General features: G+C 45.2%; 2 protein-coding genes across 6 annotated transcripts; one reads left to right on the top strand and one right to left on the bottom strand.

Moving 5' to 3' along the window:
• Positions 1 to 8,295: 8,295 nt before the first annotated feature.
• Fam114a2 (family with sequence similarity 114 member A2) lies at positions 8,296 to 43,836 on the bottom strand. 3 transcript variants are annotated; one of them, XM_028782521.1, is made up of 14 exons: positions 43,790 to 43,836; positions 39,092 to 39,312; positions 38,665 to 38,764; positions 38,250 to 38,342; positions 33,731 to 33,819; positions 31,979 to 32,113; positions 31,351 to 31,509; positions 29,913 to 30,036; positions 24,892 to 24,971; positions 16,305 to 16,427; positions 15,056 to 15,195; positions 13,559 to 13,631; positions 11,731 to 11,784; positions 8,296 to 9,529 (listed from the first exon to the last, which is right to left on the bottom strand). In XM_028782521.1, exons 2-14 carry the CDS (start codon positions 39,293 to 39,295, stop codon positions 9,395 to 9,397), a joined length of 1,509 nt encoding a protein of 502 aa, XP_028638354.1. In that variant the 5' UTR covers positions 39,296 to 39,312; positions 43,790 to 43,836; the 3' UTR covers positions 8,296 to 9,394. The 3 variants fall into 3 exon arrangements, with proteins under 3 accessions (XP_028638354.1, XP_028638356.1, XP_028638355.1); XM_028782523.1 differs by having other exon boundaries at positions 39,113 to 39,312; XM_028782522.1 differs by having other exon boundaries at positions 39,092 to 39,309; positions 43,790 to 43,817.
• Positions 43,837 to 43,876: 40 nt separating this feature from the next.
• Mfap3 (microfibril associated protein 3) lies at positions 43,877 to 59,518 on the top strand. Of its 3 annotated transcripts, none has more exons than XM_028782532.1 (3): positions 43,877 to 43,924; positions 53,428 to 53,863; positions 55,124 to 59,518. In XM_028782532.1, exons 2-3 carry the CDS (start codon positions 53,590 to 53,592, stop codon positions 55,891 to 55,893), a joined length of 1,044 nt encoding a protein of 347 aa, XP_028638365.1. In that variant the 5' UTR covers positions 43,877 to 43,924; positions 53,428 to 53,589; the 3' UTR covers positions 55,894 to 59,518. The 3 variants fall into 3 exon arrangements, with proteins under 3 accessions (XP_028638365.1, XP_028638366.1, XP_028638367.1); XM_028782533.1 differs by lacking the exon at positions 43,877 to 43,924 and adding an exon at positions 44,083 to 44,366; XM_028782534.1 differs by lacking the exon at positions 43,877 to 43,924 and adding an exon at positions 48,332 to 48,354.
• The last annotated feature ends 67,116 nt before the right edge of the window (positions 59,519 to 126,634 follow it).

The following is a 126,634-nucleotide window of genomic DNA, read 5'->3' as shown; positions in this document are numbered from 1 at the left end:
GAGAGAGAGAGAGAGAGAGAGAGAGAGAGAGAGAGAGAGATATGAGCGGGAGGGCAGATGGATTCTCTGCCTCAGTACTGAGTATCCAGTTCCATGGTTCACCTGCCCCTCCTGCACTGATGTCTCTGAGAGCCCCCTAAATCTTTCCAGCAAAACTGCAGGATCATTTCTCTCTCTCTCTCTCTCTCTCTCTCTCTCTCTCTCTCTCTCTCTCTCTCTCTGTCTTCCATGCACTCGCATCTCTTCTTATCCCTCCACAGTATTTAATATCTTTGCTTTTAATTGCTTTCAATTGTTTTTTAGTTGTTTTTGTCATTTTTAGGTAGGGTCTCACACCATAGCCTAGTCTGGCCTTGTCTTAGTTAGGGTTTCCATTGCTGTGAACAGACACCATGACCAAGGCAACTCTTAGGAAGGACAACATTTACTTGGGGCTGGCTTACTGGTTCTGAGCTTCAGTCCATTATCATCATGGCAAGAAGCATGGCAGCATCCAGGCAGGCATGGCACTGGAGGAGCTGAGAGTTCTACATCTTGTTCCGAAGGCTGAAGACTGTCATCCTCAGGCAGGTAGGATGAGGGTCTCAAAACCCATCCCCACAGTGACACACTTCCTCCAACAAGGTCACACCTCCTAATAGTGCCACCCCCTGGGTCAAGCATATTCAAACCACCACAGGCCTCAGACTCATGGTGCTCCTCCAGGGTTCTGGGGTTACTGGTGTGACTTCCCATGCCTAGCAGGCCTTCTTGAACAGCTATTCTGACTGGGTTAAGATGACATCTCAACGTAGTTTTGAGACTGAGGCTCCTGTAGCCCAGGCTAGACTTAAACTGGATATGCAGCTGGAGATAACCTTGAACTCTTGATCCTCCTTCCTCTACCTCTACCTCACCCATGCCTATAGATTGAAGAGCCTTCCTCTACTCAATTCAAAGTTTAAGCCCTTAGGCTAAGGTGACCCACTTTGAGCTGACTTTTGTTGAGCATGAGACAGATCCAGTTCAGTCTTCTATGCAAGGGTGTCCAGACGCTATCTTTTCTCCAGTGTGTGTTTTCATACCTGTGGGGAATTATTTCTGGGTGCTATTCTGCTGGTCTACAGGCCATGCTTTGTGCCAATGTCCGGTTGTCTTTGTCGCTGTAAGTGTCACATAGCTTCAGTTTCACGTCATCTCTCCAGCGCTGCTCTTAGCTCAACAGTGTTTTGGCTGTGCAGGGTGTTTGTGCTTCCCCTGCGGGTTTCAGCACTGTATTTTCGTGTTCTATGAACAATGTCATTGGACTTCTGATGGGGTCTGCATTGAATCTGTTCACCATTTTTAGTAATATACCCACCTTCACGATGTTAATTCTGCCAGTCCCTGAACATGGGAAGTGCTTCCATTGTCTCCTGTCATAGCCCTTTCTTCTCACTGCTGCTCTGTGAATTACCTTCAAGCTTCTCATGTGTCTCCCTGCTCTGAGGCTCCACAGCACTTGCATTAACCAGACAGCAGTTAGCTCCTAGAGTCCTGACTGACTTGGGAGAAAAGAATATAGACGTGGACATTTAAGGCTTTCAGCAGAAGGCTCACTAACTCTCAGAGCACTTGACATCCAACCACTCCTTCACCCCCCTCAGCCATCTCACAGAGCTGATTGGCTGAGGGAAACTGAGGCTCAGAGAGGCTGAAAGGGAAGAGAGACAGAGCTGTAGGCAAATACAGGTGCTCTCCTCCCTTCTCCCTCCATGCTCCGTCCCTCCAGGAATGCTCTGGCATAGAGAGAAGAACAAACACCCCAAGTCAGACTAGAGCCAGGAACAGAAGGAAGAGGTTGTCATGGCAACAAGTGGATAGAGGACTGTGCTTATTGCTTCAGCTCTCCCTACTTCAGGGGAAATGGAAAGGAAGGGTCAGCGAGGATAGGAAGTCTGGAGACAGAGGAGGCAGCCTGTGAGGAGTGCACTATGGATTTGGTGTTGGAAAACTAGGACCTGCATGTGTGAATCCTGCTTTTGCATGAGCCCCTGTGACTGTGGTGGTTTGAATATACGTGGCCCAGGGAGATGGCACTATTAGTAGGCATGGCCTTGTTGAAATATGTGTGGACTTGTTGGAGGAATTATGTCATTGTGTAGGCAGGCTTTGAGGTCTCCTAGTACTGAAGTTCTGCCAAGTGCAGAGATCTGCCTCCTAGCTGCCTAAAGAAGAACGTCTCCCCCTGGCTGCCTGCAGTAAAGAGTCTCCTCCTGGGTGCCTTCAGATCAAGATGTAGAACTCTTGGAATCTCAGCACCAAGTCTGCCTTGAACTCTGCCATGCTTCCCACCATGATGATAATGGACCGAACCTCTAAAAATGTAAGCCAGACTCAATTAAATGTTTTCCTTTATAAGAGTTGCCTTGGTCATGGTGTCTCTTCACAGCAATAAAATTTAACTAAGACAGTGGCCATCAGAAATATTAGGCCCTATGAGGTCTCCAGTACCCGACAGTCCTGATACTTGGGACTTCTCTATCATGAATCAAGGTGAGAGCTTTCAGAAGGCTGAAAACACCACCAGTGTGACCTAGAGGTGACAGCAACTCACTGGACTCTCAGGACAACTGTGATGTGTCCAGCCTTCTCCCAGCCCCCACAGCAGACTGGAATTTCCTAGAAGCCTTAGCCTTCTGGAATATTACCAAGAGTGGCACTTTAGAGAAAAAGATACAGTGACCAAAATTGGCCAGCAGATGGAGCCAAGCACCCTGGAATCCTAAGCAGATTTCTAGTTTGGGTTTTGGTGGGAATCTTTGTGATTTGTTTTGTTTTGTTTTACTTTGTTCGTTGGTTGTTTGTTGGCAAGGGACACACGCGTGCCAGGGCGTTTGTGTGGCAGTCAGAGGACAACCTTCAGGAGTTGTTATTTTTAATTCCACCATTGTAGATCTCATAGATTGAACTCGGGTCTTCAGACTTAGCATCAAGCACCGTTAACCCACTGGCTCCTATTTCCAGTTTTTATTCCACAAAGATAAGGGGTGTGTTTGAGGTTTCCCACCTTCGAGCTGTCTAGGCCAGATATAAGATGCTAAGACCAGCCACTATCTTTTTCTCCTACTTTCCTCTGCCCAGCCATCAGGACTCTGGTCAAGCAGAATATATTTCAAAAAACCCTGATCTAATTCTAGCTTGCAATTGACGGAATGATGGGGAATAAGGAAAGGAGTCACGGCTCAGAGGTATCAGGGTTCACAGACAGAGCGCCTAGGTTTGCCTAGACACATAGCACATGTCAAAAATGGATGGTAAAGTCGATCACAGAGGCATAACTAAGACGCGTGGACTCTTCCATGGTGCAGCCCTTCACCTTTGCTGCTGCCATTCCCCTGGAGTCTCACACCGGTGTGGCCCTTTTCCCTCCCTTCCTTTTTGGCTTCGCCCTCTCCCTAGGCTGTGTGAACATCTATCGTCTGGATTCTGAGGCCAGGCCTGTTTTTTTCTGTTTCATGGCCATCGCTTCCTGGTCTGTGGGATAAGCATTCAGACCTCGGCAAGATGATGAGGCAGAGGGAAGCGGCAGAGGCTGGATGGCCAGGGCAGGAGAAAGCCTAGAGGTCATGGGAGTTCCCCATCTTCCCATCCACCAGTTCCCAGGGAGTTCCATCCCCTCACCTCTCTTGTCTCCGACCTTCTGCAGAACTTGGAGCCAGCCTGTTGCCAGCTGTGAGCAATTCCATCCCCAGCAGCCCATATTACTCACTCCCTGCTCAACCAGACCCTTTGTTTTCCAGATACAGATGTTTCTCTAGCAGAGTCTGCTGGAGGCAGAGCATCCTGTCTCAAGGTCAGGACCCACACTGCTTGCTGTCACTGCTTGCTTGACTGTGGAAGGGACACTGTTCTAGGTTGATATATACTACTGTGAAGGGGGGGGGAGTCTGCCCAAAGGCAACTGATGGAAGAAAACTGCTTATTTCAGCTTAGACTTCCAGGTCACGGTCAATCACAGACATCAGCCCAGGAACTCAGTCGGGAACAGAGGAAGAGGATGCTTTACCAGCTCTCTCACCAGCTCCCATTTGCCCAGGGAACGGTACCACCCTCAGTGGATTAGGAGGCTGTCCTATGTCAAATAACAGTCAAGACACTCCCCAACTCACATGCCCACAGACCAACCTGCTAAAGATCTCAGGTGATTCTGGATAACTAGGGCAAGCACTGTGGAGTCCACCAATTCCATGTCAAGTCTGACCCTGCTCTGACAGAGGGCACTCCTTCCAACCAGAGGTCCCATGCTTCCTATTCAGTTCATTCTTCCCTAAGATATGGCCAAACCAATTCAACTCTGACTCCATGTTGCCTTGGCCAGGACTCAGTGTGCCTGACTGCCTCCCTGGTGCTGGCTCACAGCTTAGTCTTCTCAGTGGCATTCTGTGGGTTCCTTGCTGCTACTCTGCCCTCCAGCCAGAATAAGGCAGGCACTCCACAGCCTCTAGAACCCTCACGGTACTGGAGAGTGGTCTATCTTTAGACTCAGCTGATGTACAGACATCAGACAAGAAGCCGGGTCCTGATTATATTGTCATTTTTAATGCTATATAAATAGAATTATGCAGAATGTAGCCAGGCTTTCCCCCCCCCACCCCCAGTTTACATAATTAATTCCCTTAGGATTGACCTCAGCTGTAACAAAGCTCTATTACAGGTTCATTACTTTAATTGCTGAGAATCACTTAATATGATTGTATCAGGGTCGAGGTCTTTCCAGTTTGGGGGTGTTACAAGCATAGCTGGTAGGCAAAGCATGTCTTCCCTTTTCATCACTAATTACACTAATCAACACAGATGTCCCTACATAACGGAGGCCTTTGTTCCTGCTGTGTCAAACATGTTCTGTGACCATATTGTCCTTTCTATGCCAAGTCTAGTGGCGCTGGGAAACCCCAAGCAGATGCTCCCACACAGGTTTTAGCACTAGATGGGCATCTCAGTGCTGTTCCCTTCGGGAAATAACACGGGACACATAGGAGGTTAAAAGCACAGGACAGACTCCCTGCACACAGAGCTGGACATCTAAAAGCCAGGTCTCTTGGTCTGTTTCACAGTCATTATCATAACAGCTAAGAATTAAACCGGTTTCCCTGCTGATGGCTCATGGTGACTATGTCATGTCATGGAAAGTGGGAACTCTGGTGCTCTGGGTTTGAGCCCCATCACTGACACCTCTGTGACCTCAGACTGACTTAACTCTCCCATCCCTCAGTTTCCCTCATCTATAAACAAGCATGTTATCAGCAGGGTGATTATGAGGATTAAATGGTGTAAGCGGTGCATGACACGTATTCAGGACAGTGTCCTGTACACTGTCACATGGAAGGGTCTCCACAGATGATTTACACAGATCAACCTACCAATGACTGACTCACAGTGTCACGAGATTGACTTTACAGGTAAAATCGAGGAGTTGATTACTTGTTCATTGCCATAGCACTGGGAAACAAAAGAGCAGAGATTCATTTATCAGCCTGTTTGCAGCAGTCTTGCGGCCCCAAAACTGGGGTGCCATTACCTTGACCCCCAAGTAGTTATGAGAATTTAAAGTACATTCCACAAGTACTTCCTATTCAAAGGGCTCCCTGTGTGAGCTTCCTTTTAGCTGTTGGTGGCTGATAATTCCACAGTTCCAGAGACAGTAGATATCAGCTCCTTGAGGCAAAACCAGCCGAGGCAGCAACAAGGGTGTGATGAGCACACCTGTAAACATCTGCAATGCTAACCCAACTGGACAGGCAGACCAGGTACAAGACAAGGCCATCCAACCCAGCCATAGTTTGTTACGAGTAGCTCCTCCCTACCTTCCTCTGAGGTTTCCGCGGCTGCTACATGGAGATGGCTCAGCCAGAGCCACCAGTGTGAACTAATGTGAACAGAACACTCGCACTCCATATTCTGTTTCCCCAGCACTTAGCCCAGTGTCTCTCCACACATGCCGAAGTTAGGTGGGATCTCATGTCAGACAGGCATAAACAGATCAGAAGACCTGGGTACAGGGCCTGAGTCTGCCTCTTAGGAGGCCTCAGTGCCCTTGGCTGGGGAGCCACACAGTTTAACCACACACTCCAGATGCCAGCAGATCCTATTCTGTACTGATAGAAAGCACTAGACTTGCCTTTTCTATACAGTTTGTCTCTCGTCTTTTCTTTCTGCCCTGTTTCCTTTCTCTTCTCTTTGAGCCAATGAGGATTTCCTGCCACACTTCCGACCCTGCTACAGAACACCAAAGTGAGCTGGAGAGTCACTGTGATGGCTGTTCTTGGTTGACAACTTAACTACAGGTAGAATCAACTAAAATCTAAAAATGGGGGGGCTGGGGTGGGGTGGGGGCAGCATACCTGTGAGGGATTTTTGTTTAAGTTGAAGTAGGAAGATCCACTTGTAATCCAGATCTCTGAGATGGCAGACACACCTTTAATGTACATCTTTAATCCCGATCTTGAGGTAAGAAGACACACCTTTAAGCTGGGCCACACCTTCTGCAGGAAGCCTATACGAGAGCATGAAAGGAAGCTTTTGCTCTTTGCCTGTTGGCCCTTGACTTGTGAGCAAGTCCATCCTTTCACTGGCATTAGATCTACTTCTTCAAGATGCCAGCAAATACTGAAGAGCAGATGAAACACCCAGCCTTACAGACTGGGCAACTACTAGATTCTCAGACTTTCTGTTCATAGCCAGCCATTGTTGGATTAGCTGGACCACAGCCTGTAAGTCATCCTAATAAACATCCCTACACAGAGAGATTCTCATTCTGTAAGTTCTATTACTCTAGAGAACTCTTACTAACACAGTTATGCTGGATACAGAAGTACATCCAGATTTACTGAAGGCAATATTCACATACTGTTCGACTTCGAGACTTCTCCTTTAATGCACAGCTGAATTATTCAGTGCCACATGAGAGGTAAGCGGGTTTCAGTTGCATGAAAAACTTAAGCCCTTTGGGTTTAAAATCTCAACTGAAATTTCCATGTTCACTATAAGTTACTCAAATGAGACTGTTCATTCTAGCTCGTAAATATGCTTTCAAAAGTTACGTAAGCCAGGCATGGTGATGAATGTCTTTACTCTAGGCAGAAGCAGGTAGACCTCTGAGTTTGAGGCCAGTGTGGTTTACACAGAAAGCTCCAGACCAGCCACAGATAAAATAAATAAATAAATAAATAAATAAATAAATAAATAAATAAATAAATAAGCAAGCATATTTGGGTTAATATTCAGAAAACAAGTGGCAGGGGAACACTCAGCTACAAATGTGACACCTGTACCACACCCTACCCCCCTCAAGGCTCAGAGGACAGCTTCAAAGAGCAGATAGACTGGAGAGCAAGCAGATGGTGGAGGGTTACCGTGAAAGTGTTTTCTAGACATGATAGGAACATTGCACCCATGAGCTTACAGCAGCTGTGGATGCCTGCTGAACCAGTTCAAGTCAGTCAGCATTCCAACATGGATGGGGAGGGCTCATAAGGACCAACTGCTGGCTGAGGAGCTCTCGATGGTGGCTATGGAAGAGCTGAGTCAGTTTCCTCTAGGGTGTGGTCCCTGGCAGGCTGCCATTGCTCCTCTGGATATGTGGACAGGTGGACAGCCCTCATGGGACTCAGTGGGTTATCAAAAACATAAAACAAAAATAACTTTTTAAAGGACATGAGGTTGGGAGGGGATGTTGTGGGGATGCTTTGGGAGAGTTAGAAATGAGGCTTGGAGTGTATAGAATTCAAATGCATTGTTCACACGGATGATATTCTCAAACAATAATGAGAATACTTTTAAGAATACCAATACAGGCACACATCCCCACATGAAGTGCAGTTACTTGACCTGCACCATAGAATCAGCTGGAGCGTGCAGCTGGGCTCAAGGTCTTCCGCAAGGTCAGACTGCTCAGAAATGTGTTCTCTGGCAAGTACAGCCCTGATCTGTAAGTGAAGAACCCATTACTTCTCTTCACCTCAAGCTCAGCGACAAGTGCTGAGAGCACATCTGGATGTCCCATTAACTCCCCAGGAAAATGACCAACACAAAGCACTTAGGGACGTGGGATTCCTTCAGACAACAAAATAACCAGCAAGGCTTCTGAGCAGAGAAACGAGAGACTGGTGTCTGAGGAGTGGACTGCAGCTGGAGTCTTACCAGTGCGCATATTTTCAAAGTTCCCCTCACAGACTGGATGAGGCCTTAACGACTTGTTACTTAAGGGGCTTACCATTCTCAGAATACCCTTGCTTCTCAAACACTTCATTTTTAAGCCTCTTATGAAAATGGACATTAAAGTAAAATATTTTAATTCTAGATATTTCTTAAATACCACACGTTAATTATATTTTATTTTAATGGTTTCAAAGATGAAGGACGGGGCTCCCAAAAGTTACCAGAGCCACTAAAAAATCAAAAAGTTAATGAACATTTTCAAAAAGCCCAGATACCAAAATAGCTTTTAACTGTTGAGAACTGCAGGGCAGGCTTCAGAGTACAGGACGGCAGGTGAGCTCTTCTCAAAGCACAGTAACAGATACATCAAAACTAAGGAACAATGAGGGGAAACGCCTGCGGCTAAATCCTGTGGTAAGTGAACATCTTCACAGGACTCAACAAAACCCCATCACCAAAAGAGCCTCCTCTGGCTCTGGAGTTGGCAGCTGAAGGATGCACCCTGCATGAATGCAGCCTCAGGCAGGGTGTGCACAATGCAGCCTGGAGAGCCGCAGAGCACCTGCAGACATGCAGCTGCATGCCCTTGAGTTGGATTGAGCAGTGGTCTCACTGGGAAAAGAGTCATTTGAAGTCAAAGGGCACTTTGCTGTGGTTCATACACGTGGCTCCATGCCAAACAGCTGGAGGTGAAAGGGCAGACAGTTCTGTCCGACCATCCCACTTAGGGCTAATCTAGTCTCAGTTTTCTAAAAGCCACAGGCTTTATTCTGCAAAGGAGAAAACCCAAACTCCAGGGTACGAAGAATGTTATAAACCCCAGGATACCGAATTGAGGTTTTGATCTCTCCTGTTTAACAACTTTACCACTGGCTACAAATGACATCCATGACAGTCTTTAGTGTTTTCTGACCTTTCTAAGAAAGTCCAGCATTTTTGCCAGAATGTCCCACTGACTTTCCTGGAATACGTTTTGTTTTGTTTTGTTTTGTTTTGTTTTGTTTTGTTTTGTTTTGTTTTACTTATAAGGCTGGGAAGAGAGAGCAGTGTGAGCAGCCGAGCACAGCAGCTACATCGAGAAGCAAGCACCCCTGGGAGTCTGCGCCCTGCCCAGGCTCTCACACTCAGTACTATGTCTCGCTCTGGCTGCAGGGTGTCCCTGAGCAAAGTCAGATTTCTTGGCTATCATGATCTCAGGCAGACTCTTCTCTGCTCCTCAGTGCTCTGTCAGAGGTCTCTGGGCTGATAGCTCACACCTGGGTGACTCTGTCTTGCTCTCGACGAGAGAGATCTGCAGCACGGGCAGGAGGAGCTGGAAGGCATCTTGAATGTAGGAGGCACTGTTTGAGGCCTGGCGGAATTGAGAAGTCACCAAAGAGAAAACGTTACAATCACATAAAGGAGGAAATACTTAACAACAACGAAACAACAGTCCTATGTCTGCGATCCAATGGAAGCCGCAGCTTGTGAAGTAAAGAAAGGACAGGCTTGACTACTGTACTCAAGTTTGACATGGGCAAGACAGACCTAGGACTCAGATAATGCAGCAACACCAAAAGAATACCAGCTCCCCACCCCACCCATCATGGCAGCTTTGACTGTTTCATGACTGAACGGCTACACTCTGTTCCTGCACTAGAGTCGAGACTGACAGATGCTCTCAGGAGGCTCTGAACCACTGCAGCCCCTTCCACAGACTCAATGCCATGACGGAAGCACTGCACACAGGTATGAACAGTACAGACACAGTCTGCTCAGTGTGACAGACATGTGAATGAGAAGCCTCAGAGAATCTTTACACCCAAGTATGTAGATCTGGCTTATATCTGACAGGCTCTCCCTTCACAGAACAACAGCCTAAAATAAAGACATACATTTCCAAGGACAAGAGTGTTTCATATGTGTTTGTAAGAATAGGCCATTCAAAATGGAAACAGGGAGCTCACACCAAGATAGCCTGCCTTTTGTACACTTATCAGTGTCTGGCACTCCTATCAGAACATCAGTGGGGCACTTGATAACACAGTTTCCAGCCAAAGGAGACCTTAGAGATTATCTAGTTACAGCTCCTTGCACTTAAAACAAGTAAGATTGCCAGAAAAGGCATCTCCTACCCAGGACTATGAGGGAGGCCTCCTGGCTGCCAAGTGCTTTCAACTCTGCCAGCCACTAAACCATAGGCTCATGTTTAAAGGCAGTGTAGCTTATCACAAGAGGGAAAACAAAAAACAAACAAACAAACAAAAAAACCCACAAAACAAAAAACAAGCTGGGCAGTGGTGGCACATGCCTTTAAACCCAGCACTTGGGATGCAGAGGCAGGTGGATTTCTGAGTTCCAGGCCAGCCTGGTCTACAGAGTGAGTTCCAGGACAGCCAGGGCTATACAGAGAAACCCTGTCTTGAAAAAAAAGAAAACAAAATAAAAAACAAAAAAACAAAAACAAAGCTTACCACAAGAGGTCTAAGCTACTCAAAGCTGTGTAGCTGGAGGGTTAAGAACATTTCTTTAAAAGTAACTTAAAATAATTTTAAACTCAACAGTCTAACTGGTTCTTTAAAATCTTTTTATTTATGTTTTTATTTAATTGTGTGTGCGCACATGTGGGTGTATACACGCTATAATGCACATGTGGAAGTCAGAGAACAACCATCAGGAGTCCATGTGGATCCTGTGAATCACACCCAGGCTGTCAGACTTGGGAACAAGCACCTTTATCTACCGAGCCATCTCACTGACCCTTACTTCATAATTAAAACCTAACCAACTAGCAATGTATTTCTCTCCTAGCTTTACAGAAGCTCCTCTCACCAGGCCTTCACGGGTCTGAGTTGCTGGAACTCTGACAGCATGGACTCCAGAAACCACTCCACATGGTGGCAATCTGACCAACGACAGCATCCTCTCACTTCTCCCCGGAAACTTTTTCTTTATGTATATTGGTGTTTTGCCTTCATGTATGCAGACATTTATGAGCCACCATGTGGGGGCTGGAAATTAAGCCTAGGGGGAGGCCCTCTGGAAGAGCAGCCACTTAACCACTGAGCCACCTCTCTTCCCACCCCTTCCAGAGACTTATACCTTATGGTGCTACCTCTCACAGACTGACAAGGATATTCGAGCTCCAGTGCCGCTCTGTCAAAACCGAGCAGAACTTTTCCTTGGAAATGGCCACATGCCTTTTTCTGACATCTCTGCATGAGGCCCAGCCTTCTAGGAAGCAGTGTTTGTCTGAATGAGTTTCGGTCTTTCCTGTTTAACAAACAGCTGGTCCCCAGAAGGTGTTTCATTACTGAAAACTGTGCATTAAGCTTCGAGGGGTAGGAAGTGAGTAATGACTCCTACGGCTCCTTCCATGTCACTTTACCTTTTAGCTTTGATACACCCTCTGACTACTGAGCAGGGAATGTACATCCAGTAATCAGCATTTAGTGATGTCTGTATCAGCAGGGCTAAACTGCAATCTGGTTTTTAAAAAGCAAAACTTAAGTATGTAAAAACATTAACACATAATGCCTTAGGAGTCAGAGACAGAAAACCATCACCACTAACCTCCAGAAACACTGCAGTGATTAGTGGATTAAGAACATCAGCCTTCTCTCTGACCTGGAATAAAGGAGAGAGTTTTGTCACAGCACAGCTTAAAAAACAACAACAGGCAGAACAGATTCTCACCTTGAGACACACATGCCATAGAACATCTTGACCAAGGGAGAGCTAAGTGTCATCTCTGGAAGGAAACCTTAAGTGTTGCAAGGTTACTTTTTATACCTTTCTATGCTACCAAATTGAGAATGTACACTGCTTAGTAGTTTGGGGGGTTTTGCTGGTGTTACTGGTGTGTGTGTGTGTGTGTGTGTGTGTGTGTGTGTGTGTGTTCTTGAGGTTCACATGAGTAACGGCAACAGCCCAAGCATGGAGGTCAGAGGACATTTCAGGAGCCAGTTCTCTCCTTCCACCATGCCCTCAACTCAGGCCATCATGCTTGCTCAGCAAGCGCCTTTACCCTGAGTCATTTCACCAACCTGTAGTCATTTAGCAACTTGTTAAAATATCTTCATTCTGTATGATATGAACACAAAATGGAGTTTTATTCAGGCGAAAAGAGAAACGAAGGTATGTCACTAGCAGGAGAGATGGCACTCTCCAGAGTTCAGTAGAACAAGCCAGTCTCACAAAGAAGAACATACATGTTTTCTCTAATAGATGTGGAGTCTAGAGTAACACTTGTCTGTGGTCGTGGAGAGAGAGGTGGGGAGGCAGGAAGGAGCGAGCAGGACTACTTAAGAGAGAGAGGAGAGCAGCCAACACTAGGAGGGACAAGACAGAAAACTGGGGGTGAATCTGTACTCGTGATGATTAGTGCTGTCTTGACAGACTCTAGAGTCATCTGGGACATGGGCCTCTGCGCAGGCTTGTGAGGGACCACTCCCTCGCAGAGGCTCCTGCACTGCTCTGGTGGAGGCGGCAGGCTGAACACCAGCACACATGCATTCACTGCTCTCTGCTCCGACTGCAGACAAGGCCAGCGGCTTCAGGCTCCTGCGGCCCTGACTTCCCCACCATGATGGACTACACCCTATAACGTCCCCCTTAAGCTCCACCTGCTGCAATATTCGATCACAGCTACAGGGAAAGAAACCAAGACAGTGCACTCAGAGAAATTAGAACAATGAAGCAAACATGCAGATAAACTACAGGAAGAAAAGTAATCTTCATTTTAGAAGGGCAGTTGGACACCTGACTACAATACCGGGACAATTCTAAAATAAGCGCACAAACACCTCAACTGTTTTGAAGACAGGCCTTTGAGTTTCTCGAGCAAGGCTTGACAGCCTATAAATTCCATGACCTCCCCACCACATATCGCCACCAACTGGGGACCAAACAATCAAATGCCTGAGTCTATGGAGAGCATTTCTCATGCAAACTACCAGAGTAAAGTGCATGGTACTCAAATACAGACATGAGAAATAAAACCAAGTGTCTATAATCTTATGACTTCTGACAAGAGGACAGAGACTTCAATGGGCAAAGGGTAACCTTTACATGGTGCCTGACCACTTCAAAACTATCATTCCAATCTAACAAAACATACACGTTATCTCATTGATATAAAATGTCTAGAATATGAAAGCTTTCTGGAGAGAGAGAGAACGCACCATCCTTCCTCATAGTAGGAGTGTAGAGAAGGGAATGGGGAGTGCTAGCTAACGTGTGAAGATCTTAGGGGCAGTGATGCAACCTCCTAGATGCCAATCCTAACTGCAACTGTACAGCTCTGTAAATACACTGACAAGCATCAACTTGTACAGAGACAGGCGAACTTTATGGCATGTAAACTATTTCAGACATTGGCTCCACAAGGCAGAATTCTTACCCCAGCTGTGGTCAGGCAGGTGGTGAACTCTTTAGACAGAGAGGCCAGGTCTTTACACAGCATGACTGTCATTCTAGAGAGAAGAAACCATTAGGAGAGTTCCACTCTTCCTTCTCTTTCTATTCATTTAATACACAATGCTTAACAACTGCTACACAGAGACAGATTCCTCCTCGGAATGAAGGACGCATTTAATGGTGTAAATACATCTCTTTCCACTATTTCAGTATGGAATACACAATTCTAGAATACTTAGGAGACAGAGTGACCCAAAGTCTTGCTCTGTATGCCACCTTGGGCTCCTTGGTGATAAGTACCCGCTCCTCCCTGCTACAGACAGTCCCTTACCTGCCTTTTCCTACAAGGGATGCTTCTTGGGTGAATGAGCTCCCTGACTCTGCATTGGAAGCCATGCTTTTTTCTCTCATCGTGACTTCTAAACCAACCACCCTCTCAGGTTCTAGTCTCTGTAGGTCCTCTCCCTTTCCTAGTTCCTTTCCTTCTTGCCCAAGTCCCTCCAGCTCAAGTTGTGAAAACAGTTCCCTGCCCTTGCTCATCTGTCACCTATATTAAGTCTTCCACAACTCGTGTGATAATTCCCTAAGGCTCAAAAACTGCCACAGTCTCCTTATAATGTGTGACTTCTTTACTCCCAATACTTCCATACAATAGTCACTGGTACTACTGGCTGGCTGGTTTGTTTTGTTTGTTAATATTGAGACAGGGCCTTTCTATGTAGCTCTGGCTGTCCTGGAACTCATTATGTAGACCAGATTGGCCTCAAACTTGAAGCTGGCTTAGGCTACATAGCAAGCTCCTCTCCCTTACCCCCATGTTTGTCTGTCTGTGTGTGTCTCTCTCTCACATACACACACACATTCTCTCTCCCCCCCGCCCCCGTCACACACAAGGATGACATCTATTTAGATTTATAAACTACTAGGCTTAGGGCTTAGGCTTATCCTTTCTACTGCAATTATTCACATTTTACTACTTTGAAATATGTTTGTTCAAAATCAGCAAAAATGAAAAAATATGTGTGGGGCTCGGGCAGCCTCCTTTAACTGCCCTAGGTCTACACTTCCTCCATCTGTACTAAACATTTACCTTTTGTGCTGCTGTAAAAATTAGACATGATATCCATGAACCCCTTAGCACAGTGCCTGGCATCCAATGAGCACTGGTGACTAATAACTGTACTTAAGAGCTGAAGAACTTAGCCCCACTTTCTGTTGTTACTTATGCCAAGTTCCACTCCTACCAAGACTAACAATCTGCAAAGACAGTTTTCAGAGAATGAGTCAGCTCATGGAATGGGTAGGTTTACATGTGGACCTGCCCCGCTCAGTAACAATACCCTAAACGGGCAGGTCTCTAACACGTACCTATGCACAACGGGACCAGTGCCTGTTAAAAAGCAACTTTCTAAAAGCTGGGAGGAACAAGAAATCCCTCTCAGCAGGTTCCCTTGAGCGATGCAGGCTGCATCGTACTTACTGGGAGAGAGTCTGGCTCCTCTCTAAAGCTGTCACCTCCTGTCTCTGGCCATGCAGAATCAGTGCTGCTGTTTTGTGGAACAACTCAATTGAGCAGGCAGTGAACTCTGCTAAGCTCCGGATTGCAAATGCATGGATATCCTAGGAGCCAAACAAAGCAAACAGAGTATTATTGCTATTGTTGTTTACCGTTGTAAGTGAAAATGACAGCCCCCTTGCTTCTTACACTAAAGAAAGATTATGATGCTTTCCAAGTAGAAGAGACCAATGGCCACTGTTTAACAGGCCTGCTCTTCTTCCACAGTACAGCACCTTCCACAGCTGGGCTCATAACTACAGCAACCGAGGCCCCTGAACGGCTGGCTGTGATCGTTTAACCAAGTCTAGCCAAAGGACTAAGATAAATGTCTGGAAACTCTGAGTTACAGCCAACTTCCCTCCTTCCTTCCTTCCGTCTCTCCTTCACTTCTTTATTTTTATTCATCCCTCTTCTACATTCGGGAACTAAAATGATATCAACCTGAATCATCATGTTTAAATTATTGATACCAGCATAACAAAATAAAAGGACCTTAGCTCAACTGCACTGTCACCTCTATTTTAGTGTGTCAGTGAGGGGTTGGGGGGAACAATACAATCACCTATATGAGAGTGTATGGGGGGTGTACTCACCTGTTTGCATGTGTGTGAAGGTATGTACTCACCTGTGTGCATGAGTGTAGGGGTATGCACTCATCTGTGGGAGGGTGTGTGTGTGTGTGTGTGCTCACCGGTGTGCATGAGTGTGGGGTGGGGATACACTCATCTGTGTGTGTGTGTGAGGGGGCACACTCACCTGTGTATGAGTGTGGGGAGAGGCACTCACCTGTGTGTGGGGGGGGTATACTCACCTGTGTGTGGGGGATGTACTCGCTGGTGTGTGAGCATAGAGTCCAAAGGCCCATGTCTGATGCCTTCCTCTATCAACCCCCACTTTATCTTTTGTGACAGGGTCTCTCACTAAACTTGGAGCCTACTGTTATGGTTACACTGGGTGGCCAGTGATATCTGGAGGAATTCCTCCTGTCTTCACACCCTACACATTTCTGCACTAGGGTTACAACTATGTGATATCACATTCAGCCTTTTACGTAGATGCTGGGAACCTGAGCTGAGGTCCTAATGCTTGGGCAGCAAACCCTTTACCATTGAGCCATCTGCCAGCCCCTCAATTTCATCCTTCTTTAAAAGAGCTTAGTTGCTTTGGTTACCTCTATTGAATGTTTCTGGGCTTCCTTAGTATTTTTTGCCTCCAACTGTTGTTCTCCTTCTTCTTTCTCTGCTACTGGATTAGCCAGAGATGTCCTGATCCATTCGTAGGCTGTATTTCTTGCCTAAATAAGGATTTAGGCAACAATTAAATGCAGTTCTTACCAGGAACACATCAATACCCTAGAGGACAAGCTCTTCACACAGGAACAGACCATGTAACTTTTCAGTCCTTATCTTATAAAATACAAACCCTACACTGAACCCTGTCCAGTGCTCCTTGTGAACCTCCCCCAGCACTGTCCAGTGCTCCTTGTGAACCTCCCCCCAGTCCTGTCCAGTGCTCCTTGTGAACCTCCCCTCAGTCCTGTCCAGTGCTCCTTGTGAACCTCCCCCAGTCCTGTCCAGTGCTCCTTGTGAACCTCCCCCAGTCCTGTCCAATGGCTCCTTGTGAACCACCCTCCATCCCCGCCCCATCCTGTGGCTTCTCTGAAACTGAGGTTTGCATTAGGAAAAGCTCATGCATCTGGAGCACAGATCAGAGGTTTCACAGGTAGGTCAAGCTGCAGAGCACTGACCAGCACCAAAAGTCCTCCATGCCCCTCATTTAATCAGGCTCACACCAAAGACTTTGGCTCACCATTAACAATCTCAACTGTTTGTAAAATTTCGGGGATTAGTTCTTTTTTTTTTTTAAGATTTATTTATTTTACTTATGAGTACACTGTAGCTGTCTTCAGACACACCAGAAGAGGGCATCAAATCTCATTACGGATGGTTGTGAGCCACCATGTGGTTGCTGGGATTTGAACTCAGGACCTCTGGAAGAGCAGTCAGTGCTCTTAACCACTGAGCCATCTCTCCAGCCCCATGTGTAGCCCAGGCTGGCCTCGAACTTGTGCTCCTCCTGCCTCTGCCTCCTTCAGCAAATCCTACCGGTGTGCGCCACCACTACCGGCCGGGGATTAGTTCTAATGCTTTGCCTTCCCCCCCCACCCCCCGGGGTTGATGTATGTTCATGCACATTTATTCTTCGACTGGTTACAGCAGACCTTACACATGCAGACCACAGTCATCTCTCTGTTCTCATGGCCATGTTGGACAGAAAGCAGAGCTCACACTTAGGGCCTTCTCAGAAGTAGCAAAGTCACATTTCCACTCCTAGATGCCGACAATGTTTCTAAAGGACATTAGTTTCCAAAATCCTAGGCATCTCTCTTGAACTGAGTCTTGCTTCCATTGAGTCTTCTCTGTCTAGGTTCAGCACCTGGTTCCAATGAGTCATTCTCCATCCAGGTTCAGCAAGCCTCACACCTGGAGTCGGTGTTGGACATCATGGGAGCTAGAAAGGGGCCCTGGACGGCAGCAAAGAATAGCTCCACTCCCTAGGAGGATTCAGGGCCAATGATCCTTTCTGCAGTTTATGTTCCACCTGGGATCCCCGCTGGGCAGCTTTCACCAGACTTTTAAACTGTCCCTGTAGCTTCACCTTTTTCCTGAGGCTGAGCTTAGTTCTGTTGAGTGGGACATAAGCATAGGAATCCAGGCAGCCCTTCTTCACATTACCCTTTGCCTTCTTGGCCTTGTGCTCCAGGTGCAGCAGCCTTCTTAGCCACAGGGTGATAATGCTTTGTCTTAATTAGGCTCCCAAAAGCCAGCGCTTCCAGACACTAAGGGTCCCTGCTCCCAGCTGGCTTTGATTGGTAATAAAGAAGTGCGGCACAGCCAATGGTTGGGCAAGGAGACAGAGGCAGGACTTTTAGATTGTGCAGGCAAGGGACTGAGGAAGAAGAATCACCATGGGGGAGGGGCAGATTTAAAGGCCTGCCAACATGTAAGAATCCAGGAAAGTAGCCTTAGGGGCCATCCCCCCAACTGGATCTTGGGTAGCAGAGATAAAATATAGATTTTAAAAGATGTTAACTCAGGAATACCAGAGGGGAGTGTGTGCTAGCTGTGGGAAGGTTTGGAAGTGCCCGACCATTGAGCTAGTTAAAGCATAGTAAATATAAAGGCTGCACATGCACGTCTTTCATTTGTGTACCCAGAGCTCTACCCAGAGCTCACAGCCCACTGGGAGCCAAAGCAGATAACTATTCACCACTACAGTAAAAGTCATAAAAATGGGCTCTATATTTATTCTCATTGTGCCTGCGTGTTTAAAGTGCAGTTCGTGTTTAAAGTGCAGCCAATGTCAGACACACCCTCACTGTCACACGTACTAATTCACTAACTTCATACATAAAGACTGTCGCTCCATAAAAATGCACAAATTTCCTCTCTCCTGATGATGAAACTTTCTCTAGGTTCTCTAGTTTGTTTTGTTTTAAACACAGTCTTCCGATTCTTCGCCCATCTTTATAATTACTGCTCTTCAGTGACTACAAAGATCGGTGTAATCCTGATCTCGTTGGCCTACCTTTATCCTCTGACCCCGCTCACCCTACTGGTGCTTTTGCCTAGCTCACGATTTCTAATCTTAACTTCTTTCTCTGGAAAAATGAAGCACCCCAAATGCCTGCTAGACATACATCTGATATTCTGCAACTACTCCACACGCAGCATGTAAAGGGAATTAAATACTTTGATCTTTCTAGCTCTAATTCACCCCTTTATTAGCCAGACTTTGGAGGTACTGTTCTAAACTAGTGACTCAAACAAACATATGACAGCCATCTTGCATTTTTCCATCAGTCTGATTCTGCACAATTTTCAATCTGCCCCAACCTTCCCTTTCTATTATCATCATGTGCACTCAGAGTAACGTCATGACTGCTCTATTACTGCTGATGTGGTTCATCTTAAAGTTATTTTCATTGTCATAATGCTGTCAGTGATCTGTTGACTATGCAAAGCTGACCATTCCCCTGTGGTGTCTTGAATGAGAATGGATCCCATAGACTCATATATTTGATCCTCAGTCAGTAATTAGTGGAACTGTTTGGGAAGGACTAGGAAATATGGCCTTGCTGGAGGAGGTGTGTCACTGGGGGTGGGCTTTCAAAAGCCCATACTAGGCCCATTGTGTGATTGGTGTGTGTGTGTGTATGTGTGTGTGTGTGCACCACACAGTCCCATGCTGCCTGCCTGCCACCATTGTCCCCATCATGATGGTCATGAACTAACTCTAAAACTGTAAGTAAGTAAGTCCCAATTTAAATGCTTTTTTTTTATCGGTCATGGTGTTTTGTCACAGCCAAAGGACAGTAATTAACAAATCCCTTTTGGTCATGGGTACCCCATATAACTGCTTTTCAATCTCATTTCCCACACTTTGCTCCAACAAGATGACCTGCAATTGCACCTTTTTTCTCCAAGCCCTTCACCTAAAACATCATCTCCACATAATTTCCAAAGACAAGATACCTGAACAACCTTTCTCTGAATTTCCACAATCCCAGAATACCACTTAAACTCAGTGCTTACCAGAAGACACTGAAATCAACTATGTTAGTCTCCTAAGAAGAGTGCACACTAAAGGACAGCAATAGAATGCCCATTTGGCTTGCATACCTTGTCCCTGGCATGTGTGTTTCACAACTGCTTTATCTCCTTTCTTTTTGTAGCATACTGGTTTGGGTTCTAGATTCTTCTGAGTTTATATAGTCTGGATGACTCTTGACTATATATTCTCAAGCACCAATGATTAGCAAATGATTCTGTCAGTTACTAGCTACCAAGTAACATTAATCCCACTGTCCCTACAGCAATTGGTTTGTGGACAAGAACATGATACAATGAGGCCAATGGAATCACAGAGTCTCAGTAAAATTACTAAGAAAGGAAAGCCATCAACATAAAGCCACTAGTGCTCCCTTAAAGCCATGTACAAAAGTGTGCGAAGAACAAAGCCACAGAAAAATAGCGGAGCCCAGAGGTACAGGCTCCTCTCAGAGCCACTCCAGAAGCAACACTACTCCTCTCCAGTCTAGTTTCTTTGACTATTGCATCCTCTCTTTTTACACCACTCAACTTGGGTTGTTATCATTTGTAAAGGAAGAACTCCATTACCTGTGCTAATTGGTTTTTGTCAACTAGACACAAACCTACATATATCTGGGAAGAGGGAATATTAATTGTGAAAATGTTTCCATAAGACTGGCCTGTAGGTAGTGGAGGAACTGTCTTGATTAATGATTGGCATGGGAAAGCCCAGTTCACGTCGGGTGGTACCACCCCTAGGCCATGAATCCAGGTTGCATATATAATAAAGCAGGCTCCGGGGATAGGAGGAATAAGCCAATTAACGATGTTCCTCCAGGATGCCTGAAGTGAATTCCTGCCTCCAGGTTCCTACTGTGTCTTTCCTTAATGATGATCTATAACATGAGAGTTGTAAGAAGAAATAAAGACTTTCTTCCCTGATGATGTTTATCATGGTGACAGAAAATAATTGTCCTTGAATAAAGGCATCCACTCAATTAATTTTATACAAACATAAAGAATGCATTGAGCTGGACAGTAGTGGCACACATCTTAAATCCCAGCACTTGGGAGGCTGTGAGTTCCAGGCCAGTTCTAGGCTACAAGAGTGAGTTCAAAGACAGCCAGGGCTACACAGAGAAACCCTTCTCAAAAAAAAAAAAAAACAAGTCGGGCAGTGGTGGTGCACACCTTTAATCCCAGAACTTGGGAGGCAGAGGCAGGCAGATTTCTGAGTTCGAGAGTTCGAGAGTTCGAGGCCAGCCCAGTCTACAGAGTGAGTTCCAGGACAGCCAGGACTACACAAAGAAACCCTGTCTCGAAAAACCAAAAAAAAAAAAAAATTAATTAATTAAATTTAAAAAAAAAAAAAAGCTGAGCCAGGAAACAGAGAGAACAAATGACCCTGGTCATTCCAACTAGACTACAGTTATGGCACTGGACTTGAGCCTTTGACTTGAGCCTTTAAATGCCCTGAGTAATGCTGTAACCAAGGCCACAACATGAATGAGCTGAAGAAAACCTGACATTCATTTGTTTCAGGGTTCTTTCCTCTTCAGACTAGTTCTACTCCCAAAGAACCTACAGGAACAATTCAATCTAATACTGAAAAAGAAAACCTTCACGTTACTTAAGTAAAAAAAAAATTAAAAAACAAAAACCAAACAGAAGGGGACAGAGAGCTGATTAAATTGGCAAAAAGCCAGACACAGTGATCCATGCCTATAATCCCAGCATTAGTGATTCAGAGACTAGAGGATTCCCCTGGTGTTTAGTATCCAGCTAGGCTACCCAGTGCAGTAAGCCTCAGGTCCAGCAAAAGATCTTATCTCAAAAAATAAACTGGAGAAATGACTGAGAAATGACTGAGGAAGACAACTGACTTCAACCTATGGCCTCCATATGCAGAGGCACAAACACAGCACATGCATAAGTAGCACACACAAAAACAAACAAAGAATTATACCAAGGTGCAGAAACAAGGGTATTCAGAGTCTATTAAGCAAACTGAGATTTATCAAGACCAGAGTAGAGAGTATGAACAAGTTAGAAGACAAATGTTTTAACATTTTCACAGTAAGGACCAGTGTGTGTGAATCAAGAACAGAAGGGCTGGAAATAGAGCTCCATTGGTAGGAGTGCCTAGTATGCAAGAGGCCCTGGGTTCCATCCTTTGCACTACAGAAACCAGGGATAGTAACATGCCCCTTTCCAAGCACTGGGGAGGTGGAGGCAAGGGGATCAAGAGTTCAAGGTCTTCCTCAGCTACAGGGTAAGTTCAAGGTCAACCTGGGCTACATGTGTTAGCATTCTGTCTAAGCTCTGCCCCTCAGCTACCTGGCAACAGCCAGGTATGCCTGACTCACTATAAAAGGGGCTGCTTGCCCCCTCCTCTCTCCCTTGTTCTCTCTTGCTCTTGCCTTCCTGCTCCTGCTCTCTCCCCATTCCCCTCCCCGTCTCCACATGCTCATGGCAGGCCTCTACTTCTCTTTTTTCTTCTCTTCCTCTCCCTTTCTATCTCTTTCTCTCCCTTTCTCTGCCTCTACTACCCTTTTGACTCTCCTCCTCCCCTCCGCCCTGAATAAACTCTAGTCTATACTATACCGTCATGTGGCTGGTCCCTCAGGGGGGAGGGAATGCCTCAGCATGGGCCCGCAGAGACATTCCCTTCCCCCATACCTGACTACACTTCCATAGAACATATCCCATCCTCTTTTTATGTTTTTACAAACACATCAACATGTCTCAAAAGAATCGTAACAGACACTACATTTAAGGAAGAACCCCCAGTACTAGACATACAAAAAATAAAAAGGAAAGAAAGAAAATAAAAATATAAGTGGAAGTAAGAAGACTGTTGTAGGATCTTTACCAGTCTCTTCACAGCAGCTTACCAGCAGCAAAAGGAAATAAATCATAACTCCACAGAGAATTGTACAATACATCACCAGTAAGAAACAGATAAACGTCTCACACCTGCAGATGTGACAAGCTATCACACAGGATTTTGGCCCTAGGAATGTACAGCCTAATAACAGAGAGAAAACCTTAGACAAACCCCCAGTACAGGCAGCAGACAGGGAATGTTTTACTTTTAGAATAGGAGAGGAGAGAGTTGTGTTTTTCAAAAAGATATACAAGATGAAAGACAAGAACTGAGGAACTACTACAGATTAAAGGAATCTAAACTAGACAAGTTAAGCTAGTTCAATCACAGGTTGGCTCCAGGTGAGTAGGGTGGTCTGAAAAACAAAGGATCCCACAGGCTCATGCATTTGAATTCTTAGTCTGAGAAGGGCACTGTTTGAATTAGGTTAGGAGGTGTGGCCTTTTTGAAGAGAGTGTCACTGGAGATGGGTTTTAAGGTTTCAAAAGCCTGTGCTACTGTGCCAGGCCCTGTTTCTTTGCCTGCTGGAAGCAGATCAGGATGTAGCTATTGGCTTCTGCTCCAGCACCATGTGTGTCACCATGATCCCTGCCATGATGATAATGGACTAAGCCTCTCAAACTGTACATAGGGTCTCTTCACAGCAATAGAACACTAAGAAAGTCAGTGGAGAGATGGCTCAGTGGTTAAGAGCACTGACTGCTCTTCCAAAGGTAAGTCAGTGGACAAATGTGGAGAATAGATGAAATCAAAGTCTGTCGTTAATGTTAAATATGCTGAAGTGACAACTGTACTGTGGTTATGCAAATGGAGAGCCACATCATCCTACTTATTCTCAAACAGTGAGGTTCATGTGAATACAGAGAAAGCATAGATGAGGGTCCATCTGGTTAGACAATACAAGTAGCATGCCAGCACTAGTGAGTGCATCCAATGTTGTTTGTACTGTTTTTACAACTTTTTTCTCAGTTTGATGTTGTTTCCAAACTGTTATAAGCAGTGTTATGTTCTGAATGTGAAATGACCCCTAAGGGCTCATATCTGGAACACAGTTCCTAGCTGGTGGCACTACAATGGCAGGCTGTGAGGCCTTTCAGAGGCAGGGTCTACGAGGTCCCTGGGGTGAGGAGACTCTGAAGGGTATGGCCCAGGTCATCCTCTACTGCTATGGAACAGCCACCACCTCACACTCCTGGCACCATCCAATCAGGGCTAAACTGCCATGCCTTCTCCACTATGGTAGACTAAGATCCTCTGAAAATGTAAGCTAAAGTAAGACTTTCCCCCCTTGAGCTGTGGTATCAGGAATTTCAGCCACAGGGATTTAAAAGCTGTCAGGAGTTGAGTTCCTGAAGTAGCTGCTGACCACAGCCTACAAGGCTTCACTGGGGAACGCCCTATCTGCCCCAAGCCAGTGTCTCTCACTCCTTACCTGCTTGGGGAGGAGAAAAGATGGCTGTGCTGACTCCACACAGCCAGCAGCTCTCATGGCCAGACAACAGTGTGTGCCTGTTGCTAACAGCTGCTGGAATTGTTCAGAGTTGGGAGAGGATACAGAGCAGAAAGCAGCACATGACGACAAACAGTATCTCATGAGCAGACAGTGGAATACATGTGACGTCCCTCCTCTGAGCTCTGACAAGACCCATCCCAAACACATGATATCTCAGCTGTCACCACCATGGCTCAGCCATGGGACTCTCTCATTCCCAAATTCTAAATGGTCACTAGCAGAGTTATCATCAGTCACCGTCCGGCCACAGCAATGCCGAGCTGGGGCTCTATGCAAGCAGGGCCCATCCTCATCATCTATGATCAGAGACCTCACCCATCAAACCTCTGATCCCATAAAGGTTAGTCAGCACTGCCAACTTTAAAAGACCAACTCTACAGGCTCAATGAAGCATTCAAACAAAGTATTCCAAAAAACAGGTCAGGATGGGACACATGCTAGGAAGACAGACATGGGCTCTGCACACTGACCTAGAGAATAGGAGGCAGAGAAACTGGTAGAATCCTTTTCTAGAACTATCAAGAATACTTCCTCCATGCCAGCAATCTCATTGGCCAGAAAATTACAGTCTTATGCTCATTATAAGTATGTGTTGTGGGGAAGTTAAGATAAGCTCTTGCTATACAGCCCAAGTTGGCTGTGAACTTCCAATCCCCCTGCCTCAGCCTCCTGAGTGGTGGGATCACAGGTATGTGCCACCACACCTGACTACCCATTAAAATATTATAAACAAAATAATGAAAATCCCCAAAAGGGAGTAACATACCTTGGCCAGTTTCTCTGGTCGGGAAGAGACGTGAAGCTGAGCAAACAGTTCTGTTATCTCCTTGGTAAACTCGTCATCTCCTAAGAACCAAGAGCCATATAAAGCATTCAAGAAAGACTGTCAGGAATCCTCTGCTGTCTAGTTTTAAGTCAACTTAATCCAAGCTGAGTCATCTGAGAGAAAGGAACCTCAAATGAGCAGTGTTTCCATAAGACCAGACTGTAGGCAAGGCGGTAAGCAGTTAATGATGGATGGAGAAGGGCCCAGCCAACTGTGGGCAGTACCAACCAACCCCTGGGCTGCTGGTCCTGGGGTCTATAGGAAACCAGGCTGAGCAAGCCATGAGGAGCAAGTCAGTAAGCACTCCTCCATGGCTTCTGCATCAGCTGCCACCTCTAGGTTTCTTCCCTGTTTGAGTTCTTGCCCTAGTTCCCTCAGCACTGAACTGTTACCTGAAAGTGTAAGCAAAATAAACCCTTTCCTCCCCAAGTTGTTTCTAGTCATGGTGTCTATTACAGCAATCCCTCAGTAGGATAAGGAGACACAAAACATGCAAGCTAATGGGGACCATGATCACAGCAAACTAGACATCTAAACAAACAACAATGCCTTCTCTCTTTCTCATCTAAATCCTGCCCACTGGTCCTGGCTGAGCAGTACAGAAGATAAATCTTGAACCACAAAAATCTTTGAGCATGAACATCTATAAGAGTATCTCTTAATCATAAGTCCACACTACATGAGAGCAAATAATTAGTTCCCTTCTATGCCTACCACTTCCCCAGAAACATCCCCAGAGGCATTCCAGGGGAACCATCTTGGTTCTTTTCTTTAAACTGTACTTCTGCTCTCTCTCTGGATAGTTAAGGCAGAGAATAAACATAATTTACTGATCCTCAGTGTGACAGGCTTTGGGATACAAAGCCTCACTGATACAGCCTTCACTCACATAATCCCAGTAAACAACTCCCAGCCACAAACTACCATGAAAGGACACAAAACCTGACCTCCATAGTCATTTGGTTTTCCCAACTAAGTGTGACTGGATGTAAGGGAGGACTCTGCAACCACCTGGGGTACAGGCACTCCAAGAAGTTTACAAAATAACCAATGGCACAGGGGAAAAGAACAGGAATCTATGTTTACCACACCTAACAATTCTACCCTGAGGCATATTTTAGGTTGTTAGTAACAGAACATTATGGTAGTATATACATTAAATTTATAAGCATTCAAATATATTATGTTTGAGTGATCAAAAAGCTAACACTATCAAATGTAATAATGTAAAAATGTTTGGCAAATTGCTGTCAAGTTCTGCTACACAGAATTGACTATACAAACAGTTGCTGCATTAGAACAGAAGTAGTTGCTGGGCATGTGGTTCAATGGTAAATACTTGTCTAGATGCATGGGTGGAAAGGAAGCATGGTACTACTGTTTAAGTGTAGGGTAGGGTGGCAGACTGTGGGTCCAGGACTCTGAAATGAAGCCTAGAAAACACAGGGGCCCATGGGAAGGAAGACATCCGGAGCTGAGCTCTGCACTGTCTCCTCCTGCTATTCCCAAGTTTCTGTCTTAACAGCATCAGTGACATACAATTAACTACCAAGTCACTGGTGCATTTTCCACCAAAATCAGAGAGACAGAGCAGGCAGGAGAATCACAGAGGAGAGCTGGGGCAAAGCAGGTCAGGCAGGAGGATTACACATCACCATGTTTTCTTCCTTCCTAGCAAAGGTAAGAAGGAATATCACAGACTGTTCCATCTATTCAGAAAACTTGAAGCCCTCAGAACAGTAAAATAAATAAATACATACGAACACAACAATTTCTAATTACTGTGCAAAGCCTAGATGTTGACTAAATTGAAGAAATATGGTTAATTGTTCCATGTACAAATATTCTAAACTGGGTTGACAAATGAATAGGAACTGCTCTACCTTGGCCTGCTTAGGAACAATGGAAGAACCTGCCTCTCACAAAACCAAAGCTATTTTATTGGTTTCCTGTTGAGGCTTTTCAAATGCAGGTTTTTAGCTGTCTATATTTTCTAAATAGTGACAATGACAGTGAACACCTGTTAGGCCCCTACTCTATGTCTGACTATAAACACATTTAATTTACTCCTCACAACACCACCAGAGGAAGTAGACCATCCTCTAACCAAGATGCAACAAAGGTCCTGTGATGAGCCTCTTCTAGAGGTCACACGGCTTTGTGAGGGGCAGGTCTTCATGGAACCCTAGTCTAACTTCAAACTGTATCACTTGGGGTACAACTAGTGTCTCAGGATCTCCAGACAGTTTTTAAGATGTATATTCAAAACCATTTCTAACCAAGAGCTGAACCTTCACATAAATTGTCACTAGTGAGCCATTACAGATGAAGCCAGCTTGACTTCTCAGAACAGAAAACATCCCTGTCTTAAGTAAAGGCTCTCACAGAAAAGGCCCTCAAATCATGTCCCGGGGATCTCTGCTTTGCTCTCATTAGTTAAGTTATTTGGCTTCCCACTCATAGTAGATTGGAAATGAAAAAATTAAGTGAGACTGAGAGCTGTCTGAGGCAAACTTCCCACATTCAACAGAAGTAAAAAATAAACACGCAGAAGGAAACAAGAACGCACAGCTCTAAAAAGCAATGGCAGAGGCTTTTAAAGCACTGCCGGTTGGCGTAATTAATCTAGAAATTCTCAAACCAATAAAGCTCTGTGGCCTCCCAGGAGCTTTTATTTTAAATGCAAGTTATACATATTTAAAATTAAAATTAAATGTCTAAAGTATTATTCATTAAAATAATAAATGCATTCTAATCAGATATATTGTATAAGAATCTATTTTCAATACAAAAGAAAAAGAAAAAAAGACAACAGTACTAAACCCAGGCTGGAAAGATGGCTTCCTGAGAAAAGCGCCTGCTGTGTGAGGACAAGGACTTGTGTTCAGATCTGCAGCCCTCACGTAGGGAGCCAGGCATGACAGCGCGTGTCTGTAATGCCAGTGCTGGAAGGCGGGGACACAAAGACACTGGAGGCTCACTGGCCAGCCAGCCTACAAAAGTCTGGGTCTCCAGACTCACTGAGAGATTGTGTCTAAAAACACGAGATGGAAAACAACAGAGGAAGGCACCCAACATCAAACTCTGGCCTCACAAGAACATGCACATATGGGCACAACGCCCCAACACACACGCACACACACAAACACACACATGCACATATGGGCACAATGCCCCCAACACATGCACATGCACACACATGCACACACACAAACAAAATGCTAACAACCCCACTACCTGTTAATAACACAAACTTTTGGAAACAGGGCTAATAAACAGAAGGTCTTGCCTCCACCTCCCAAGTACAGAGATTACAGGAATGGGCCACCATGCCCTATCTTATGTGATTGTGGGGACTGAACCCAGAGGTTCACATGCGCAGGTAAGCACTCTACCCACTGAACTACACTGCTAACTCCAATAAACCATACTTTTAAGGAAAAATGTATCTTCCAAAAAAGGAAAAATTATTGAAAACAATGTCATTGTTTTATATCTTTGTGACATGTCTAATAGCTAGCTTAATGAGAAAGATTCTCTTACACAGTTTTACACTTAGATTGTCAAGACAGGGTGTTTAAGGTAGACAATATCCAACCACGCAGGGATGCATTATTGCAAAGGCAAGATACATTTTAATGACTTTTCAGATAATAGTAACAATTACCCTTGAATAATCTTGTGTGTGTGTGTGTGTGTGTGTATATGTGTGTGTGATTGTGTGCTCTCACCAGCCAAAGAGGAAGAAGTAGGGGGAGAAGTGGAGGAGAGGGGAGTGGAAGAGAGGAAGAAAAAGGGGGACAGGGACACACATGTGTAGAAGTCAGAGAACAACCTTGGGTGTGAGTTCTTGCCTTTCTCTTAGTTTAAGACAGGTGTCTTTGTTGCTCACTGTAGTATAGTAGGCTAATTGGCCTGCAAGCTTCCAGGAATTCTCCCTGTAAGGGTGCAGAGATTACAGAAGCTCTCTACCACACTGTGCACACTGTGGTAGTTTAAATATGAATGCCCTCCACCCACCCCATAAACTCATGTGTTTGAATGTATGGCCCATAGGGAGTGGCATTGTTAGGAGGCGTGGCCTTGTTGGAGTGGGTGTGGCTTTGTTGAAGTGAGTGTGGCCTTGTTAAAGAAGTGTGTCACTGGAGGCAGGCTTTGAGGTCTCATATGCTCAAGCTATGGCCCAGTGTGACACAGTCTCCTTCCTGTGGATCAAGACGTAGAGCTTTCTGCTCCTCCAGTACCATGTCTACCTGCACGCTGCCATGCTTCTCACCATGATGATAATGGAGTAAACCTCTGAAACTGTAGGCCAGCCCCAACTAAACACTTTCTTTTATAAGAGTTGCCTTGGACACGGTGTCTCTTCACAGCACATGCTTTCACGTAAGTTCTAGCGACTCTAACTCAGTCCCTACACTTGCATGGCAAGCATCACCCACTGAGCCATCTCACTAGCCCCTACTGAATAATTCTTAGTACTACAGAGAAAACCAAGAGATGGTTATTTCTTGAAGGATAGTTGCAATGACTTATTATTACAATGCACCTATATTACAATACACAACACCCATAAACCGTATTTCCTGACAGTTTTGCAAAACTGAGTAGTTTCAACAATTTACATTTTCTAAAACATACAGATATGCATGCTGTAAACATGAAAAAGACAAGGGATCACCACCTTCTGGATAACAACTACTTTGCATGCTTCAAGATGAAATCAGGGATTACAAAAGCAGGAAAGGCACAGATGAAGTGTCTAACTACATACAAAGGCTAACAGTGACCACCAGGCAAACAGGAAAGAAGCTAATACAGTGACTCTCTAACAGAAGCAATAATCAGAGACCTGCTATAGGTTACTCTTAGAAGAGTGGCAGGCCGTGCAGGCCCTCGAGAGTGTGAGGAAAGCATGGAGAGGCTGTGACACAGTGCACTGGCTGTAGACCCTGCATTACCTTGTCTCTCCTCCTCCTCTTCCTCACAGAACTCTGCTAGGGAAAATGCTTCTTTGAGCTGCTCTAGCTCAAGTCTGGTTGTCTGGAGTTCTTCTCCACTCAGAGAACTAAGGATAGATTTCACCTAAATGGATATGAGACAATTAAAATTTGTAGGAAAAAAAATCTCAAATAAAGAAGAGTTCACAGGTTAAGTAAAATATGAATTATAAACTAACAAGTCAGCATTAGTGTTTCTGGGTAGGGAAGGAGCAGCATCACACTATGTAGCCCAGACTAGTCTTGAACTCTCAACTCTCCTTCCTCAGCCTTCTGAGAACCGGGTTATAGGCTTGTGCCACCATGGCTAACTCCCATTCCTTAAAACTTTTAACTCTGGAACTGGAGAGATGGCTCAGAGGTTAAGAGCACCAGCTGCTCTTCCAGAGGACCTGGGTTCAATTCCTAGCACCCACAGGGCAGCTCACAACTGTCTATAACTCCAGACTCAGAGGATCTGATCCCCTCACCCAAATACACACACAAGCAAAATAATAAAGCACGTAAAATAATAATAAACCACTAAAAAAAAATTAACTTAAGAATCTAATTTCTACAGAAAGTTTGGGAGAATCTGTACTTTCTAATGTAACAAATATTTGAAAACTATTAGTGCTTATAAAGAGAAATTATATGGTCTTGAACTGGGCTGGAGAGATGGCTCAGAAGCTAAGAGTACTTGCTTCTCTTCCAGAGGACCTGAGTTCAGATCTCAGCACCCACACTAGGCTGCTCACTACCACCTATAACCTCCGGTATCCCCTCCTAGCATCCATGGGTACTTGCAGCATATGACATACATACAAAAATACTAAAAAATAAATCCTTAACCAAGTATGATATGTCCACCTTTAACCCCACCACTCAGGAGGCAGACAGCAGATCTCAGTGAACTTGAGGCCAACCTAGTCTACACAGCAAGTTCCAGGCCAGTTAGGGATACATAGTGAGGTCCTGTCTCAATATAAAACAAATCTTAACACAAACAACAACAGCAAAAGCCCTGCGCCAAATAAAAGCCAACAGTTAACTATATGCAAACTGGCAGCTTGTCAGTAAGGTTTTTGCCAGCTAAAGCCAAAGAGACTTCAGAAAATAAATAAATAAATAAATAAATACAGACAGACAGACAGTCAGACAGACAGACAGACAATGGAAAATTACAAGTGTATTAAAAGCTCTTCTTTAACCCTGTCCTTTCTTGTGTAATTAGGACAATCACCCGTGATCCTTTCCATCACCTTAGCTCACACATTGGTTTCTGCTTGCTGTGCAGAGTACTTCCAAACTCCTAAGCCTCCACGAAAAACACCTCACCTTCCAAGTGCACAACAGAAAAGCATCTGCAGCATCCCTTTGTATGTAGACTTTTCAGGAGGGGTTTGGGGTTGGTAATTACCTTTATTTCACTTTCTCGGGAAAGCATCTCCAGAGCTTCTAGATGTGAAAGGCCTTGAAACTCATCAAAGAGTAGCCCATAATGAGTTTTCTTGTCTGTTTCCATGGTTACCTCACTGGAAGGCCACTGTTCTTCTTTATCCTTTGCCTCTCGTAAAACCTAAAAAGAGATTGAAGCGTTGTACTGCAGCAAGTAATGAGAGCTCAAGAGTGAGTTTACAGAGCAGAAGGGAGCACAGCTGCTCGGCTCCATTCAGAGCACGGCCCCTTCAATCCTGGCATCAGGGTCCAAATCCAAGAAGCTCGGAACAGCAGGAAGAAGTTATCACACAGAACCTGACGCTAGACAGTGTAAATAACATCCAAGACACCAGGTGCTGTTCTGTGGGGGTTTAAACATTAATCTAACAGCTCTGACAGGGCTTAGCATTTCTCTGCTGACAGAAGGCTGCTCAAAGGGAAGCGGAGGGACAAACAACTAGAATTCCTCTATGCACTAGAGCTCACTGCCCATCCCACAACCCCAAAGGATCCCAAAGAAAGTAACACTAACATGGTTTCCAAGTTAACATCAGCAAAAATCAAATCAAAAACACAAACAGGAAGTGCACAGGCGAAGGAAGGAGAACCTGTGACAGTGTAGAATTCCGGTTCATCAGGCCCTTGGTTCTTTTAAATCCAGGATCTCCTTCTGCTATGACATCCATTGTCTTCTTCCCAATGAATTCCAAGGCATCCAAACCCCCACTGATAACACTCTTGCCCTAGGAAAGCCGAAAAATTCCATTAAAACAAATTTTTGCAAACTTCCATTACAACTACTTGACATTCAGGAATGGCTATATAGTGTGGGGCTGTTGATGCAGGCCTGCAGTCCCAGCTACTCAGGAGGCTGAAGGAGGAGAACATACAGGTACGCCAAAGGTACATCCAGTAAACTCCAGACCTGTTTGAGCAAATGGTAAGAACCCTCCTCAAAATGAAGGTAAAAGCAGCTGGGGACACATTGCTAGGTTAGTGGCAGTGTACTTGTCTGGCATGTGTGAGGCCTTAAACTCAGCCCCAGTACCAGGAGGAAAAGAAGCAGCAGCAGCCAACAATACCAAACACTAGGCAGCCCAAAGAACAGCTGAAGCAAGCACACACTGCTCACCCAAATGCACACAGATAGAACCATTCGGGGAACCTAAGACTCAGTACCTGCTGCAGCTGCCTTACCCAGGAGTCTTAGCGTTTCCATTGCTGTAAGGAGACACTATGACCAAGGCAACTCTTATAAAGGACAACATTTTATTGAGGCTGGCTTATAGGTTCTGAGGTTCCTTCCATTATCATCAAGGTGGGAAGCACCCCTACAGTGACACACTTCCTCCAACAAGGCCACACCTACTCCAACAAGGCCACGCCTCCTAATATGCCTCTGACAACACATACCCAAGGGAAATGGACACAGATGGGACTAGAGGATATGTACAAGAGTGTGCAATGCAACACTCTATAACAGCTTACACTGGAAACTGGCTTGGTATTTACTAATTGTGGATCAATAAAACGTAACCAAGTCACACTATGAATACAGCAAAGCTGCAACATGGACGGATTACAGACACAATATGTGGAAGACTGGGTGTACATCTATGGCTTCATTTATACAAAGCAGAAGAGCAGGTCAAAACTAAGTCATGATAGTACAAGTCCCATCGGTGGCTATCTGAGCTGGGGAAAGAACACATGCCTCAAGATGGAAAAGCAATGGACTTACAGGTTTCTTACTATGGTTGACAATTAGAATGCCATAAAAATTCATCTAAACATATATGTCATATTCTACATTGCATGCCATATTTCAAAATGTTAAAGATCTTGTCTCAAAAAAAAAATTTTTTAAGTTAAAAAACCAAACTAAAAAATACTAGCCACCTTCCCTCAAGTAGGAAAGACATTAAGAGCCCTATCAGTTTTCAAACATTCTCATTATCTAGAGTTTAGCAAGAGTTCATCAAAAACAATCACATGTCGTTCCTGCTTAAAGATGAAGTTATACGAGAAATAACTTTTTTAAAATTTTATTTTATGTATGTGAGTGTTTTGTTTTCATACAGACAGAAGAGGGAATCAGATCCCATTACAAAAGGTTATAAGCCATCATGTGGTTGCTGGGACTTGAACTCATGACCTTTGGAAGAGTAGCCAGTGCTCTTAACTGCTGAGCCATCTCTCCAGCCCCAACAAATAACTTTGTAAAGCAGACCCACTTCCTAAGGACACAAAGCCAAGACTTGCCAGTCCCTAAGATAACCTGTCACTCTGCAGCTCACACTGCACTTGTCTGGCTCACGCCCATCACGACAGCACAGGTCCCTCCCTGTACTTTTTCTCACCGTGCTCTGCACAGCTGTTGAGATGGTCGAGAGCATCCCAAATGGCCCAGTCACTAGTAAGCTTCCATTCTCACCAGCATTCGTTTCTCCTGAAACCGAAAAGGCGTGGAAACATTAAAGAAAGGATCATTCACTGCTCAAACAACAAATATGTGGTTTTTAAAAAATTAGACACTGCCAGGCGGTGGTGGCACATGCCTTTAATCCCAGCACTTGGGAGGCAGAGGCAGGCGGATTTCTGAGTTCGAGAGTTCGAGGCCAGCCTGGTCTACAGAGTGAGTTTCAGGACAGCCAGGGCTACACAGAGAAACCCTGTCTCGAAAAACCAAAAAAAAAAAAAAAAAAAAAATAGACACTGGGGCTGGAGAGATGGCTCAGCCGTTAAGACCACTGACTGCTCTTCCAGAGGTCCTGAGTTTAATTCCTAGCAACCACATGGTAGCTCACAGCCATCCCATTTGTAATGGAATCCAACGCCCTCTTCTGGTGTATCTGAGGACAGTGACTGTGTGCTCAACACACATAAAATAAAATATTAAAAAAAAAAATTAGATACTGCTTCTTTCTGTATGTATTTTAAAACATTTGTTACGTTACAATGAAAGACAAGGTAGGCAGGGTTTTTTTCTTTTTCCTTTTCTTTTTTTTGTTTTGTTTTGTTTTGTTTTTGTTTTTATGGGTTTTTTTTTTTTTTTGGTTTTTCGAGACAGGGTTTCTCTGTGTAGCCCTGGCTGTCCTGAAACTCACTCTGTAGACCAGGCTGGCCTCAAACTCAGAAATCCTCCTGCCTCTGCCTCCCAAGTGCTGGAATTAAAGGCGTGCACCACCTCTGCTCAGCCACTCCATTTCAATAATAATATCAAGTCTTGAACAAACTAATGACTGATATGAAATCAGACTACATACTGCATGATCTCATAGACAAACTTCTAGGTAAGGGAAAACTATGGAAAACAGGCAAATGACAGACTAGGGATAAAAGTTACATGAACTGTTTTGGTCAATAAAATACTCTTATATTCCAATTAGATCCAGGGAAGAACATATCACAGTGTTCTATTCATTACACAGCATAAATGTAACTACGTCTCCAAACATCCAAACATAAAACTGCACAGCTAAAAGTAAACTGCAACTCACTTTGTCCTAGAAAATGATGCTCATTAGATGTCATCAAACAGACCTGCACTGCAAATGTGTCCATGTCTCTGTTCCATTTTATTAACTTTAAAAACCTATAGGTCAACTTTGCCTATAGCCCTCCCAAAGGGCTGTGATTATGTGTTCATGTGTGTATAGTACACATGTACGGCATGTGTTTGTGTATGTGGAAGCCAGAGGTCAACACTGAATATTCTTTAGGAAAGTTTTTTTTTCTAAAAGTCTCTCTCCCTGGGACCTGGGGCTCACTGATTAAGCTAGGCTAGGTGGCCATCAAGTCCCACACGGCTTCTTCTCTCTGCCTTTCCAACAGTAGTAATACAGCTCTTTTCACATGGGTTCTGGGAGTCAGGGCCTCATGCTACAGCACACAGTTCAGACTGAACTACCACATAATCTGAGTGCCCAGTCTGAAATACTCTCTTACAGGAGGGCTTCTGTTTCTGGTTACAATGCACTAACTGCTCTTGGACCTGCTCTCCTACTATGACAGCTATAAAACTGCACGAGAGGTAATAAATGATTTTCCAAGTCAGACAAGGAGATTTTGGTCCAACAGAAAAGAGAAACAAAATGACACCTGCGACTGAATTGGCTTGCTATCCAGAACTTTCCAACTACAAGGAGCAAAAGGCCTAGATGAGAGACAGCAGGAGCTGAGGGGACTCTGTAACACAAAGAAGATGGAATCATCCCAGAATTCTAGGCTTCTACAGAAACACATGTGCCTGAGTGCTGTGCTATGAATACTGCACTGCAGGGTATTCAGTATATAGGCACAAGGAGACTCCACAAGGATCGGGGTAAAAACTGCCTTGGAGAGGTAAGCTAAGTAATCTCCAGAGCTCACACTAGGCTAAGACACTTGACTTCTAACCTACCAAGCAGAAATGGATGGAGCTCACTGAAGAGCCAAGCCTTAAACAAATCCTTTAAGTAAAGGCTACTCCAAACTCAGTCTAAGCAAGTACATTAACATTTTTGGTTTTGTTTAAAGATAGGTCTCAGATTCTCTATCCTCCTGCCTCCACTTCCTGACTGCTGGAATAACTGTTGTGTACCACTATACCCAGCTTAGAAACATTAAAAGGCCAGGTGGTGGTGGTGCACGCCTTTAATTCCAGCACTTGGGAGGCAGAGGCAGGCAGATTTCTGAGTTTAATGCCAGCCTGGTCTACAGAGTGAGTTCCAGGACAGCCAGGGCTACACAGAGAAACCCTGTCTGAGTTTAATGCCAGCCTGGTCTACAGAGTGAGTTCCAGGACAGCCAGGGCTACACAGAGAAACCCTGTCTCAAAAAAAAAAATTAAAAGATTCATTTAAGCCACATACACCATAACTACCTGCAAACAAAAGAAAAGCAAAGATGAACATGGTCCTTTTTAAAGAAAAACAGATCCCTAAAAGATGACCAAAGCAGCCTGGTGGTGGCAGCACACACTTTTAATCCCAGTGCTCAGGAGACAGAGGCAGGCAGACTCTGCCAGCCTGGTTAGAAAGGACTTCTTATCAAAAAGTAGTCTATTCTAATTTGGCAAAGTTCTATCTTTCTTACTGAACTACAATCTAAGCCCATGGACATCCACTGGGTAGAATTACTGTTACCCTTGAGCCTGAGCCCCACTAGCCATTCTCATCTTCAGAGACACAAAAAGAACCAGCACCCACAAACACACCCTTCTGTCTGCACATTTTGATGCCCACCATAACACCTTCACTTGAAAGACGTTAACTCTACAGCTATCCTACCAGGGAGCTCACCGTGGAAGACTTCAGGTTTTCAATGCGTGTCTTGGCCCATGGCCCTGAGTAGCAGATAGCCTCCAGTGTTATGAAGATGACAGTTTACATCTAATTTCACTTCTAACTCCCAAACCCACTCTTCTCTTACTTCTGGCCACTACTGCATCAGCATTAAGACCCTACATTTTTTAGATGTATGTGTGAGTCTGTGTGAGTAGACACTATGTGTGTGCAGGGGACCCTGAAGTCCAGAAGAAGGGATCAGATCCCCTGGAGTTGGAATTATAGCTGAGCTGCCCAACACAGGTACTGCAAACCAAACTTCAGTCCTCAGGAGATATAGGAAGAACTCCTGCGGCTGAGTCATCTCTCCAGCCCAAGACTCCATTCTTAACCAATGCCATTTTGAGAATTACACTAGGAACTGCTGGAAGAAGAAACTGACTCTCTTCAAAGAAAGAGAGATGGTAGGGAAAAAGTTACTTCCTTTCTTCTTCATTCATGACTTTGAGCACATTCAGTTGTGACTCATCTGATGAGTTTGATGACCCTTAGGAAAGCATAAGAAATGGCAGGTGTAAGCTCTGGGCTGTGATCCCAGCCCCTGAAGGACTGAAGCAAGAAGACTGTGTGACTTCAAAGCCAACCAGGGTAAGAAGGCAAGAGGAAAAGGGGTGGGGAGAGAGAGAACAGGGAAGAAGAAAGAGGGAATGGGAAAGAGAGAAGAGGAGACAGATGGGAAGAGGAGGGGAGGAGAAGAAAAGGTGTCACTATGAACAGTGCCTCAAATTTACACATGTAGAAGCCTGTGGGACCATGTTTGTATAAGGTGAGCTTGTCTTCTGGCTGTATCTAAACTGCAGTCAAGTGACCTAACTTTATATCTAATTCTTAGTCCAAGGAATTCATTAATGGGAACAGCTAGAGCCAGCTAATTTCTGATGGTCACGTATGCCAGAGCTCGATCAGGTGGAGCTGAAGGAGACCAAAAGGGAGCCAGCTGGCTTCAAGAGAAAATGAGCAATAAGCAAAGAAAACAGCGAGAAACAAGAAGGCCTCTGAGGGATAAAAGAAGTAAGCCTGGCCTTAAACTCTCCTGGTCCCCAGTGATACCTGTGTCCTTTGGGTATGAGTGACTGTAGGTTTCCCTCTGATCCAGACAAACAAGAATAGAACCTTGTCTTCATATAAAAACCCAATTGAAAACAAACCAGCTAGTGCACTACAGTTGTTCTGTCTTGCCAAAGCATACTGAAACTGAGATAACTCTACTGATGGGACACATATATATATATACACACACACACACATACACACACATATATATATATATATCAAGCAAAACGGCAAGCTCTTCTCACATGCTGTGCTTGCGGCCTGACTGCTGAGTGTTCAACAGGCCTCTGAACCACTTCATCCATGCAAAAGTGCAATGAAGAGACACATGACTGGCTATGGGAGACACAGCTGGAGCTCACGATTCCAAACCCTCTTCCTCATACGGCCTCAAGGTGCCCTAAGTGTCAGGTACTGGATTAGTATTATCACTAAGTGCTAGTGCTAAAAATGAACTTAACTGTCAGTTTCAACGGAAACCCCAAGCACATATACTGACCTGCTGCTTGCTTGACTTCAGCTGAAATTTCAGTGGGGCTAGGAATCCCAAGAGATGTCTCAGCCTTCTCAATGACAGTTGAAATACCTTGTCCTAACAACAACCAAAAATAAATAAATAAATAAATAAATAAATAACATTTGTGTGCTGTGTTACTAAAACTGAAGAAACAAATAAAAAAATAATAATAAAATCTACTTATTTCTAAAATCATGGTCACAAGACACATTATTTTAATGACAGATGCATCCTTGTCGTTATCTCCTTACCAAGAAACAAAAGCAAAACAAAAATCCCACTGACTTATTACTTACTAAAAAGTAGGCTTAAATGAATCCCTAGACTTCAACTTCCTAATAGAGCATCGCATGAGCCCCAGTGCACACAAAGATAAGAAAATGATCAAGGGTCTCACCTACTGTAGCTACCGTAGCTGAAGCTGAGGAGAGTAGAGACTTGCCCCAGCTGCCCCAATAACCCCATCCAGTCTGAGGTGCATCTTTAGAAGCTGTCTCCTGTTGTTTTCCAGTGAGAGGAGAAACAAGACAAAAGAAAACAGAAAGTTAGAGACTCAGAAGTGCCCAGACAAGGTATCTAATCATTAGAGAAGCATAGGTCAGCAAATCTATGACTTGAGGAAATCCTGCTGGACTGACAGGTAAACATCAGCAGCTCCTAAATACCCTGCAGCAAATGCAATTCCAGATAAAGGCATTGCTGCATCAGAAAGCTGACATTTTATGGCTGTAAAAAGAAGGAAATGCCATTGTAAATTAGTGTTGATCCCACATCCCTTTTAAGACTTGTGTTTTTAAATCCCCAAATTTTAATAGATATGGTACTTTGGCTATAGCCTGTGAAACCTGAGCAGGAAGAAGTTCAGAAGCCTCAAGGTCACTGGAAGGTTTGGTCTCTGGTCTTTTCCGGGTAGATACTACAGGCTGAGACTTATTCTCTGGCTTCTCCACTGGCTCACAGTTCTCATCTTTAAGGATCGAGGCTGCTTCGGTTACCACTGGAGACTCTGTAGCATCCTTATCTGACATGACTACAACATCACCTGCTAAAACAAAAGCCCAACAAGAATCTACTGATACCGGTTTCTTGGTATAAACTATTTGCTTAATGTTTTTGAGAGTTTCAAATTCATATACTACTACAACAATACAAAGAGATCCTATATACCTCTATCCACCTCTCCATCAAAAGCTGACATTGTTACAATTTAGCAGTGTCCTTCCAATTTTACAGTTTTTCCATGTACCCATATGTGTACATTAGCTACATAAAATGTTACCACAATCACAGCTGTCCCTTGGTATCTACTGGAAATTGTGTTGCAAGAATCCTACAGACAATAAAGTCTCAGTGGTCACATCCCTTCTATAAAATGGACAGCATGTGCATATCTCCAGAGCACATCCTCAGTTTCATGACCCGTACTTCATTTGTAATGTCTAACACCATATGCAATGCTTTGCAATCAACTTTAAACTCTCTTGGGAACAATGACAAGTCTGCACAGGTTTAGTACAGATGAAACTTTTTACAACTGTTTTCCACTTAAGATTAGTTAAATCTACAAATGCTGAATCGAAGACACAGAGGGTCAACTACTTACCTCTACTGAGCATCAGTACAGGTAAGGCACAACTCAATCCTAACGATACCTGGGCCATCCTTTCTGTAGCCAGACACTTCCCACATTTCTTTCAACCGATAGCAACCAACTACTGATCTGTTTTCTGACACTGACATTTTCAAGTCATATACACAGAAGTATACGCATTATCCTTGGAGTGACTTTTTTCATTCAGCCTAAGTCCCTCCATTCCACTATGGTTACATCAAAAGTCCCTTTCCATTTCTCAGTAACATCATTGTGGGATGGATGGATGGATGGATGGATGGATGGATGGATGGATGGACGGATGGATGGATGGTACATCACAATGTATTTGCCCATTCAAGGTAATCTGCAGTTTTCAACATGAGGCTGTTGTACAACCAAAACAACATTCAAAGTTCACATACAGGTATTTATGTGAACATAAGCTGTTTCTCTGGAATAGACGATGAAGACTATATTAATATGGGTCATAGTAAGTCCATGCTTATTTTTATATGTAACTGTCATCTTTTCCTGAGTAGTACAAATAACCAAAAATTTCTGCACTCTGATCAGGTTTTCTCCCCTACTTTGAGCCATTTTTATAAGTATGTGGTGCTAGCTATGTGGCTTCTGTTTCATTTCCTCAAGACTAAAGACACTTGACATCTTTTCACGTGTTTATTTGCCATCTGAATATTCTCTTCAAAGAAACATCTAGATAAATCTTCTCTTTTTTTTTTAAGTTAGGTTGCTTTGTCATTTTCTGCTGAGTTTTGAGAGTAATGTTCTAGGTTCAGTATCATCCCACTGTAAAACTTATTTACATTGTCTTATTTCATTTTGCCTTTTGAGACAGGATCTCCCTCTTTGCTGACCACTAGCTTATGGCAATCCTCCTGCCTCAGGCTTCCAAGTGCTGGAATTAAAAGACGTGAGTCACCATGCCTATCTTTTTATTATTTTCATGGGGTCTTTTACCAAGAAAGGTTTCACTTTGATGAAGCCTGTTTATCAATCTTTCCTTTCACTAGACTGTCTTTCAAAAATTATATCATTAAGCATCCATTCTTACTTCAATTTTTCCAGAGACTGTTTAAACCACATCAGATCTGCTTTCTATTTTTTAATATTCTTTGTAAACATTCCTAATACTGTTTTGATAGGTAGACCATCTGATGTAACCAAAGCATAATTGAATGCCACTTTTTATTTCATTTACTCTGCTGTGCTTGAATCAAACTCAGAACCTCATTCACGCTAAGCAAGAGCTCTACCACCTAAATACATTCACTGGTCCCTCAGGTCAGCTTTGGAATAACAAAGTTATCCAATTCAATCCCTTCCAAGAATACAGCTCTTTGGCAATTAAAGCCAACATGTCACTGGTACTAAGAGAAATACTAGTTTCCAGAATAGCCAGTTATCAACAATGAACACACACACATATACAACACACACACCAGGTATGCTGACAAAAACATTCAGGTATGCACTAAGTGCAGGATAAATCCAACTCATGCAATCATGCTTCTAATGCACTAAAAAAAAATCTTACAAGAAAGGCGGATGGGATATAGCACAATGCTTGAAGCACATACAAAAAATACTTGGTGGTGTTTTGCCTTCAATCTCAGCACTTTAGGCAAAGGCAGACCTCTGAGATTTCAAGGCCAGCCTGGTCTACACAGCAGACCTTAGGAGAGAAGGAGCTACATAGTGAGACCCTGTCTCAACACATACACACCAAAACTGAAAGAACAGAGAAGACAGTATAAGCATCAGAGAATAACTCATGAAGTGTTCCTACAGCAGTGATTACAAACTGGAAACCTGTTAGCTAACTATAGGTGTTTTTAATCAGTCCACACTGTTTAAACCTTTTTTTAATTAGTTGCTAACAGTTAAAGTCTCATCTTCCATAGAAACAAATAAGACGTTTCTAGGTCCCCTTGTAAAAGGCAATGCATCAGGGGGCATCTGAGTAGGTAAGACCTATCTGCTGTCAAATGGCTGTTGAATCCTTTTGCATGAGAACAGTATTCACTCATACTCTACTATCTCCAAACTTCTATTATTCTTCTATAGAAATCCGATTAGACTATGCATGCATCTGTAATGTCTACCTTAAAGATGCTTACGATTTTAATGAATGAAAATGCTAATGAGGGTGCTGGAGAGATGGCTCAGAGGTTAAGAACACTGTTCCTCCAGAGGTACTGAGTTCAACTCCCAGCAACCACACGGTGGCTCACAACCATCTGTAATGGGATCTGATGCCCCCTTCTGGTGTGTCTGAAGACAGTGATAGTGTACTCATATAAAATAAACAAATAAATCTTAAAAAAAAGAAAATGCCAATGAGATAAAAATTTCAAGGGTGTGATGGTCAACTGCAGTTGCCAAACTAAAAAGCCTAGAACCACCAGAGAGTCCTCTGGGCACATCTGTAGGGATTGTCTTGATGAGCTTTAACAGGTGCGGGAAGACCCATCAACACAGGGTCTTCTACACCCACCTACACTGGGCGGCACAATTACACAAGCTGGGATGCTGGAAGGTATAAAAAGCCAAAAGAGAGCTAATGGCAAGCACTCCTGCTCTCTGCTTCTAGACTGTGAATGCAATGTGGCCTGTTTCCTATGTGACCTTCCTGCCACTGTGGACATGTGAACTGTGACTCAGAATAAGATTGCCTTCCTTGTTTTTGTCTGAGTATCTTATCACAGTAACAGGAAAGTAACTAAACAAAGGGTATGGAAACGACACAGAAGAAAGGTCAGCAACCCATGATCCAGTCACCTAGAGTAATGACTATATTAGGGAAGAAGCAAAGGGTGACAGATTAGAAAGGTGGATTAAGACTGTGTTGCCTAGACTATGTGGATACATGATATACTAAACTGTCCCAAAAACTCATGGAGGAAAACAATTCCAAATACAATTACCAATTGCCATGCAAACCAACTCAGAAAAATAACTCATTTACTTATTCATGGCAAGAACCTTTTGCCTATGTACCCAGCTCTGGAGACAGAGAAGATATGTAAGGCAATTTCTGCCCCAGTCAGTCCAAAGGCTGATCTAACAAAAAGACACCAACATGCTTGCACGAAGTTCAGAAGGTGTTCTTGCAGCTGTATACAAATTGTTTTAGAGCTACCTTTTTCTTCTTTCTCCGAGTTACAACATACAATAAACAGTCCATCGATGTGGTCTATGTAAGCAAATAGAACATACATATTGCATAAGTTCATTTAAATTTTATGCAACTAGAACATTCCAATTCGTAAACTCGGGTTGTCCCTATTATTTCATTTGCACAACAAAGATTTTTAATAAGCATCGAGGGCGTGCCAAGCGTTTAGGCTGAGCCAGGAGACAAGATTTGTGTGTGTGGTGACGACCCTCTCCGCCGTTCCTGCAAATAAGATTAAACACATACCAGACATACGGAATTGTACTATTTAATGTTTTCTGGGTATGGGTTTTCCTGATTGGAGGAGAACAATCCAGGTGACTGGAGAAGTCAAACAAGGCGCCTCACAGTCGAGATACAAATACGCCCAAAGCACACGGGGCACAAAGCACAGGCGTCCCCACCGCTTTTACCCGGAGGCAGCGCGGCTGGCAGGGCTGACTAGCTGAGAGCCTGGCCGGAGGTCAATGCTGCAGCCCCGGTCTGAGCGACGAGGAGCCCCGACAGCAGGCAGCGGAGACTCCAGGGCTAACGTGGCCAGTCTCCCGTCTCCGCACGTCTACACGCAGGTCCCACCCCCAGGCCTGAGGTAAACAAGCTCTCCAGCCCTTCATGCCCGCAAGACCACCAATCATAGCCGGAAGCGCTGTAGCCCCTCAACCTGGGACCCCGGCGACCCCAGCCTTCGCCGCCCTCACCCGGAAGCCCCGAAGCCCCGACACCGCCCCTCACCGCGGCCACCGCCGCCCGCTCGCCGATCCGACCGTCGCGGAAGTACTCCTGACCTCCGCACGGAGGCGGGTTCGCCTTCCAGGAGTGCTTCCGGGTCAAACATCTGCTGGGGCGGAAGGCGCTGACTCCAGTGAGGTGAGTAGATACTCTGCTCAGGTAGCTTCCTGAGAGCTAAAGGATGCTTGGAGCTAGACACGGAGGAAGCCAGGATGCCTGCCCTCCGTGAAGGCTGCGGGTGGGGGTGGGAGTTCCGCCATGAAGTATTTACAGAATGCTAGAGGGCCAGAGACACCCGGGACACAACTGAGAATCCAGTGCAGGCCCTTCTGGCTGCTCACTGCTCACTGCAAAGGTGGTGGGGAAGGGAGACCACAAACAGATCAAAACTACGGTATCTGAGAGGGTAGTTAAGTGCTTTAATCGAAGTTTAAATGTGGTGATGGAACGGAACTGAGTGCGGAAGTGAGGAGGAGGAAGCCCGCCTATTGGAAGTAGAAGTAGAGCTTTTGAATAAATAGTAAAGGGAGACGACGCGGAGAGAGGGAGAACAGAGACCAAGACACTGAGTCTTTGTCAGGTCAGTGACAAGGCGTTTGACTTTAAATTTGGAACTCGGTGGGAAGTAATTAAAGGTTTCTAAGCAGGAGAGTGACTTGGTTTTGATTTGTAATTTTAGGGTTGCTCAAATGTGCAGTGCGTCGCTTTATTTGCCCCTGAGCAGTTTAACCAAGAAGACATTAAACAAAATTTTGTAAAAATGGGGGGAGGAGGAAACACCTGAAACCCTAAAGACTTGTGTTCAAGTGTCTCGCTCTTGTGCTGGTGTATAGCTAAGTGGTAGTGCATTTGCCTGTCATGTGCAAGGCCCTGAGTTCGATCCTAGCACCAAAAGGAAAAAAAGAAAAAGAAACAGATTCCCCTCTTCCATTCAATTCCTTGCATCAGTGTTCAGATGTAACTGCCACTTCCTAAAACCCTTCAAATATTTTTCTTTACTTTCAGTGGTAATTATTTAAATTTTGGTATGCTGAGATCATCTACGACCTTACTAAATGCCTATTCCTTTGAAGTAGAATTGCAAGTTCAAGGCTAGCCTTGGCTACATCGTGAACTCTAGTCCAGCCAGAGCTAAGTAACCACATCCTGTTCTCAAACAAAAATGTCTGGTCCAACAAATAAACCAGAATATGGATTTCTTCTGGTTTTATTTTGTAAAGGAAAAGTGTATAGGAGTGTATCCACTAATAACTGTCTTGTCTTTTACATATTGCCATTATTATTATAGCAACAATTGTAAAAAATTTTTGGTCTTAGAGTCCATTACACTTAAACTTACCAAGAACAGTTTTGTTTAAGTAGATTACTGCTATCACTACTTTCCATTTAAGAACTCTCAAAAAAAAAAAAGTTTCTTTTAAAATGGTAAGTCATTAAATGATAACTGACATTTCTATAAAGATTATTTTCCAGGTGGAAGTGCAGGCCCAGGTCTGTAATCCCAGTATTTAGCAGATGGAGATACAGGCAAGAGGGGGAGCTCAAGTTTACCTTGGAGTGAAAATTTGAGGCCAGCCTGGACTATATGAGACCTTTCTCAAAAACACAATTTCTCTAATTTCTCGTGGGAAGATGGGGAAAGGAAATGATAAGCAAAAAGAACAACTAGAACCAGAATGTTAAGTTGAAGACAATTTAGAGACAGTGGAGAATAAGACACACATAACTGAAGCTTTGTGTGGGAACTGGAAACATTGTATGATTTTAGGCAAAGAAAGGGATAATTATGGAGTTGGCCTCCAGATATGGAAACTAAGAGTCCTAGAGCACATCAGAGAAAATGATAGAGGTGCAGCTAAAGACCATATCAAATTATCAACTACTTCAGGCAGTTTGTGCATGCGCACACTGCTCCTACATATTGAGCTCCTGGAGAGTTACAGCTGCTACCTGAAGTTTTAAGCTTATCTCCTAAATAGTGAGAAGTTGCCTAATAGGTTTCGTTTTTCTTTGAAAGACAGTATTTTGATATATCATAAGCAGTTAGATTGGATTTAGAGTATTGCACCCAGATGGGGTAAAAGGACTGGGATCTGGGCAGATACAGTAGGACCTAACTGGAAGTATCTAAAAGGTGTAATAATAACAGTAACATGTATTTATAATATACCTCCATCCATGCTTCCAGACATTCCAAGACTGTTACTATTTCTAAACTCATTTAGTAGTTGTAAAAACAAAGGCTTTTCTAGCCTGGGCTTCACTCAGAACAAGGGCCAGGTACTTGTAACTCCAGAGCCCATTCTTCTGACCAATAAATTACATAATCCTGTAATTTGGGTGTCACAAAATTGGAAGGCTTCTATGGATCCCCTCTAAGCTGTATATATGTTGGACAAGTAAGTCTGGGGTTACCATGAGGGGCTATATCTACTGAGTTAAAGATACAGTAGATTCTTCCCTAGTTTCAGACTACAGAGGAAAGAAAATGAGGTGGGAAGGTCCTGAATCTAAGCCTGTTTCTCAAATATTGTGCCATCCACTTCTAGTCACTGCTGTGCCAAAAAGGGATACAAGTCAGAGTGATACTGGCACTTAGACAAAGCTCTAAAAAGGATGATATCTTAGGGTTTTATTACTGTGAAGAGATACCATAACCAAGGCAACTCTTATAAAGGACAATGTTTAATTGGGTCTGACTTAGTTTCAGAAGTTCAGTCCATTATCATGGCAGGAAGAATGCAGACAGGCATGGTGCTGGAGGAGCTAAGAGTTCTGCATCTAACCAGGAGACTGGAATTCCACACTGGGTGGAGCTTGAGCATAGGAGACTTCAAAGCCCACCCCCACAGTGACACATTTCCTCCAACAAGGCCACACCTCCTATCCATTCCCTATAGGCCAAGTACTCAAGCACATGAATCTGTGGGAGGCAAACCTGTTCAAACTACCATTGATGGATACAGAGATTTTTTTATTGTGCCAGAAAATACGCTGACATTTGACCTGAAATTGTCCATATGACTGGGGGTAGAGTGGGGTTCAGGAAATGACCGGAACTATAGACTAGAAACTTCTAAGTAAATGGCCCTCAAAATGATGACCTCTGTTTGAATAATAGTAACTTCAAACATAGACATTTAGTGTGTGTACATGGAAACAGGCAGCATGCGTGCCATGGTAGAGCAACTTTGTAGAGTCAGTTCTTCCCTTTTACCTCTATGTGGGTCCCACGTTGGAACTCAGGTCTCCAGGCTTGCTCAGCAGGTGTCTTTACCCCCTGGACCATCTCTTTGGCCCTAGAACTAACTTGGCAATGTCACAGTTCCCCATGGCAACACTAAACAGTAAGCAGCACAACTTGTGTTTGCTCTTTGCAATGGATGGTAGGGACACACAAGCTGTTCTCCATTTGCTTTCTTCGTTGCCACCTCAGAATGCCACTTTGTCAACTGTGTGGCAGTTTGTAGGGAACCTCCACTTTGCAAGTGTGACTAAAGGCAGCGCAGAGCGGCTGCACTGTAAATACAACAAGGAGCAGTTAATTATGGGAATAAGACATTAGTATCCTGCTGTAATTGGAGTGAAAAAACATTGCCATCTGGGCACCAGTGTTCTCCCCCTTGACTTTTCCCAGAATGATTTCTGCAAACGGCAGTTTCCACAGCCAACTAAACACTGTGCCACAGGAACGGAAGTCAGCCACATTGCTTCCTTATTTGCTTCTGTTGAGAATTGGAGCTGAATGGAAATATTTCTTCACTCAAAGTTGGCAGGAACAGCAGCCAAGCAGTCTGCTAGGGATGACAGCGAAGGCTCTTCTCTTCCTGACTTTGAAAGTAATACTCACTATTCAGAATGGTTTTCTGGGGTAAAATTATCTAATCTTCTGCTTATTCATGATCCTAACATGTCAGCTGCTACACTGACAATAACAGGCATGGTATTGGAAATGCCAGATTTAAAAGTGGGTGGGACCCCTAACATTCGTGAATCCTCATTTTCTTGTGAGTTCGAAGCACAGCTGCACCTCCCTCCAGCACTGCTCATGCCTTCTTGTGTGTATGTGCTTAGCTGTGTCTGCCCCCAGCTTCTAAACTAGCTCATAAATTCCTGAGTGTGTGGGGTGGCCTGACTCACCTGAGCAGCAGCGGCAGGACTGGCTGCCTCCCTTTCCGTGTGAGAGGTTCCAGGTTTAACTGATGATGTAAAGTCAGGCTTTGAGTTAAGTAGTAACAGTTGCTGACGTCCATCATCACTGCTTTGGGAAGAGGAATGGTGACGATAAGTCTAGGTTGCAGGTAACAGAGACCACTAACGCTAACTGAAGGTTTCATATGAGGAATAAGCCATGGGGATCTGAACCCTCACTCTCCTCCTGCTTTCACTTTGGACTTTTGCCACTGTTGTCTCCAACTGCTCAACATCTCTTACCTGCAGGTGGATTCTAATTCTTCATGGCTGGTACCAGAAGACCTTTGTGTTCATATGCCTGTGACATGTCTAAAGTGGCTGTGCTGAGTGGATACTCAAAGCTGTTGTCAAATCTGATTTTCTCCTGCCATGAAGTAAGGTTCAGGCTGCTGTGCTCCCTTTGACATAGGATCAGCTTCAGGGTGGCTGTGGTGTTTCTCTAGACCCTGTTAGGAAGGTTTTTGTGAACCCCTAGCCCACACAAGTGACTGTGTTAATATAGAACAAAAACTAGTTGTGGATCATAGGGCACTGCTCAAAACATCCCATAGTGTAGTGTTTCTGAACTTTCCTAATGTTTGGACCCTTTAATACAGTTCTTCATGTTGTGGTGACCCCCCACACACACCATAAAACTATTTTTGTAGCTACTTTACAACTGTAATTTTGCTACTGTTATAAACTGTAATATAAACATTTGGATATACAGGATATCTGATATGCCACTCCTGTGAAAGGAACATTTGACCTGCAGGTTGAGAACCACTGCCAAAGTATAAAGGGAATAGTTGAAGACGCATGATAACAAGGGTCACCTGGTGACTACAGCTATGGTTATCTTAGTCTTACAAGGCTTATTAATCTTCTTCTACCTAACCATTTTCCCCATTTGCTTCCTTGCTTGCAAGATAAGCTTTAATGATTTGTGGTTTTAATTGTGAATAAAACCAAATAAAGAGCCAGACAGTGGTGGCCTATGCCTTAATCCCAGCACTCAGGAAACAGGCAGAAAGCCGGTGGATATCTGAGTTCAAGGCCAGCCTGGTCTACAAAGTGAGTTCCAGGACAGCCAGAGATACACAGAGAAACTCTGTCTTGGAAAAAGCAAACTAACAAACAAACAAGTAAAGATGTTTATTTCTTTAAGGAAAAAAAAAAAACTTGAATTGGTACCAAAAACTTGAATTCTGTAAGAACCAAAGCAGCATGTATGAGCCTCTTTCTCCACCTCCTCTTCAGTCTTCTCATGGCTCTCTCTTCTCTCCATCCCTCTTGTCCTGTCTCTCAGCTTTCCATTGTAGGTAGGCTGAACCACAGTCTCAACACCCTGGATGCTCACTCTTCTCAAATGGCCCTAAACTACAAATATCTCCATTCTAAATCCCAAGAACAAAAGTTTCAGTTAGCTTACTTAACTGGGAGATTGACCCAAGCAGAGAGAGGCAGGGCTTGAAAAGGGATAAGTGGATTATAAGGAAGCTTGTGTGCCACAAATACAGGGCACAGGTGATGTGAGATTTTGATTGATGTTATTGAAAAAGAGTGATTTGTGGTGAAACTAAGAAAAGTGATGTTTTGAATTAAAAATTGAAATTGCAATGGTACCTCTCCATCCCAGAATATTACATAGTTTATGGTATTCTGAGTAAAAGTGCTTAATGGTGTAACTGTCAAATGGTGTACATGTAAACAGAGCATCTAAAGAACCATCAGCAATAATAGCTAGAGTGCATTTAGTGAGTGCTGTTGCAAGACTTATGTTTTACATGGATTTTCTCTAGGTGCCACTCTCATGTAAGAATAGGTACTGTTGTTTTTCCTACTTTAAAGATGAGGGGGACAAGACACAAGTCTTTTAAGTCCTTTGTAAAACTACAGGGCTGGTTAGAATCCAGGCTTGAATGTCCATCCAGGAAACAAGCTCAATCATGTCTGCACTCTGAACCTCTGCCACCCTGGCTTTATCAGATTGCAGGCGATCAGTTGTACAGTGTAGAGGAAGCCAGGACCAGAATGGAATGTGACAGATCAGCTCTGTGGTAAGAAGTGTTCCAGCAGTCTAGAGCATTATCAGGACTGTCAAGAAGAGGAACTATGTTGGTGCTGCCAGATGTCAGCCCAGGGACCCTTGCCTCAGAATTACCCAGAATGCTAATCTAAGCCCACATCAGATCTGTTGTGGTTTGTTTTTTAAGATTTATTTATTTTATATATGTGAGTAGACTGTTGCTGTCTTCAGATACACCAGAAGATACATCAGATACCATTACAGATGGTTGTGAGCCACCATGTGGTTGCTGGGAATTGAACTCAGGACCTTTGGAAGAGCAGTCAGTGCTCTTAACTGCTGAGCCATCTTTCCAGCCCCAGGTTTATTTATTTTATATATGTGAGTCCACTGTAGCTGTCTTCAGACACACCAGAAGAGGGCATTGGATCCCATTACAGATGGTTGTGAGCCACCATGTGGTTGCTGGGAACTGAACTCAGAACCTCTGGAAGAGAGTCAGTGAGTGCTCTTAACCACTGAAGCATCTCTCTAGCCCCTAGATCTGTATTTTTAAAGCTCTCTAGACACTGATTATTACTTAAATGAATTTGACCTGAATTTGGTGATTTTTTTTTTTTTTTTTTTTTTTTTTTGCTTTGACTTTCGATTTAGTACCTGGTAATGAAGAGGTTGCAAGTCTGTTTGAAGAATGCTTGTACACTTGAGAATAAAAACACTAACACAGTGTTACTCACTCCAGAAGTACAGCTTCAGGCTCTGAGATGGACACCCACCATGTTTATAGAGAAAACAAAAGCCAAATCAAGTAGCTCTCCACAGCTCTAGTCTGTACCAATTCTGCTTATCTCCTCCTAGCCTCTCTACCTTTACCAGCAGAGTTTCAACATAGAAAGCCACAGTCTCATCTATTCAGGTTTCTAGTGAGCACATTCAAGGTTCGAGCCTGTCAAAGGATATACATTGATGCTACCTAAGGCAGAAATGCAGGAAGACTCAAAATGTGGAACAGTGCACACTGTAGAAAGCCTCCCCAAGAAAGTAAACAGTGCAGTAGACCCAAGGGATGAGCAGATCAAGAATGGAACTGCTCAAGTAGGAGGCCAAGGCATGAGCAATAAGCAGAGAGGTCACTAGTCAAGAGGTACAGGAAAGAGCCACAAGTTGTAGTGGTGAGTATATCTCAACCAAACTCAGAAGGCAAAGAGTGCTGGATTCTGATTCTGGAGGGAAAGAGACTGGGTTGGACTCTTGGTTCTGGCATGAAATCAGAGATGGACTCGAGGTTGTAATGACTGGGATAGATAAGAGAGATACTTGTCCAATATCAAGAATTAAAGAGGTCAAAGAATAGAGTAGTTCGCTGGGCAGTGGTGGCACACGCCTTTAATCCCAGCACTTGGGAGGCAGGGGCAGGTGGATTTCTGAGTTCGAGACCAGCCTGGTCTACAGAGTGAGTTCCAGGACAGCCAGGGCTACACAGAGAAACTCTGTCTCAAAAAACCAAGAAAAAAAAAGAATAGAGTAGTTCAAGAGACATAGCTCACTTGTGAAATGGGCTGCAGGATCAAGGCATCGAGAGGAAAAAACCAGCATGGGAACAGACCTTCCTCTGACACAGCACTGGGCAATGACTGGCCTCACAAGGACTCGTGTCAGCAGTCCTCACACCACAAGGCTACAAAGATAATGTGGATACAGTTCTGAGCTTGAAGCAGGTGACAGTAACTGAAGTGAGACATTTTTATACTTGGCTATACAGGTGATTTTATCCACAGAAGTGGTGTACAGGTCTCTTTTAAAATAAATACACAAAAAGAGAATGAGTGGATTTAAAGGTTTTGCCTTAGCAGACAGTAAAGAACATGGTAATGGGAGTGAATGATGTTTCACAATTATTTGATTCAGATGAACCTGGGGAACTTCCTGTCAAAGTCCCAGGGAAAGCTTAAATACCGACCATGAGGACTGCTAGTGTAGAACAAAATCTTATCTGTCAGATATTGTTCATCTTCAGTGGCCAAGAACTTGAAGCTTATACTAGCACAAGGCCTGGCTTCTGGTCCTCATCAGTCTTTCATTGTTGGTGCCTGTCAGTTCCCATTGACTTTTGGCATAATCCTAACAAGTCATCACTGTGAAGTTTATAAAGTAAGCTAAATTGTTTATTAAATGCCCAAGGCTGTTTCCTTCAGTGCTGTTTCCTTCAGTGTCATCTTAGTAGGTTTTTATGAGGAAATGGAAGTAAACACATGTTTAACATATTCTGTAGAGCCAAAGTCTGACAAAGCTTTTGTTTTGTTCTAAATAGTCTATCCCTAAATTTTAAAGATTGAGATTTTTTTATTGTCATTGTTCATCCAATCCTTTAAGAGCTTAATGAAAATTAAATGACATTTTAAAACTTGTAATTCAGACTTTGAAGGTTTAATGGCAAATACAATGACCCATTGGTTTTTATGTTCTATGATCAAGCAGCCTTCCTGTGAGTATAAAAGGAGATAAATGTCATCCTCAAAGCTAATTACCTTGGACTTTGAGAAGAAATAAAGCAGAACGTTTCACCACATATTTATAGAAGTATGAATTGACATTCTCCTTGTGAGTTGGTGGTTTAAAGTGGGAATCAAATTAGCAAGAAGAAAATCCTAAACATCTGAACACAGACTAGACTTTTATTTTGCTTTTTATTCTTCCAAATCTGTCTTAATAGTTATTCCTTGTAATTTTCTATTTGTGCTTCTACCAACTGCACACTTAAGATGTCAATTTTGTTAGACTTCAATCTAGAAATAGATTTCTGTACATACTATTAAATATACTCTTTTGGCTCTTAATTGTAAAGAAGATGCTATGGGGTTTTGGTTGTTTTGGTTTGGTTTGGTTTTTATATAGCATTCTGAGAGGGAGGTTGTATAGCCTCCAAAGTCAGTATCTCTCTTATGTAGGTCACACAGTATATCTTTTTTTCCTAACAAGACCAGATTTTACCTCAGATGTCCCTGAATTATTTGTTTGATCTACATAAGTAGTTGAATTATATAGATTTTGATCTCTGTAGTAATGAGTAAGACATAGCAGTTGCTTTACACTAGCATATGGTAGTGGTGCAGGTTGAAATAAAAGATCATTAAACTATATTCCAGCTCTCATTGACTCCATGTTGTGTAGAATTTTCTAAATGAAATGGAATCACTTGAATTTAGAACCAGAAGCATCCTTAGAGAGTCGCTCATCCTTCTTCTCAGTGAGCAGATGAGAAAGTGGAAGCCCAGAGAAAGCTGCTTGCCACAGTGGGGGCACTGGCAGCAAGGTTTGGCTCCATTCTAAGACTGCTGATGCCTGGCTCAGCATTGTTTAATTGATTTTATGTCTATTTGTTTCAATTTTATCCCATGGTGAGTCTCTGTTGGGTAAACACTATGTGGCTTTCTTTTAGGCTGGCCTCCATATTCATCTTTTAATTTTGAAAGCCTCAGAACACTTTGGACCACTTCTTTGGAAAACTTTTCTGCCAGCAACAAGTCATTCACTGCGATCCTGTTCAGCATAGCCACGTTTGAGTTTTTCAAGTCTAAACAGGACTGCTTTTGATTTTCCCATGAAGCTGCATCACTGCCTGTCCATCTTACTGGTGGTTACTCTTGTGCCAGATGCTCTGGTTTTGGAAGATGTGGCTCCACTGGGAGCGAATCAGAGTTCTTACAATACATCATTTCTCCCAAGCTTTGAATTCTCAGCAGGTTCCTACTCAGGTGATGATGTCGTTATAGCCAAAGAGGGAACAAATGTTTCTCTGGAGTGTCTTCTCACGGTGGATCAGTATGGTGAAGTCCAGTGGTACAACTCAAAAGGACGGCAGCTGCACAGTAAAGGTAATCCTATAAGGTGTGATCAGCAGGTGACTCAACCCTGCTCTTAGGGGTTATGACATGCTGAGCAAGAATTCTCCAAGATAAGATGTCAAGGAGACTAGCTCCATAGGGGGTTAGGGATACAGCAGTGGTTGAGCACTTTTCTAGAATGCACAAGGCCCTGGGTATGATCCCCAGCATGAGGGTAGCGGATATGGGTTAAGTTCTAAATCATTATACATATCAAAAAGAACAAAATAATTATAATTATTTTGTTTTTAAGAAAGATATCAAAGAAAAGCTAAACTTTTGGGAAGCAGTTATCAAGATTGACAGTATTACCTCTTAAAACATAGAGGGGATGCATTCTTCATTTTAAGTTAAAGCAGAAGAGACAAGTCCTCTTCTCTTCTCATACCCATACACTAACTGGTGGAGTATGTCTCAGTGGTTGGTAAGTCCTCTCCTGGCAAATATGGGTTAGATCTCCACTGCCACACACAAAAAGATCTTAGACTCTTTTCCAGTTGCTGTAATAAAATACCCTGACAAAAGGAGCTTAGGAAGAAAGGGTTTTAGCTCACAGTTCCAGGCTACAGTCTGTCATTGCAGGGAAGCCAGTGTCAGTAGCTCAAAACAGATTGGACATACTACATCTGTAATCAAGAAGCAGAGAGCAATGAAAGCATGTTGCTGCTCAGCTCGATAGCTACAGATTCCCAGGCTTGGTGAGGAGGACCTTTACCCACTGAACTATCTCTGGGCCATTCTAGATGCATTTTAAAAAGTAACTTTTGTACCTTATCATATGAGTTCATGATAAAAAAGTAAGCACATTTCAATAAAAGTGTATAGCCCATCACCCCACAAATAAATATGTCTCTATACTTCTGAGACATGTTCTTTTCATGTGTAAAAATGTATAGGTAGCAGCATGGTGTAGACTCACATGGATGACCATGTCTTTGAAAGGTTGGTCTTTTGGTTCTGTGTGGATATACCTGTCTCTCTGATAGGCTTGGTGTCTGGCAGTGAGAAAGAAATGCTGGCCTTAGGATGCTCAGAAAGATCAATTTTCATTGCTTGTTTTATGCTGATAGAATCCTAGCCAGATGTGACAATCTGCTTGCCTACCTGCCTTCTTTCCTTCCTTTTCTTCTTTCTTTCTATTTTTTAACATGATTTAAACAGTAGGACCTAACAGACAAGCTACAGTAAATTCATGAAAAGGCAAATTAGGTCTTTTCTGTAATTTTTTTTCATTTCTGTTGGATTTATTAGGTGGAAAATGGTTGGTTTCTAGTAACTTCCTAAATATCACCAACGTAGCCTTTGATGACCGTGGGCTCTATACGTGTATCATCACTTCTCCAACTCGTGCCTCCTACTCAGTCACCCTCCGTGTGATCTTCACCTCTGGAGACATGAGCGTCTACTATATGGTTGTCTGCCTGATCGCCTTCACAATCACACTTATCCTGAATGTCACTCGGCTGTGCCTGATGAGCACCCATCTCCGCAAGACTGAGAAGGCCATCAATGAGTTCTTCAGGACTGAGGGGGCTGAGAAACTCCAGAAGGCCTTTGAGATTGCAAAGCGTATCCCCATCATTACCTCTGCCAAAACCCTTGAGCTTGCCAAGGTCACACAGTTTAAGACCATGGAGTTTGCCCGCTATATTGAGGAACTGGCCAGAAGTGTCCCTCTCCCGCCCCTTATTCTGAACTGCCGGGCCTTTGTTGAGGAAATGTTTGAGGCTGTGCGAGTGGATGACCCTGATGACATGGGAGAGAGAATTAAAGAGAGACCTGCATTGGATGCTCAAAGTGGCATCTATGTGATTAACCCAGAGCTAGACCGAAGTAACTCGCCTGGTGGAGACTCAGATGATGGCTCTCTAAGTGAACAAGGACAGGAGATAGCAGTACAGGTGTCTGTCCACCTTCAGTCAGAGACCAAAAGCATTGGGACAGATTCTCAAGACAGTAGTCATTTCAGCCCACCCAGTGACCCTGCATCTTCTGAGGGCAGCATTCACCACAGAGAGTGAGCATGTGACAATTGACAGTTTGCAAGTGCTCAGGAAAAGAGCCTGCTATGAGGACTTAACATTGTTATAAAATGACCAGGGTCTTCCCTTTAACCTTAAGCATACCACAGCATGAATTGCCAAAGTCATTGTGAAAGGGCAACATTTTTCTGATATTTGGTCATTTTCCTTAAGGTTGCTAGAGTGATGTGTGTTAAGATTGAAAGGTGCCTGGGCCTGAGTAAGACTTCTGGTCACAGTTTTTCTTTGGCTCATATGTGACACATTGCAGCCTGAGTTTCCCCATCAGTGGAATCAGTGATTAGTTCTCACTGAGTTGAGACTTCAACCAAAACTTCTTACCTATTGCACTTGTAAGTCAGCCTTTCACTAGACCTTTGGTCCCTCCTTTGAGACTTTATTCTGCACTCTAGTTGTCTGCACCAATGCCAGACATAGAGATGCTCTGCCCTAGGGAAAGAACACGTGCTGGTGCAGATCTTTTAAGTGAGGCACCACTGTTACACAGATCCAGAAAGTAAATTTCAATTAGAAAATCACTCGTTGGGCGTGGTAGTACATGCCTTTAATTCCAGCACTCAGGAGGCAGGGATAGGCAGATCCCTGAGTTCCAGGCCTATGAGTTCCCAGTCTGTGGAGCAAATCCAGGATAGCTAGGGCTACACAGAGAAACCTTGACTTAAAAAAAAAGAAGAAGAAGAAGTAGGGGGAGGAAGAGAAGAAGAAAAAAACCACTCCATGAGAAATGTATTCTTCTTGGGAGTACATCCTGTCTTTTTAGCTTACCGAGACCTTTAGTCCATCGAGGCTGGCCTTGATGTCCCCAAGGGAAAATGTTTTCAGTGTTTTGTGAGCAAGAACTATGTCAAGTCACCTCTCTGGAAAATTATCAATTTTGATACTTTTTAATAATGTCTCAGGCCTTGTCTTTTTAGATGTACTAAATTCCCAGGTGGGCTCTGTGTAGGTCTAGAACTGCAGAATCAGTGCCCAGCAGCACTCCTGCCCCCTGTGTTCCTCAACCTGGTGCTAAAGGTGATAACGCCTCTCTTGTCTTGTTGAGACTCACTGTTGTTGGTATTTTGGTTCTTCGGATACATCCTTTTGAGTGAGGGCTCTTTTGTAGCCTTTCTCAAAGCACCTACCTGAAATCAGATGAGATCATTGTGCTCAGTGTGTTGTTATATTAAAACAGGCAATCCAGACCTAAGGGGGGAAATGACAAGTGGTGGTGCTGCCCGCCTCATCCGGGTACAATAAGCACTGAAGCTGGTCCTTCCCGCTGGCTGAGAGTGACATGACAGATTGTAAATAGTCTCCACAATCATTTCCTCAGCTGCAGGAAGCTCATGCCATAGAATTTTAACATCGTGGCCATGGAGCTCAGTGCAATGCTTCACTTCATTTGGCTTCTGGTTGTGGGAGATTTGCTTGACTAGAGGGTCCTGAGGGAAATGTGCAGAGGAGGTGTTCATCGGACTTTAATTTAAAGTGTCAAACAGAAGACAGCAGGAAATTCAAAGTGTAACCAGTAAGCTCAGTGCCTGCCTTTGTCAGGCTCACCAGATACCTCCGCTCTGGACAATGAACGAATCAGTGTGCTGTCTTATCAAGTGGCATATGGATAATATGGTAATGCTGCCTTTTCTGTCTCTCAGGCTGTTTCCATGGAAACCTCCAGAGCCAAACAAAAGCTACCAATCTTTCAACCAAAAAGCTTGCCTTGGCTCAGAGATGTGAGTTTCTTTAAGGAAAGCAGTTTCCATACATTTGGCTGTGGAATAAGGGCTCTAACACATACCCTAAGTTACAGAATATGTTTTCCCTTCCTACTGTTCTCTGGACATAGTAAATTTTTTAAAATCTCTTCTGTGGGGTCAGTCTCCTGAATTTCCTTCAGATCTGCAGTCCCTCGCCTGATAAAGCAAGATTTGGGTCACTTCTTAAAGTGAAATCTGTTGCCTTAAATACTAGTTTTACCCCCACATGTTCCTAGAAGGGACAGTAATGTCTTGAACTTTAAGGTAGACATATTTAATGACCAGAGTTTCAGAAAATGATACTTTGCAAAATGAAAAATATCAAAACAGGTAAGTTTACGGAATCCATACAGGCCACTCTACCATACAGGTCAGTCATCACAGAAACATAAAACAGACACTCAATGTAATGGAACACAGCTGGAGTCCCAGCACCTGGGAGGCAGGGGCAGAAGGATTGCAAGAACTAAGCTAGCCTGAGCTATCTAACAAGATGCTGTCTCAAAAAGCTAACCAGTAGGCATGTATTTGGGGGGGGGGGTCAGTTTTCCTGCGTGCACTAAGCCTGGACTTGATCCAGTGTTATCCTAACCAGTGGCCAATGCAACTCCCCTGCTTCGAGCCTTCCAAGTTCTGTCAAAATAGGGAAAACACAGGAGAAGTGGCGGACTTGTAAAAGCTACTTTTCACAGTGAAGAGGACAACTGTTAATATTTTCTATATCTAATCAAACCAAATGGATTTAACAGTCTCATCTGTTTGTAAGCTTTTTTTTAACCTTAGGAACTTAAGACCACAGTCCGAAAGTCTGCTACCAGCTGGTAACAGTATCTTTCTGTCTGGCTGAATTTTATAGGTTTTGTTTTGTTTTGTTTTTAAATGCCTTTGAGCAGCAAAATGTGTCTAAAATAGGTTTGCTGCCATATTGTGAATTCTGTATTGTCATTTAATGAACTTCAGTGTCCTTACAGAATTAAATAGTGGCTTCATCAAATAAATCTACCAAAAGTTGCCATTTCAGCATCTTCATATACTCCTTCCACACATGCACTTTTGAGTTGATGCCCTGTTGTGTTTATAACAGTTTGGTAACCCCAGTTCTCAAAGCCATATCTAATATGGCTTAAATATTTTTTAAAAAGCAGGTCTTGCCATACTGTCCAACCTGGCTTTGAACATGTTATCTTCCAGTCTCAAGTCTCCTGGATACTAGAAGCACACATGCACTGCCATGTCAGCCTTCATCTGCCTTTGTCTCAGTATGTAGCCTAGGCTAGCCTTGAACTTGGAGCAATCTTGCTTCTGCCTCACAAATGCTAGGGTTACAAGTATGTGTTACTATGCCTGCCTTTTAGGCCTTGAGTCAAGCCCAATGAGCTTGTCTGTTTCCTATCCACTACACATTGATATAAACATGGTAAGGACTGCTGATTCTGGGACAATTGTGAGAAAGCCCCTTCGCCTCCCTTCCACGTGCTAAAGGTCAGATCCCCAACTGCATGCCACTTCCTCATCAGTTCCCAAATCTCAGGAGCCCGTGGGCCAATGCTTTCTATACACTACATGTAGTTTCCACACTACAGCAGACTAAGCTGGATTCCTGACTGACCCAGGAGGCTGCACGCACGCTGTCTAGAACCTTGCTCAGCACAGTGCTGGCCTCATCCCCACACCAGCCATTGTAACTCTAACATATCCTTGTTCCAGAGCCACATTCCTCTCCCCTAGGCAGAAACATGACAACACTCAGCCTCATGAAAAACCTCTGGGTGCTTTTGGGCCTGTCACACAAAAGGGAATGAGTGTTGTTTGATTGTACTTGTATCTCAACAATTATTTTAATAAAACTTTCATTTAAAAAGTCAGAGTTGAATGATGTATATTATTAAATGGAGTATATACTTGAATCCACAGAGTGGACTTCTCATATATGATCCAGTTTGATCTTTTTTTCAGATTTATTTTGTGCGTATGAGTGTTTGCTTTATATGTCTGTCTGTGCTCCAAGCGCATGCCTGGTGCCCAAAGAGGTCAGAAGTGTTGATACTTTGGAACTGGAGCTATGAATGGTTGTGAGCCACCATGTAGATGGCTGGGAACCAAATCCAGGTCCTCTACAAAAGCAGCAAGTACTCTTAATAGCTTAGCCATCTCTCCAGCCCCTGAAGTTTGATCCTGATGATTATAAATAAACAAGAATGTATTTGAATGCAGTGTGATTGTTTCAATACAATATTCTCCTAATCTGTGTGGTACCATAAGCTACCCAAGAGTCAGAGGCCTGGTGTATATTCCCAGTGTGTCTTGTTAATGAGCTTCAGCAGCTGGGAGCATTGGCTCTGGAAGAAGTGTGGTGTTAGTTCTGGTGATGGAACCCAGCAAAAAAAGGAGAAAGGCAAGGGTGGAACATACAGCCCATTAAGTGCAACAGGCTCCGGAGTGAAAAGCCAGCCAACTTTTTACTGGCAAAGTACATGATCCTAATGCCACCACTGACTTCATAGTCAAGGATGGTGTGTGGAATTTGACGTTAATTAACTTTAAAAAGGAGCAAATTTAAATTAAGCATGGAATTCCACCACACACTTCAGCATTTGCTGGCCAGGCTTGATGATGAGTTAATGATGCCTACTTGGCTGAAGAATCCACACTAGGATTAGCTGGAGCAGCATAAGGAAACATGAGTTGCCTAGCACGGTATATAGAGCAAGGGCTGCATCAGCACTGTTGGTCATGTCCAAGTGATACACGTGTCAGCCATAAGTTCCTTACACTTCTCAGAGTTGTATCTGGCTATGTGCTGAGGCAACCTGGGGGTGGTAGCCTACCAAAAGCAAACTGTTTCTCAATTCCAGCACAAGCAATTCAAGGCTGATGCAAGGACTCAGGCCAGCTACTGAGGACTTTGCTTCTAGACTCTTCTCCGTTCTTGCATGTGGCTTTCATTCTCATAGTCACAAGATATCACAGTTGAATTCTAGAAGGAGCTCCTGAGACAACTTTTGTGAAATCAGTTTATTTTGGAGATGATTGTAGAAATGCAGGGAAGTGAGACATAAGGAAGCCAATACAGGAAGGCTTTGGAGAGGGATACTTCTATGGGCACCTGGTATTCAGTCTTCCTGGGGACACTCACATCTAGAGTTGTCTAGGCCAAAGGCCAGCAAGCTGGGATATTTGCCCTCCAAAGTATCTATTGTTAGTTATAAGCTATTCACAAAGTCTCTTAACACCCTGGTATTTGATCCCACCTGACCCTGGTGAATGCTCAAGTCTGTCAGTAGGAAGTCTATGGTGATTGAAGGGATGGTGAGTGGTAGGGATTTATAGGCAGAATGCCAACATCGCTGCCTAATAGAACAGCCCTCCTGCCTCTAGAGTGGGATCTGAATTCAGGGTAGAGAAGGGCAGACAGAGGGCAAAGCTGAGTCTTTTGTTTGTTTGTTTGTTTGTTTGTTGTTTTTTTATCAAGAAAGCAATAGATTTCCCGAAGCTGTACCCACACGTTACCATAACTAGGTTAGGGTGTGTGTGTTACCAGTCTTGTTGCTGTGACCAATATCTGTCAAAAGCAACCTAAGGGAGGGAGGGTTGCTTGGGTTCTTGGTGTAAGGGGACAGTCTATTGGGGAAAGGCATGGAGGCAAGGGCTTGTTCATTTGAGCAGATTATGGAATGAGAGACATGATTGATGGTGCCAAGCTAGCTATCTCCTTTTTCCTCCTTTATTCCATCCCAGGCCCCAGCCCATGTTATGATGCCACCCACATCCAGGGTGAGTCTGACTCCCCACCCCAACCAGTTAATATTCTCTGGAAACAGCATTCCAGAGGTCTTCCTCACCGTTGGCCTGTGGGCTTATAAGGAGACAGACAAGCAAAAGCCACAAATGCAAGTAGATTCTCAAGCCCTTCCAGGCTGTTTCCAGAGGAGATGCTAAAAACAGCTGATCTGGAAAAGGAGGGTTATGTATTTCTAGAGTAGGATTGATATTCAACATTATTGTTAGCTTTGGTTTTTCTAAAGTCTGCAGCTTACACACACTTAACGCTGATTTTCTTTAAGGAATGAAACTCCATCAAAGTCCCTTAAATCACAGCCATGTTCCTGAGTTTTTATGTTTGCACTGGAACTATCGATTAGGCAATGTATATATGTAAATACACATATGTCACCCCATATGCTGGGGGACCCGTGGTGCTGCTGGCTGCTAATTATTTCTGACAGTTGGGCACACTGCTTTGCCTCCCGCTCAGCTGTTCAAGAAGGAACACTCAAGTGTCCTGAGTACCAATGAATCAGCCCTTAAGGGTCTTCTTCCAAGAACAATGCTACCCTTAAGGGAAACAGCTTGTCCTTAAGAGAAGGGAAGTATCTGGAAGAACTAACTCCATGCATGCTTGGTTTCTGAAGCAGTCCATTCCCAAGGCTCCTCTACGCTGACACCTGGAACACCTAGGGCTATACGTGCTGCCTTTTGAACATCCCAAGTGTAGTACTCAAGGACTCTGAGACAGAATGTTAGTGATAAGCTTAAGGTAAGAGTAATTAATGCTATGAATGGACAGACAGACAACACATGTCAGGGGTTCTGAGGAGATTTCAGGCCTCAGTGCTATAGGTGGACAACATGGCAGGAGCCCTGAAGAGGAATCAGGCCCACATAGTAGAGTTGGGGTCCCTTCCCGTAGGAAAGAGGAAAATCTCTGCATAAGCCTGTAGCCAGGGTCTCTGATTTCCCCCACAGATGGCAGGAAAAGGGGTGAAGAGAATGTATGGGACATGAGTAACCACCTCATTCTTTAATTCTAATGTCTAAGCCTGAAAACATCTTTTCCTGAATGCAGGCACTTGGAGATCTGTTAGCTGGAGATTTGCATACGGTGCTCTTAATAGGGAGCCTATATGGCTAGGCAGAGGGAAGGGGCAGCTGCAGGTATTGTGGCCGGAGCAGCACTCTGTTGTGGATTCTAACACTTGTCAAGGGGTGTTTCCACACACACTGGGTACGGGACCATGAACAAAACCAGAGGCACCTCTGTTCTTCCAGCTGTGAGAATACAGACAGACCAGTCACATAGAGTCAATGAGTTAAAAACTGGGACATCTTGAAGGAAATGGAGAAGACCTTGATCAAAAAGGCCTGAGATATTTGGCCTTAGAAGAACAGTTCCTCAAAAAGCAAAAAGAATCACTTGGGCCTTGTGGTTTGAATGAGAATGGCCCTCAAAGGCTCATGTATTTGAATGTTTGGTCCTTAGCTGGTAGAACTGTTAGGGAAGGATTAGGAGGAGGGGCCTTGCTGGAGGAGGTGTGCTACTAAGGGTGGGCTTTGAATTTTCAAAAACCATGCCATGCCCAGTCTTTCTGTCTGGTGCCTGGAGATAACTCTCCGCTTCTGCTCCAGTATCATGTCTCCTTCCATCCCTGCCTGCATGCCACCATGCTCCCTGTCATGATGGTCCTGGACTCATCCTCTGAAACTGAAAGCCCCAAATACCACATTCCTGTGATAAGCCACCTGAAAGCACTTGCGTGCTGAGTGCTAACTGGCTCAGGACAGGATAATACAGACAGAAGAACTGAAGGGCCAAAAGCAAATCTGACAGGTAAGAACAGTGTTGCCAGGGTGAGATTTGAGCTGAACATGGATGGTCCACCAAGCCACAGTGGGGAAGGAAGGCTATCAACTTCACCAGGAAACACAGAAGTCTTCTTTCCTGGCCCACTGTCTCAGCAGGAAAACAAACCCAGTTCTGGAGCCTGGAGAGATGGGTCAGTGGGTAAAACACCTATCAGGCAAGCAGCTCCCCAGAAGTCACACAAGGCTGAGCATAGTAGTACAAATCTATAAACTCTGGGGCTCCTCTAACAAGATTGGAGGCTGAAAACCAAACGTGAACCCCCTGGTGCACACAGTGGCAGCAACAGAAGGAAGAATGAATATCTGGGAGCCCACAGGCCAGCTAACCTGGTGCACACAGTGGGCAGCTGGCGACCCTGTCACAGAGTAGAAGGACTACCTGTTCCCTCACCTGAACATCAGCTCCATGAAAGTAGAGCCCTCACCCATCTCACTGCCTTTTCCTATCCCCAGTGGTTGGAAAAGAGCCTGTCACCAATTGTCAATCATTCACTCTTCCTTTCATTGACAGTGACAGATGGGTGAATATTGATTGTAGGGGTTTAAGGAAATCATTTGGCATCTTTCCTTCACTTTATCCCTTTCCCTGATGGAAAAAGATAATAGACTACTTGATTCCTAGAATACAGAGGAATTAAAATAAATAGAAATGCAAAAGACTTCAGGAAGTGTTAGGAGAAAATATCGGAATGTATGGACAGAGAACCACTTGAAAGTGGCAAAATGGAGAAAGGATTTTTTTTCTTTCTTTCTTTCTTTCTTTTTATTTTTTAGAGGATTTTATTTTATTTGAGACAGGGTCTATGTCGCCTTGGCTGCCTTGAAACTCACTCTATAGACCAGGTTGGCCCTAAACTCACAGAGATCTGTCTGCCTCTGCCTCCACAGTGCTGGTATTAAAGGTGTGCACTCCAAGCCTAGCCAAAATCTTTTATTGCATGCCAGGGTTTCTGGCAGATGACTGTATTCTTAGTGATCAAAAAGATCAGTGTGGTTCTTCTGAACCCCAGAATGTTCTAGAGAAAGATAGATACCCTGTGATCAAGTAAGTATGTGTGACAAGAATCTCAAAAGCTCACTAGAAAGGACCAGATACAGCTTGATTGGCATACACAAGTCCCTTGGTTCAATCCCCTGCACCACATGGACTAGAGGTGATGGCACAGGCTTGTAATCCCAGTACTTGGAGACAGGGGCTGGAAGATTGAATTCAAGGTCATCTTTATCTATATATCGAATTCAATGATAGTTTGAGATACATGCAACCCTGTTTCAAAAAAAGGAAGGAAGGAAAGAAGGAAGAGAGGGAGGGAGGAAGGAAGGAAGAAAGGAAGGGGAAAAAAAGACAAACGCCATCCATGACTCTTCAGAGAATGCTCTTTCAGCTGATTCATACTTATGGAATACCCTAGCAAAGGCTGAGAAAGAAAAAGACATCATGCATTTGAACAGACCAAACAGACTGCTAATGGTACTGCCCAGTAGGCCAGTGCCAGACAGCAGATCCATCCCCTGCCTGCCAATGCTGGGGATGCATCTTCCCTCACAGAAAAGTGGATTGCTACAGAAAAGGAAGTGACATAATCAATGAGGCTCTTCAAAACAGGCTGGAGGAGAGCACAGTCACCAGTACCCCTGTGTAGATGACCACAAGTGATGCCATGTGGCCCACTGGGCCCACTCTCCACAAACTGGGACTTATGGTGCTAGGGGATTAGAAAGGGTTAAAAACAAATCATGCATTGTAGCAGCATATTTTCCCAGCAAGTTGCGATGAGCTAAGGTGGGAGGAGTAAGGAGAGGAAGAGGAGGAATAAGGAGAGGAAGAGGAGAAGGAGGAGTTAGGAAACAGAGATGGAGGAGCAATGGAGAACCACGAATGTATCAGGAGAAGTCCTGGGTAACAACTTATATCTAGGTTAGATATTAGAAAACACCTCTAATTGTGTGAGCATCTTGTTAATTGAGCTTTACCAAACCTATAAAGCCTTTGGTTAATCTTTAAACATTAGAGTCTCATTTCTACCGGGTACCATGTGGATGGCAGGATGGTCTGGGCTCAGCTCAACCATGTGGAGACAGTGTGGAAGATTGGCAGAGCCATATCCCACGCTGGTGTCTCATGGATGGTAGGGCTGGTGTCTCTGGCCACCTAAGCCAGCAGCCTGAGCCACAGCAGCAGCAGCAGCAGCGAGAACACACCACTGCTCATGACTTCAGGCCTAGCCTATTCGGGAAGATGGCAGCTGATTAAGAACAAGCCAGTTCAGGTGTCACCATTTTAAATATTACCACAATGATGCACATTTGTGAGGAGTGCAACTCTCAGGAAAGACCCTGTATTTAGTGGGAACCTTGCCATCATTGCTTGAGACACCTGCTGTATATGCAAGACTAAGGAGAAGTTTGTTGAAGCAGGGAAATGCGCACTCAGCATAGTTACCTGAGTACCAATCACTTGTCATGGCCTATCTGTGACACCCGCTCGAGAATGCCAAGATACACAGCTCTAGGCAGCAGGAGGCAGAACAGAGGCTCCTCCACCTACTCACCAGTGGACTTGAGCAGATGTGCTCACTTCTCTGATAGCAGATTGGCTATTTGTGGGAAAGCTACCTCACCAGGTTACAGGGATTCACATGTCTGGTACATAAAGAACCAACAGCCAATGTCAGAGGGATTTGGTAATCTTTAACTTAATAACTAATGGTACGCAAATTAGACAACTTCAGCAGGACAAAGAATTCAGAAATGAAGTCTCTTGATGAGAAGGGGGAAGAGGAGGAGAAGGAGGACGAGAAGGAGGTGTCATAACATGTTGGGAAGTGTCTTACACCTCCATCTGTCCAACATTTGAGCCCTGGGATGGCTTCCCTCTAACAGCTTTGCACACATTCAGTGCTATCTCTGGTCTATTCTGAACATCTTAAACTGAATTAGCATATATCCGTATCAATTCTGCTAACAGCCAAGCTTTCCTTGCTGTCAGAGCATACGTATGGAAATAAGCTTGTATAGTTTCTTTGTGGTCTCTTTGTGGACTCCAGTGGTGTTAATAACAAGTCATATACTCTCGATGTTCTTATTTTTAAATAACTAGGTTTTAAATTGTAGTGCAAGCACGTTGTCTTAAACTATCAACTGCGTAGGACTTTAGGTTAAAGAAAAAACAATCGATTCTTTGCTGCCCGCCTCCTGTTCCCCATTTATGCTCTACATACTAACACCATTTTACACATCCTTCCAGAAATTTCCTGTCCTTTCCTTCAATATATATTCCCCTGAAGTGTCTTTATTTTACACAAATATTAACCCACCTATCTTTCCCATCTTCCCTCCTGAATATTCTCTTTAGACCCCAGATTTTAGATCTTTATAGTTGTATCTATAAACTTGCCTTGGTTTTGTTTTGTCTTTTGAGTAGCTATCTGATATCCTTAAAATAATGTATTTATTTTTATTTTTTGCTGTTTGGTCTGCATGTATGTCTTTGTGAAGGTGTCGGGTCCCCTGGAAATGGAGTTACAGACAAGTGCGAGTTGCTATGTGGTTGCTGGGAATTGAACCCAGGTCCTCTGGAACAGCAGTCAGTGCTCTTAACCACTGAGCCCTCTCTCCAGCCCCAGTTATCTGGTATTCTTAACCAGCTTCCCTAGATGTATATGCTAGATGTTTCTATCTTTCACTTATACAAGCACTTTTATAAAACAGTTTCTCTGAATGTATGTCTCAGCCTATTCGAGGGGCTTTATCTGTAAAGTAAGTTCTTACTTTTAAACTCCAAATAAACATTCTACTGTATGTTTGTGCAACACTAGCACTGATACTGCTGGGCCTCCAAAGAGAGTCCTGTGGCTGGTGGCTGCCTTACTGAACAGTAGAGAGGCAATCAATACCTCAAGATGCATCATTAATTTTTTTATTGATTATTTGGGAATCTCACATAATACACCCATATCATGCTCACCTCCCAATGTTCCCATGCCTGCCCCCACCTCCCATCACCCCTCCCCCACACACATGCAAAAGAAAGAAACAAGTTCATTTTGTGTGGTCCATACACTCACTGGGGCATGGTTGACTTCCTAGTAGCCAGCCCTGCAAGGGAAAATGAGTTTTTCTCTGTCTGCACCAGAAACTATCAACTGAGGAAAATATGGTGTCTATAGACAGGTGGGCCCAGCTCTCCACAGCCCACAGATGTCAACATGGCTTCAGGCAGGAGCCCAGACCATGGGCATCCACATGGGCTTCAGTGGTAACACAGGCTGCAGACATCAGCACGGCCCCTGGTTGACCCATTCAGGGCCTGCAGCAGCTACAAGACCCATGGGCCTCAACACAGCTTCAGGTGGTTATTCATGCCGCTCACATCAGCGTGGCCTTCTGAGGCAGCAAAGTCTGAGGACTTCACCAAGGCATCAGGCAGCAGTGCAAACTATGTAAGTCAACATGGATCTCAGGCTTCATTGAGGCCTAGAGCCGCAGCATGGACCACGGACACCAACATGTCCTTTAGGGCTATTATATATGTGGTGGCCCTTCGAGGAGGTCCAATCCAGAAAGAACCTTTTCTTATCTGGGGCCTCCATCATTGCTGAAAGCCTGTGTGATCCAGCAGCCAGGCGGCAAGTTCGGAGGCTATGTCTGACTCTGCGTAAGCTCTGGGCTGTAGTACACCATTCCGCTGACCCTACTGGGCAATGACATATCCACCTCAGCCCTCTCTCTCACCTGTCACAGTCATCATGTCTCCAGTTCTGCCTCTCTCCATAGCATACAACACTGCTCTGTTTATCTGTCTTTCCCACCTCTCCATCACATATTTGTTCACCATAGTGGACCCGCAGCAAGGCAGGGGTGGGGCACTGGGTGTCTTTTGACAAGATGCTGGGTGTCTTCCGCATCATTACTTTTTAGGGTGAAAATTGGTGATAACATAACAACATACTTCTAAGGGATATGTGGCCTCCCATAGTTGTTTTGACAAATGCTGTCTATTGGTTTTATTGCTTGTATCCTAGAATAGCAACCAGTTAGGAGTTCATGGTAAGGCCTGAAGTTCCCTAAGTAACTACAGTGGGTTAGTACAGTCACAAGCTCTAGGGAGCTCTGCAGTAACTACAGTCAGTGGATTGGTATAATCAGAGTTCCAGGGGACTATAGTGATTACAAGTCAATGATGACAGTTAGTATAACCAGAGTTCTAGGAAGCAGTACCATGACTGGAGTCACAGGTTGATAGACTGTATTTAATAGGACTGTCCGGCTGATTAGCAAAGTCTTGTTCTTTTTATGTTTGTATTTGTTTGTTTTGGTTTGGGTTTGGTTTTTCCAGACAAAATTTCTCTGTGCAGCCCTGGCTGTCCTGGAACTCTGTATATTAGACCAGGCTAGCCTCAAACTCACAGAAATCCACCTGCTTCTGTCTTCTGAGTGCTGGGATTCAAGGTATGTATCACCATGCCCTGTGTTCTTTTTAACTTTTGTTTTTTAAACTCATTTTCTTTTTCTTTTTTTTTAAGGATTATTTATTTTATGTATATGAATACACTGTAGCTGTCTTCAGACACACTAGAAGAGGGCATCAGATACCATTACAGATGGTTGTGAGCCACCATGTGGTTGCTGGGAATTGAACTCAGGACCTCCGGAAGAGCAGTCAGTGCTCTTAACCACTGAACCATCTCTCCAGCCCCTCTTTTTAACCTGTAAATTATTTATTTAGTGTTGCCTGCAGGGTGCATGCATGTCACATGTGCTTGTGGAGGTCACAGGATAGCTCGAAGGAGCCAGTTCTTTCCTTCCTCTATGGTATTCTAGGATCTAGGTTTGTGAGGTGTAACAGCAAGCACCTCTACCCACTGAGCCGTCGTGCTAGCCCATAAAGTCCTCTTTCAATGGTCAAGGAGAACCTACTGAGCTTCAACATTAGAAATTTCCTCTGGCTACATCTCCAAAAAGCCTTGACATTTTTGACAGAATAACGTTGCTGCCAGGAAGTGTTAACCCCAGCATCTGAAGGAAAGTGGTTCTAACTTCAACAGAGCAGTGCTGGCCTTCATCCTGCAAGCCAGGAGCTTCAGGAAAAAGAAACTGGCCGCTTAAATTGTGATTGCTACTCACTCAACAAATATTTACAGGTCACCCGATGGACACTGAGAAGAATGAGAACCAAAGTGCAAAGCCTGCTGTTATCTCTACCTCCTCACCTACCATGTGACCTCAGATTGGCCCTTGCTCTTGCTTGACTTTACTCTCCCTGTCTTTAAAACCAGCCGCACATCACAGTAGCCCTCCCTGGAGAGCCTACCAGCAAGGCCTCTCTTTGGTGCATTAAGGGTTTGGTTCATTAAGGGTATGAATACACCAGCTTCCTTCTCGGGTTACTGGAATGTTGTGGGGGTACTCTGCTAGTCTCCTTGGTGAGTGATGGTGGTGCTCTCCTTTAATCCCAGCACTCAGGGGACAAAGGCAGGCCCATCTCTGAGTTCAAGGTCAGCCTGGTCTACAGAACAAGTTCCAGGACAACCAGGGCTACATAGAGAAATCCTGTCTTGAAAAAACAAACAACAAAAAGTCACCACAGACTTAGTGTCTTATTAAGACAGACATGTCCTATAGCGATGAGTTTGGGCTACACCACTTTGTCTCCTGATGGATCGCTTGTGCACACCCACATAGGAGCTATCGTTTGTGCACACCTGCACAGGAGCTATCTGGATTTGAGAACAGAAAACACACACACAAACACATACACACACACACATACACACACACACACCAGTTAAAATGTCTTGGCTACCTCAAAGGCTGGGCACTCCTAAACTTTCCCCTGCTACCCCAGGCCCAATCGGGGCAGTGGCCAGTGGCCACCCACCCGAATCCTTATGTAGCTCGTTGGCTTTCTCTGTTGAAGCTCCTTCATCTATCCGTTCCTCTCCCCCAAGTCATGGTGGTGATTTCTTCCTCCTCCCCACTTCATCCTAGCCCAGGCAACTCTAAGGGTCCCACCCCATCTCCCTTTGCCCAACCATTGGCTGCTGGCATCTTTATTGCTCGATTAAAAACCAATTGGAGACAAGGACCTTTAGCGTTTGGATACGCAGATTCCCGGTTGAATCCAAGCATTAGAACCAATCTCTAATAATGTCCTCTTTCACAAAAGTGAAGTTTGACTTGTGAGAGCTAGATGTTGGTGAGGCCATGCTGTCTCTAGGAGGCCTCGAGAAGGAGCCAGTCAGCCCTCTATGTTTCCCAGCTTGTTGCTGCATCACTGCAAATTCTGCCTTCATTATTACATTGCCTTCTCCTCGTGAGTCTCCACTGTCTCATAAAAAGGAAGCCAGGCATGCTGATGCATACCAGTGGTCCCAGCACTCAACCGAGAGAGGATGATCAGCCAAGGCTCCATAGGGAGCAAGCCCCATCTCAAACCAAAAGGAAAAAGGAAGGCTAGAGCAGTGTCAGCACTGACTCTTCTTCCAGAGGTCCTGAGTTCAATTCCCAGCAACCACATGGTGGCTCACAACCATCTGTAATGGGATCTGATGCCCTCTTCTGGTGTGCACGAAGACGGCTACAGTGTACTCATACACATAAAAAAAAATAAATCCTTTTAAGAAAAGGAGAAATGAAATAAAGAGGGAAGGAGGGAAGGTGGGAGGGAGAGAGGAAGGGAAGGAGGGAAGGAGAGACAGAGGAAAGGAGAGGGAGAGAGGAAAAGGACCAGTCCTTGGAGTATGGCCCACCCTCATCTAGCGGGACCTCATCTTAACCAGTCCTATCAGCAAACCCCGTTTCTAAATGTCAGTTGCTGAGTCTCCAGGTGGACATGAGCTGGGGGACACTATTCAACTCAATACAGATGCTATTTCAATACAGATGCTTCTACTTCGGATACAGACTGTCACAGCAGTGTGTCCACAGACCCTGGAAAAACCTGCAACCTGGTACAGAGGGGTGTCACTCAGGAGTGGAGGAGGACATCTGAGCATTCAGGTGTTTTCCACGGAATCAGCATCTGGCCCCTGCAGTCCTGTATGGGAGCCCTGGGGGTGATGCAGGCAGTAAGCAGGCCTGTATGTAGTCACACAGTGCCAGGGTACCACAGCAGAGGAGTAACCCGGGATTCTTGTGCAAGGCCCGGTGATCTGTACATCACGCCATGGTTATGATTGCTTTAACCAGTTGTTGACTGCTGTTGTGCTCCTTTTGGGAGACCATCAAAGTTCAAGTGTGAATACAGAGCGTCACACACACACACACAAACACACAAAATTGGCACAGGGGCTACAGGCTCTGGCTCTTCAGAGGGAGAGAGAAATCTCTGCTGTTGGTGCTCTTGCCTCTAGAGTGACCTCTGTTCTCCCGTCTCTCTGGCTGTGCCTGTGGGGATGGGAAGAAAACTCATTCTCCTGCGCTCAGACTCCTTTGTCAGTAAATTACAGACAACAACAGAGCTTTCCAGAGCACTGGGGAGAGGAAGAACTGTTTGGAGGAACGTAACTCATGTGCAGCATTAAATGCAGTGAGGAGAGTATAAAACTACATTTAATAAACATTTGTTCTTATTAAAGTATCTATTCATTCCCCGGGATTGGAGATTCTTCCTAACAATGAGTAAAGCTTTCAGGTTCTTTCCTACTAGACAAAAAAAAAAAAAAAAAAAGTTCTAATGACCTGTTTGTCTCCAGTTTCCCTCCTCCCACTCTGCCCCTGACAACTTCCCTCTGCTGAGATTTCTGTCACCGTGGTCCCCCATGCCTCCATGCCACTGAACCCTGAAAACTTCCTCCATCTTGTTTATCAGCTTCTGACCGTTCTTCCTCCTTGCAATAGTTTTCTCTTGGGTTCCTGAGGTAACTACTTCCTTCCTGTAGTGGCGATCCCCAGCAGCTGCCTCAGAAACATGAGGATTTTGTTTGTTTCCTTGTTTGTTTGTTTGCTTATTTGTTCTTTCCTTCCCTCCTAACTGACCCCATCTGGCTTTGAGTCATTTAACACCAGCTGTCACCTAGGGCTTCCACATCCAGCGTGGTCACCTCCACTGAGTGAGGCCCAGTCACCATCTCTAGTTGGGCCTCAAAAAAGACCATCTTAGTTGGGGCAAGGTGGCACTTGGGAGGCAGAGGCAGGCAAGCAGATCTGTGTGAGTTCGAGCTAGACTGGTCTACAAAGTGAGTTCCAAAACAGCTGAACTACACAGTGAGACCCTGTCTCAAAAAACAAAAGCAAACCAACAAACACCTTAAGCATAATGTGTTTAAAATCAAACTCCTGATCCTTCTAACCTCCCCTCTTCTGGAATGGGAAAAGCAGCCTTGGGGTAAACACAAGAGACATTCAGAACTCTGTCTCTCATGTACAGACAACCTAGCCTCAGATCTGCTGCAAAAATCTGTTTCTGCCTCAAGTTAGACCCAGAACCCACAGACTTTGTCTCCTCACTGCTGCCACCGAGCCACCTTAGTCCTCTGTCTGATCAGCCATGCCTTCTGGCTCAACTCCCTGCTTCTTCCCATGACCCCATGACCTCTCCACCCAGAAGCCAACATGACATAACTGCCTATGCATTCGAACTCCTTGGGGAGCTGTAGAAACTGCAAAGCCCAGAGCACATCTCAGACCAAACAACAGCTGGGTGTGTCTGCTTCTGTTTCTTGTCTTCAAATAAAAGCCAAAGTTCTGGCACACACACACACACACACACACACACACACACACACACTTTAACTAGCAGTTCCCACACTTCAGCTCTGCCCCTCTGACGCATGCCTGACTCTCTCAGTCACACAGGGCCTGATCATTTGTGTTCTATCCAGCCTCCTGGGGACAGTAATGCTCCTGGGCTGGGCTCCATGGCAGGGGCCTACTTTCCTGGCATAGCCTGCCTACCACCTCTCAGAATGCATCTTCTACTCTCCACGGGCTTGGTTAATGCCAGATACTCTAATGTTGTTCATTGTAATCAAGCCAGACACTCTCACATTTTCATTTTGCCTCAAGATCCCCACCTGCCACCTCTAACACCACATGTGAGGCTTCTTACTTAAAATCACAACCCTCCAGCCTGTCCAGAGGCTCGGTGGTAAGAGAATTTGGTGTTGCAAGCATAGGACCTGCATTAGGATCCGTAGCATCTGCTTAGAAAACTAGGCTTGCTCTGACTCAAACATGAAATCCCCGTGCTGAAGGAAGTGACAGGATTGCTTGCTCAGGCTTGATGGCTTGAGTTAGCTTCAGCTCCAGGTTCAGGGAAAGACCATGTCTCATGGAAATAGAGCAGAGAGTGACAGAATACACAGACAGGCAGGCAGGCTGGCAGGCTGGCAGACAGACAGACAGACAGACAGACAGACAGACAGACAGACAGACAGACAGACACACACACACACACACACACACACACACACACACACACACACACGGACATGGACACACATTGCCCCCCTCCTTCCCTCTGAATTCCTCACTTTCACTTTACCTTTTCCATTGATCCCTTCTTCCATCATGTGTTGACACATATGTGTATGTGGTTTTTCTGCCCCACACATGCTAAAGCATAAACGTAATGAACATAAGGACTTTTGTTCTCACTGCTGTATCCACGGCATGTCAAACCATGTCTGGTCCACAGCAAATCTCAACAGCTATGAATGGACTAATGGAAAGAAACCCAGATCAGACTTCCTGTAGTTCCAAGGGCAGCCAGCAGAGGCCGCTGTGGTGCCGCTGATAGGCCACGGGGCACATGCTCTTAATAACCAGCCAGCTGCTTCTGTTCCTGGGTGGGAAACAGCCACCAATCAGGCCCAGCTGGGGTGTGGATGAGCGTTTATTATCTCCAAGAGCTTGTTGGGGGCAGCGCCGGGAGATCAGCTGCAACCCATATTCGGTAAGCTTTTTTGCAGGAAAGATATCAGGGTGAGGACAGTTCAACAAATCCACAATGCATGGGCAGATGCCAGCTTCCGGGGGAGGCGGGGAGACGAGAGTGAATTCGGCTAGATTCAGGAGACACAGTCCAGGGTTGGAATTAGAGTGGACATGTGGAGTTGACATCCAGAAACTAAATTCCCAAGAATTACGGAGGGCACAGGCAGGCACGAAGCCTGGCTCAAAGGCTTCCTTCGTGTCCCTAGATGTGTTCATTCCCCCTCCTCCTTCTCTCCCTCCCTCCCCTCCCCCCACCCCCCACCCCCCGTGCTTTAGCCCTCACAGGCACAAGTACATGCAGACATACGTAGCTCCAGTTCTCTTTAAAAACTCACCTACCATTGTTCATTATGACAACATGGCACACAGAAGTTCTGGCCTTAAGAATTTTAAAACAAGCAGTCAAACTTTTTGACCCACTTTTGGATGTGTGACTCAAGACTTTCCTTGAAAAATGTGGTTGGCACACCTGTGTCTCTTACTTCATGGGTTACGCTAATCAAGTGATAGGGACACTGATAACATTCTGTCAGGCATCCAAGTGTCCTGATAATAGGAGGTGACTTTTTAGCTCTCACTTATGCACTTGAAAGCCAGAAGAGATCTTATCAGAGCCATTTTTTGGCTGCAGAATTCAGGGGAGCCACTGGTTCATTTGCATACAATTTGCATACAGCTTAAGCATATTAGCTAAACATTCCGGAAACCCTCACCATGGACTCAGAAACCCACTGCAAACTTAATTTCATTTAATCCACCTGAAAATCAATGAGGCAAGGCCTGTTCTACTCTTTCATTATCTCAAAAGAAATGAAACTCACTAGTGTTAAGTAACCTGCTGCCAAAGGCAGGCGAAGCAAGGAGCCTTAGGCCCAGACAGCCCCCTCTTTCACCCATGGAGTGAGCCATGGAGAGAACCAGAAGGACAGTGAAAAGCCACCTGGTTTTACAACATGTTTATCCTCTGCCAGTTGTTGGTTTTCCTGCCATAAATGATTTCAGTGTTTCCTTTGAGAGTTTGGGAGGGCTGAAGCACTCAGCCTGTGGGACTTATTAAACAGTAGTTTGCCCTGGGCTGGAGAGATGGCTCAGAGGTCAAGAGTGCTCACTGCTCTTGCTGAAGACAGTGGGTGTTAGTATTTTGTCTAAACTCCGCCTCCACAGTTACCTGACAACAGTCAGATATGCTCCTCCCTACAGTTACCTGACAACAGCCAGATATGCTCTGCCCTACAGTTACCTGGCAACAGCCAGGTAGGTCTGACCCAGTATAAAAGGGGCTGCCTCTAGCTTCTCTCTGTCTCCTCCCTCCTTCCCTTCCCCCTCTCTCCACATGGTCATGACCGGCCTCTACTTTTCTACTTTCTCTCTTTCTGCCTCTACTACCCTTCTGACTCTCCTCCCCATGCCCTGAGTAAACTCTATTCTATACTATACCGGTGTGTGACTGGCCCCTCAGGGGCCTCTGCATGGGCCCGCTGTGACATCTCCTTCCCCCATACCTCTCCACACACCCGCAGAACTTACTGTCTAGCTCTTTATCTTTTTATAAACACATCACTGGGCCTATTGCAACCGCCTGTAACACCTGTTCCAGGGGATCGGGTGCCCTCTTCTGTCCTCTGTGGGCGCTGCACACATGGGCACTGCACAGATAGTGCACATACATCCACATATAAATAAACAGTAAAACAAAGAGCCCCGTAGTTTATCCTGAACCCTTGCTAAAAGGTGAGAATCCCAGTGCTCTGAGAGGCAAGCACCTTGGCCTCACCTTTTAATGGGTCCCCTCAGGCTTTCCACAGACCATCTCTAAACAAAAATGTCCTCTTGCTGGGATTGGTCTGAGGCCTTGGATTTCCCCAGCTTCCTCTTGGTGAAGTTGGAGCCACACTCCTCACATCGGTGGCACGATCCTGAGACAGTCACTGTTCAGCCACCGTCCCCTCTTACTAGTTCATCCTGTCTACTCCCACCCCCAGATTTAAATGGAGAGATAAGGCTAGGAAAGGCTAAAACTGCCTTAGTCATCAAGAGAATTAAAGCGAAGAGAAGGGTGAATGAGAGAGGAGAGAAAGAGAGAGAGATGGGGGGGCTGGGGAGACCCTCTCTCCAATCAAGAAGCTCTTAGCTCTAAGCTACCCACTTGGGCACAGCAAGACTCACTTAGTGACAGCGTAGCTGGCTTTTGGTATTTTGGCTGCAAAATGCCTTAGTGAGCATTTAATTTCAGGAAAGCTTCATGCTTGGAAGATTGTATCACAGGATGTCATGGGTTGTACATCAGGAGGCTCCTGTTGGCCACACCAGCCTCAGCACTGTATGTCGTGACCCACCCCTCCCCAAGCTGTGCCTGTTACCACTCTGACTCGAATGCCCTTGCAATTCCTTCCAGCATGACTGGAAGCATGGAACTGTGGAGGCATGACCTAAAGCATGACTCAGTCAAGGCTGCGGTGGGGGCACTTTACCCTACCAGGACTGTTTAACTACTGGGTAACTTTAGGCAGGGCCAACACTGAGGTACCTTCTTTAGGCAAAAACTCACATCCCAAAGCTTCCATCTGTCATTTCTCTATAAGACTTCCTTTCCCAACATCCTTTGTGTCTATGATTGGCTCCATAGTTAGTTGTGTTTGCAAACTCAATCTTAGGTATACAAGTCAGAGGGCAGCTTTCTGGAACCAGTCCTCTTAGACATGGGACTCAGGTTTTCAGGGTTATTTTAAACTGCTTTCTTAGAGGAGTGAACTTTTACTCAGAGAGGAAAGACCTTTATGTTGAATTCTGGGAATTCCAAAGCAGAGAAGCCTCCTAGCACATCCTAAATGTACGAGGAAGACAGCCAATGTTACCTACCTGCAATACTAGTGCCGAGCTCGTAGTTCTGCGATTTCAAGCCATTTCCTGATAAAGCTAAGTCATTTATCTTCATTTCCTTGGAGCACTCTATAATCCATCTCCTCCTCCATCTAGTGCCTGCAAGCTAAGGAGAGAGAGGGACCTGGGCTACCTGTCCTTCACTATTGCCCCTTGCTCCCCCCCACCCCGAGACAATTAGATTGACCCCTTCTGAAAATCTTCAAGCACTGAATCCCTGGTGCCTTGTTGCCACAGGACATTAACCATGATGGGAAATGGTGCCTGTATCAGTCCTCTAGAACTCTTCAGAGCTGGAGAGAAAGCATGGTCCACAAAACACTTGCAGCTCAGGCATGAGAATCTGAGTTCTATCATGTAGAACTCAGCCATCTGAGGGATTCGACCAACATGTTCATGAGATCACTGGTCCCTCCTTGCAAGAACCCATTGCCATCGGGCCTGTGGACTAAGCGTTTTCTATATACAAGAAGAGGATCCCTGAGACCTCTGCTGAGTACCTAGATATTCCTCATGGCTATTTGTGTGCATTCTGCTGTAATTCCACATGGCCTGGGCACAGTATCTTGGGAGGAGCTAAAAAAATGTAGGTTGGGAAGGTTAACTGGGAATTCCTTCTCAGGGCTATAAGGAGATTTTCCTACCTTGCTGGGTGAGAACTTTTCAGCGTTGTTGCTTTGGGGACACCCAAACTCCAGTAGGCGATCCCTCCACACCCATGTTCTATAAGGAAACCCAAGGAATGTATGAGTTTTCCCTGGTGGACTTTGGTGGAATCTATGGTCTGCTATCAAGACATTATAAGACAGGGGTAGATGCCATTTCCATCTCCTCAAGGAAAAAAAATCTCACAGCAGATCCCCATAGCCAGTGTAAAAAATATCAGGTTGTAAAGCCCAACCAACCCCAGTTTTGAAGAAACTGCATTTTGTGCAAGAACATGGGCTAAATTCTAATTCCAAGAAAATCACACCTATGACAATACTCCCCCCACCCCACCTCCTTAGCAACAGCCAGGCTACAATAGCAGGACCAAGGTACATAGAGATAACTTAAGACATCCCGTAGAGAATAGATAACCTGACCATCCCGTTTGTCAGGTGGTTCTGCCCCTAAGTTTGGTTCCTGCAGATTAGGCCAGAAATGCAGTTTTTAAAATATTAACTTGCTGACCTGTATGGAAATTTGCCAGGTTTACTGTAACCACAATAAAAACCCTGCACCCCTAAACTTGGGGCTCTCATTCTGACCGGCTGCAACAGTGAGTGTCCAAGAGACCTTACGTCTGACTTCATAATAAAAGACCCTTGAGTGTTTGCATCAGAATTAGGCTCCTCGGTGGTCTCTGGGGTCCCTGCGACTTGGACATAACTAGTGTAGTAGCATGCACTTATAATCCCAGTGCTGGAGAGGTGGAGACAGGTGAGTATTTGAAACAATCTGGCCAGCTAGCCTAGCCAAATGCACAAGTTCCAGGCCAGTGAGAGATGTCTCAAATGGAAGGGAACTAGCAGAGGGTAGGGCTCAAGGGTAGAGTACTGGCATTCATGAAGACCTGGCTTCAGTCCTCTGAGTGAGGATGTTCGGTGTGGAACCCAACCCCTCCCCCCAACCCCAGCCCCCCCCCCAAAAAAAAGCCAAGATGGACAGTTCCTGAGGAACACCCAAAGCTGACCTTTGCATCCACATGGGTGTATACACGGAGGTACAGAGAAGTGAAAGGCAGGCCAGACCCTCCATGAGGGTGGCAGCACAGTAAAGACAGGACCCAGGTGGCCCTATGCCCTTTCCACTCTATTGTATTGTGTTGGTTTCTGAGGACGCTGTCCTTCCTCTTTGGTTGGCACAGAGTCCTGAGCTGTCAGCATCATTTCCCACTCTAAACCCTTCTAAGCCCCTCTCTAGCACTCTCCTTCTTTATCATGGAAATTAGAAACTGGAAAGGGAAGTGCCTCGCTGATGGCATGCAGCTGGCCCTGGGCCTTTTGTTCCTAGGGCTGATGTCAGGCTGCTGGTTGCACAACACTGAGCAGCTCACTCCATTCTAATAAGCTGCAATTTCCTCCTGTGCAGAGAGAGGAAAAAAAAAAAAACTCAAATTGTTCGGATTCCCATCGCACCTTTGTGTGTATGGAATGAGTGTATGTACATATATGTGCCAGTGTGCAGGTGCACGTGTCTGTGTATGCATGTACAGGCCAAAGAGTAATTTGGGGTGTCGAACCTCAGGAGCTGTATACTTGTTTTGAGACAGGTCTCTCACTCAGTCCTGGGGCTGACTAGACTGGCTGACCAGCCAGCCTCAGGGAGCCCTGTCTTCCCCTCCGCAGCCCTGTGATTACAGGCTTAGCAGTCCAGCTGGATTCTGGAGATCAAACACAGGTCTCCAGGCTTGCGCTCTGTTACCTAAGCTAGCTCCCTAGCCCTCAACCCATTTTTTAACTTCCATTCTACTTCAAGCTCAGAAGCCATTCCCACAGCCCCTCGTGAGGCCAGTTAAGATGGCAGCAGCTAGTGAAACCAAAGTTTTAAGATTAGAATCTGTGTTTCAGGTACATGGAACTGAGTTCAGAAGTTTGGGGTTTGGCTGTAGGAAAAGGTCTAGTGCTGTCAATTACGTGGATAGGTCCTTTATTCATTGTATGTGCATAGCACGGTACGTGCACAGCATTTGGCTTGCTTTGTTTTCTACACCTACGACTCTTTAGCACATCTACAGACTGCCGGCTGTTAGTGTGAGCAGAGTTTCAATGGAACATAGCCACACCCACTGTGATAGTTTGCATATTCTCCGCCCAGAGATTGGCACTATTAGAAGGTGTGGCCCTGTTGGAGTCGGTGTGTCACTGTGGGAATGGGCATGAGATCCTCGTGCTAGCTGCCTGGAAGGGAGTATTCTGCTAGCAGACTTCAGATGAAGATGTAGAACTCTCAGATCCTCCTGCACTGTGGCTGCCTGGATGATGCTATGGTCCCACTTTGATGATAATGGACTGAACCTCTGAACCTGTAAGCCAGCCCCAATTAAATGTTGTCCTTTTAAGAGTTGTTGCCTTGGTCATGGTGTCTGTTCACAGCAGTAAAACCCTAAGACACCCACTCTCTACGTGGTACATATGACAGCCTTCTTGATAGTAAGGAAGAACTGAGTAGCTGCAACAGAGACTGACGGGAAGGCAAAAAAAATCTGTTATCTGACCCCTTACATGCAAGGGTTGAAACCAGCTGAATTCTTCCTGCCTGCAATCCCAGCACCCAAGAGCCTGAGGCAGGAGGATTGCTTTGAGTTCAAGGTCAGCCTAGGTTAAATAGTGAGGTCCAAACTAGCCTGAGTTTAGAGTAAGACCTTCTCTAACTAATAACTAAATAACATTTGAAACAATACTTTCAGATGTTTATTTATTATTTATCTTCAAGATAGGGTTTCCCTGTGTAGCTCTGACTGCTCTGGAACTGGCTGGTAGACTAGGCTGACTTCAAACTTAGAGACCCACCTGCTTCTGCCTCCTGAGTGCTGGGAATGAAGGGTGTGCCCCCAGGCCCTGATTATTTTTTATTTGTGGTAATGTGGTAGAGATGGGATTTTTGTTTAATATATTTATTAATGTTCTGAAATTATGTGTATGTGTGTATGTTTGTGTGTGCATACGGTAAGTGTAGGTACCCACAGGGGCCAGAAGAGGGTGTCAGATTCCCTGAAGTTGGAGTTACAGGCAGCCTGGAGCCACCCAACGTGGATGCTAAAGACAAAACCAACCATCCTTTCACCTGTGTCTGCTTCAGGAAAACAATCTTTCACTTGTTTGCTTTAGCAAGACATCCTTTCACCTGTGTGCCCTAGGAAAACATCATTTGACATAACTTTCTAAAAACCTAGAAGTTTCCACTTCAACACCCAGTTTATATAGTGCTAAGAAGTAAGCCCAGGGCTCCATGCATACTAGGCAGACAGTCTACGACTGAGCCACGTCCTCAGCCCCACAGAAGAGTGTCTTGTTCACATTTGACTGCCTCTCACAGCATTTATTTCTGCAGTTGCCTGTGCCTGCTTTCCCTTTATGGCAATTGCCTTTCAAAATTAATTTATTTAGGAATAAAAAATGGAATTGATTCAAGTATTAAGAAAACCAGGATAATAACAGAGCAGACGGTGTGCAAGTGTGACTCAAAGCAGACAACAGTGGAGCCGAAATGCAAAGGAAGAAAAGCCCTGAGTGCAACACACACACACACACACACATACACACACCACACATCACACACACACACACACACACCCCACAACACACACATACTACACACCACACACTTATCACACACACCACACATCACACACACACCACATGTACACACATCACACACATACCACACACATACTACACACCACACACACATCACACATACACACCATACACACCACACATCACACACTACACACACACACTACACACACACACACCACAACATACCACACATACACATCACACACATACCACACACACATACCACACACACACACACACACACATGCACATACACATACCCCACCTCCAAGAAGTCTCAGGCCTTACCCTCCCAGCTGTAGATTCACTGAGCTCAGGTCCCTCTCTTGAGAGAGTTTAGATTAAATCATCTCTAACATTCCTCTAACTAGTCCATCTAGTTGTTTTTCCAGGCTTGGAATTCACCAGATTTTAACTCAAGCTACGATTCAATTAGACTTGCTAGAGCTGCCCTTTCTAAGGACCAACAGCCCTACCCCATGCCTCTCCCTCCTTGATGAGCTGACACATCCCCTCCTTGGCTGCAACAGGATTTGGCAAGAGGATGAGCTCTCTCAGGTACTTAATTTGCACTTTTTGCCTTTAAATCAAACAGGACCAGGTTGGCCCAGGACATTTACCAGGAGAAAAACATGTTCCTTGACATTTCCTCATTCACAGATATTCTACAGGAGGTCCTGAGAGTTCCTCTCTCATCAGAGGACCCCGTTTGCTCATCCAGAGACAACCATGCCCATAGCTCACCACAGCTGGAAGTGGGGGTGGGAGGGGCTGTGAAGGAGAGATTTTATCTCCAAACCTAAGAAGCAGACTTGCAAATGGAGTAGGAAAACAAGCTGAGGGCTGGAAAGATGGTTCAGTCCATAAAGTGCTTTCCCTGCAAACACAAGGCCTGAGTATAGTCCCTAGAACCCAAGTGAAAAAAAAAAAGCCAGGTTTGGTGGCATGCACTTAGATGAGGCAGAGACATGTGGACCCCTGGGGTTCACTGGCCAGCTAGCTTTGCTCCCTTGTCAAGTTCCAGGCCAGTAAGAGAACCTGTCTCAACAAACATAAGGTAGACAACTCCTGAGGAGCAATACTGGAGGTTGTCCTCTGTCCTGCACACACAAATAAGCTTACACTCGCACACTTGCATACACACTCATACACACACACACACTTGCATACACGCTCAAACATACCACCTGACCAGAAGTGATGAGGAAAACAACTGTTCTCCGTTGCCTTTAGAGTCGCTTGAGCAGTGTGGGGGGCACCTAGGACCCAGCAGGAGCTACAACCAGGGTACCAGGGCTTAGCTCTGTAACCCCAGCATCAGTCCTAGGAAGCGATGATCAACAGCACTCACTTCACTAATCTCACTACTCCTCATATTGACCACAGCTGCTAGAACAGTGGGTCATGTCTCCTTGTGGAGTCACACAACTGACTGTGATAGTTGTGAGCAAAGAAAAAAATGGTAAAGACTTCTGGATGTATAACAACCAAAAACTAATTTGAAACCAAACATGTCAGGCAAAACACCTTACAGACATAAAATTGTCCTATCCAGCAGGGCATTAAACAGGGGTCCCGGGAGATCACCTGAAAGAGAGGATGGGGGACACAAGCGAGTGTAAGAACAGCGGCTTATCTATAGGCTGATTAAACCGTGTAGGTGTTCAGGGAGAGTACAGATATCTTTCAGAACATGGTATCGGCTGGGTGAAGGTTCCAGGGACGGGTCACTATGACTCTGCCTATGATTCACTTGTCCTTATCTAAGTTGGTACTTTCCACCAAGGTTATACAAGGTGTATGACTATCTACAAGACCTATGACTACTTGTTCTCATCCAGGCTGGTAAATTTCCACCAAAGCTGCCTGTTTACAATATCTTATAGCTATAGATTCAGTGTTTTTCCACAGAGACCCAAGACTTTGTGTTAGCAGGCTGACTTAGGCCTATTGCTGATTTTAGGTCTTCAGTGTATAAGCAAGGCTGCCCCCGACATAAATTAAAAATGAAGCTTAAGACACACAACAGTTCATTCATGACATCTCATCTGCCATCAGCCGCTGGATACTAAGGAACACTGCTGACTGACCTCAGCCCAGACTCAAGGCTGTGTTATGTTCCAAGTCTCCTAAAGGCTTACTATCCATGCCAAGTTTTCAGTTCCTGTAGAACCATTGTGATCTAATCAGGAAAACAAAGACGGTGTTTTCTACCATCATCCCTCAGCATGTATCAAATCAGTGTATGTTTGGAATGTATTGTAGTAGAGTGTTTGGTTTCAAAATTGCTGTTTGGGTTGTGACTTGAACTTCATTAAAAAATCATTAAGTGAATGCTGGCTTGGGATTAAACAGGATTCCCAACTATTTCTGAAATGGCTCTAAACACAACTTCTGTCATTTGTACCATGTATCCTTGTGAGTCAGCCTTCTCGGCACAGATGATAGAAAACCAAAATACCTGCCAGCTCTGAAGAACACTGAAGATGCTGTGTCCTGCAGCAGCAAATATGCAGCCCAACATGAACTATATAGGTAAGAATAAACGAGCTTACTCATCTTGTTAGTGTGCAAATTTGATTTAGTCTGTAATCAATGATATAAGTATACAAATACCAAAGAATTGGTTTGGTTTGGTTTTGTTCGAGACAGGGTTTCTCTGTGTAGCCCTGGCTGTCCTGGAACTCACTCTGTAGACCAGGCTGGCCTCGAACTCAGAAATCTGCCTGTCTCTGCCTCCCAAGTGCTGGGATTAAAGGCGTGTGCCACCACTGCCTGGCTCAAAGAATTGTTTTAAAATAAGTTTCTTGGACTGGTGAGATGGCTCAACAGTGAAAAGGCTGTTCACCTGAGTTCAGTCCCCAAGACACACACATGCACACACACACAAAACACAATAAATAATTTTTAATGTAAAAAATTAGGTTTCTGTACATTTTATCATTGTGACTGTCTGCTTGTATGCCTGTTTTATACACCTATGTAGTCTCGATTACATAAAAAAGAGATTCACGGGCATAAAGAGTCACGAGTGGAAAGTCACCCCGGTTCACATGAAGGAGTCAGGACTGTTAGCTGCCTTAACTCGACAGCAAGCCTGACAAGTGCAAGGGGCTCGTTCCCTATGTTGTAAGAAAGAAGGCAAGATTCAGGGAGGTAAGCTCACACAGCTAGGTAGAAATAGAGATGGGATTTGAACCCAGGTCTTGTCCCAGTTCACCCTCTCATGAAGCCTCTGGAAAATAGGAGAGCTCAAAAAGAGGAAGAACCAGGAGCCTCAGCCTCCTTAGTAGCTGGGCTGTAGGTAGGTACTTCTGAGGCAGATTGCCTCTGTATTGTTATAAAAACAAACCTGTGCCATTTATGTTTTTATTTTCTATGTTTTGACTCCCTCCTTCCCTTCCTCCCTTCCTTTCCTTCCTTTCCCCCAAGAGCTGTGGATTGAACTCAGAACTTTATGAATGCAAAGCAGGCACTCTACCACTGAGCCACGGCCACAGACACCATGCCACTCAGCCGGATCACTTCTGTGGCTGATCCTCTGCTGCACAGACACAGCCCCGACCCAACTAGGCCCTCCCTCACTTCTAGCTTCCTGCCGAGCTCATTTCCCTCTTCAAAAACTAAGCCAGGAATAACAATATTTGGATGACTGGAGGAACTGGGGTATGCGGAAAGGGTAGGTCCTCCTAGGGAGGCCTTTACACAGATCTACCGCCCGGTTAGTGGAGCTCCGTGAGATGGCAACCTTCCCTCACTGCTGACGCGTCTCCCTAGACAGAGAAGAGAGGAGCCGGCTCTGTGAAGCTTCTGCCAGGCAGCAAGGCACAGGAGCCCCTCAGGCACTGGCTGCTTTCTCGCTCTCGCCCTTTCTTTTGAGCCTGATGTCTTTTTTATCCCGCACCAAGGGGCTTAGTGTGTGCGCTTCTCTTCATTAATTTGATCACAGAGGGCAGATCTGAGACACGATTCAAATAAATGAAAGGTTCTCCAGGAGCTACCCAAGTAGAAGCAGTCTCCTCTAAGCGCTCATCTGCTCCTCTGAATTCATTAGCCAGGGGTACGCCGCATCGCCAAAGCACGTATGTGGTGCACGCACCCTGGAGAGCCCTCTGCACGCAACACCAGGTCACCTTCCGCCGCCGCAGTCAACCAGACAAGTGTTGCATCTACTAACACTTTATCATGAATCTTGCCGCCTGCCTGACAGCCTCTGCCCCTCAGATTAGATTTCAGGAACTAGACTGCCGTTTTCCTCTACCTGGGAAGACAGTTATAAGCACAGGGGAGACTAGCCATCATTATAGGTAGCCTAACCAGAATGACAGCTGCACCAGAACAGCTCTCGACTGCCTGCAATGAAGGAGCGGTGGGCCACAGCTTGGATGGTGTAGTTATTTTTTTTATTGTGTGTAGATGTAGGTCAAAGGTTGTATTGATCAATATTCTGCTGCTGTGATACAATACCATGACCAAGGCAACTTATAGAAGGAAGAGTTTTATGCCTGAGTTTGAGGCCAGCCTGGTCTACAGAGGGAATTCCAGGACAGCCAGGGCTACACAGAGGAACCCTATCTCAAAAAATAAGAAAGAGAGACAGAGACAGACAGAGAGAGAGAGAGAGACAGAGAGAGAGAGAGAGAGACAGAGAGACAGAGAGACAGAGAGAGAGAGGAGAGAGAGAGAGAAAGGGTTTATTCTGGCTTATAGTTCTAGGGGAATAGGAGTCCACTCTGGTGGAGAAGAATGGAACTGGAAGCAGCCATGGCGTCCAGAGCAGGAAATAGAAGCTGAAAGGTCACATTCTCAATAGCAAACATGAAGAAAGAATGAACCAGGTGTAGCATGAGGCTTTTAATCTCAAAGCCCACATCCACTGACAAACTTCCTCCACCAAGGCCACACCTCCTAAACTTCCCCCATCAGCGCCACTATCTGGGGACTAAGTATTCAAGTGTCAAATCCTATGGAGCATGTTTCTCACTCAGACCACTGTAGACGTCAGCTTTAGGTGGCCTTCCTCAGGAGCATCCACCTTCTTTTTGAGACAGAATCTCTTGCTGGCCTAGGGCCCAGCCAGTCCCTGAGACCTAGTGTTGGGATTGTAGATGTGCAATGGCTGACCCTCTAGTCAGTGCTTCAGAGTGACAGAGTAATGACTGGAATCCACTCTGCCCTGAGCTCCAGGGGATAGTGGCCCGAGTGTTTCTCTGAGTTGTTGGCAAAAGGACTGAACAAGTCTCCGCCTCCCCAGGCAGACCACTCTCCTTTCTTCCTCTGACTCCTGGTTTCCTGCAGTCTCTCAGAAGTCTCCTCACTCATCCAAGTCTTCATCTCTTCTCCTCATAACTGCCATGAGGCAGGAGCATGGAAATGATAGTTATTCCTTAATGGTATTACTAGAAGGAAAAAACTGTGTGTTTGTTAAAAGACTCCACACACCTGACTGACTAATAGGCAACTGACTGACAGACTGACCAGAGTATCTATGACCATGGAGTATAGGAATGTCACAGGTTCAGAAGCAGATTATCTTGGGACATGTTATATATTTATATATATTCCCCTGGATCCCCTGGAGCTAGAATTACAGGTGGTTGTAGGTCACCCAGAGTAAGTGCCAAACTCCAGCCCTCCACAATATTAGTGCATACTCATAACAGCTGAGATATCTATCCAGCCCATTTAGACTTTTCAGAGCCATTTATAACCATGTTTTAAAACAGACTCCTACCTTCCACCAATCCAAATGCTAAGGAGGCCTGCAGATAGTATCCGAGGTCTACAGCAGGGGCCTCATTACTTTGTTAAAGCCATGTACCCAATGCCTCTACCAATGCTTTTGAAGTCCCTTAACATGTGGCTTCTTTGTTCTTACTCAAACCAAGATGCTGGTGATCATTGTTGAACACTACAGCTGGGTGCATGAATGATGTCACACGGAAAGTAAGGCCACATCCAAACCTTCTGCCTGAGTGGTGACTCGACACTTCCCTATCACTATGTATCACCTGGTTTCCTTGTCACTGAGACCAAATACCTGATAAGAGGCAACTTAAGGGAGGGAGGTGTGTTTGGGCTCACGATTGGAAGATAGTCTGTCATGACAGGGAAGCCATGGTGTCAGGAATGTGAAGCAGTTGGTCACATTCAGTCTGCAATCAGGAATCAACCAGTAGACAGAAAGTGGGGGCAGCTTATGAAGTCTCAAGGCCTGCCTCCAATGAGTCACTTCCTCCTAAAGACTGTAGAAAAATTTTAATCCAGCAAGATAGCTGCTCTGGCAAGGAATTACATCCAAAGAACGTATAGGTCAGTGTGATCTGGCTGAAATGACATACCTTTATCCCTCTGGCTGGAATAAAGACCCCTCCCCCCTTAGTATAGACCTTTAATCACTAACAATGAAGGTAAAGATGGTTTGTAGAAGGAAGCAGCCATGTTTGAAAGGTACATCTAATTGAGGGGCAGACAAAGTAATGAATCAGAGAAAGAAAGCAGGTGGGGAGGCACCTAGCATAATCTAAGAGGAATCTCTTCTCAGCAAGAAATGTCTTTCTTCAGATTTAACCTGCCTACAGCCAGCTGTTATAGACTATATATGCCCTTCTCTGAGAGGAAGAAAGAAAGAAAGAAAGAAAGAAAGAAAGAAAGAAAGAAAGAAAGAAAGAAAGAAAGAAAGAAAGAAAGAAACCTGTATCAGTTACTTCCTTCAAGGCTGTAACAAAATGCCTGATGAGTGCAACATAAGGAAAGAAAGGTTTATTCTGGCTTAGAGTTTGAAGGACCAGCCAATCATGGTGGGGAAGTCCCAGGAGAAGGAGTAGGAGGCAGCTGGTCATGGCGCATCCAAAAGCAGGAAACAGAGAGAGATACCCACTGGAACTCAGCCCACATTCTCCTTTTTATCCCATCCAGGACAAAAGCCACAGAACGGTGCCATCCACATTCAGAATGGATTTTCCCACCTCATTGAAACTTAGTTTCCTTTTGAAGAAGCCCTCACAGAGAGGCCCAGGGCTCTACATGATTCTAAATCCAGTCAAGTTAACAATGAAGATGAATGGACCTACAGTGGGTCTTCACTAACAAGGACATGTCAGTGCCAGATCCCTTGAGAAGAGTAAAGTGATCAGAGGCTGGGCCATAAGTGCTCTTTGGTGGGGGTGGGGGATCTGTTGGGGGGGGGGTTCTGATTCCATGGGGAATGCTGTGTGTAATCAGCAGATGCTGGTTCTCCACTGCCCTGAGTTTTGCCTCAAGTACCGTTATCTCTGCACTATTATCTTATGCCTTCTGTACAATATGTATTAAATGAAGAAACAAAATCAAGGCTGGGGGACACAGTCCTTTCTTCTGCTATTGGACACAATGTCTGATTGATGAGTACTTTCTTTTTATCATCTTAGGATCTTTGAGCTGGGATCAATTTTAAAGGTCATCTGTTTCCAAACCTTCATCTAATCCTTTCAAATTAAAAACTACACAGACATGATATGTCCGTGTTGAATGTCCACAAGCACCACACTACATATCTTATCTGAAGTCTCTCCTGGACACACTCATACATGAACCCTGGCCTCAGCCCTCTGTGGTAGCACAGTTATATTCACCCCGTGCACACCTGATGCCTGGGGCTCAGGAGTTTCTATTGCTTGGCTGTGCAGCAAGCACAGAACAAAGTTTCTTCAGTTTAGGAACCCCAAGGCTCTGCCCACTGCTTTAAATTTTTACAATGGGTTGTCAATAATTTAAAAATGGAAGGCAAACATGAGAGTTAGCCAGATTTTCAGCTTTTCCCGGGGAGTCAGAAGACCTGGCCACTTTAGACTCGTTCTCCTACGAAAGCGGAAAGCGGGAAGTCTGGTGATGAGTTCATTAGAAACAAGCAGATCATGTCAGTAATTTGATTGGCTTTTCCAGTCTCCCTAATCACACTTGGAACCCAAAGATGTCACGGAAGCATAACTGTCCTTGCAGGACAGAAGGTACCTTCAAGAGACACTTGAGCCCCTCCTTTTGCCTATCATACAACTAAGGTAGTGGACCCTAAGAAGTTTGAATATCTTCCAAGAGTCTCACTCTATGAGAAGAGAAAGGCTGAAGCCTGGCGCCAGCCAGAGTGGGAACGTGTCGGGATCCCACAGTTCTGACAATTTGTCAGAGAGACTAGAACAGACGTGGATAGAGGCACTTGCCTGAGTGAGTCCTGGACCCAACAGCTCCTTAATGTCACATCTTGTCATTGTTCTCTATTCTGATCCTCCGTGCCCCCCGGCCCCCGCTGATCAGCTTGGCATTCCATGGCTCTACCCCTAGCCACCTGCTATATCTGTGGAAACAGACAGATGATGGACGGTATCTGGGGCACCCATAAGTCCAGTAAGAGCCAGGCTCGGGTGGTAAAAGAAGACCTTCCCCACTGGTGATGGGAAGGTGGAGGGCTGGTTTTGTGAAATTGTTCCTTGTATATTCTGGAGAACAGAAGATAATACTTTTCAGAGCCTCTCGGGACAGCTGGCTCTAGAGCAGCCTATTGATGCCACCTCTCCTCCCACCTCTTCTGTCCTGTAATAGACATTCATTGGGTGAAGAAGTGTGGTTATTAGTTCATGGGAGGCAGGGTCTGTAGTTGCTTGGTGTCTCTGTGGCTTTAGAAAGTCATATCCAGCACAACATGTAGAATTTATTTAGTTTAATGGGAATGACCCTCACCCATAGGCTTCTATATTTAAATATTTGGTCCCAGTTGGAACTGTTTGGGAAGGAGAAGAGGTATGGCCTTGTTAGAAGAGGTGTGTCACTGAGTGTGAGCTTTGAGGTTTCAAAAGCCTATGCCAAGCCCAATCTTTCAGACTCTGACAGCTGTTTGCAAATCAGGTTGTGAGCTCTCCACTACTGCTCCCACACCATGCCTGCCTGCCTGCACCATGTTCCCTGCCATGGTGATCATGGACTCACCCTCAGAAACTGTAATCAAGGCTCCAATTAAATGCTTCTTTTATAAATTGTCTTGGTCACAGTATCTCTTCATAGCAATTGCACAGTAACTATGACAGTATTCCATAATATCTGTTGGCCAGGGTTATAACTCAGCTGGTGGGGCTGGTAAAATGGCCCAACAGTTAAGAGCACTGACTGCTCTTCCAGAGGTCATGAGTTCAAATCACAATCATCCGTAATGAGACCTGATGCCCTCTTCTGGGGTGTCTGAAGACAGCTACAGTGTACTTACATATAATAAATAAATAAAAACCTTTGGGCCAGAGCAAGTGGGGCCAGAGCAAGAGGGAGAAGGGAAGGGGGTGGGGGAAAACAAAAAACTCAGCTGGCAGAGTAGCTTGCATAAAGCTCTGGGTTCAATTGCCAGCACCATATAATCCAGGCATGATGGAAAACTGGGGCTGGGGAGACAGCTCATTCAGTAAAATACCTACCATGCAAGCATGGGGACCTGAGTTCTGATCCTGAGCACCCACCTAAAAGCCAGGTTCCATAGTGTATGTCTGTAATCCCAGCACTAGGACTTCTTAGAGTTACAGGATAGCCAGTCTGGCCAAATTGGTGAATTAGAATTCAAGGATAGCTTTGAACTTCTAATCTTCCTGCCTGTATACTCATACGAGAGACAGAGAGAGAGAGAGAGAGAGAGAGAGAGAGAGAGAGAGAGAGAGGAAAGGAGGGAGGAGAGAGAGAGGGAGAGACAGAGAGAGGAAAGGAGGGAGGGAGGGAGAGAGGGTGGGAGAGAGAGAGAGACAGAGAGAGACAGAGACAGAGGAAAGGAGGGAGGGAGGGAGAGAGGGTAGGAGAGAGACAGAGACAGAGAGGGGAAAGGAGGGAGGAAGGGAGGGAGGGAGGGAGGGAGAGAGAGAGAGAGAGAGAGAGAGAGAGAGAGAGAGAGAGAGACCATTGAAACTTCCCATGCTGGGAGGCATTTCTGAGAACAGTCTATCTATGGTCTCCTTGTGGTCACCAACCCACAGAATAGCCTCTGTATGTGTGGGAGAGGGGAGCAAGAGGCAAAAGAGTAAGGCAGAACATTGTTTCTTGACAAAGGAGGGCATGGCAGAACAGTTGAAAGGAAAGCCAAAGAAGTATTGATGGAGAGGAAATAAGGAAGGGCATTAGGATATGGAGGTTCTGTGAATGAAGACGGAGAGTGCTGGGCTGAAAGGAATGAGTAGGGGGTATGATAACTTGTGAGAAGGGCAGGCTACATGAATAGATGGTTTTCCCATCCTCAGATTGCTCTTCCTATCTGACTGCTCTCAGCACCTCTTACCTCAGTTCCCAGATGCAGCAGAGCTGGAGGTGGATTCTCAGGTGTAAGAGCGTCTGCCAGGCGCACTGCTCCTTGACATGTTAAGTGGTACTTGGCCTTTGGTGCCTGACATTTCCACAAATAAGAAAGTGACATGCTCAATGGGCGCTCAAGTGCTCCGTGGAGTGAGCTCCGTGCTAAAGGTAGAGAACTCGGGTGCCTGATGAAGACAAAGGGGATGTCAGCAACAAAGCTCTCTTTTGCAGTTATCTTGGGGCTCTCCCACCCTGTGTTCCTGTGTTTAGAAAGCCGAACGTTCACGAGGAAGGCAGAAAGTGAATCGGCATCAGATGATCATAGGCAAAGGTCATGAGGAGCCAGCTCACACTCTTAAAACTGAGGTTCTTCTGGGCCTGCCATGTTGGTGCAGAATAGTTTCTGATGAGTTAAACCTTTCTTCCAGGAGTTGGGAGGAAATATGTGAGACTCAGTATGTGAATAAACAACATATGTTCTGGAATATTGAACCCTGCAAGGGTCAGGAAAGACCCTGCCCCCCACACCTACCCCTATCCCCATGCCAGCCTTAAACAACTGCCTGGGGCAGGCGGAAGGGACTCTGACCCTCAGAGCTGTGGGAGAGGAAATTCCCAGCATGCAAGCTGTGCAGAGGGCCTCAAGGTTGTAGCTTTCATTGCTTTCACTCATATTGGAGTGGACTTTACAGTGATGCAGCTGCTTTTGAATCAAGTAGAATCCTGAAAATAACTCCCAATAAAGTGCATTGGTTTACCAAGTTGGACTTTGGTGCAGTTGTTACTTTGGTCCCTTGAGGGTTTCCTTTCTGAGGTGAGTAGCTGTGAGTATATATCATATATTCCCAGGAAAATTCTCTCACACTGCACATGTGGATTCAAGCTTATGTCCCATAGTAAAGGGCTCACTTGCTCAACTAGGGTGGCTTAGTTACAGGCAAGAGACAACTCATTACATCCATGGCTGGGGAGTTCAGAGATCTACAGACAGAGCTGGCTATATTTTTAAAAATCGTGTGTGTGTGTGTGTGTGTGTGTGTGTGACAGAGACAGAGAGATAGAGACAGAGACAGAGAGACAGGATACTGGGAGAAGGAGAGGGAGAGGGAGAAGGAGGAGAGGGAGAGGGAGAAGGAGGAAGGAAATGGGCACACATCTGCCACAGTGTGTATGTGGAGGTCAAGGGACAACCTGAGTGTCAGTCCCCTCCTTCCACATCACTTGAGACAGGATCTCTTGCTTCTTCATTGCTGCATACAACAGGTCAGCTGGCCCACAGCTTCCAGAAGTCTGTCTCCACCTCTCATCTCTCAGAGTGTGGGGATCACAGAAACATCACCAGCACCCAGCTTTACAGGGGTTCCAAGGATCCAAACTTGAGTCCTCATGCCTGTGTGGCAAATGCTTTACTCACAAAACCATCTACCTGCCCTGAGATGTGGCTCTTTTTAGGTCAATTCAAGCAGAATGCTGACTGTCCATGTCTAGAACCCATTCCTGGGCTTTATTCACAGTGGCTAGCTGTCTAAGTTAGGGTTTTACTGCTGTGAACAGACACCATGACCAAGGCAACTTTTTTTTTTTTTTTTTGTATATGTGCTGCTGAAGTGAGCACCTGTGCGTCTGACTTCAGATGGGGTCCCACAAGGATCTCTGGCTTGGCTGAGGACAGGTGCAAACGGCCACTGCCTCTGCCTACAAGTGGTCCCGGAGGGATGGAGTGCAGACAGGGAGAGTCCGCTGCTGCCTCTGCTGCCGTCCATGGAGAGGAGTGGTGGAGAGGGGGAAAGTGTTACAGCTCTTTGAAGTGCCTTGGTGAGGCACCGGCTGGCCTGCGAAGAGGGGAGGGACTGAGACAGAAGCTCTCAGACAACGGGATGAATCTGGAGCACACCTTTACTTCTGAGTTGGGCCCATATATACAGTTTGGGGTGGGTCTGGCAGCAGGTAGCCCCTATTGGCTTGAGAGCTTGGGGATGCCTTATCTGCATGTGGTGGTCCTACGTGACCGATGGCCATGGGCCTCTCTGTGAGAGGGACTATGGAGGGCTGAAGCTGAGAGAGCCAGAGACCTAGGAAGAGCTTGAACGCCTTCCATTCCAGTGGGTATCCGGGGTTCCAAAGCTCATTCGACCAGGAACCCAGCTTTTTCTCATAGCTCACCATCCTACAAGAACCCAAGGCAACTCTTATAAAAACAACATTTAATTGGGTCTGGCTTACAGGTTCAGAGGTTCGAGTCAGGACACTTCACCTGGTTCTGAAGATAGTACTTGCTTCCGGTTCCTGTCTGCGCCCAGAGCTGATCCTGTGCCACAGCGCTCCATACCCAAACACCTCTGGGAGAGAGCTGGTCTCCTAGGAGTGCAGACATGCCTGAGAGCACAGGTAAGACCACCACTTCTGCTCAAATTCCTGGCTCAAGAGGGACCCACCCAGAGGTCCAGGACCCATCCATGAGGACACAGAAACCAAGGAACAGGATCCTTCCAGTTTCCGTCTACACCCTGGAGCTGACCCTGTGCCACAGCTCTCCATACCCAAATTGCTCATGGAGGGAACTGGTCTCCTAGGAGTACTGCCACACAGGCTTGCAAGAGGGACAAGGCACAGTCAGAGACAGCAAGACCAGCTAACACCAGAGATAACCAGATGGCAAGAGGCAAGTTCACTAACATAAGCAACAGAAACCAAGGCAATTTGGCATCATCAGAACCCAGTTCTCCCACAGTGAGCCCTGGATACCCCAACACACTGAAAAGCAAGACTCTGATTTAAAATCACATCTCATGATGATGATAGAGAACTTTAAGAAGGACAGGTTCAGAAGTTCAATCCATTATCTTCAAGGTGGGAACCTAACAACATCCTGGCAGGCATGGTGCAGGAGAAGCTGAGAGTTCTACATCTTCATTTGAAGACTGCTGGCAGGATACTTGCTTCCAGGCAGCTAGGATGAAGGTCTTAAAGCCCACCCCCACAGTGACACATTTCCTCCAACAAGGCCACACCTACTCCAACAAGGCCACACCTTCTAATAGTGCTACTCTCTGGGCTGAGCATATACAAATCATAACAGTAGCCGAATAGTTTGAATGTGGGATCTGTGTCATCAGGAAAGCCCCAGACCAAACCTTACTTCTTGTACTCAGTCAAACCATTTATCTTTGTTTTATTAATTACATGTATTTATCTTGAAGGGGGTATCCATGTGCCATGGTGGGTGGGGTTGTAAGTCAGAGGCCAGGCTGCAAGAGTTTGCCTTCCACTATGTGGGTTCTGGGGATCAAACTCAGGTTATCAGCTTTGGCGGCAAGCATCCTGGCCTGCTGAGCCATCTCACAGGCCTGCCATCTGTCTTTTAAGTTGTACCCTTCCTTAGCTACAACACAGAGAAAATAACAGTGGCTGCCATACTGAGTGATACCGAGAAGTGCTTGAGAAAGTGTGCACTGAGGACATTGTGGTGTCTGGCGCACAGCCAGTGTGCAATAGTGGCAACCACTAAATAGAGCGAGTTCAGATTCTGCTGTCTGTCTGCCATCCTAGCTGAGCATTCAAAAGTGGTACTTACCATCTGGACCCTGACTGTCCACCTGGTTGTGTATGGATCCTAAAGGCTTAGGGAAAGCCAAGATAAACAACACTTCCCAGAAGACATACTGCTGAGAGGAAGGGACTTGGGCTGGTCAGAGGTCTCCTCTCTTTACCAACACTTGCATAATGGGACCCCAGCCCTAGACTTGGAGTGTATGCAGCACAGCTTTTTGGCAAAGTCGAGATTTTCATAAGAAAATGACTTGTCAGCACTTTGGACAGCATCCCAAGAATTCCGCGGAGCCAGAAAAGTAGGGTGGGGGTGGGGGTGGGGTGGGGGAAACGGATCCCAGGCTGGTAGAAGCTAAGAATTTAGCAAGAAACGATGCAAAAATTCCTCCTTAGCTTCTAATAGTTGGGGGAGATGGTACAGGAAAGGGAATCGTGCAAGCCAGCTAAGAATGAAAGCCACACGTGTGGCTGTCACTCTCCTCTCCCACAGAAAGCCCACTGCTTGGTAATAGTTTGGGTGAAACATCTCCCCCACCCCCCACCCCACCCCCACTTGCCTCTTATCAGTCATACCATCTACTGTACCAAACTGGGATTGCATGGAGTCTGAACCTAGGGTCTAAACTGGAAGCCGAGGTAGGAACTTCCAGAATCAGTCCACCAGCCTGCCAATCATCCACCTGACCCATCTCAAGAATCCGGGACCTCACTGAGTCCAAACCAGGATCAACAAAAAAACATTATCAGTTCTAGTCATCCTGCTTATGGACACCCATGAGCTCTCCATTGTTTTGTGCTTGGGAAAACACCTGATGTACATCATGTGTTTTTTTTGGGGGGGCCCTCTCCTTTGGGGACCAAGCTTGCTACTAGGAAAAATAATAGTTTGTGTTCCCACTGGGATCTGAAGGGGAAGACTGGAACATGAGTTAGGTAATGGAGGCCCCAGCGTGATCTCTGGTCATCCCGTGGCTGATGGGGTAACTAGGAGAAAGTAACTGGGATACCTGTGATAAAGCATGGTCTTGTCACTCATCTGAGCATCTCATATATAAGGAGACATGCAGCCACTGCATCCAAAGATGAGGAATAAAGATGTCCTGTGTGTGTGCTAAGATCTCCCTAAGGACAAACGGTATTTGTGTGTGTGTGTGTATGTGAAACTGAAAATCCTAAGGAAAGACCGGACCATAGGCACAGGTTGACCATTTTTATATACTTTTAAGGAGAATACTTACTCTATTTAACATCTTATGCCTATGCATAATTGGGTGTATATGATTAAAATCTGGTGCATTATGAGACAGGACATACATTGTAGATTATGTAACTTAAAATCTGCCAATCAAAATAGAGACTCTTATACTGGGAAGCTGGCTGGGCAGTTAGGAGTGCATGCTTCTCTTGCAGAGGATCTGCGTTCAGGTCTCAGCACCCATGTTGGGCAGCTCACAACCCTCTGTAATTCCATCTTTAGGGGATCTGACAGACTCTTCTGGCCTTTCAGGGCACCAAACTCATATACACAGACTCACACAATAAACATAATTAATCATAAATATTTTAAAAATAGAAAATCACCCTAGGCTCCTAGCAATCAAACTCCTCCTTTTCTTGAACTTTGTAAATCAAAGCCCCAAACAATAATGAGTTCCATCATCCACGTGGCCTCTAGTTATTCCTTTTTTTAATATTTATTTATTTTATGTATATGAGTACATTGTCGCTGTCCTCAGACACACCAGAAGAAGGCATCAAATCCCATTACAGATGGTTGTGAGCCACTATGTAAATGCAGGGAATTGAACTCAGGACTTCTGGAAGTGCAGTCAGAGCTCTTAACCACTGAGCCAGACCAGATAACTGCCTCTGGTTATTCTTGACAGCATGCTCCTGACCTGTGCTATTTCTTGGCTTGGAATAAACTTTCCTTGATTCTTTGCAAATCCATGCACACTTATTTCAATACATTGACTAAGATGCAAAGAACATGGGAACACTTGAACACTTGGCCCATCCCATAACCAATGTCATACCTGAAGACAGAAACATAAACATGGGGACTTTAGTTTAATCCTCATAGTCCATGTAAAACTACTGGGCATGGGGCTGGAGGAACAGCTCAGTGGTTAAGAGCACCATCTGCTCTTCTAGAGGTCCTGAGTTCAATTCCCAGCAACCACGTGGTGGCTCACAACCATCTGTAATGGGATCTGATGCTCTCTTCTGGTGTGTTTGAAGACAGCAACAGTGTACTCACATACATAAAATAAATCTTTTTTTAAAATACTGGGTATGTGGTATGGGTTTGTAAACATGGGATGGGAAAGCAGAGACAGAAGGATCTTGGTGTTAACTGACCAGTCAGCTTAGCCAGGTCAGTAGATTCCAGATAAAAAGCGAAAGACCTGTCTCATAAAACAAGGTAGAGAGGTTGACCTCTGGCTTCCACACACTCTCACAGGCATGCAGCCAAACATGTATGTGCCTAAAAACATGTATATACATGCCAAAACAACAAAAAAGAACTTCCCTAAAGTACTGCCCTGGGGACTAAGCAAATCTTTAATTACATGAACCCTTATTTGGTCCAAGGTCATAACTATGAACTTGCCATTGCCAGTTAACCTGTTAGACACCAGGAGTCACTGAACCACAATAAGCTCCACGGCTCCATTCATAACCTGAGGATTAAAAAGACAGGTCACCTTAACCACACGCAGAAATGAGTATCTGGCCTACTACCCACCATGGTCTGCTCAGTGCCCAAGCTGTGGCTCTGTTGTAGCTCAATGATACAGAGGCACATGATTGAGTTTACAGTGGTGCTTCCCTAAATTGCTGCATCATCCAAGGCTACTAAACAACAGCTGGCATCTCTCGCTGTCGTGGCAGACTAGGCAGCTTTGATTGCCTCTGACATGCAGCTGGCAGTTCTACCTGACAGTTTCCCCTCTGCCAGCTACTGTTCCTGCTTATGTAACCTTGAGGAGGAGACTTGTGAGTCTTGTAATTTTCTCAGCTTCCTGGGCTTGTGAGTTTCAGGAACTTCCTGAATCTTATGAGCCTCCTACTCCCCAAAGGGAATACTCACCCACCAGCTGTTTGAACTACACTCAAGTGTTCTAGTCAGCTTTCACTATCAACTTGACAGCCTAGAGTTCTCTGAGAAGGATGTCTTCATTGAGGGATTAATGACATCAGAGTGACCTTGGGGTGTGTCTGTGTGGGATTGTCTCAGATCTTAAGTGATGTAACAAGGCTGTGGGTAACACCATTCCCTAGACAGGAATTCCTGGGTTGTACAGGAGGGCTAACTGAGCTAGTTGAGGCTGTGAGGGAGCCAGCAAACAGCATTCCTTCATGGTTTCTGCTTCAAGATCCTGCTTGAGTTCCTGCCCTGACTTCCCTCAGAGATGAGTGTAATATGGAAGTGTCAGATAAACCCTTCCTCTCCTAAGCTGTTTATGGTCAGAGTGTTTTTATCATAGCAACAGAAGGCTTCCAAGGACCTTGCTCTTCCTGTATCAGTCTTCCCTCACTCCCACATCCCTCGTGGAGTTAAGCATCATCAAATATAGTGCGCCCCTCAGAACCACTGGGGAGAGAGCTGGGGATTCAAGACTGGGGGATTAGTAAATTTATCATTACTCCTGTCCATCACCTTCCACAACCTCACACACCTTCCACAACCTCACACACCCACACACACACATACCCGCCCCTGCAATCTACAAACAGGTTTTTACTGCAAGCCCAGGAGGTACCAAGGTGGCAAAGAGTTCTGTTCTCACTTCCTTGAAAATTCTCCTAAATGGTCTGCCTTGCCAACCAGTCTGCAAAAAGAAAAAGAGGTGAGGTTCACACCATTCAACTCCCAGGCTGTTGCCATGGAGTCCTCCAGACACCAACACGCCAGCAGGGAAGGTAGGGAGGGCTGCCTCAGCAATGGAATCAAAAGAGGAGAAAAATAGCCAGCAGGGGAGCCAACTCTTGTTTAAATGCAAATACCTTTGAGAGGAAGCAATTGAGGGAAAAGAAATTCTGAAGCCCCTGTCTCTGCACACGTGTTGCTAAGGCTAAGGCTGATAAGCCTGTGCCTTCCCCAGCGGGAGAGGCCAGGGTTCATCTGCTGCCAAAGTGGGAACCAGGCTTGCTGAAGCCATTCGCCAGAAGTGTATGTGTGTGAGCTGCTCCTAATGAGACTCTTAGAATGAAGCCTAGAGGGTTCCCAGCTGGCAGTGCCTGCCCCACAGACGGCACCTACGTGGAGGGCTTGCACCAGAATTTAAAGTGAAGAAAACAGAGGTTGAGAATTCAACCCAAATGGAAGATTTTAGAGGGCAATATCAAAATACCCCCCCCATCACTCCAGAACTAGATGGGTGGGGTAGAAAGTTTTCTTAGAGTCTGAAGTGCCTCAGCTCCTTCTGATAAGTATAGATATTTTTTTTACAAGCTTACTGTATCCTGCTAAAGATAAGCTGCATTTTTAGCTTAAAACATGCTAAAACTCAAGCATTTAACCACAAATGAGATTATATCCTATACTGTGATTATATTGTACTCAGGATCATTCTTTCTGGACCCTTGTAAAACCATACAATGAAAAGACATTTGGTAAATCTACCCAGGGAAATGGGCAGACCTCGAAGGCTAGGGAGGGGATTCATGCACTGTTGCTGCCTGGAAGCCCTCTGTCACCCTTGAGCCCAGTCTTGGGACCCTCCTGGGCTTTGGGAGTGTCCTACAGGCTTGCAGAAGGAAGATGGAGAGAATCTCAGTCCATGGCTGCCTCAGAGGATTAAAGGGACAGACCTGAGAGAAAGGAGCCTGAGAGCAGCCATGTCTTCACTTATTCAGGGGTGTGTGTGTGTGTGTGTGTGTGTGTGTGTGTGTGTGTGTGTGTGTAGAGCCTTGTTTATTTTTTTAAGATGTGCTTATTTCCATTTTCTGTATATAAGTGTTTTACTTGCATGTATATTTGTGTACCGAATGCGTGCTTGATGTTCACAGCGGCCAGAGAGGGTGTTAAATCACCTGGAACTATAGTGACAGACAGTGTGAGCTGCCATGTGGGAGATAAGAGTGAAACCAGTTTCTCTGTGTTAGGTCTCAAACCCAGGACAAGTCTCACTCTGTCCCTGTGGCTCTGCCCAGCACTTCTCACCCCACCCCAACCCTAAACCTCTCTCCTCCAGGGGCTTGGCTTTACCTCCTTTCCCACAGCCTGATCCCCAAATAAAACTTGACCATTTTGTCTACACTGGTCTCTTTGCCCGGGCTGCCTCTCTTGGTCAGTGGTTCCTCTCTTGCTCTCCCTTTCCCTCTCTCCTCTCATGGTCTGGTTTAGTCTGTTGTCAATGTTCAGCCTGGACACTTCCCCCTGGTCTTGGGGAGGAACCACAAAACAGGTGGCTTCATGCAGATCTCAGTGGCATGGCAGTCCACCAGGGTCGGCGTCCTATCCATCTCACGAGATGATTTGCTCATGAAGCAAAGTGGTGCATAAACAGAGGCATAAGCAGATCGGTAGACAGGAACACTCAGATGACTGACAGACATATCTTTAGTTTCCAGATATAAAGTTCCCAGAAAAAGCCACATCTCTGTTGAAGGTTCCACACATGGATGGTCAGATTAAAACATCCTTGTGGAGAGTTGGAATGCTGCATACCCAGGACTCAAATTACCTTGAGATAGCTTCAGCCCTCTCAATAGTCAATACTCACTCGCCTCTGTATTCGTGACCCTTGACCATCAGGTTAGACTTTTGGCTATAGCAGCAGACTTCTCCACTTAGTTGTAGCCAGGCCCCCCCGTCAGTGTATTTGCTGAATTCTTGGACTTATATAAAGCAGAAACTTACAATTTCTTTGGAAAATCAGTTGTGTTGGTGTTTTGCTGGGGCAGACACATGAAGGAACATAAACACAGGTGAAAGGATGTTTTGCTATAGCAAACACGTGAGGGGATGCATGATGAAGGATTCTTTGATAACGCCATACATGTGTAAGTTCAAATTACATTGCATTGAGTTCTGCTTATGGTGACGCCATAGAGAGAAACTTGCCAAAGAACTTTTCGTGAGGTCCCTGCGGCTTCTTGCTGCTTCTGAGGACTCAGATGGATTGGCAGAGTGATGTCAGCTAACAGATTCAAGTGCTGAGGCAAGACTCCTGGGAGGCAAGACTCACTTGAGGACATGCGATGCTTGGAGAGAGTATAAATAGGACTCAACGGACAGTGATGGGGGTGTCTTGGTCTCACTTCTTCTTTGATGATCTTCACTTTGTTAAGAGAGGCAAGGCAGAGAACTCCTGGTGTCCCTGCTGGTCTGGGTTCCTCTTGCTGACTCGTGCTAATTCGGTAGAGGCCTGGCTGTTTCTGTTAAGTCATGCCACCATTGCTGATTTGTGTTTGCTATCCTGACACTACTGAACTGGACTACTGGTATATTCATGAAGTATTTGCAAGTGGATTGAATTGCTGCTACTGAATCCTATGAACTGAACTCTGATTTCCTGACAGTGTACATGAGATTTGCTCCAAAGAACAATTTCTAAACAGGTCCACTTCCCCAGTATCCTAATAACCTTTCTTTCCACAGCCTCTGGTGGGTGGTGGGCTAGAAGGATTAAAGCATTTAAGAACCCTTATTAAAAGTAGAATTTAAAAACTCCAAGCCTACATTTATGGTTTGCTTTTGTCCTGTGGCTGTAAAATGCAGAGTCCATGGTCTGCAGCGAACAAGTCACTTAGGGTGATCTGAATCTGGGTCTCCAGGCTATGGTTGCTCAGACATGGCTGAGAATAGACTCTTATTCCTTTGAGAGGACTCTGTTTTGTGTAGACATGAGGGGAGAAGGCTGGGCAGAGAGGACACAGAGAGGAGAAGCTTATATGACAGCCCAGGATTATATATATCATAGAAATAACCATGCTACAACCAGGTATAGGAACATGGAGTAGTCAATTAGCTCACTATCATCAGGAGACTAGAGAGAGAGAGAGAGAGAGAGAGAGAGAGAGAGAGAGAGAGAGAGAGAAGGAGAGAGAGAAAGAGACTGTCAGAGAGAGAGAGAAAGAGAGAGCCCACTGACTTGGTCCAAAATGAGTCTTGGCTCCTCTCAGGCTGGACTATAAGACTACTTAAAAGTTCACTCTTCATTTCTCAGGAGCCTGAGGAAACTGGCCTCTCCCCTACTGCCTAATCCTTACCTATAGTGCATGCCAAAGCCACTAGGCCCACAAGCTCCCTCCCCGACTACCCTAAACTTTCAGGCCACTCCAGTTCACAGGATTCCCTTCCCTGATCCTGCAGCTCCCGGTTTTCTTAATTACCCATGAGGTTTTCCCACGTTCCCTCTCTTCTCTCTGCTCCCTAGAGAGATAGTGACAGTCTACTCCTTACCAGTCTACCCCTCTCCTCCTTGCCCTGAAAGGTGGTCATGGCTCTGCTCTGAAGTTCTCCAAAGGTCTCTGGCTATTCTCTCTCACTCTCTCTTATCTATAATAAAAACCTTCCCACCCATGGATCTGTCATTTTGATGGCTTCTCTACACCCTGGCACACAGAAGCGCTGTTAATTAACCACCCAGGTGTCTAGGTCCTCAGAGGTCATTGAAACTAAAACCAAGCATTGGGTGCACACCTGTAATCCCAGCGATCTGGAGGTAGAGACAAGAGGATTATCCTCAGCTATATACCGAGTAGGAGGTTAGCCTGGACTACTGAAGATCATGGAGTCTGTGTTTGGTTTTTGTTGTTGTTGTTGTTTTAAAAAAAAAAAAACCAATGTTTAAACCTTAGCCTGGAAGGGAGGAGACTCATCTTCATTTGTTCTACAGGCTGGTGCACAGACAGTGGGAACCAGTCCCTGCCTGGATCATCTGCCCAGCACTCCTGTCCTTACCTCATTCTTGCAGTTCTTAGCATCTTGGCCACCAGGCTCAGTGGTGCCTTTTTCTGAACAGCATTTTAATGATATTCCAAGGCTCCATGCCTTATTCCCAGGGATGTGAGGACAGGTGGTGTAAAAAAATGCTTACAGCTAGATTAATAAGGGAAGCAACACCTCCAAGTTCCTTCTCAGGGGCAGCAGGGCAGGGAAGGTGGCTGGGTTTGCTCCCTAGACTCCCTCAGAGGCTAGGATGACCTTGTTCTCTTGTCTTCCTGATCAGAATGTTGTCATTTTCCTATGGATTTCCTGCGTGAAGCTCTTCTCCCAGCAGCCTCCATGACTCCCTACAGCAGGAAACACACTTGGTCCTCAGCTAACTCTATCCTTAGTAGAGGGGACACCCAGAACATCCAGAAGACCAGCAGATGGGTCTTCCCTATAATGCCTTTGTTCTGTGACAATGAAAGCCAGTCTATTTTTTTCCACATTGGAACATGTTATTCGGAGCAACCTGAGTCCATGTGTGTCCCAGGGCTGCCGTCACTCGTATCTGTCTCAGAATAAACTGATGCTCATTCTCACTCCCTGTGAGGGCAAGAGCTGTGTTTTGTGCTGAAAATTTTAATTATCTGTCTCTTTTGTCAATACTAGCTTCAGAGTATTACTCTTACTACCGTCTCTTAGTTTGGGGACTTGTTTTCTGTTTGGTATGTTGTCCCCACTGTCTGTCACAGCACCTAACATAAAATAGATGTGAAATGAATATTTATCAGATGAAATATATATGCCACGAATACTATGCAGTGTGGAAAACTGAATGAAATAAATGGTCACATCAGTGAAAGGATATCTAGAGGAGGAGATGGAGATGAGGTCCTCACTGGGTAATGGTAACAGCAAACTCCTTTAATCCCAGCACTCAGGAGGCTGAGGCAGGTGGATCTCTGTGTGTTCAAGGCCAGCCTTGTCTACAGAGACAGTTTCAGGACAGCTAGAGCTGCACAAGGAAACCTTGTCTCAAAAAAAAAAAAAAAACCCAAAAAACAAAACAAACTGTGGGGCGGTGGGCTGTGAGAGACAGTGGGGTACCCAATTGAGTCTTCTTTGAACCCCAGTGACCCTAATGGGACAGTAGGAGTTTGGCCTTGCTCCTGGGCCCTGGTTCCTTTCACTTATCCACAGGCCCTCCCAAAGAAAGGTTTGTGGCCTTAGGTCACATAGCACAGGTAGAAGGCATGACTACAGGCCTCAGAGCCTCAAGAGATCTCCATATTAATGAGATACCTAAAGGCCAGAGGGCGTAGCCAATTAAGCATTCCTTCCCGGACCCTCCTCCTTGCAAAAGATATTCAACCTCTGGCCCGCGCTGAGGACATGGGGTACAGCTTCATCCACTTTCTGCCATGACAATAAACCTTTTAAAACCATGGACTTCCTCATGTCTTTGGGGCCCCGCTGTGGAGTACCATAGAAGGGGCCTTCAACCAATGAGCCACCACCTAATCTCCCGCTGGAGGACCTCTCTGTGTTCCAGCCACAGAGGCCTACCAACTCAAGCAAGCTAGCCGAGCCAGCCATGACCCAGCCTAGCAAGTCGCCACGACCAACAGTCTCATTCACCCTGCAGGGTGCCGCCAGAGCTTTTTTCCCTTGTCCCTCTTTGCTGCGGGCTGATCCAGCCCATATGCCCCCCCTCTCAGTCCTTCTGCGGTCTCCCAGCAGTGCCTGGGTGCCCAAGGGCTGAGATCAGCTAGTCTCTGTGGCCAGCTGCCTCCGCCCAGAGACCCCCAATCCAAGAGCTCTGCCCCTGCGGGACCTCAGACTGGGATCTCCCCATGCTGGAGTGGAACTCAGTGGCTTCCCCTAGCCCGGTGTCCACCTGGAGCAGCATGGAGTGAACTCAGTCAAATTCCCGTGCTTCTGCCTCCCTGAGCTGTGGCAGACACGCAGGATACACAACTCAGCATAACAGAACCCACACCCATGTGCAAGCCACAGACCCACACCAAACCACCAACAACAACAACAACAGCAACAACAACAAAAACCTTCTTGAATACTAGAAAAAAATAAATCTCATCAAGCTGCTGGGTTAGGCTTCGAAGTTGGCCAAAAGGGAAAGAATTGTTTCCATCTTCTCTTCTCAGTAGCCATTGAGAGACCATGCTTGAATAGCCATCAAATACAAAAGCAAAAGCAAGCGGGTTCATCTGGGAAATGAGTCACTGGAGGCCATTACTTCTTCTTCACTTAGCACTCAGACTCCTGGAATGGTAGGCTTATCTGCCCAGCCCAGAGATCATTCGGACACCCCACCTCCACTTTCTGGTGTATGTGTGTGTGCTCGTGTGCGTGTGCCTGTGTGTGTGTTCATATTCTGTGGTCCTCCCTTCTCCCAGGGTTGTTAGTGATTGGCCCACTAGGACAAAGACAGCAGAGTCAATGGACAGAGTCTGGATTCGGACAGCCCATGAGTACAACAGAAATGACAGACTTCTAGAATCAGCTTCAGAGAGGCAGCTCAATTTTATTCCAGTGAATCAAGGGCTATATAGTTTGGGGAAGAGGGTAGGGATTTCCAGGGTGGGTAAGTATCATTGGCTAGAGCTTAGGGTACTGAGGAATGCCTTGTTTGTGTGGAGAAGCATCCAGGGCTTCCAGGTGCTTGCCAGGCATATTCTAATCCGCAGCAAGGAAGCCGAACAAGTAATCTCATGAAGGCTATGTGACATTCTACAGGTAGAGGATGTGGGGGTCAGGCTGAGAAGAGGAAGCTCTCATTTTTTTTTTTAAAGGGAGTCCTCCATCTTGCACTGAGCTCAAAAGAACTGTCCCACATGGAGGACTGTGACCTTTGAATGGCATGACCCAACAGTGTTCTATCAAACTGAGTTTTCAAACAACCACTCTAAGAAAAATGGAATGAAGAGTCTGAAGATTTCTCTAGAAGGTACAAAGATTCAGGCCCTACAATGGAAAGGCAGAAAATGGAGGGGAAGGCCTCAGAAGGCAGGCTTCTGTTCCCCTGGGGTGGGGAGACATGGACACCCACAGACAGAGAGTGGCTACATGGAAGCCCTGGCCTAGGCTTGCTGAGTGGTGGCTTCTTTGCTGTATCTACCCTGAGAGGCAAGAGGTGGCTCATGGTCCCACCATGAGGTAACACAAGGTTCAGATCAAACTTGTTGCTCCTGGTCTCTTCCCAGGCTTGTTACCTCACAGTGTAGTAATAATAACCTCCTCAAGATACCCGTGCCCCATCCCTAGAACCTTAGAACATGTCACAAGAACCAGGGTCCATTTACAACTTCCGCCTGCCCCCAACACCCCCACAACTTTAATTTTTTTCAATGCTTACTTTTAATGATGACTCTTAAACACTTAACCTCCCTTCTAGGCCACAAGCCACCAGAGGTAGTGGGAAAGAAAGGATATGGGGGAAGTGGACCTGTTTAGACCAAATCCCATCTGAGTTGTCAGGAAATCAGAGTTCAGTTCACAGGTCAGCAGCAGCAGCTCAGTCCACTCGCAAACACTTCACAGATACACCAGCAGTCCAGTTTGGTAGTGTTGGGATAGCAGTAGCGGTGGCACGACCTAACAGGAACAGCTAGGCCTCAGCCAAATTGGCACAAGGAGGATTTCAGACCAGCAGGAACGCCAGAAGTTCTCAGCTGTGCCTCAAGAAAGAGAAGATCGGTGAAAACGAGAGAGCGGCAAAGATAAAAGAGCAAACGTTCCACAGCTAGCTCTCCCAGTTCCAGTCTCTGTCAGTTTGTTGAGTCCTATTTATATGCCTTCCAAACATCACGTGTCCTTGTCCCACCACGTGAGTCTGTCTCAGCTGACATCACTCTGCCAATCAGCCCGAGTCAGTGGAAGCAGCAAGAAGCTGCCAGCACATCACCAGAATTTTTTGGTGCATTTCTCTCTATGGAGTCCTGACAGATGGAGCTCAACTATGCAATGTAAAGTGGACCAATACATGTGTGTCATTATCAAAGAATCCTTCATCACATGTCCTTTCGAGTGCTTGCTTTAGTAGAACATGCTTTCACCTGTGTCTGCTTCAGCAAAACACTTCTTCCTGTGTTTGTCCCAGCAAAACACCATCCAACACAATTGACTTTCCAAACAACCCTTAGGTTTCCACTTCACTACTCCCTGCTCCCTTCCTTTTGCCCCTTATCCTATCTCTCTGTCAAACAGCAGCCCTTCCTTGCTTCTAGTTAACCGGCTACAGGAGAGTGAAGTTCATTCTGATATTTCTACCAGAAAAGGAAACCAAAAAATATCCTTTGGATGATAAAGACCTGCCCCCAGTGCAAGGATGCCCCACCACTGCCTCCCTATAGCCTCCTCAATCTGCCTCAAAAACAGTTTGCTTCCCAAGCCCTCTTTGGTGATTGGTACTAATAGTCATATAACTTGACAGGATCTAGAGTCACCTAGGAGACAAGCCTCCAGGTGAGGCTGGGGGAAGAGTTTCTGGGCTGGGCTAATTGAAGTGGGCAGACCCACCCCAACTGTGTGTGATGCCATGCTATGAGCTGGAGTTCTGGACTAAGTCAAAAGGAGAGGGTCAGCATCCATCTCTCTCTGCTTCAGGCCAAAGTGAGCAACTGCCTCAGCTCCCCTCCACCATGCTGGGCTGTACCAGTAAGCTGTGAGCCCAAATAAATCCATAAACCCTGGCTAAGTTGTTTGTTTGTTTGTTTGTTTGTTTGTTGTTTGTTTTTATGTGGGGTTTTGCTTTTGTTTTTGAAACAGGGTCTCTCTCTCTCTCTCTCTCTCTCTCTCTCTCTCTCTCTCTCATCCTGATTGTCCTACAACTCAACATAGAGACCAGACTGACCTTGAACTCACAGAGATGTGCCTGCCTCTTCAGAGTCCTGAAATTAAAGGCATATGCCACTATGCCCAGCTAAAACGGTTAGTTTTAATGGCCAACTTGACACATCTTGTAATTACTTGGGAAAAGGAATCTCTATGAGAGGTCGTATAGATTAGGTTGGGTTGTGGGCACCTCTATCAGGGATTGTCTTGATTAATAGGAAGACTCACCCACTGTGGGAGGTTCCATCCTCTGTTCAGAGGATTCTGGATTGCAGAAGAGCAGAGAAAGCAAGCTGAGCACTGCCATGATGCCTTAATTTATTGCTCTCAGCTCTTTAAAAGAAAAACAAGATTTTACTTATGTGTATGAGCATTTATCTCTATATATGTATGCCGTGTTTGTACAGTTTCTCACATAGGGTAGCAGAGAGCATCAGATCTCCCTGGAACTGCAGTTAGATGAGCTACTAGACATTGGGCACTAGAAACCAGATTCACGTCTTCTGGAAGAGCAGCCAGACCTCTTAACCACCTATGTATTCACATGTGGAAAACAGAGGTTGAGGCCACCTATTTTCTCTATCTTTTTTGGTTTTGTTTTGTTGTTCTCAAAGTCTCTTGCATTAAATCTGAAGCTAGGCAACAGGCTAGCTGCCCTTTCCTCCTGCCTCTGCCTCCTCAAGTGCCAGGATTACAGACAGGAGCCCCGACACAGGCTTTTTAGACAAATGCTAATCTAAATGCTAAAGATACAAACTCTCATGCTTGTATGACAAACGCTTTACCATAGAGTCCTCCCTTCAGCCCCCGAAACTTTCATACAGATGACTTTGTTTATTCAAGGTTTGTTTCTCCAGTCAGAATGTAGATTGCAAGACAGACATGACTTTCAAGTTGAGCAAATCACCCATCTCACAAAGCATGGAGCTGGGAGCCACTGAGACCTTCAGCCAAGCTTGGCACTCAGTCTGGCTGGAAGTTAGAAGCTGTAGACCATCCATGCAATAAAAATAAAGGAAACAGAGGCTCACTGCATGTGGAGAGCACCTTTCTCACGAGAAAATAATGAAGGGCTCCCACCCCTCCTACAGCAGTGAGTGTAATGTGCCTAGACTAGAGAAACATGTCAAATTCTGTTTTTCTCTAAGGCTCAAGGCATTCTCTGAATCCTATGTCATGGCCTTCCCCAAGCTGAGAGAATCCACCCTCTGGCCAGAGGCTCCCTGCAGGAAATTAGGACACCAGGAATAAATATATGGAAAAATCCCTGGGTGGTGAAAAAGTACTAGCCCGGTCCACTCAAGCCATGAAGGCTGTGAGGGCAGATGCCACAGATGTCCAGCACACACTGCGAAGCATTTGCTGTGATGTTGGCTATGTGTGACCTTAGATAAGTCACTAATCTTTTTTTATAACATTTTTATTACTAATGTTATATTAATTTTATATTATTTTATATTAATGTAAACACTATAATATATAAATAATTCTATCAAATAATAAATATAATTCATTAATCACATTTTAATTATTTTTTACATTTTTATTAATTTTAGGGGTATGTGTGTGTGTGTGTGTGTGTGTGTGTGTAAACTACAGTCCATGTACAAAGGGCAGAGGACAACTTGGGAGAGTCAGTTTCTGTCCTTCCATCAGGAGTGTCCCAGGGACTGAATTCAGGTCATCAAGGTTGGCAGCAAGTGTGTTTTCCACTAGGTCACTTCCTCAGCTCAATCTGTATCTCCTTTAACCTCCTTTATCTCCTGTGCAGAGCTGTCTGGAGACAGGAGAGGAGGCTGGAGGTCACAACAGCAGGTTAACAGACGAAAGACATCAGTAGATAAAGACTAGAAGACTACCCCGCCCCCTTGGGCTGGCTTCACACCAGGAACCAGCAGAGTAAACAGTAAATGTCTGAGAAGAGGCTCATGCGCATGCGTGGAAGAGGCATCCTATACTGATGGCCTAAAGGATCGAGAGTCCCAATGCCCAGGGCTTTCATGGCTTTTGAGGGAATGCTTTTTCCTGCTCACGAGCTTGCTCAGTTCTCAAGAGGGCTTTTCTTTGGTATCAGTTACCCCCTTGCTGCTCTGATAAAATACCCTGACAGAAAGCATCTTAGGGGAGAGAGGCTTTATTGTGGCTTACAGTTCCAGAGGAATGGAGTCCGTCATGATGAGAAGGTAGGGCAGCAGTGATAGGAAGCTGACTGATCACATTTCATCCACACACAGGAAGCAGAGGCGGAACAGGAAATGATGTGAGACTGTAAAACTTCAAAGCCTGGCCCCTAGTGGCCCATTTCCTCCAACAAGGCTCCATCACCTATGAACCTGTGGGGGGCATTTCACATTCAAACTTCAACACTTGTCTTAATCAGCTACGTCTATTTCTATTTCTGACTATGTGTGTCTGGTCCAATTTGCCCTGTGACAAAACTCTGCTGCCCTGGGCTTGGAGCCATACTTCTACACACTGAGCCTTCATCTCAGAACACATGGGAACACAAACATCTTGCCCTGGCCTTGGCACAGTGGAAAGTGCACATAAATACTTACTGAGTGTGGATTGAGTGTGCTGACCACAAAGCTTTATAGCTATGTAACTGTTTGTTTTTGAGATAGGGTTTCTCTGTACATCCCTAGTCTCCTGGAACTCACTCTGTAAACTAGGATGGCCTTGAATTGATGAACTCACATAAATCTGTCTGCCTCTGCCTCCTACATGCTGGGATTAAAGGCATGAACCACCACCGCCCAGCTAACTTTTTTTTTTTCAACAGCCACCTGACAATGAAGCAAGAAACCAAACAAGTGGAAAGTTACCCTGCATCAGACACTTGCTGAATGGGACTGGGCCTTGTCCCCGGAAAGCCCTGCTGCCTTGGGACTGAGCCACAGGCCTGCCTGTGGGCATGCTCTCTGGGCTCAGCTGCTCATCAGCTGCAAGGTTATGATTGAGTTCTTATCTCCTGTATCTTCCTTCCGTCATCCCTAAAATTGAGAGAATAATGTACCTGTCTTCTAGACTGTTCTGCAGATCCAAGGATACAACAGATGAGGTTCTGATTTATGGAGACATAAATATGGCCCCTGGTCCTCTTTGATTTTCTGCCTCCAGTTGTCCCCAGAGCCCATTATCATCCTTATTTGGTGATGATGACTATAACAGAGGCCAGAACATTCTGTTCATTGAAAATCTAGTCCAATTGAAAATCCTGCTTGGCTTGACAAGATGGCTCTGTGGGTAAAGGTGCTTGCCACCAAGACAAATGACCTGAGTCCAACCCCCAAATACACGTGGAAGGAGAAAACCGACTATCACAAGTTGTCCTCTGTCCTGCACACAAGATACACCTCTTAGGCTAGGGGTGTGGCTCAGTGGTTCAACCTTGGTACAAGGAAGGAAGGGAGGAAAGGAAGGAGGGAGAAAGGTAGGGAAGGAGGGAGGGAAGGAGTCAGTTGTTAGTCCTGGTTACTCCAGCCTTAGGCTGAGAGGACCACACTGAGCAGGGACCCTTCTGGCCTAGGTAGTTAACCACACTCAGCTCCCACGGGGATTCTGAGAGCAGTCATTGTGCAGCTGAGTCAGTTCACCATTCTTTCAGAACCTTCCCACTCAGGAGAGATTCCCAAGGAGCCTGTAGCCTCTCCTGAGGCCCTAACTCTTCATCATCTGTGGGAGGGGTAGAGGAAAAGAAGATTATGGGAACATGCTCCCCACAAGCACTCACCTCTGCCTCTCCAGGGTTCTTTTCTTTTAGATTTATTTTTAGTTTGTTCTTTTAATTATCCTTCCTTTCTTCCTTCTTTCCTAGACAGGGTCCCATGTGCTCAAGGTTGGCCTCAAACTTCCTATGTAACGAAGGATAACCTTGAACTCCTGGTGTTCCTATATCCATCTCTGGGGTGCTAGAATTACAGGTCTGTGCCACCACATCTGGTTTGTCCAGTACTGGGGACTGAACCCAGGACTTTGATGCTTCTTGCAGGCTAGGAAAGCACTTTACGCATTTAGCCATACTTCCATTCCCGTCCTTCTTAGTTTTCAATCAGAATATGAAAGGAGATCTGGGCTGGCAAGGGGATGACAGAACTCTGCTGCTCTCCAGGCTGCCCTGGGGTGCATGCCTGGACAGTGGTGAGTTTGATCAGGAGAGGGTGAAAACAGCTCTCTGGACCCTGTGCCTGGATAAAGGATGAGTTCCCCTGCATCCCTCTGTGCAGAGATGTCATGATCATGCACGCACTAGCTGCTCAGCCTGCTTTCTATATCACCAGGTCTTTCCCAAGGCACTAGTATGTTATGCTGCTGACGGAATCTCCTATCCTCCTGGGTTTCTTTCCCTCCCTCCTTGGAGACTGCTACTTCATCTCTTTGGGTCTCAATTGGAACCCTTAGTCAGGTTCTTCCACAGCCACTATCTTTGCATTACGATGCTGTGTCTTTACAGGCTGTTTCTTCATCTCCTATATAATGTAGGGACCTGTTTATGAAGTTCTCCTGGATTTGGCTAACAGCACAGTGGCTGATGTAATTCTCAGAGCAATTACCTGGTGACCATCCTTAGTCCTGTGGGAATATGATCCTTGTGTGTTCTGCTCTTCCCTCTAAGGAGACAAAGCATGGGCCTGGAAAGATGCTCAGTGTGTAAGGGTGCTTTGCAGAGGACCATAGTTCGATTCCTAGCATCCACATAGAGTAGCTCACAACCACCTGCAACTCCAGGTCCTGAGGATTCAATAGCCCTCTTCTAGTCCCCAAAGGAACCAGCATACACACACACACACACATACACACACACACACACACACACACACACACACACACACACACACACACAAGATTTTTAAAAGATGCAAAGTAGCCCCGAGCTACTTTGTGTGGAGACCTGCATCCTGCCCGGGGCAACCTTCCTTCTGCCTTTCCATACTCCCCTGGTGCCAGCTGTCAGGAGATTTGACAAAGCCTGGGGGAACTCAGTGGTAAGAGAAACAAGAAAAAGAGCCTTGACTCTGGAACTGCAGTCAGGCAGAGCCATTTCTCCACAGAGCCTAAGGCCCCTTTCCCGAGGGGCTGTGCTAATGAGGCGAATGCTAATGTTCCTTCCCATAGGAGAGCAACCAGGATGGTTAAGCGCCTGAGACCAAGTCTACCGCCCATTAGCCAGCTAATAGGGAGAAGGCATGTATAGGCAAGCCCTTGGATGGCTATCAGACACTCAGCCTTGGCTGTGCAGCCAGCCAAACACCTCTAGATTCTTCTTTCTGCCCTGTACTGACCACATGACCTTCACCAAGTCAGTCTAACCCTCAAGACCTGATCAGTAAGAGGGAATTAATTAATTCTGCAGGAATTTGACAGGTCCTGGGATTTCATTTGTCTTTCTCTGGCAGCTTTAGGAGTAATAGACTTAAATCTCTTTCAGAGCCCAAGAAGGGAAAAAAAAGCAAAGGGAAGGGAAGGTAGAGTTTCATGTAGCCGGGGCAAGCTTCCATGTTGCTATGTAGCTATGGATGACCTCGAACTTCTGATTCCTATAGTCTACCTCCTAAGTTGCTATGGTTACAGGCAAGTGTCATCATGCCTAGTTTTATGTGGTGTTATGCTTTGTACATGATGGACAAGCATTCTAACACATAAGCCACACCCCAGCCCATGATGGGCAAGCATTCTACCATATAAGCCACACTCTAGCCCACCCCAGCTTCTGTTACTCTGAAAATCTGTATTGGTGTGTGACACCTCTTCATGTTTAAGTGCTAGCAACAAATTCCTGTTTGTAAAGATTTTTATGCTGAGCCAGGCTGAATGTCACACACCTTTGATCCCAGCACTTGGGAGACAGAGACAGGTGGATCTCTGTGAGATCAAGACCTGCCTGTTTTACATAGTGAGTTCCTTGACAGACAGAGCCACATAGTGAAACCCTGACTCAAAGAAAGAAAGAGAGAAAGAAAGAAGGAAAGAAAGAAAGAAAGAAAGAAAGAAAGAAAGAAAGAAAGGAAGGAAGGAAGAAAGGAAGGAAGCTGAAAGTCACGTGGTCTGGATTTGGCTCAATCCTAGTTAGCTGGCTGCTGGGGAAGACTGTGAGGTTGTCCCTGTAAAAAGCCCAGCTCAGAGCACTGGCCCAGGCTTAGCATCATCAGTATTATGAATTATAATGTATACCCATCTCCCAGACAGCTATTAGCCCAGAAGGGAGTGGGACACATGTGTACAGATAAAAGTGAGAAGCGCTAATGTGAATTACAGATGGAAGTCAAGGCAAATTCCCTGGAAGGAGCAGCATAGGAATGAACTCCAAAGAGCTTCTGAGACCCGCGAGTTCCCAGCCTCAAGATCACACAGAGAATGTTACCAACAAAGTCATTGAGGATGTTAGGCCAGGGCTGGGGGACACGGCTCAGTAGATAAACTTCTTGCAGTGCAAGCCTAAAAACCCAGTTCAGATCCCAAGGACCCATGTAACAGCCTAAAACCTGGGTGCAGGAAAGTGTATCTGGAACTACAGAACTGAGGGTCAGAGACAGGGCTTCCCAGGGCTTTCTGGCCAACCACTGTAGCCAAAATAAAACAGTAAGATCCAGGCTCAATGAAAGATCCAATAATGATAATAATAACAACAACAGTAGTAGTAATAATAATAATAACAAAAATAAATAAATATATTTTAAACAATGAGAAAGACACCTAATATTGACCTTTGACCTCATCTATGTGGGTGAGCAAGCCCGTACCCCGATCTTCCCACCACCACAGACTGTACACAGATACACTATATCACCTGACACTATGTTCTTGAATAGGAAAAAATTAACATCATAAATATAATCATTGCTCTAAGTTAATTTATAAGCCCTAAGCAGGTCAAATAAAAACTACCACCAGATTTTCTTTTTCCTGCAGCTGAACAAGTTGATAAGAAATTCAATGGGAAGAAACACAAACCAGGACAGTGAGGAAAATCACAATGGAACAGAGAGGGCCAAGCTTCCCAGTGCTGAAACCTGCCACATAGTGTCAAACAATTGCAACAAAATAGAATGGGAAAGACAGAAAATGACCTAATTGTATATTTGTGAATTTAACATATTACAAAAGCTAAAGATGAAACCAGTTGGGGAGAGAAAACTTAGAAAATTAGAGGCACGCAGAGAAAAAAATAAATGGGAACTCATTCCTCATGCCGCTCACCATGAGAAGCTGAAACACAGAAACAGAAATACTAGAAGAAAACACTGCTGAACTCTACAGCCCAGGAAAAAAGGAAGCGTTCCTAACTACAGCTCAATGCTCACATGCAATGGGGGATATGTGGGTAATCAGATTAATTCACTGGCCACAAGGCTGAAGACTTTACAACCAAAGAAGTTGTAATGACACACTGGAAGGAATACTCAAACACAGCATCTGACAGCCTCTTCTAGTTTCCATGGGTATCCCACACATGTGGCATATAGACAGACAGACAGACAGACACACACACACACACACACACACATACACATACACACACACACACACACACACATACACATACACACACACACACACACACACACACACCACTTTTAAATGTAGACTCTATGTATGAGAGAATGTGAAACTTGTCTTTCTGAAGGTGGCTTATTTTGCTTAACATAATGATTTCTGGTTCCATAATTCCATTGTGTCTGTGTCATGTCATGTTTTATTATCTATTTGTTTGTTTATGGTCATCAGGCTGATTCCATTTCTTTCCTTTTCTTTCTTTCTTTTTTTCTTTCTTTCCTTCTTTGTTTTTGTTTTGTTGTTTTGTTTTTGGTGTTTTAGAGGGTTGGTTTTTTTTTTTTCAAGACACAGTTTCTCTGTAACACCCCTGGCAGTCCTAGACTAACTTTGTAGGTCAGGCTGTCCTCAAACTCATAAAGACCCGCCTGCCTCTGCAGCCTGAGTGTGGTTCCATTTCTTGATTGATATGAATAAGTGATAAACATGGACCCAGAGTCCTTTTGGCATATATCCAGGAATGGTATGGTTACTACACTGGTTTGCTTTTGTCAAGTTGATACAAGCTAAAGTCATCTGGGAAGAAACTATAACTGGAGAATTACTTCCAACAGATTGGTCTAGGAATGTTTGCGGAGGCATTTTCTTCACAGATGATTGATGTAGCTCACTGTTGGCAGTGCTACCCCTGAGCAGATGGTTCTGGGTTAACAAAGCAGGCTGAGCAAGTCATGAGGATCAAGCCAGGAAGCAGTGTTCCTCCATGGCAGCTGCTTCAGGTTCCTGCCTCAAGTTCCTTCCTTGACTCTTCCCTCAATGACAGACCTGTCAGACAAATACTTTCTTCCCCAAGTTTCTTTTGGTCAGAATGTTGTATCACAGCATAAACTGAACTAGGGAGCTGGAGAGATGGCTCAGCGGTTAAGAGCACTGACTGCTCTTCCAGAGGTCCTGAGTTCAATTCCCAACAACCACATGATGCTCACAACCATCTGTAATGGGATCTGATGCCCTCTTTTAGTGTGTCTGAAGACAGCTACAGTGTACTCATATAAATAACTAAACCTTAAAAAAAATAATAAAACAAACTGAATGAATTCAGTTGGGTCTATAAGTTCAAATAACTTACTGGTCTTTTTTCCTCAAGCAGAAAAACCACAAATAACATATAAATATGTTACATTCAAACTGCTTAAAAAAACTGCACCCCCCCCCTTTTTAAAGTAGGCAGAGCTACTCACAGATGGTGAAAGCTGAACCAAAGAACACATTATATGCTGGAGAACAGGGGGAACCATCCACTTTTGATTAGAAATAGTATATAATAGCAAAGAAGAAAATGTAATATTCTATTTAAAGTGCTGAGAGAAAGTAAATAAGACAACATTGATCAACTAGAATCCTACATCCAGGACAACAGCCTTCAGAATATAGGCAAAATGTGTATGCACACACAAGTGCAGTGTCCACAGAGGCCAGAAGAGGGCATCAGGTCTCCTGGACCTGGAGTTACAGGCAGTTGTGAGTTGCCTGCCATGGGTACTGGCTGGACAACAAACCTGGGTTCTCTACAAGAGAAGTGTGTGCTCTTAGTCAGTAACTTGTCTGTCCTCATGCTTTTTACTTTAAAAAATATAATGGATAGTTTAAAGCAAAAGTAATAATGTTATGTAGAATATACAACTTACATAGAAGGAAAATTTCCCTAAGAAATGATGGGTAGGTATGAATAGGAATATGCTGGTGTCTGTGTCTTGTCTCCTGTTATGTGATTTTGCAGGCATATCTGTGACCACCATGGCTAGCAGGGTAATGACCTAAGGGAGGCAAGAAGGTAATTCAGTTCAACAGGTCCCAGCAGCCAGTACTTGTTCAACTTCAGGAGTCTGAATACAAGTAGTTTATTTTAAACATCTTTAAGCATAGTACAATTTGGCGAAAACTTTCCTGGTGATAATTAACTCAACCCTATGTGTACAATAAAAGTTTAGGACATGACTACATTGAAACTCTTTGTAAAGCACATGTGACACCTTCCATAAAGATTGGTCCTATAAATGACAAGCTCATGATAAGGGTCTAGGGGAGGATTTGATGTGGTCACTTAGATAGCACTAATGTCACCAGGCTGTAAACCACATCCTCTCATAGTCTTCTGGGCAGAAAACAGGTTATACATCTCCAGATCTGAAAGGATAACCTGTGTGCTTAGCATTCCTGGTCCCCTTAGTGCTTGTCTGTGAGCACAGGAAGCTCCATGCCTCCCACATGAGCTGATAGGATATTGACTACCAAGTAGAGCATGGTAGGTGGACGATGCACAGTTTCCATGGATCAACCATTAAATATAAAACAAGGAGAAAGGTCCAACAGCCAATAGAGGAGAAAGTACTCAAGTGACTGCTCAGAGCCAAAAGGGACACAGGACCTAGGGAAAAAATGTAACATAAGGAGATGACAGACCCTGAGTAAAAATATCAACAATTTCAGGGCTTTCCATTAAATTCAGACAGATCCAAAGCTCTCCAAAACTCCAGAGCTGCTTTAAAAAATAAAACAGCTCAAGACCTGGCTATATGCTGTCATCAAAACAATCTTCTTTAGTTGGGCATGGTGGTGCACATCTTTAATCTCAGCGCTCAGGAGACAGAGAGAGAGACAAGTGGATCCTTGAATTCGAGGCCAACCTGGTCTACAGAGGGAATTTCAGGGCTATACAGAGAAATCCTGTCTCAAAGGAAAAAAAAAAAAGAATCCTCTTTAAAGAGAGAAGTATAGAACTGGCAAGATGGCTCAGTGGGCAAAGGCATTTGCCACCATGCCCAACAACCTGAGTTTAATGCCTGGGACTTGCATTCTGGAAGCAAAGAAGTGTATCCCACAAGTTACTCTGTGACATTCACATGTATATCATAGCATGTATGTCTTAGTTAGGGTTTTATGGCTGTGAAGAGACACCATGACCAAGGCAACTCTTATAAGGAACAACATTTAATCGGGGCTGGCTTACAATTCCAGAGGTTCAGTCCATTAGTATCATTGATGGAAGCATGGCAGCGCGCAGGCAGACATGGTGCTGGAGAAGGAGCTGAGAGTTCTGCATCTTGATCAGAAGGCAGCCTGGAGAATCTGGAATCCTCAGGCAGCTAGGAGGAAGCTCTCTTCTGCAATGAGTGGAGTCTGAGCATAGGAGAAGACCTCCAAAGCCCACCCTCACAGTGAGAACCTTCCTCCAAACAAGGCCACCATAAATAAAATATAAAGGCACAGAACTGAAGAGCAAAACAATGTGAAAAGATATGCTGTGCAACTGGAACTCAGAAGTCAGCTAAGATTTGTCAGTCAGGACACAGTACTAACCAGAAGATGAGCCGGGACAAAATGATCTTCCTCAGGCTGGAAAGATGGCTCAGTGGCTAACAGCATTGACTGCTCTTCCAGAGGGCCTGAGTTCAATTCCCAGCAACCACATGGTGGTTCACAACCATGTATAATAGGATCCTATTCCCTCTTCTGGCATGCAGGTAAACATACAGGTAGAGCACTCATATACATAAAGTTAATAAATAAACCTTTTTTTAAAAAAAATGATCTTCCTTAAAATAAAAATTAAAACAAAAAACAAATAAAAATCCTCAGCAACTTTCGCTTTTCAAAAGATGTCACTAAGTGTAGGGTGATGGGTGAGTGGAGTGGTCATCAAGCTGGACTGGGGATGGGTAGAATTTTCTAGAAGAGTTCTTGTCACTGTTAACAAGCCTCTTGACACAAGTATCTTAGAGAATGGAGGATTTATCTGGGATCACAGTGAAGGGCTTGAAGTTCACCAGGGACAGGGAGGTAAGGTGCAAGCAGGACTGGAACCCCTGGGCCTCCTCACATCTGGATGTAACAGGAAAGCAGAAGCAGAGATGGAAGCAGGGCTGGGCTGCAAACTTCATGGATCCAGGGATCCACTTCTTCCAGCTGGGCAACACCTCCCAACTCCTCCAAAAGCTCTCAAAACAGAACCATCAGCTGGGGACCAAGAGTTCACACACAGGAGCCCATGGAGGACATTCTACATCTAAACCACAACAGTTGACTCTGGGCAGCAGAGGCCAGCAGGCAGGGGAAAGAATAAACCCCCAGGATGGTTCCCAGCAAAGGACAGGAGGTATGGACAGGACCAAGAGCTCCCTGAGGAGGAGGGTGGGAGGGAAGCTGGCAGCTGCAGCTGGGTTCTGAGGGAAGCAGATAGACATGTAAGCATGCTAGAAAAGCAGTTATTTTAAGGGAAAGAAGCACAGAGAGCCAAGAACTGGGGGAAGGGGGAGGAATAGTGGATTTGCAGAGGCCCATTCATTCAACAGTTACTCTCTAGCTCTGGGGACAAGCCAGAAGAGCAAGCTGAGACAGCTATCTAAGAATGATGTCACAGGGTAACAAGTGCTGTAAACTTGAACTCAGTCACAGACACAGCTGGACGGAACAGTGTTTTCCTGTCACCTCAGCATTCACGAAGATAAAGCAGGAGGATGGTGAGCTCCAGGCCAGCCTGGACTCCATAGTGAGATCACGTCTCAGAAACCAACCAAATGAAAGAAACACAAAAAATGAAATTGAGCAATGAGATGACAACCCAGAATGACGTAAGCAGTCCCAGGAAAGCTCTCCAAGCTGAGGGATGTGTGGTGAAAGCACCCAGCAGAGATCTAGCCGAGGACCTTGTGACGGGGCAAGTCAGTGCAGAGGCTCCTCCATCTTGTATTTTTGCTGAGGCCATTTTAGGTTTAACTAGACTCTGATCTCCTAGATGGAGACTCCTGTGGAAAAATTACCCAACTCTATTCTAGGAACCTGAGGTCAAGATGTTCCAGCTAACTTAGCTTCAGTTAAACTGCTTGCTTCTTCCCCCTGCAGCCTCAGAGCAAGACACCAAGATTAAATTTTGCCTTTGAAAGTCCCTTGCACTAAAATGGTGGTTCTCAGTCTGTGAGTCACGACCCATTAGAGGTCACACAGCCCTTTCACAGGGGTCACCTAAGACCAGCTGAAAACATGGATATTTGCATTACAATTCACAACAATAGCAAGATTGCAGTTATGTAGTAGCAATGACTGAAAATAATTTTATGGTTGGGGGTCACCACAAAGGAACTGTTTTAAAGGGTTGCAGCATTAGTAAGGTCAAGAACCACTACTCTAAAATGCTCGGGGCTACGGTCTTGGTCATGTATACCTGAAGATAGTTCCAGCCATTTGGAATAAAGACTTCCAATTGACTATAAACTGTGTCTGAGTGCTCCTCTCTGGTGAGCTTCCTGACGTCCTGTGTGGCAAATAAAAGCTTGTCAAAGACCTTCTCATGCTGTGTTACATCCTCCAGACAGGATCCCCAGTGAGAGCGGCTCCAGTAGGAAACTTGCTTTGTTCCAGAGGAATGAAAGAATCTTCTTTCCAGTCGTGCAGTGTGGGGACACTCCTTGCTAAACTGTACGATTCTTTGCAGCAAGGTTGCTCCTTGTGGCTTCTGTCACATCAGAACATTGGGGAGAGATAGCTCAGTTAGGGGAGGGCTTGCCCTGCAAACCCTGGAACCTGAATTCAATCCCTAGAGCTCACATTACTGAAGCGCCAGGTGTGTTTGCACACACTAGTTTATCTGGCCAGTGATATTCGGATATTCCATGTGTGTGCATTCACCCATATGTATGTGGTCTGTAAGCGTATGAAGTATGGTACAGTAGACACCAACCTGGGACTGTTCAAGGGCACACTCGAAGTGGCCCTGTGCTGTGCCACTCTTGTTAAACGTCCACAGCAATCACTGCCTGAAGACATTTTCAGACCGAGAGACTAAGCAGAATGGGCTGCTGCTGTTGAGTGATTCGGAAGCACCAGGCAGGGGGAGGGGAATCTTTCTTTTCCTTTTATTTTATTTTATTTTTTAGTTTGAAGCTTTACTTATTTATTTTATTGTCTTATTGGATTGTTGATTTTCTGTAAAGCTTCTTGTTTGTTTGCTTGCGAGACAGTGTTCCATGTATCGTGGGAAGGTCTCAAATTTGCTATGTAGCCAAGCTTGGCTTCTGATGGTCTTGCCCCTATCTCCCAAGTACTGAAATTACAGGCTTATGCCACTGTACTCCACCGGGAAGAACTTGGAGATGGTTTGGCTCAACCTCTTCATGTCCCAAACTGAGAAAGTGAGGCTGGGGGTGGTCCCACAGGGAGCTAATTTAAGTCTGAATTGAGAATAAGGCTCCCCCGGGGAGCCCTTGGCCAGGCTTCTCCTTTCTGCTTGGCAAGATCAGAAGAAACCCTAGCCAGCACTCAGCAGGACAAGCGCTTGCTGGGGCTGTGCCGGCAGTAATGCCCTCCCAGGCAGGCTGGGGTGAGACAGATTATGTAGGTCATTTGGAAATCAGAAAAGCCAGCCCGGACCCTTTGCATAAAGGCTGCTTCATTTGGTCCCAGAAGATTGGATTAGCATTGATTGCCAGCACAGAGCACAGGGATAAAAAGAGTCTAAGCCAAGCACTGAGCTCTGGGCCCAGTCTCCACTGCAGTGTCTGGGGCTTACTGAGCCAAAGGGGCTTCCAGGAGCCTGTGTGGGCCAGCCCCTCTAGTGGGCAGAAAGCTGGACCGGCATCAAGAGGCAAGGCTGGGAGGGGGGAGATCAGAGCAAAATAAAGCCCTGGTCACTGATGGCCCTTATACTATCCTTCAGTACACAGGCACATGTATACACATGCACACACAAACACACACACATGACCAACCAGGAGCACAGGAACCCAGCATGCAACTGCTGTGACTCTCCACTGCCCAGGACAGTATCTAGTATCTTAGTAATTTGTGATTGTATTTGTGATTGCAGTCAATGCCGTCAATGCACACATTTACCATTCCTTCACACAGGGACACGTGGTGTACACTCTCCCAGTTGAGATTCCTGGTAAGTCACCCCCAGTCTGTCTCTTACCCTTTCCTTCCATCTCTCCAGCCTTCTTTAGTGAGCCTCCCCCAAACTCATCTTCCCACCCCAAGACTTAGTCAGACAGACTCCAAATCCAGGTCCACTCCTAGGTTAGGGTGAGTCTTCCCACTTCAGTGAACCCAGTCTAGAAACTCCCTCACAGACTTCCCTGGAGATTGGTCTCCTAGGCAACTCCAGATCCTATCAAGATTAAAGAACTTACCACTGAATCTTGGACTCCAAACCTCCAAAAATTAGAGTTATTTAAAGCTTAAATGTATTTAGACTTCTTTTCTGTTGTAAAGTACCTTACCTCAGGTAGATTGCTATAGCAACCCCAAATAGACTAGAATCATTATTTGTTAAACACCCCGGTGTGCTCCACACTCCACCCTAAGCTGGGTCATACTGGTGGTAACATGCGTTCTTTTATTAATCCTCATCTCAGTCCTGGGAGACAGCTCAGTGTTCTCATCTGTAAAGTGGCACACAAAGCAAATAATGGGACCTGCTTGCATAGTGATCTAGCATCATAAGTCAAGTCTACAATGGAATATGGGACATTGAGTTCCAGTGTCATGTCTCCTGCCTGATTGTGTAGGAAGACAGGACCTAAGCATTCTCAATGCCACTATGAATGGCTCATTCTTCAAGAACAGTGAGACTGAGTAATAACAGAAGAAAGGAGGAGGAACGGAAGGCCAGGAAGGAAGGATGCAGTCCAATTAAACTACACCAGGATGGTCCAAGCACAACTCTGCAAGCAGGAGAGGCCTTGGCCCTGCTTGGTGGAACTGCCTCCCACTGGGGTAGGGAACCGCTCCTGCGGGCTGTAACTGCCCGTCTGCCGTGGGATCCTGTCTCAGCACATTGCTGCTAAGCTTCCCCACAACTCTCCTGTCACAGGCTCAGCTTTCTCCAGGGAGAGATTAGCACAAGCATGAGGAGTCTCAGGTATGTCGATAGCTGGCACATCCCTAGCTGGCATGGGTAGAAGGAACTTGAACCAAAGCATTGATGAGTAAGTCTACTCAGGGCAGGCAGTCCTCGGCACAGTCTGTGATAAATCTCTAGGGATCTCACCTGCTTTGTCTCAGAGCCTGGCCTTCCAGGAGGGGACACATAGCAGAGGGAATCAGACAATCAGCAGAACTAAATATCCATAAATTACCTAGCTTCAGGGGGAAAGGTGTGGGTCCTGCAGGGTAGCTCTATCCAAATGGAAATGCTGTACCTATGGTAGCTTCCTTCTGCTGTGAACCAGGGCTTTGCAGGAGTTGGCCCAGGAGAAAGGCTAGGTAGAAAAGAGGGAGACTTACTCCACAGTATGAAGTGGAGTGGATGTATAGCTTGATGTAGTGGGGGGTGGTCCCCAGATTGTCAGGTGTGTACTGTGAGAAGAGAGGTGTGTGTGTGTGTGTGTGACAGACAGACAGACAGACAGACAGATACACACACACACACACACACAGAGACATGCACAGAAAGGCAGAGACAGAGAGAGAAGTTTATTGAATCAAAATATTCCATGACTCTAGAGCCTTCATATTAAAGATCCAAAGGGAATCTTAGTGTCACACAGGTAATCCCAGCACTTGGGAGGTAGAGACAGAAGAATCAGAAGTTCAAGGTCATCCTCTGATACATTGAGTTTGAGGACAGCCTGGGCTACATGAGAAACTGTTTCAAACATACTCTCTCTCTCTCTCTCTCTTTCTCTCTCTCTCTCTCTCTCTTCTCTCTCTCTCTTTCCCTCCCTCTCTCCCTCCATCTCTCCCTCTCTCCCTCTCTCTTTATTTGTTACACACACACACACACACACACACGCACACACAGAGGCACACAAGGTCATGGAGAGACAAGAGTCTGAGATTAGGTTTGAGAAGCTAAAGTTGGTGTTGGCAGGAGACTCCCCCAGGAGCTCTTTTCAGCTTCTGATGGTCTCCAGGGGTGTGTGGCCCTTTCTCTGTCTTCTGAACAAGTCAGCAATTCATACCTCTATGGTCAGCCTTGTCTTCTTCCTGTCTTCCTTGTAGCCAGACCCCTTCCGTCTCTCATAAAAACCATGCTGATTCACACTTGAGCTTATGCAAACTCCAGCCTGACTTCCTTAACTAAGTGACCTTCTGCTGTGGACGGTGACATCCATAGCTTGCAGAGGTTAAGATAACCTTTGGGGACTACACTTGGCCTACAGCCCTAATTCTCTGTCTCTCCAATCACTCTAGAATGAGAACAGGGACTGAGATATCAGATTGCACAATTGAATCTGAAGCTGTCATGCATCCACATCTGAGGAAACTGAGCCAACACCTTCCGTCTCACCAGTCACTCCAGTCTCATTGAAATCCCCCTCCCAACTCCTCCCAACACAGTATCAGTTACAATACTCTGAGGCCGGCCCAGGGACTCATTACTGCTAGTTACTGATATGGCTCAGATCTGAAATCACAGTCAGTAGCTGGGATAAAGAGCCAGGCTGGAGCTGGACCACAGGGCGGTCTGCAGCAGCTTGTGAACGACAGTACAGCAGCTCTGTTTCAGACACATTGAGCATGCTATGCACTCCAGGAACCAAAGATACAACAGCACCTCCAGGGTAATCCTAGCCTGGATGGAGCTCACAGGCCAGTGGGAAAGATGGACATGGCAGTGAATTACCAGAGCCATTCATGCATTTGAAATGTCCAGAAGAGGAATTGGTAACTGGCTAGGATGGTGGTCACCTGGGAGGATCAGGGTGGCATTCCAGGGATGGGGCAGCTGGACTGAGCCCTGAAGGGTTACTGAAGTGTCCTGAGTCTAAGCCTTCAGCAGCAGAAGCTGCAAATACTGAGACGATGTGACGGTGGCTTTCTCCAGCAGTTGGGCTAGTCTGGAGGAGAGAGGTCCTAACGTGCTTCCTGCTGCACAGGTTTCAGAGAGAATAAACAGTACTTGACAGGGCATCTGATGAATACTAAATGTTTGGTGAGTTCATTAATTATCCAGTTAATTGGGGTGGGGGTGGGGGCTGGCAGGATTCCTGCTCATCTAACAGAGAGACACTCCATAATGTTTCTGAGGGTCTGCCCCCTCCTCTGGACCCGAGCCAGCCTGTTGTCATCAGAGAGGTCTGCATCTGTGGAGCTGGGAAGGGAGGAGGATTTGACTTTGGTTCTGGGACTGACTTGTCATCTGTGAAATATGGGAATTGTGGGAATTGTGGGAATTGTGGGAATACCCACACTGTCTCCATGACTCATGACTCCCTCCAGGACATAGCCTAACCCAACTTTCTGCTGAATTCCCAGAAGGGCTGATGAGGGCTGAGGAAGGACTTCCAGCCTCTTGACTTTGTTTGTTTGTTTGTTTGTTTGTTGAGACAGGGTTTCTCTGTGTAGCCCTGGCTGTGTAGAATTTACTATGTAGACCAGGCTGGCCTTGAACTCACAGAGATCTACCTGCTTCTGTCTCCTGAGTGCTAGAATTTAAGGCATGCACCACCACCGTTCAACTTGCCTCTTGACTTTGTGAAGAGTCCCATGACCTGTCTCTTCCTTCCTAGTTAGAAGATTAACAGAGCATTCCAGAACTTTCTATAGGTCTTGCTCCAAAGGGAGTGCAGGATCTATATCATTGTATGGCCATTCTGACCTCTAGTTGAAGTAGTATTTTAAAACAGCGGCACCCAATCTGTCGTGTGTTACAGAGCTGTCATTTTCCTGACTAGGCTAGGCCTGAGGTCACGAGCAATGGCATGTTCTCACTGCTGCTGCAGCTCAGGCCGCAAGCTCCACACTGTCTCCTCAAGGCTGGGCTGGGCTGAGCCCAGACCATCCCGCCATCCGCTCAGGCCCGGTAGAAATGAGACTCTAATGCTTAAATTATCCAACAGCTTTATATATTTGGTAATGCTCAAATAACAAGATGCCCACACAATTGGAGGTGCTTCCCAATTAACTAACCTAGATAAAAGTTGTTACCCAGGACTGCTCTCAATCCAGTCGTGGTTCTCCATCCTCCTCCATCTCTGCTTCCCTAGTTCCTCCTCTTCCTTCTCTTCTTCCTCTCCTTACTCCTCCCATCTTAGCTCCTCCCAACTTGTGGGGAAAATATGCCACTATAGGTTTCTTTACCTGGTTTTCAGCTCTGGCTTCTTAGCTAAGGGACATCAGGAATGATGGTGACTGGCTTGGTCCCTCCTTAACACCCTGTGAGT

This window comes from Grammomys surdaster, unplaced genomic scaffold, assembly GCF_004785775.1.
Source record: "Grammomys surdaster isolate TR1022 unplaced genomic scaffold, NIH_TR_1.0 797, whole genome shotgun sequence".
NCBI lineage: Eukaryota > Metazoa > Chordata > Mammalia > Rodentia > Muridae > Grammomys > Grammomys surdaster.
This window is presented reverse-complemented; position numbering and strand designations above follow the sequence as displayed.

Excerpts from the sequence above, each read along its gene's own strand:
- Mfap3 (XM_028782532.1), top strand. The coding sequence starts at position 53,590 with ATGAAGCTGCATCACTGCCTGTCCATCTTACTGGTGGTTACTCTTGTG. Across the intron at positions 53,864-55,123 it reads ACGGCAGCTGCACAGTAAAG|GTGGAAAATGGTTGGTTTCT; the intron begins GTAATCCTATAA and ends TGGATTTATTAG.
- Fam114a2 (XM_028782521.1), bottom strand. The coding sequence starts at position 39,295 with ATGTCAGATAAGGATGCTACAGAGTCTCCAGTGGTAACCGAAGCAGCC. Across the intron at positions 38,765-39,091 it reads TTTCACAGGCTATAGCCAAA|GAGACAGCTTCTAAAGATGC; the intron begins GTACCATATCTA and ends GGAAAACAACAG. Across the intron at positions 11,785-13,558 it reads CCTGCCTGACCACAGCTGGG|GTCAGAGAGAAGGCTGATGT; the intron begins GTAAGAATTCTG and ends CCTTTATTCCAG.